The 134,042-nt window shown below is 42.9% G+C and overlaps 13 protein-coding genes and 1 non-coding gene across 20 annotated transcripts; 10 read left to right on the top strand and 4 right to left on the bottom strand.

The window, feature by feature from the left end:
- Positions 1–2,444: 2,444 nt before the first annotated feature.
- Positions 2,445–8,590, top strand: LOC115247234 (carnitine O-palmitoyltransferase 2, mitochondrial-like). Its single transcript, XM_029828359.1, has 3 exons — positions 2,445–2,460; positions 7,100–7,198; positions 7,266–8,590. The coding sequence occupies exons 1-3, from the start codon at positions 2,445–2,447 to the stop codon at positions 8,435–8,437; spliced, it is 1,287 nt and encodes a 428-aa protein (XP_029684219.1). The 3' UTR covers positions 8,438–8,590.
- An 18,946-nt stretch (positions 8,591–27,536) lies between these two features.
- On the top strand, positions 27,537–46,080 carry ryk (receptor like tyrosine kinase). The gene is made up of 16 exons (XM_003978399.3): positions 27,537–28,326; positions 31,803–31,924; positions 32,009–32,108; positions 32,343–32,474; positions 32,713–32,775; positions 33,153–33,294; positions 34,433–34,533; positions 36,382–36,465; positions 36,549–36,674; positions 39,135–39,221; positions 39,445–39,514; positions 40,329–40,461; positions 42,807–42,916; positions 43,027–43,186; positions 44,581–44,717; positions 45,093–46,080. Exons 1-16 carry the CDS (start codon positions 28,131–28,133, stop codon positions 45,202–45,204), a joined length of 1,875 nt encoding a protein of 624 aa, XP_003978448.3. The 5' UTR covers positions 27,537–28,130; the 3' UTR covers positions 45,205–46,080.
- A 166-nt stretch (positions 46,081–46,246) lies between these two features.
- Positions 46,247–60,469, top strand: LOC101075782 (solute carrier organic anion transporter family member 2A1). 4 transcript variants are annotated; one of them, XM_029827626.1, is made up of 14 exons: positions 46,247–46,694; positions 53,614–53,751; positions 54,891–55,053; positions 55,557–55,766; positions 55,863–55,961; positions 56,032–56,171; positions 56,624–56,690; positions 56,783–56,947; positions 57,018–57,222; positions 58,691–58,832; positions 58,996–59,159; positions 59,290–59,354; positions 59,476–59,596; positions 59,676–60,469. In XM_029827626.1, exons 1-14 carry the CDS (start codon positions 46,668–46,670, stop codon positions 59,794–59,796), a joined length of 1,827 nt encoding a protein of 608 aa, XP_029683486.1. In that variant the 5' UTR covers positions 46,247–46,667; the 3' UTR covers positions 59,797–60,469. The 4 variants fall into 4 exon arrangements, with proteins under 4 accessions (XP_029683486.1, XP_029683488.1, XP_029683489.1 ...); XM_029827628.1 differs by lacking the exon at positions 46,247–46,694 and adding an exon at positions 53,846–54,365 and having other exon boundaries at positions 53,612–53,751; XM_029827629.1 differs by lacking the exon at positions 46,247–46,694 and adding an exon at positions 54,118–54,365 and having other exon boundaries at positions 53,616–53,751.
- trnap-cgg (transfer RNA proline (anticodon CGG)) lies at positions 60,285–60,356 on the bottom strand. Its single transcript has one exon. It is a non-coding gene; the product is annotated as a tRNA-Pro (tRNA).
- A 433-nt stretch (positions 60,470–60,902) lies between the features above and the next one.
- On the top strand, positions 60,903–63,209 carry LOC105418839 (centrosomal protein of 63 kDa-like). 2 transcript variants are annotated; one of them, XM_029827630.1, is made up of 7 exons: positions 60,903–61,056; positions 61,179–61,356; positions 61,467–61,550; positions 61,747–61,860; positions 62,064–62,143; positions 62,221–62,533; positions 62,617–63,209. In XM_029827630.1, the coding sequence occupies exons 1-7, from the start codon at positions 61,016–61,018 to the stop codon at positions 62,809–62,811; spliced, it is 1,005 nt and encodes a 334-aa protein (XP_029683490.1). In that variant the 5' UTR covers positions 60,903–61,015; the 3' UTR covers positions 62,812–63,209. The 2 variants fall into 2 exon arrangements, with proteins under 2 accessions (XP_029683490.1, XP_011618014.1); XM_011619712.2 differs by having other exon boundaries at positions 62,614–63,209.
- Positions 63,210–65,367: 2,158 nt separating this feature from the next.
- On the top strand, positions 65,368–68,624 carry LOC101073785 (retinol dehydrogenase 8). Of its 2 annotated transcripts, none has more exons than XM_003978391.3 (6): positions 65,368–65,539; positions 66,684–66,845; positions 66,960–67,139; positions 67,220–67,313; positions 67,816–67,999; positions 68,136–68,624. In XM_003978391.3, the coding sequence occupies exons 1-6, from the start codon at positions 65,443–65,445 to the stop codon at positions 68,370–68,372; spliced, it is 954 nt and encodes a 317-aa protein (XP_003978440.2). In that variant the 5' UTR covers positions 65,368–65,442; the 3' UTR covers positions 68,373–68,624. The 2 variants fall into 2 exon arrangements, with proteins under 2 accessions (XP_003978440.2, XP_029683491.1); XM_029827631.1 differs by having other exon boundaries at positions 65,433–65,563.
- Positions 68,625–69,043: 419 nt separating this feature from the next.
- Positions 69,044–70,580, top strand: dr1 (down-regulator of transcription 1). 2 transcript variants are annotated; one of them, XM_011619713.2, is made up of 4 exons: positions 69,044–69,437; positions 69,604–69,839; positions 69,920–70,083; positions 70,223–70,580. In XM_011619713.2, the coding sequence occupies exons 2-4, from the start codon at positions 69,611–69,613 to the stop codon at positions 70,367–70,369; spliced, it is 540 nt and encodes a 179-aa protein (XP_011618015.1). In that variant the 5' UTR covers positions 69,044–69,437; positions 69,604–69,610; the 3' UTR covers positions 70,370–70,580. The 2 variants fall into 2 exon arrangements, with proteins under 2 accessions (XP_011618015.1, XP_003978441.1); XM_003978392.3 differs by having other exon boundaries at positions 69,044–69,839.
- A 3,335-nt stretch (positions 70,581–73,915) lies between these two features.
- Positions 73,916–78,368, bottom strand: med8 (mediator complex subunit 8). The gene is made up of 7 exons (XM_003978401.3): positions 78,062–78,368; positions 77,780–77,901; positions 76,685–76,829; positions 75,656–75,796; positions 75,097–75,184; positions 74,795–75,025; positions 73,916–74,059 (listed from the first exon to the last, which is right to left on the bottom strand). The coding sequence occupies exons 1-7, from the start codon at positions 78,065–78,067 to the stop codon at positions 73,989–73,991; spliced, it is 804 nt and encodes a 267-aa protein (XP_003978450.1). The 5' UTR covers positions 78,068–78,368; the 3' UTR covers positions 73,916–73,988.
- Positions 78,369–79,349: 981 nt separating this feature from the next.
- Positions 79,350–81,664, bottom strand: tmco1 (transmembrane and coiled-coil domains 1). Its single transcript, XM_003978393.3, has 7 exons — positions 81,469–81,664; positions 81,020–81,097; positions 80,871–80,930; positions 80,737–80,783; positions 80,581–80,648; positions 80,361–80,505; positions 79,350–79,550 (listed from the first exon to the last, which is right to left on the bottom strand). Exons 1-7 carry the CDS (start codon positions 81,536–81,538, stop codon positions 79,452–79,454), a joined length of 567 nt encoding a protein of 188 aa, XP_003978442.1. The 5' UTR covers positions 81,539–81,664; the 3' UTR covers positions 79,350–79,451.
- Positions 81,665–85,233: 3,569 nt separating this feature from the next.
- magoh (mago homolog, exon junction complex subunit) lies at positions 85,234–88,770 on the top strand. The gene is made up of 5 exons (XM_003978394.3): positions 85,234–85,441; positions 86,431–86,489; positions 87,612–87,722; positions 88,413–88,495; positions 88,567–88,770. Exons 1-5 carry the CDS (start codon positions 85,351–85,353, stop codon positions 88,664–88,666), a joined length of 444 nt encoding a protein of 147 aa, XP_003978443.1. The 5' UTR covers positions 85,234–85,350; the 3' UTR covers positions 88,667–88,770.
- LOC101076236 (carnitine O-palmitoyltransferase 2, mitochondrial) lies at positions 88,732–91,996 on the bottom strand. The gene is made up of 5 exons (XM_011619715.2): positions 91,666–91,996; positions 91,346–91,426; positions 91,142–91,248; positions 89,597–90,904; positions 88,732–89,351 (listed from the first exon to the last, which is right to left on the bottom strand). Exons 1-5 carry the CDS (start codon positions 91,833–91,835, stop codon positions 89,038–89,040), a joined length of 1,980 nt encoding a protein of 659 aa, XP_011618017.1. The 5' UTR covers positions 91,836–91,996; the 3' UTR covers positions 88,732–89,037.
- Positions 91,997–93,475: 1,479 nt separating this feature from the next.
- LOC101076461 (carnitine O-palmitoyltransferase 2, mitochondrial-like) lies at positions 93,476–100,091 on the top strand. Its single transcript, XM_003978403.3, has 5 exons — positions 93,476–93,835; positions 97,298–97,378; positions 97,458–97,564; positions 97,666–98,967; positions 99,498–100,091. The coding sequence occupies exons 1-5, from the start codon at positions 93,648–93,650 to the stop codon at positions 99,824–99,826; spliced, it is 2,007 nt and encodes a 668-aa protein (XP_003978452.2). The 5' UTR covers positions 93,476–93,647; the 3' UTR covers positions 99,827–100,091.
- A 3,506-nt stretch (positions 100,092–103,597) lies between these two features.
- ndufa11 (NADH:ubiquinone oxidoreductase subunit A11) lies at positions 103,598–105,609 on the top strand. Its single transcript, XM_003978395.3, has 4 exons — positions 103,598–103,754; positions 103,967–104,059; positions 104,342–104,464; positions 105,396–105,609. The coding sequence occupies exons 1-4, from the start codon at positions 103,676–103,678 to the stop codon at positions 105,506–105,508; spliced, it is 408 nt and encodes a 135-aa protein (XP_003978444.1). The 5' UTR covers positions 103,598–103,675; the 3' UTR covers positions 105,509–105,609.
- A 1,028-nt stretch (positions 105,610–106,637) lies between these two features.
- Positions 106,638–132,173, top strand: LOC101076693 (kinesin-like protein KIF1A). Its single transcript, XM_029827994.1, has 50 exons — positions 106,638–106,886; positions 108,481–108,598; positions 109,048–109,121; positions 109,215–109,397; positions 109,478–109,543; positions 109,662–109,840; positions 110,516–110,627; positions 110,690–110,767; positions 110,840–110,905; positions 110,982–110,999; positions 111,092–111,170; positions 111,240–111,318; positions 111,394–111,548; positions 114,297–114,400; positions 114,528–114,607; positions 115,089–115,164; positions 115,236–115,304; positions 115,533–115,612; positions 115,700–115,806; positions 115,905–115,988; positions 116,113–116,293; positions 116,361–116,433; positions 119,197–119,278; positions 119,351–119,499; positions 119,578–119,756; positions 119,868–120,005; positions 120,707–120,825; positions 121,647–121,726; positions 121,802–121,874; positions 122,095–122,239; positions 122,322–122,409; positions 122,487–122,605; positions 122,682–122,740; positions 122,832–123,047; positions 123,588–123,696; positions 123,830–123,896; positions 124,853–124,937; positions 125,025–125,130; positions 126,588–126,614; positions 127,461–127,575; positions 127,660–127,793; positions 127,882–127,943; positions 128,005–128,150; positions 129,952–130,137; positions 130,225–130,296; positions 130,416–130,477; positions 130,662–130,763; positions 130,841–131,033; positions 131,324–131,429; positions 131,503–132,173. Exons 2-49 carry the CDS (start codon positions 108,493–108,495, stop codon positions 131,426–131,428), a joined length of 5,067 nt encoding a protein of 1,688 aa, XP_029683854.1. The 5' UTR covers positions 106,638–106,886; positions 108,481–108,492; the 3' UTR covers position 131,429; positions 131,503–132,173.
- Positions 132,174–134,042: the final 1,869 nt, after the last annotated feature.

Here is a 134,042-nt window from a genome sequence, read left to right as displayed (position 1 = left end):
AGCCGGTCATCCGCATGAGGGGACTGGGCTTGGTCCTGCTCAAGGTTTCAAGCCAGTATTGCTTGTTGTGGGTATTAACAGAATTGAGGGGGAGGAGGAAGAGGCAGAAAGGCCTTCCCACTCAGAAGGCACTTGTCTGCATGTTTGAGTCCAACAAGTGCGACACAAGATTGTTCTTTTCAAAACATCTCCCAGCATTTATTGAAGGATCAAGGAATCAGGATTACAACAGCTAATGAGTCCAAAAATAAATGAAGATGCACAGAGCAAAAGCTTAGAGGGTAATCAAGACCCAAATGTTAGTCGACTGGAACAGAAGTTGGCACCGCACCGCCTCTGGTCTGCACTGCCTCCAGGTGCCACAACAGTCATCAGGCCAACTGGACCTCCCTGGACTTGGGATGAAGCCTTATGCTGCTACCCAATGCTAACAGCTAGTTTTTATACTCACTAAGGAATACCAGGTCCATGTGTGAATATCATTTAATTTCAGAGCAAAGACTGCCAGTTCCAGACATTTGTTCAAGGAGATGAGACACTGCGCCAAACAGTCAACTTATCTTTATGCAATGCAATGCTGTATGTTGCTCAAAACTCGGTGTAACCCAGGTTACTAAGCCTTAAATAATAGCTCAGTTTGTCAGTTATTAGAATAAATAAAATTCATATATTATTGCGAAAAATAAATAAATAGGAGCTCGAACCATGGCCTTGGATTTGTACAGTAGGTGCTGATTTTCATCCCAGCCGCTTCACATGCGGCCGCGAACCGATTCAGTGATAGTTGGAGGTCACGGGCCGATGACACCAACAGGACCACGTCATCTGCAAAAGCAGAGACCCATTCCTGAGGTCATCAAACTGGACCCCCTCAACACCATGACTGCACCTAGAAATTCTGTCCATAAAAATTCTGAACAGAATCGGTGACAAAGGGCAACCCTGGCGGGGACCAACCCTCACCAGAAACGAATTCGACTTACTGCCAGCAATGCGGACCAAACTCTGACACCGATCGTACAGGGAGCGGACGGCCCGTATCGGCGGGCCCGACACCCCATACTCTCGGAGGACCCCCCACATGACCCCCTGAGGGACACGGTCGAATGCCTTCTCCAAGTCCACAAAACACATGTGGACTGGTTGGGCAAACTCCCATGCACCCTTGAGGACCCTGCTGAGGGTGTAGAGCTGGTCCACTGTTCCACGCCCAGGACCAAAACCACATTGCTCCTCCTGAATCCGAGGTTCGACTATCTGGCGGACCCTCCTGTCCAGTACCCCTGAATAGACCTTACCAGGGAGGCTGAGGAGTGTGAGCCCCCTATAGTTGGAACACAGCCTCCGGTCCCCCCTCTTAAAAAGAGGGACTACCACCCCGGTTTGCCAATCCAGCGGCACTGCCCCCGATGTCCACGCGATGCTGCAGAGTCGAGTCAACCACGACAGCCCTACAACATCCAGAGCCTTAAGGAACTCTGGGCGGATCTCATCCACCCCCGGGGCCCTGCCACCGAGGAGTTTTCTGACTACCTTGGCAACTTCAGCCCCGGAGATATGAGAGCCTATCCCCAGGTCCCCAGGCCCTACTTCCTCACTGGAAGGCGTGTTGGTGGGATTGAGGAGGTCCTCGAAGTATTCCTTCCACCGATCCTCACCGAACACTTCCCATGCCCGGGTCTTTGCCTCGGCAACAGCCGTAGCTGCACTCCACTTGGCCTGCCAGTACCTATCTGCTGCCTCAGGAGTCCCACAGGCCAGTAAGGCCCGATACGACTCCTTCTTCAGCTTGACGGGTTCTGGCATTGCCGCCACGACAGGCACCAACCACCTTGTGGCCACAGCAGCGGTCAGCTGCCTCAACAATTGAGGCAAGGAACATGGTCCACTCGGACTCAATGTCCCCCGCCTCCCCCGGGACATAGTCAAAGCTCTCCTGGAGGTGTGAGTTGAAGCTCCTTCTGACAGGAGACTCTGCCAGGCGTTCCCAGCAGACCCTCACGACACGTTTGGGCCTGCCGGGTCTGTCCGGCATCCTTCCCCACCATCGGAGCCAACTCACCACCAGGTGGTGATCAGTTGACAGCTCCACCCCTCTCTTCACCCGAGTGTCCAGAACATGCGCAACCGCAAATCCGATGACACAACCACAAAGTCAATCATCGATCTGCGGCCTAACGTGTCCTGGTGCCAAGTGCACATGTGGACGTCTTTATGCCTGAACAAGGTGTTCGTTATGGACAATCTGAGATGAGCACAGAAGTCCAATAGCAAAACACCACCCGGGTTCAGATCAGGGGGGCCGTTCTTCCCAATCACACCTCTCCAGGTCACACTGTCATTGCCAACGTGAGCATTGAAGTCGCCCAGGAGGACGAGGGAGCCCCCAGAAGGAGCACTCTCCAGCACTCCCTCTAAGGACTCCAAAAAGGGTGGATACGCCAATGGCCACTCCTGCAGGTAGTGAGCCCACGGGAAGGGGGTCCCATGTTGCCTCTTCGGGCTGTGCCCGGCTGGACTCCATGGGCAGAGGACCGGCCACCAGACGCTCGCCAACGCGCCCCACCCCCAGGCCTGGCTCCAGGAGGGGGCCCCGGTGACCCACATCCGGGCAAGGGAAACTTGACACCAATGTTGTTTTGGGCTACGCTTTGTCTGATCCCTCACCTAGGACCTGTTTGCCATGGGTGGCCCTACCAGGGGCATATCGCCTCAGACAACGGAGCTCCTAGGATCATTGGGAAACGCAAACCCCTCCACCACGATAAGGTGGTAGCCCAGGAGAAGAATAAATACAATTTGATTTTATCACATAGGTTCAAACTGTTTCAGCTGTTTGGAGATCAGAAGTATTAAACTCCTTGTACCTTCAGCAGCCAGTTTAACACGAGAAGACTCCTCAGCTGTATACAAAATTTAATTTGTCTTTTGTGCAGACAAAATAAGGTAGTGAAAAGTCTGAGCTTTAGATACTTTTTCCTCTGGTACATCTTCTCAATACACACTGAAAACATGTATTAAAATTAAAAAGTTTCCCAAAAAAAGGCATACCTTTAAATCTGGCCAGTGGGATTTCGTCTGTTTGAAGAGGTCACCAATAGATGATGCCAATTATGTTGTCTGTTTGACAACAGATGTTGAACAGATGAACAATACACTGCCAGAACATGCAACAGAAAGACAATCTCCAACCCTCATATTCAATGTCATTTTTGTTCATGTGTGAGCCTTTTGATGATCGATCATTTTCTATTAATGTCTCAATAGTCAATCAATCAAATCATCTTTATTTATATAGTGTCTGTTAAAATCAAAATTGTTTCTAGGCACTTTACAGAATCCTAGGGCCTGAACCCAACAAGCAACAGTGGCAAGGAAAAACTCCCCTTTGACAGGAAGAAACCCTGAGCAGGACCAGGCTCATGTACGGGGACCCTCCTGCTGATGGCCATCTGGGTAGAGAGGGAGGACAAGGGGGAGGATGGGCAGAGGAGAGAATAGGCAGAGATCAGGGAAATACATTAATTATAAGAGGTAAATGGGTTAACGGGGTCAGAGGTCAACAGGTCGGTGCATAGCTATGAAGTAGACAATACCTGTAGATGGATACAGAGCAACAAGGAGCTTACCCAGGACCAGGTCGCAGGAATTAGAAGCGTTCAAAGAACACATCAAGAATGCAGATGGAAAAATTTAATTCACCCATGAAGATGTCAGAGGATCAAGTCTGGTCTTCTTGGACAGTGCTCTGCACATCGAAGGAGATGGGAGCCTGAACATCATGATCTACAGAAAATCCACCCACACAGACCAATACCTTCTTTTTGGCTCCACCAACCACTGGAGCACAAACTAGGTGTCATCAGAACCTCACACCACCAGGCCCAGAATGTTCCCACCAAAATGGAGGGAAAGTAGGAAGAACAGAAGCACATCAAGACAGACCTCAAATCCTGTGGCTACTCTGGCTGGTCCTTCATCAAATCTGCAAGAAAACCCAGAAGAGATAGAAGAGAATTAGCCAAAAACGGGAAAAAAAAATGTCATTCTATATGTTGCAGGGCTTTCTGAGAAGATCAGGCGGATATTTAACAAATACAACATTCCGTTGCACTTCAAGACCTCCAACACCATGAAGCAGAAGCTTGTCCAACCAAAGGACAAAACACTGAGACACAAACAGAGCAGCGTAATTTCTGCAGTCCAGTGTAACGAAGAACACCGAGACCTGTAAGAACCACTCCTTAAGTGCCTGGCACATATGGAAGAGCCAACTCCTCAGGCCAGGAATTAGTAGTTAACCTGCCACTGTAGAACAAAGGAAATTCGCTTGAGGACAGTGATGTACAGGTTTTGGCCAGGGAAGATAAATGGTTGGAGAGAGGAGTAAAAGATGTTGTCTATGTCAAACTGGAAAGACAATAATTAAACAGAGGTGGGGCTCTGAGACATAATCTCTCAACTGTTTACAATACATTTTTCATAAACCTCCAGAGGAAGAGAAGAGGCCACTCACCAAGCAAAAATCCAATTTATAATGATATTTACATAAATACATGAGTCCAATTTCATCACTAATTTTTGTCTATAATCACAACTTGGCCCCTCTGCTGCTGCTGCCTGCGAGACCGTACACACCTGGTGTCAAAGCTTCAGACATCGCACCCCCAGTCCCTCCTTCTCATCTCGAATGACTTTAATCATGCTTCTCTGTCCTCCACTCTCCCAACCTTCACCCAGTATGTGAAATACCACACAAGAGACAATAGATGTTTGGATTTAATGTACGTGAACACCAGGGATGCATACACCTCCTCACCCTTCCCCCCGCTGGGCCATTCTGATCATAACCTGGTTTGTCTGTCCCCTGCATAGATACCTATGGTGAATAAACAACCACCCACCAAGAGGTATGTAAGGAGCTGGTCTGAGGAGATGCTAGCCTGCAGTACGGACTACATTAATTTCTGTGTGGAAAATACTGTGCTTACCAGGAAGGTTCAGTGTTTCCCCAACAACAAACCCTGAGTGAACCCTGAACTAAAAGCCCTGCTGAATGAGATGAAGAGGGTTTTTAAATATGGGGACAAGGAGGAGCTGAGGAGAGTCCAGAAGGAGCTGAGAAGGGGGATAAGGAGAGGCAAGGACAGCTACAGGAGGAAGCTGGAGGAACGCCTCAATGCCAGAGAAGTCTGGAGAAGCCTAAAAACCATCTCAGGCCACACAAAAGAAAGTTGGAGGGCCCCTGATTCTGGGGGCCAGGACTGGGCAAATGAGTTGAATTTCTTCAACAGATTTGACTGTGCCGTCCCTCCCTCTCCCACTCACCAAAGCCCAGACCTGACTGTGCTGTCACATCACCATCCCCCCTCTCCCCCCGTAACACCTCCGACACCAGCAGCTCTCTTCTCACACCATGCCACCTCCCTCCACCCCCTGCCGGATCGACCCTCACACTCCAACCCCCGTCCTCACTCACCAGGAGTCACACCTCACCTCTCCATAACAGTTGATCAGGTGAGGAAGGAGCTGAGGAGGACCAAGACGAGGAAATCTACTGGCCCTGATGGCATCAACTCCCGACTACTTGAGGACTTTGCAGATCAGCTCTGTGGAGTACTCCTGCACATCCTTAACCTGAGCCTCAGTCTGGAGAGAGCTAGAGCTGTGGAAGCTCAGAGAGGGACAGGAAGAGACTCAACAAACTGGTGAGAAGGGCTGTCTCACTCCTGGACTGCTCTCTGGACTCCATTGAGGAGGTGGGTGAGAGAAGGATGTTAGCCAAGCTGACATCAATTATGGACACCCCCTCTCACCCCCTACACAAGACTGTGGGGGCCTTAAGCAGCTCCTTCAGCAGCAGACTGTTACACCCACAGTGTAAAAAGGAACGGTACCGCAGGTCATTCATCCCAACTGCTGTCAGATTGCACAACATTCACAACTCTTAATGTAGCACCAATAACCCATGGTTGGCATATTTTTTTCTGCACTACTTAATCATACTACCTCCGGAATCTGCGGATAAGCTATTATCCAATCTAATATATATTTTTTCTTATACTGTTTTTCTTTTCTATGCATAGTTACAACATATTTTCAACATGCTGTGCAATCTGTAAATGCCACAATTCTACTCTTATTTGCACTTTCATTTTTCTTCATATAGTATAATATTCCCTTCTGTATATAATGGATAATGTACATAGTATTGTACATAACATAATATTTTTTCTTTTAGTGTTGTATATCACTGGCTACTTCTGTAACGTGAATTTCCCCGATGTGGGATCAATAAAGTTTATCTTATCTTTACCTGTCTTGTTTCATGACCAAGTTTGTTTCTGAAACAAGTTATTCTTGAGTGAAGGAAAGTCGGTTCTTTTGAAACACATATATTCCCAAATAAAGGTAGAAGATTTGGTCTTTATCTGTCTTCAGCATTAAGCCAGACAAGATCAGCATGCATTTTGTCCATGTTTTTCGTCATTGAACACCGAAGGACAAGACGTGCTGCTCTATTTTGAACTAACTGCAGCCTTTACAGCTTTGTATAAGCTGTGCTTGGCCAGACAGCCAAACAGAGTGTGAAAAAAGCTTGGATAACCTGCAAGGTGGTGTTGGGTCTAAGGAAGGAGAAGCATTATCTAATCATTCCTTCCCATTTTTCCTACAATTTTTCCTACATGTTTTTACCATGATAACTTACTGTCATTGTGAACCCCAAGGAGTTTAACCTCATTAACCTGGCCAACACAGCTGCCAGTTAAGGAGATGCATAAATTTAAATCTTGCCTGAGTGCAAAATTCATATTTGGTTTTCACTACATTTAAACCTAAATTGTTTTTGACTATCCAATCTGCAATAAGTGTAATTTCATTTTGAAGGAGAACATCTAACATCTTCTTTAACATTCTAGCAATGTGTTATCACTATTTCTTTGATGGAGTGAACGTGTATACAGCATTCATATGCATTTGTTTCAACAGCGTAAATGGAAATTTCAAAGTTTTAATGAAGTAAATCAAAATACTGTCACCATAACTGTATTATATTATTGGTAACAATGTTTATCATTTTGTGATCTGGGAACCACAGAGAAAATTGCCCAAGACTTCCTGAATGGTGTCGGCAGAGAACTACACAAGGAACTGGTAGCTAAGGATAAAATCAACAACCACACAAGCTACATTTCAGGTGATTTTAACATTCTTATATTACAAAAATAAAAAACAATTCATATGTGCTGATGGAGCTTCTCAAGGAACTGTGCATTTGGTGTGGGCCACCAATCTGCTCTGCTCAACTTTGCGCTACATGAAAACACTGCGAGCTGGACTACTGGAGCCAAATGTTTTACACTTCCAGCCTTATGGACCTCAGATGGTTGACGCCTACCCACTGGACATGTCTCATTACCATCGTGTCTTTAACACAACTCGAATTCCAGGACAGGGCCGAGATGAGCTCTTTACTAATGAGAAAGGCCACCATGTTCTTGTTATGAGAAATGGCAACATGTATGTTTTTGATGTTGTAGACAGGGATGGCAACTTGTTGAAGCCTACAGAGATCCAGGCCCACTTGAACTACATTTTGACTGACCTGACACCAGCACCTGCCTTTCCTATTGGAATCTTGACCAGTGAGAACCGAGACGTGTGGGCCGAACTGAGGGACAAACTGGTAAATTGTGGAAATACAGACAATTTAAGGCTTGTGGACAGCGCTGTTTGCTGTCTCTGTCTGGATGATGCAAGTATGAAGAAGGGTGATGACATGTTACATAGTTTGCTGCTGGCTAATGGCTGCAATCGGTGGCTTGATAAGTCTTTCAGTCTCCATGTTTCAAAATCTGGTGAAGCTGGCATTTGCATGGAGCACTCCTGGGGTGATGGCATGACCATGACTGATATTTTGGAAAAAATCTACAAAGACTCAACAGAGCAGCCGCAGGTGCACCCAGGCTCTGTTGCTGCTGCCGTGGATTCAGCTTCTGCTGTGCATCAGTTACAGTTTAACCTGGACAGTGTGCTGAAGAACGGCATCAAGAAAGCCAATGACAACTTTGATTTACATGTGTCACAACTCAGTATTGATTTTATGATCTTTGGGAAAGGTGGGAAGGAAACAATGAAGAAAAATAACTTGAGCCCAGACAGTATGGCCCAGCTTGCTTTTCAAATGGGCTTCCTGAGGATGCGTGGACAAACTGTTCCTACGTCTGAGTCATGCAGTATGGCGAGATTCAAGCATGGTCGTTTAGAGATTATTCCATCAGCCACCACCTACACAAAACAATGTTCTAATGCCTTCGTTTATCAGCGAGACCAACACAGCGTACAACAACTAAAGGCCATGCTCTGCCAGTGCTCCAGGTATCACAGGCAGCTTGTCAAAGAAGCACATATGGGTGAGTTTAAGATATTTTTGTAGCTATAATTTGTGACACCATAATCGTAAAGAAAGAGGAGAGTTTAATATCTTACATATATTCTTAATTCCATGGGAACACTTCTTTTCCAGAATTTGTTTAGCTCATTTTACACAATTAGATCAACTCAGAGGTCAGCAAGTCTAGCAGGGAATGGAATGTGGTGGTGATGAACCAATAATTCTCTTGGTCAGTGCAAACAATCAGAGGGATAAATGCTGACAGCTTAATAAGTGCAATTATCCAGTATAAGTTGTGCAGCATAAGTTTGCATCATAAATTTTGGCTTCTTTGCACATATAACCCAGTCACATGTCTTTATATGTTTTACAGATAAGTTGAACACAGTTGTATACTTTGTCCCTGCCTTGGCCAATTTGCTATTTGCACTGTTGCTTTGGGTTTCAGATAAGTCAGCTGGAGATTTTCTGATCAATCAATCAATAAATCTTTATTTATCAGCATCTGTTACAATCAAAATTGTTTACAGAATCCCAGGGCCTGACCCCCCAATGAGCAGTATCATGTGTTTCACGGAGACATGGCTCCATGGACTGATACTGGACTCTAATGTGACGATCGCTGGTTTCACCACTGTGCGAGCGGACCGAGACACCACCGCGGCCGGTAAGAAGAAAGGAGGGGGACTGGCCGTGTTCGTTAGCAACAGGTGGTGCAGCCCGGAGCATATTTAAGACAACGAGCGCGTGTGCAGTCCAGACGTGGAACTTATTGTTATCGGACTCCGTCCATACTTTTTGCCACGGGAGTTTACTAATGTCATCGCCATCACTGTTTATATTCCTCCGACCGGTAAAGCGGACACGGCCTGTGATGTTATTCACTCTGTCACAGCTGACCTGCAGACTAAACATCCCGGAGCCTTTATCCTCATCACAGGTGACTTCAATCATGCCTCCCTTAAGTCCACTCTCCGTACATTCCACCAGTATGTCCAGTGCAGCACGAGAGACAGGAAGGCTTTGGATTTACTGTGTGCTAATGTCACCAATGCATACACCTCCACTGCACTCCCTCCGCTAGGCAAGTCTGACCACAATCTCGTGCTGCTCTCCCCATCATACACACCTGTGGTTCAGCAGCAATCGGTCACTGTGAGGACTGTTATGAAATGGTCTGATGGTGCCATGGACTGTCTGCAGGATGCCCTGGAGACCACCAACTGGTCTGCTCTCTGTGAACCACATGGTGAGGACCTGGATGGACTGACAGACTGTGTTTCTGACTACATCAAGTAGTCACTGAGAACTCCGTCCCCACCAAGAAGGTACGCTGTTACCCAAACAACAACCCATGGGTGACAAGTGACCTGAAGGCCCTTTTGAATAAGAAGAAGAGGGCCTTCACTGCTGGGGACCCGGCTGAGCTCAGGAGTGTACAGAAGCAACTGAAAAGCAGTCTGAAGGAGAGCAAGGGTGCCTATAGGAAGAAGCTGGAGGAGACTGGAGAGGAACCAGACCAGGGATGTTTGGAGTAGGATGAGAACAATCACTGGCTTCCAGAAGAAAGGAATATGCTCAGCTGATGGGAATGTGGACCAAGCTAATGAGTTGAACCAGTTTTTCAACAGGTTTGATTCTAGCTCCCCCTCCCCCAGCTGTCCCAATATTCCTCTGAATAACAATGGGTCCCCTTCACACCTCCCAGAGCCCCTAACACCTCTGCCAACTTCTTCCCCCTCCCCCCTGCTGACACCCTATATGGATTCCAACATCCCACTCCCCCCGACAGGACTATCCTTCACGTCTGGCCAGGTGAGGAGAGAGCTGGAGAGGCTCAACCAGAGGAAGGCTGCCAGACCGGACGGCATCAGCCCACGAGTGCTGAAGAGCTGCTCCAGGCAGCTGTGTGGGACACTGCAGCACCTGTTCAACCAGAGCCTTCATCTTCAGAAGATCCCAGTGCTTTGGAAAACATCCTGCCTGGTCCCGGTGCCGAAGATGACCCATCCTGTGGCACCGAGTGACTACAGGCCAATAGCACTGACCTCCCACATTATGAAGGTCATGGAGCGGCTGGTGCTGTCACACCTCAGACCTCTGGTGAGCCCCTTTCAGGACCCTCTGCAGTTTGCCTATCAGCCCAAGGTGGGGGTTGATGACGCGGTAATATACTTACTACAGAGGGCTTACGCCTCCTTGGACAGACTAAACACCACAGTGCGGGTCATGTTCTTTGACTTCTCTTCTGCCTTCAACACCATCCAGCCAAGACTGCTGAGGGCTAAGTTGGAGAAGATGCAGATGGATGCTCCCCTTGTTTCTTGGATCGAGGACTACCTGACAGGTCGACCACAGTTTGTGAGACTGCGGAGCTGTGTGTCCGACCCCCTGATGAGCAACACAGGAGCTTCTGAAGGAACTGTGCTCTCCCCCTTTCTGTTCACCATCTACACAGCTGACTTCCAGTGCTACTCTGAGACATGTCACCTCCAGAAGTACTCGGATGACACAGTCATAGTCGGGTGTGTGGAGAATGGACAGGAGGATGAATACAGGGACCTTGTGGAGAGTTTTGTCAGGTGGAGCAGGGAGAACCTTCTGCAGCTCAACGTGACCAAGATGAAGGAGATGGTGGTGGATTTCAGTAAAAGCAAGTTCCCTCCCTCCCCAGTCTGCATTAGTGGGAAGGATGTGGAAATCGTCTCATTTTACAGGTTCCTGGGTGTTCAGCTGGACAATAAACTGGAGTGGTCCACAAACACCGATGCTGTTTACAAGAAGGCCACGAGCAGACTCTATTTCCTCAGGAGACTCAGGTCCTTCAGTGTTTGCAGCAGGATGCTCCACATGTTCTATCAGTCTGTCATGGCTAGCACCATCTTCTTTGCTGCAGTGTGCTGGGATGCAGGTATTAAAGCTAAGGATGCTAACAGACTCAACAAACTCATTAAAAAGGAGGGGTCTGTTGTTGGATTTAAACTTGCAAACTTGGACGAGGTGGTGAAGGACAGGATGGTGTTGAAATTGCGGACAATCATGGAAAATCCCTCCCACCCCCTCCATAACACAGTGGACAAACTGAGAAGCAGCTTCAGCAACAGACTCCTGCAGCCTCGCTGCTCTAAGGAACAGTACAGGAAGTCCTTCCTGCCGTCCGCCATCAGACTATATAACTCATCCAAACCCAGCCAATAACAATAATTGTGTAATGTTTATGTTGTAATTTTATTTCTATTTTTTTCTATATTTATGTATATATGCTTATAATGATTCTAATATGTATATATTATATTATGTATATATTATATATATATATGCTTATAATATATGCTGTATATATGCTTATAACGTTCTAATCTTATCTGTATGTATTTATTCTGTTTCTATACTTTGTATAGGGTGCTATTACAATTCAATTTCCCCACGGGGATGAATAAAGTTCATCTTAATCTTAATCTTAATCCTTAATACCTGTAGATGGAAACGGGGAAGCAGAGAAACTACACAGGAAATAACATCATCAATGATCTACTCGGAGAGGAGACTATCTCTCTCTCTCTCTCTCTGTCTCTCTGTCCGTCCGTCCGTCCGTCCGTCTATCTAAGATTAAGATTAAGATGTACTTTATTCATCCCCACAGGGAAATTGAATTGTAGTAGCAACCTATACAAAGTATAGAAACAGAATAAATAAATACAAATAAGATTAGAATGTTATAAGCATATATACAGCATATATTATAAGCATATATATATAAAATATATACATAATATAATATATACATATTATAAGCATTATAAGTATATATACATAAATATAGAATAATATAGAAATAAAATTACAACATACACATTACACAATTATTGTTGATTTGGTTTGGGTGAATTATAATTGAGTTTAATGGCGGACGGCAGGAATGACTTCCTGTACCGTTCCTTAGAGCAGCGAGGCTGCAGGAGTCTGTTGCTGAAGCTGCTTCTCGGTTTGTCCACTGTGTTATGGAGGGGGTGGGAGGGATTTTCCATGATTGTCCGCAATTTCAATACCATCCTGTCCCTCACCACCTCGTCCAAGTTTGCAAGTTTAAATCCAACAACAGACCCTGCCTTTTTAATGAGTTTGTTGAGTCTGTTGCCATCCTTTGCTTTAATGCCTGCACCCCAGCACACCACAGCAAAGAAGATGGTACTAGCCATGACAGACTGGGAGAACATGTGGAGCATCCTACTACAAACACTGAAGGACCTGAGTCTCCTGAGGAAATAGAGTCTGCTCATGGCCTTCTTGTAAACAACATCGGTGTTTGTGGACCACTACAGTTTATTGTCCAGCTGAACACCCAGGAACCTGTAAGATGGGACTATTTCCAGTTCATTTGAAAGCCTGACTCTTGGCATCACCCATCTGAACTAGAAGGCAGAAAAGCCACTTTGGTTTGTAGTTGTATATCGGCCCCCTGCTGGGCCACATTCAGAGTTCCTATCTGAGTTCTCTGATTTCTTATCTGACTTGGTCCTTAGAATAGACAAAGTCATTATCATTGGAGACTTTAATATCCATGTAGATGTTGTAAATGACAGCTTTAAAAATGGCTTCATTTCATCATCCTCCAGCAGATAAACCAACCAACTCATAGCTTCAACCACACCCTAGATCTAGTTCTGACTTATGGTGTTGAGGTATAACAGGTGTCAGTGTTCCCTCAGAACCCACTCCTGTCAGATCATTCTTTGATCACTTTTACATTTATGATTAAGGATTCTTCTATGCTCAGAGCACAGTCTTACTATAGCAGATGTCTTTCAGATAATGCTGTAGCTAAGTTTAAGGAAGTGATCCCTGTGCTAATCCGAGGACCACTGTGTGTTTCCCCAGGGATCAGTCATGATAATCTTAGCCCTGCTGAGGTTGACTCTATTGCTGAAGGTGCAGCAACCTCACTGAGAATCACACTTGATTCTGTTGCCCCCCTGAAAAAGAAAATAGTAAATCAGAGGAGGTGTGCCCCTGGTATAACTCACATATCAGGACCCTCAAGCAGAAAGCGTGCAGACTAGAAAAGAAGTGGCATTCTTGCAAAATAAATAGCTATCATGCAGCCTGGAAAGACAGTCTGTTAGTTTACAAAAAGGCCCTCCGTAAGGCTAGAACAGCTTATTTTTCTTCTTTAATTGAGAAAAATAAGAACAACCCCAGGTTTCTTTTCAGCACTGTGGAGAGTCACAGTGTTTTAGATCCATGTATCCCTTCTTAATGAGACTTCATGAGCTTCTTCACTGATAAAGTTCTAGCTATCAGAGAAAAAGCTAACCAGGCCATCCCTACAACTGGACCATCACCAGATGTGCTGACTGTGGGAACATACAGGGTCCCTAACGAGCGCTCAAACTCCTTCACTCCTATATAATTTTTCTGAGGCATCTTTGCTCATTCAGAAATCCAAGTCCACCACGTGTCTTTTACATCCCATCCCAACACACCTGTTGAAGGATGTTTTACCAATCATAGGCAGTTCTATCCAGGACCAGATCAATTGTTGTTTAGTGACAGGTTATGTACACCGGTCCTACAAGGTGGCAGTGATTAAACCGTTGCTTAAAAAACTATCAATGGATGCTGATATAGTAGCAAATTATAGTTTTATAAAATTCTTGAGAAGGTTGTGGTGTCTCAGTTACTGGAGCACCTGCAGATAAACAGCCTGTTTGAGATGTTTCAGTCAGGCTTTAGAGCCCATCACAGCACAGAAACAGCACTTATTAAAGTTACTAATGATCTTATAGCTTCAGATGATGGACTGGTTTCTATTCTGGTTCTGCTGGACCTCAGTGCTGCTTTTGATACAGTTGATCACAGCATTCTGTTACAGAGACTGGAACATGTGATTGGGATTAGAGGGACAGCCCTAGACTGGTTTAGATCGTATTTATCAGATAAATACCAGTTTGCTCATGTCCATGGCGTTCAATCTTCATACAGTAGGGTTAGCCATGGAGTTCTTCAAGGTTCTGTACTTGGACCAATCCTTTTCACCTTGTACATGTTCCCCTTAGGAAACATTATTCGGCACCATAGAATAAATTTTCATTGTTATGCTGATGACACTCAGCTATATTTATCCACGAAACCAGAGGAGACAGAGCAGTTCGTGAAGCTTCAGACCTGTCTTAAAGACATAACGTCTTGGATGTCTTCAAACTTCCTTCTCCTTAACTCAGGAAAACCTGAGGTCATGGTGTTTGGTCCTGAACCTCTCAGGGATAGATTAGATTACATGATCACTCTAGATCACATATGTCAAAGTCAGTCCTTGAGGGTCACGATCCTGCCGGGTTTTCTTTCCTACCAGGCTGAAACTGCATTCAGTGGGATAGAAAACCCAGCTCGTTTGTGGCCATCGAGGACTGACTTTGACATGCCTGCAAGGAGATAGCATAGTCTCTCTGTGAGGAATCTTGGAGTAACTTTTGATCAAAATCTGTCCTTCAACTCACACATTAAATTAGTCTCTAAAAGTGCCTTTTTTTACCTGAGGAACATCACAAAGATCAGGAAACTACTGATGCGGCATTGACAGGTATTGACTAAAGAAATCACATAACTCCTGTACTGGCATCTCTTCATTGGCTGCCCATTAAATTTAGAATCATTTTTTAAATTCTTCTTCTGGCGTATAAGGTCCTCAGAGGCCTAGCTCCATCCTACCTGGAGGAGCTAGTGACACCTTACCAGCCCAATAGACCGCTCCGCTCTCAGAATGCTGGTCTACTTGTGGTCCCCAGAGTCTCTAGGGGTAGAATGGGGGGCCGAACATTTAGTTACCTGCTCCCCCTGCTGTGGAACCAGCTCCATGTCCAGGTACGGGAGGCTGACTCCATCGCTACTTTTAAGATGAGTCTTAAAACCTACCTCTTTGAAAATGCTTATTATCACTGATTAGTTATGCTGCTATAGGCCGAGGCTGCCGGGGTCCAGAAACATGATCACCTGACAGGCCTCTGTCACCTCACTGGGTCATGCTCTCCTCTCCTCTCCTCTCCTCTCCTCTCCTCTCCTCTCCTCTCCTCTCCTCCTTACCAAGTAGACTGGTGATGTTATTTCTTGTGTAGTTTTTCTGCTCTCCCCCCTTCTGTATTCATCTACAGCAGGGGTGCTCACATTTTTTCAGCATACAATCTACTTACAAAATGACCAAGTCAAAATGATCTACCCACTACAAAAATGCAAACAATCTAAATATTTTCAAATGTATTGAGGATTCTTTGTATGTACAATGTATGTTGATGTAGATTGCATAACCGAATGAGCCAATATTGCAAAACACACATAATAATTAACTATTAACGTTTTTTTTGTAATTGCCTGTGTTTACTTTGATGACTTGCACTGAATTGAATCAGCCAGGGATGCAGTCCGGACAGTAGCTGCTGACAGCCAGCCTCAAGCACACTTCCAAATGTACATCAGTCATGGTGGAACGGTATTTGGACTTAATAACCTTCATGTACTTAATAATCTTCAACGCACTTCAAAAATGACATCGTGAAAAAAAAGTCCACTTCCCATTCCTTATGAAAGTGATATGTTTTTGTCTTCTTACTTGGTCCCACACCATCATTCATTTTTCTGACTATAAGCTTTAGCGATGGCTTAAAATCAGAGGTAATTCGCTGAATAGCTTAGCGCCGTTGTTTGCGCATGAGCGGTGACCTAAAGGTCAAAATTGAGTTGTCATCTGACTGGTTGCCGTGTATGTCAATCAAGTAACGGGATTGATGATAGACTGACATCGTAAGTTCTGCGGCACTTAGCGCCGTTGTTTGCGCTTGATTGGTCACCTGAATGTCAAATTCAGTTGTCATCTAACTGGCTACCCTGTATATCAATCAAGTGACGGGATGAATGATAGGCTGATATTTTTTGTTGTCACGCCGCGATCGACCAGTACTACCTCCGCGATCGACCGGTAGATCGCGATCGATGTAATGAGCACCCCTGATCTACAGGTATCGCCGCCTTCATAAGCTGTATACTGACCTACTGACCTCCGACCCCGCTGACCAACTCAACTCGATTCTACCGGCAGCTTATTTTAATTAATATAATGCATTTCTATGTTCTACCTATTCTCTCCTCTACCTGTCCTCCCCCTTCTCCTCTCTCTCTCTACCCAGCCGGCCATCAGCAGGAGGGTCCCCCTATACAGTATGTGCCTGGTTCTGCTCAAGGTTTCTTCCTGTTAACGGGGAGTTTTTCCTTGCCACTGTTGTTTGTTGGGGGTCAGGCCCTGGGATTCTGTAAAGTGTCTAGAAACAATTTTGATTGTAACAGACGCTATATAAATAAAGAATGACTGATTGAAGGAATGTGTGGGTGCTACTCAGGAATACGGTGGTGAACGAAGTGCCAAGCCAAAACCATGTGAGCTGCTCAACATGGAGGGAAGATGCGATGACCTAAAGGCAAGAGAAGAAAACAGTTAGAAAATGCAAAAAGTGCAAGGAATTGAAGTCTGGAACACTTGGCTTACCACTGGTACTGACTACTGGTACTGAAAAGGTCTGCTAATCAACACGATCACCTGCAGAAACAGAGCAAAACAAACACACAGACCAGACACAGGATCATTACACACCTGAAGAAACACTTTCTTCAAATTGTGAGCTGCTTAGATTTGATCTCATCTGTTGATGTTAATGACTTTTAAAAAAACTGGAGATCCACAGACAACATGCCTCTCACAGACTGGCCCTTGTGAGTTCTGCCCTAGCAGATCAGGGTGTCATCTGTAGTGACCACCTTCCTGGAGAAGATGGATCCCAGAGATGCCCACTGTTTCAGAAAGCATGGAACTCGCCAGTGACTAACGCCCCAGAAGCTCGGGTCTGACCACCCCTCGCCGTGCACTGTGATGCAAAGGGTCCGGTCGACATGAGGCCACCCAAAGCTGGAATTCCTTCATGTGGAGGCAACTAGATAGACTAGGAGAAAGGCAGACTCCATTAGTCTGTGTAATCAAAGACCACAATCTGAATCGAACAGATCTGCCTTAATGTCTTCCAGTTATGATGCATTTGTAGCAGAACTCAGGAAGGTGTTCAATCACCTGGTTCAGGGCAATGAAGCACAGGCCAGACTTTTTAGTTTCTGACAGTGTTGAGCATCAGCCAAAGACTTCAACACATCTCCACATTTATGCAGCAGAGAGCAGATGATATGACACTGCACTTCAGGCAATAGTTTTTTGGGGAAAACCTGGTCTAATTAGGAGAGACAGTGTCCACCCCACCATGGATGGTGTCTCTCTCATTTCTAGGAATTTGGCCAATTTTATTAGACCCAAAGTGACCTGACAAACCAGGGTCTGGACCCTCTTTATCTGCGTTGATAATCGTCAGGGAGAGATGGAGGGACAAGGCCAGAGCGTGTCAATCATACTGTTGCTCCCCTTCTGTCTTCCTTCAGGTTCCACCTGTGGAGGGCCCAGCTTCGAGTTCCACACACACATGCCAGTGGAATGGGAGGAACTCATCCAGCTGGGTGGAGAGTGACTAGCACAGAGACAGAAGAGACTCTAAGGTCTGCCTGTATTGTGGCAAAGCCGGCCACTTCATTACCTCCTGTCCAACACAGCCAAAAAGACAAGCGTTGAGTCTTCCTGCTCCACATCTTCATGGATGACACTCCCTCCTGTGGCTACATCATTTTCTTCACCTGAACTTCCTGGTGAAATGTGGAGCCTATGATAGTTGGATTAACCGAGATGTGGTTGAAGAGGCCAAGGGTCCTCGCCTACCAAATAGGTTGCTGTGATGTGAAACCAGATGCCTTGTCTTGCCATTTCTCTCCTGACCACTACTGACCAAAACCCAGCCTCATCCTGTCTCCCTCCTGCACTGTGGGTGCTGCCTCTGGGCTGGTCAAAGAGAAGGTCTGAAAGGTGCAGTTAACTCATCCATGTCCTAGGTGTACACCTCACAACTGACTGTCGGTCTGCTCTGATGTACTGCAGTTGGGCCATTCCACCCAACTTATCTGACATAGGTCTTACCTGAACTCTCCGTTTTCTTCAGCAACAATTCTGGTTACCAGATTATCAAGTTCTTTGTTTCTGCTTGTCCCAAAGATGTCCAACAGATCTCCGGCAGGTCTCCTCAATGCCCTTCCCATTCCTTCAGGTCCCTAGTCGTAACCAGACTCCCCCCTTCTGATGGTAATGTGAGAAGAATTATTGTTGTTATTACTATTATCGTTTTAATGCTATAGTGAGTAGATTTAGAGTGTTTAAGAAAAGGAATGTGTGAATGTTTAAATCAAGTGTTGGAGCTGTTATATAATCAGCACTTGGAGGTACCATGTTCAAGAAGACGAAGAAGTCGTAAAGATAGGAAACAAGGAATCGTGAGGTCCTGATGGACATAAATCTTGTATGCACCAAATAAAAGAGGTGAGCGAGCAGCAGAAGAGCGGAGTTGAGAGAGGAAGCTTGAACTGCTGCTCGACTCTCCCTTGCAAGGAACTCCTGTTGTTTGCGTGGTTGATCTGAGTCTAGTGAACGAACAGCGCGGGTGATCAAAACTTCATCCTCACAAAATTTGGTCCTTCGAGCCGGATCCCAAGACCTGGAGAGGAGCGCCGTGGGACGACCGAACGCCGAAGTCTGTGCACAGCCGGAGTCAAAAAGACGTCCGAAGTGAAAGACCTTTCATCACGAGTTGACGGAAGGCCGGTCTTCGTCCCTCCCAGGGCGACCATCTCCAGTGACGGGAAGAAGGCACCAAAACAACTCAGAGAGAAACCATAGAAGCAACGGAGTGAGTATAAGACACGAAAAAGCGCTACATAGGAAAATACCGCGGTATTACCTGCCTGGTCATCAGGAGAGAAGCAGAGGCAAGATACACCCGCCTCCTCGGAGGTAGAAGCTTGGTGTATACTCTCCTGATTAAAAAAGAGGGGCTATAAGGCCACGGCAGAGGGACTGAACTAGATATCTACTAGATAGGGATTGAGGGTTGTTCAGTCGGGAGATCAGGAATTTCCACCCAAATACATAAAAACTGATCAAATAAAGTGCAAACATGGGCAACCAACATTCCACAAAAGGTGCTGAATTCGAAATTCCAGCATCATGTAAACACATGGAAAGAAACATCCAAAAGTAAATGTGGGGTTGACACAATGCCACCTCAGGCTCACTGAATCAAAACATAGAAGAAAAGAAAAGAGAAACGAAAAAGAGAAAAAGAAGAGAAAAATAAGAACCTGGACTCCAGAAGACTGTAAAAAGCTTGTGATGGCATAACCTCGCCCCAAATGGACGTAGAGTCGTGCATCCAAGACATAAGACAGTTACTAGGAAGTTACCATACTATCGGTACTGAAACACAGCAAGTCCTCATGTGCGTAAATGGCAAAAAATGGGGCACTGTTAGAGGAGATTGGGTCCCAGTGGATCCAGCCACTCAACGACCATGGCAGCCTGGCAGCCAAGAACTAAATGACGGACTCGACAGACTGTATGAGCGCATACAAACTACTTTTAACAGACGAGCTGACTACAGCGCCATTACGGCCACGAGACAAAAGACTGACGAAAGTTTTGAAGACTGTAGTATGAGAATGAAAGATGTGTTCTGGAAAAATAGTGGAATTCCGTATGCGGAAGAACCAGAAGGTCCCTACCAGCAGCAGTTAAAGCAAGCTATACATGGCGGATCAAAATCAGAGATAAAAACCTGGGTAGAGAGACAACTAGTTGATTTCGGAACCTGTTCCCTAAACCGCTAAGAACAACATGCTATGCATGCTGAAAGACAATGCCAAAAGAGTAAGAATCAATTCCCAGGCATGTTTTTCAATGCCAACCCTGTCCCAAGCCGAGGCCGTGGACGTGGGCGAGGCCGTGGCGGAAGGGGAGGAGGAGGCAATTCCCGTGAAAATGATCAGTGTCATTATTGTAAAAATTATGGACACTGGGAACGTGATTGCAAAAATAACGTGACCAGAGATACAATAGAAAACAGCAGCAAGGTTCTAATCTACCCCAGCAATGACTAGAACCGGAAAAAGATGTCACAAAAATGAAAACAAATCAGGGCACAAAATTTGACCAATTTGAAAAAGAAGACTTAGAAGATGTTTTAGACTTAGAAACCATCTTCATGTTTGCTGAAGGCAAACCAGAAATACAACTGACCGTGTTGGGTAATTCTTTAACATTCTTAGTAGACACGGGTGCAGGTAAATCAGTAATTAGAGATCCAATAGCCCTGACACCAACTTCTACACAGATTTTTGTGAGATCAGCAAATGGTCTCTTAACCAAAGAAAGAATGTCAGTTCCTGTAGATGTTTGTGACCCTGTAAGTGGAATCACACTTAAAGCTCCTTTTGTGATCTCCACTACATGTCCCATAAATCTGTTAAGAAGAGATCTTATCTCTCAGCTTCAGTTGATGATTCGTACCACAGCCGAAGGGATGTGGTCTGGAGATAGAATGGTTAATCTGTGGGTAAGGGAAGGAGAGAAGTGCAGTAAATTCTGGTCACTCGACATTCCCGAAAAGCAGCCCCCTCCATTCTCTGACCCAATCACTATGATATATGGTAAAGCTCTGTCACACTTACAACCCGAAGCCCACCTCCACAATCAAGCTGACTTGCATGTAACCATGCATGTGGAGGGCATAGGTGAAATCTGTAAATCAGACTCACAAGACACACCAAGCTATGCAGAGAAGTTTGCTAAACTCAAAGATCCACAAATGATGTAATTATGCATCTATATGTGTGTGGTCAGACAGCTGTCTGCACGGCAGGAAGCCTTTACACCAAAGCAGCAGCGCTATTCAAAGTGTCAGGTTCTGTACCGCATGTTTCTATTGCTAAACCGCTTAAGAAAAGATGGCAAGACTTGGGATGCGACGCAAAATAGCTGTATGTAAATGCACTGCACATACTAACAACACAGACGCAGTCTCACAAGGCAATGCCTTTGCTGACAAAGCCGCAAAGGCTGCAGCAAATAACAACACACTTCTTGATAATGATGAGGAATCATTTACCTTAGAACCTGCAGATAATGATATTCTAAAAGAAATGCAACAAAGTGCTCCAGAAAAAGAAAAGGCCATGTGGAAGAAGCGAGGAGCCAAACTGGATGACAAAGGACTGTTAACCATAGGCAATAAACCAATCCTTCCCCGGAATATGCATAAATGGGCAGCATTAGTGAGCCATGGGCCATGCCATGTCTCAACAGGAGGGATGGTACAGATGGTTAATGAACATTATTACACTATAGGATTTCATACATACTCAAAAAAAACATTTGTTCACAATGTGCTATTTGTGTAAAACACAGCCCACAGGTAGCCCTTAAGGCCCCTGCAGGCACTACACCATTACCAAATCATCCATTTCACACAGTTTTTCTAGATTTTATTCAGCTAACACCATGTGAAGGTAAACAATATTGTCTAGTAGTGTTAGATGGATTTACTAGATGGGTAGAAATTTTCTCCATGGCAAAAGCAGATGCACTAACAGTGGCAAAAGTCCTATGTAGAGAGATCGCATTTAATGATGAACAGATTCAGATTCAGATCCTTTATTGTCCCACACGGGGAAATTTACAGTGCAACAACAGCAACAAGAGCACTCAGAGAAAAATAAGATAAAGTCAAATAGAAATCAAATGGAATATACAAAGAGGATGTATATTTACAATAATCCAGATAAATGGATACTCGGCCTCTGTGTACCTGTACATAGTACAGAGGGTGAATACAATATACATATCAGAATATATAATATTCAGATTGTGTTAGCGGGTGTTCTGTTTATTGTGCAGTCTGACAGCAGCCGGCAGGAAAGATCTACGATACCTCTCCTTCACACAGCGAGGGTGGAGCAGCCGCTCACTGAAGGAGCTGCCCAGTGCTGTCAGGGTGCCCTGTAGGGGGTGGGACGTGTTGTTCAACATGGATGACAGCTTAGCCATCATCCTCCCATTTCCCACCACCTCCACTGAGTCCAGGGGACATCCCAGGACAGAGCTGGCCCTCCTTACCAGTCTGTCCATCCTCTTCCTGTCCCTGTCCGTGATGCTACTGGACCAGCAGACTATCCCGTAGAAGATGGCTGATCCCACCACAGAGTCATAGAAAGTCCTCAGGAGGGGTCCCTGCACTCCAAAAGACCTCAGCCTCCTGAGCAGGAACAGTCTGCTGTTGCCCTTCTTGACCAGGGCGTCTGTGTTGTGTGTCCAGTCCAGGTTATTGTTTAGGTGAACACCCAGGTACTTGTAGGACTCCACCACGTCAACATCCGTTCCCAGGATGTTCACTGGTGCAGGCGGGGGGTTGTTACGCCTGCGGAAATCCACCACCAGCTGTATGAGAAGTCCGCGGTGTAGAGGGTGAACAGGAAAGGAGCCAGAACTGTTCCCTGCAGGACACCGGTGCTGCAGAGAAGCCGATCTGACTGGGAGCCCTTCACCCTCACAAACTGTGGTCTTTGTGTGAGGTAGTCCAGAATCCATGTTGTGAGGTGGTGATCCACCCCAGCTACCTGCAGCTTGTCCCCCAGCAGCCTGGGCTGGATGGTGTTGAATGCACTGGAGAAATCAAAAAACATGATCCTCACAGTGCTTCCAGCCTTCTCCAGGTGAGTGAGGGAGGTGTGGAGGAGGTAGATGACGGCATCGTCCACCCCGATGCTCGGCTGGTAGGCGAACTGCAACGGGTCCATGAAGGAGCTCACCAGTGGGCGCAGGTGATCGAGGATGAGTCTCTCCAGCGTCTTCATCAGATGAGACGTCAGAGCCACCGGCCTGTAGCTGTTGAGCTCCTTGGGGTGCGGTGTTTTCGGCACTGGGACAATGCAGGACGTCTTCCACAGCTGTGGCACTCTCCCCAGCCTCAGGCTCAGGTTGAACATGTGACTGAAGATCCCACACAGCTGGTCTGCGCAGGACTTCAGGAGCCTGGAGCTGATGCCGTCCGGACCCGTCGCTTTCCTGGCCCTGTTCTTCTTCAGGGCCTTCCTCACCTGGTGTGGTGTGAGGGACAGGCTGGAGCAGGGAGGTGTTGGTGGGGGGGATGGGCATGGGCCAGGGTGTGAAGTGTCGGGAATGTGTGAGCTGAAGTTCATGAGAGAGGGGGAGGAGGGGGGACAGGAGGAACAATGGGTTGCAGGCACAGACAGTGGCGGGGGTAGCAGCAGAGGAGACTGGGCTGGGGGAGGGGTGGGTACCTGATCAAATCTATTGAAAAACAAGTTCAGGTCGTTAGCCCACCCTCGGTCGCCCACAGGTTGGGACTTCTGCTCCTTGAAGCCCGAGATGGTCTTCAGGCCCTTCCATACCCCACAGATGTTGTTCTGCTGCAGCTGGTTTTCCATTTTCCTCCTGTAGTTGTCCTTCTCCTGTCTGATCTTCCTCCTCAGTTCCCTCTGCACAGTCTTCAGCTCTTCCTTGTCTCCAGACACAAAAGCCCTCTTCTTCTCCTTCAGGAGGGCCTTTATGTCTGGGGTGATCCAGGGCTTGCTGTTGGAGAAGCTCCGTACAGTCCTGGTGGGTACGGTGTTCTCCACGCAAAAATTAATGTAGTCAGTGATGCAGCTGGTGAGGTTGTCAATGTCCTCCCCATGGGCGTCGCTGAATACATCCCACAGGGTCGTGTTGAAACAGTCTTTCAGGGCCTCTTCGGCTTCTTCGGACCATTTCTTCACTGTGCGGGTGACAGCAGGCTGCCTCTGCACAAGAGGTTTGTACACAGGCTGGAGGTGTACAAGGTTGTGGTCGGCACGGCCCAGGGGAGGGAGTGGGAGAGAGTGGTATGCCTCCTTGGTGTTGGCATAGAAGAGGTCCAGTGTTTTATTGTCCCTGGTGTGGCATGTGACATACTGGGTGAATTTGGGCAGAGAAGATGATGGAGAGGCATGATTGAAGTCTCCAGAGATGAGGAGGAGGGCGTCAGGGTGCTGTGTCTGCAGCCTGCTCACTGCTGAGAGCAGGACATCACAGGCTGCATCAGCGTTAGCAGAGGGGGGGATGTACACAACCACCGCGAGGGCATGTGTGAACTCCCTCGGCAGGTAGTGAGGCCTCATGCTAACGGCTAACAGTTCGATGTCCTTACAGCAGTGCTGCTCCTTGATAGTGATGTGCCCAGGGTTACACCATCTATCGTTCACAAACACTGCCAGTCCTCCTCCATTCCTCTTACCACTCTCCCTGCTTCTGTCCGCCCGTAAGAGAGTAAATCCTTCAAGTTGTGCGGCCGTGTCCGGAGTTAGCGCGGTTAGCCAGGTCTCCGTAAACAGCAGCAGGCTGCCCTCCCGGTACTCCCGCTGATGCCGGGTCAGCGCCGCCAGCTCGTCCATCTTGTTGGGGAGAGATCTGACGTTCCCCATGATGATAGAGGGCAGGACGGGTCGATAGCGTCTCCTCCTGGCACGGCGCTCGACCCCGGCGCGGCATCCCCGTTTCCTCCTCCTCAGCTCGGGGGGCACATCGGGTCGCTCCTTGGGCAGCGGCGCAGAGCTCCGCAGGGCGAACAGCTGATCCCTGCTGTAAACAAGCGAGCCGCGGCTCCTCGAAGGGTCTCCGGACGCGGTATCAAAAAGTGAAGAAATGAGAAGAACCACCAGTGCAAACTCCATGAGTCTTACGTACATGGTGAGGGTAAATGAAACAAACCGAACGAACCAAAAACAAAGGTAGGGAACAGGAGGGAAAATGTGAGAAGAATTATTGTTGCTATTACTATTATCGTTTTAATGCTATAGTGAGTAGATTTAGAGTGTTTAAGGAGTGTTTAAGAAAAGGAATGTGTGAATGTTTAAATCAAGTGTTGGAGCTGTTATATAATCAGCACTTGGAGGTACCATGTTTGAGAAGACGAGGAAGTCGTAAAGATAGGAAACAAGGAATCGTGAGGTCCTGATGGACACAAATCTTGTGTGCACCAAATAAAAGAGGTGAGTGGGCAGCAGAAGAGCGGAGTTGAGAGAGGAAGCTTGAACTGCTGCTCAGCTCTCCCTTGCAAGGAACTCCTGTTGTTTGCGTGGTTGATCTGAGTCTAGTGAACGAACAGCGCGGGTGATCAAAACTTCACCCTCACAGTAACACCACCATTCTCACGGTGGTTGACTGATTCCTCAAAACCTATGCAGTTAATCCCTCTCTCCCTCCACTCTGCAGCAGACTGGTGACATTTTTGGTCAGACATGTTTTCCGCCTTCAAGAACAATGAATCAAACTACTTCCCCAGTTCATTTCGCAGGTGTGGGGGGCCTCCTGCAGCACACATCGGGCATTAGTGAGCCTCTCTTTAAGGTACTACCATCAGTCCACACTTATGGAGTTCCTTTTGGCTTCGGGTGAAATATATCCACAACTCTCTAGTGTCTGCCACCACTGGGATGTCACCCTTAATGGCCTCCCTTAGGGTATCAGCCCCCTCTGTTTGATTTCCAGGTGCACAACGTGGTATTGCCCTCTGTGTGAGCCAATGGCGCTATAGGAGTGTGTAGTGGCAGGTTCCATCCTCTTGTGCTCATCTCAACAGTCCCAGAAGTAGGCCAATCAGCACAGAACTCCCGCCCCATCCTATTAGCCAGGCCAAAGGGTGTGATTGTCCTAAAAGGACCTTCCCCTCCAAGTGAACTGTCATTAGGTTATTTGATTGGATTATCAACCCCTTTGTTGTATGCCTTACGTTGCCCTCCTCTCCCAAGTGCATCCCACCATTCTTGTGTCCCTACTGAAACCAATTTACAAGTCTGATCTGGTCCCTCCTTCCGAGCCCCCGCAGGTCATCGATGGCTGCCCTGCAAATACTGTCGGACGTATCTTGGATGTCCGTCAATGTTGATTTGGGTACATTTAAATGAAATCAAGTAATCTTTATTTATAAAGCATTGTCAAAATTGTCTCAAGATGCTTTGCAGAATCCTGGGCATAGGAGGAGGAGAAGGGGTGGCAACAGGTAGAAGAGAGAATAGGCATAGTTCATGCAAACACATTTATAACAAGCTGTCAGTATAATAGCTGAATGGGTCAGGGGGGGACAGAGGTTGGCAGATCATTGCACAGCTATGAAGTTGGAAAGGCCTGTGGATAGCTGCAGAGAGAGGGGAGACAGCACAGAGGTGTGTAAGACCACAACTGCGTTGACATTGTGTCCTAGATTGTCAGGTCACTTTGGGTCTAATAAAATTGGTCAAATTTCTAGGAATGAGAGAGGCACCATCCCAGGTGGGATGGACACCATCTCTCCTAATCAGACCAGGTATTGCCCAAAAACTGTTCCAATTGTCTACAAAGGACACCTGGTTTTTGGGACGCCACCATGACAGCCAGCAACAAACTACGACATATAAATTAACATCTCATCACTGGCCAGATTGAATAGGAGACAAGAGAATGCTATAGAGTAGGACATAATTTTGTAAAGTAACAAACCAACTCAATATTCATTTTGGTGACTGTCAACTGATGAAGCTGGGTGTCATTTGCTTCAACGTGAATAACAACTTTACCAAATTTACTTTTTTTTTTACAAGCAGCTTTAAATTTGCTTCTATGTCAAGTGCTCTGGCCCCCAGAATGCACAGAACAATGTTCACCGGTATCGGCTTCATGCAGTGCAACAGAGTCAAAACCCTCCAACACTGGGCCAAAGAAATACATCCTAAGGCAGGAAGAAGGAACAGGAACACAATAAGTCAGCTCTCAAAACACGTGGCTATACTCTCATGTGGTTCTTTCATCAGAATGAGTTTTCCATAAAATCTTTTAAAACTACTGACACTGACTGTATAATGCTGTGGTATTGATGGGCTAAAAGATTAATTACTTCTATGTTTGTGAAACCTATTTTAAAGTATAATTGAAGATGTGCCAGCAACAGGCTGCTCCATAAAACATCACCAAAATCAAAAATTTATTTTGACCATTGCACTATTTTGCTTAATTCGTTTTTTCAAAAAAAAAAAAAAAAAAAAAAAAAAGCTATTTGTTTTAGTTTCAATTAATAGACAATGCTGACTTGTTTATTACCACATGCATAATCGTCATTAATCGGAGCCTCTGACTTGGCTGTTTCCGTGCTGCTTTCATGAACCATTGATCTTTAAGGCAGTATTTCTTGTCAAGAGATTGTGCTGCTCACCAGAATGTCGAATGTTTATTATTACTCAGAAACATTTCTGGTGTGATATATTTTCACCTAATTTTGGTTATATAATGAGAAACCTTCGTAGTGTTAAAGGTTTAGCATGTATTTATTTATTTTGGTTAAAACATTTCCGATGGTCGTGAAGTGATCATGGAGTAGGCCCGAACGCTCCCCCTACCAGTACAAGATGAGAGGAAAGTATGGAGGGTAGCGCTCTGTATCTTAGCTAGAACCTTTTGCATCGTTTATTTTAAGCTTCTGAATCGTTACCTCGGTGTCTAGGTTAGGCTTTCGGTGTTCAAAATGAAAACTCCGTAAGCGTTGCATTTTTCGAAACACCATTTGACAGCTACGGAGTTTTAAAAGTTAGCCTTTGGGGCTAACTTAGCTTGTATCTGCTAAAATACAACAACCAGGCCAGGAAATCTGCTTTTCGCGAGGCCCAAACTAAGGAGTAATGGTGCTTCTTAGATGCGGATAAAAAAAATAGTGGCCACAGGTGAACAACGCAGAAACACCTGTAAGTCGTGTAGCCATTGACAGCGATGTCGGTTCCCAACTTTGCTCAAACAGCTGAGCCCCGACGTTGGCCACACTCGATGTTGTGGAAACTGGCGAGTTTTATCTTCCTCATCCTGCTGAAAGGGATCGATTGTTTGGCTAATCCCAGTTACCTGCCAGACAACTACAACCCCAGTGTGAACATCTACATGAGTTTGGAGGAGGTCAAGAAGCTACTGGGTAAGACTGGCTATTGCGGTGGAGTTCATCACTGTGTCTTAACTGTGTTGAGTTGCTGGGGTTTACACTGGTCTTGTTTGGTGTTTGAGAATAAATCGAAGAACAAACCAATGAACCTAAATCTGCACAGTAAATAAAATATGTGCTCTTAAAGGTTTGTGATGTGATTAAACACATTTTTGCAGGAACTCGGAAATTAACATTGCAAAACTTTCCACTGAATAAGTTATATTATCTCTTTGTTTTGGTCCTTTCTGAAGGTTTGATCTGCAACTTAATGCTGTCCTTTTTGCTTTGTCCTCTTGTTGCTGCAATTGAAATTGGTACCAATGAAATATGTTTTGTGCATGCTCCCAACTGACTCACATAGACTAATTTTGAGTCAAGGAAATTAAAAATGAAATGTTTAGGTTTTCTCATGAACCATTAAATCTAAAAGAATATCACAGCATACCAGGACTGTGAGCTTTTGCTATTGGTGGTTTGGTGATGGAGGTTTAACAGCTCTTTGGACATTGTTAAAAAGTATATTGACACATTGATGTTTAGAGGGTCCCCTTAAAATCAGTGTTTAAAGCCACATTATATATAAATATATAGATATAATTTTTTTCGTAAACTATTTTCCTTCTTGGATCATTTTTATGACTGCCGAGTGAGGGAGACCAAGGACTCCTCTGTCCCCGTGTCATTAACACTTTGTAGGCCTTCAGTGAATTCTGGCTTTGAAACTACAAATTGTATTCTTGCTGCCTTTCCAATGAAAGTGACAACAGCACTTCCAAGAACTTTCTTTGTTCAAGTAGAGAGTGCTCCCATGGATCCTGAAAAAAATCTGGAAAATGGCTTAAAGGTTATGTGCGTGCATGTGCGTCCATGCTGTCTGAAAATAAGGCACAGCTCTTCTTTGCCTCTAGGTGGTTCAGCACCATATTTTTTAGTACCAGCCAATCAAATTTGCATGTCCTCTCAAAACAATCTCGCTTCCTAATGTTTTATTTTTATTTTTTTCCTCCCTACATTTAGCTTGTTACTTTTCAGACGGCAACAAACGGGCAGCAAAGTTCTTTTAGTGGGCGTGTTAAATATTGAGATTGACATGAAAAGATGCTTTCAGTGGAAATTGGGAGTCAATGAAAAGTTTTTAAAATATCCATTGTTACATGTGCACTGACAAAAGGAGGGTAGAACTCTAATTAGCACTGGCAGGAATTTTGCTTATGTTATTGTTGTTAGCATGATTGAATGGGATTCAACATTGTTAAATTAGCATTACAGCTATGCAGCTCGCGGAGTTTAGCGAAAGCAAACATGCTTGTAGCTGCTCTGCCATTGGCTATTGCCTAGCATTTTCCTGTCATCCCATTTGCTAGGAGGGACGTCAATCTGTACATGTTTGTGTGTATCCCAGCGTCACCTTCGTTTAACTTTTATTTACTATGGACCCCAGGAAAGTGATGGAGAAAAATGAAAAAGAAGAAGAGAGCTTTTTTGTCCATACAAACGAAGCAACAAATAGAAAAGCATGAAAAAGGGATGCGTTTGGTTGATCTCATCAAAGAATATGGCCGTAACCAGGATTTATTGTTGGTGTTTGAATGTTTGTCCATTAGATGGTGGTGTTACCACAAGTGTTAACGTTCGTTGCTAGTTCACAAGCAATTCAGAGGGCTACAGAGGCTAATTAAACAGTAAATGGTAGAAAAATATAAGGTCATCACTGGTTTGGTAGCTTGAGATTGTTTAAATCCAAACCGCTTAAGTTACCGCAGAGTGAAAAATACATGCCCAACTATGTCACTACCATCTTGGCAACCGTTTATTAAGTACCTATTTACAGTCATTTAGCAACTATTGCAGTCTTTTTGGTTCTAATACCACAAGCTGCCATACTTAGACGAATGTGTCAGTACAATGTTAGAGATGCAACTACACTTTACCAATGGTTAGTATGTATCTTGGTTTTTAGGTCGCTTCTGTTTTGGTACGATTTTTTTGGTCTGTATAGTGTGGAAAAAAATACTACTTTTTTTATTTATCGCTAAATGCCACACACAAAATCACACCCAATAAACTGTATTTCTGCTTTGTGTGTTATAACCTAAAATAAATTCATAAAGATATACCATATTTTCACGACCATAAGGCGTACCGTCTTAAAAGGAGCAGTCTCAGTTATGGATGCTATTTCTGTATTTAACACATACATAAGGCTCACCAGGTTATAGGGTACGGGCATGGTAAAACATACCGGTACGTTATCTTAAAATATGCATGCTAGTGTATATTTAGCAATGTACTCCTGTTATTTTTTGATCAATCCTCATCACAATGCAAAATGGTGTTAGCTCCTTGTAACTCACATTATCAGAACAAACTATGACCATGTGGAAATTTGTGCACCACCTTCAAGCAATAATACTGATTTTGAACATATTTGTTGTTTTTCTAAACATACCTGAGAGACTGCAGCGCAGACATGAACATTTTAACACAAACATTTTAATATACCTGTTGTCACAGCGACAATACGAGCGATTTTCTATGGTGGCATCTAATGTTAGTCTGTCACACAAAGTTCCACTAAAACAAAGGATTTTTTTAATGGTAAACTTTGCAGTTATTTGTGATTTAACGACTATTTGAATACTCGAAAATCATTGCCCGTCCCCAGTCTGTGGCCCAACGGGGGTGATGCGGTTGGATGGTGTCGCCAAGATGCGGCCTCCTGTTTCCATTTGTGTAGAACCCTCTGTGGAATTTGGTGAAGCGTCAGTGAGCTGGGATTCCTTGGCAAGGCTGGATTTAGGCGGATTCATCTTTGCGAAAGACTCAGGAATTAGGCCACGTACAAGGTTATCCTGGAAGAAAACTGCTGCCTTCTGCTCTGACAATGAGGACTTAGTTTCTCCAGCAGGACAATGCACCATGCCGCACAGCTAGATCGATGGTGGTGTGGATGAAGGACCACCAGATGGAGACCATGACCAGCCCAATCTCCAGACCTCATTGAAAATCTCTGACAGATTGTGGCCATCCTTTTCATCACATTCCAAAGAAAGCTGATATCTTACTCCAGTATTGACCTAAAGTCTTCCAATAGCAGTGTGAAAGACTGGTGGAGATGCATGAAAGCTGGGTTATTCCGCATGTATTGACTTTGAACACTCCATAAGATAAAACATTGGTAAATTGTTGAAAGAAGTGCCCTTTATCAGCACTCAGTGGCTGATACTGGGTCCTGAGCCCTGTACCCCTGTCTGGGACCAAAACACCACCTCTGCTGAAGTGTTCTTTATTTGAAGTGATATCGGTTCTTCTGAAACTTACTTACTATTGTGGAGTGTTTTTTTATTATTATTTTTAAAGAGGTAGGACAGTGCTATACTAGGAGCTTTGTCTTTTAACTGTGGTTGATGTGCAGCATTCAGAGTGGCTTTTTAAACTGACAAGGTTTAATGTGATGTCATCTTCAGGTCTGGATGCAGAGCTGTACTATGTACGCAACAACGTAGTCAATCATTATGCTCTGTCCTTCACGTTGCCTGTGCCCAGTGAGACCAACAGCCTTCACTTCACTTGGCATTCCAAGACAAAGGTTTATCTCAGCACACAGAACCATGAGCGCTTTTGCTTGTATTAAAGTGTGGACAACTTTTGGCTGTCATTCTCGGTTTTCTAGGTTGGCTACAAGCTTGGCTTTCACACAGAGAATCCAGATGCCATGAGCCAACCTCGGAGTAACATCTCCACTCAAGGGGAGGTGCCCCACATTCCTTCTGGTTTGTCAGATATTCTTCATTTGTGGTTGCTCTTTTATTTGGCTCCTGCACTTTCTTCACATGAAAACCAATAGTAATTGTTCTTTCACTCCAGAATAGATGTAATGATGCTGGATGCTGCTGTAGGATCCAGAGAAAGATTTTAACCCCCACAAAAGCCCATACCTTTTTAAAATGAGCCATACTCTTTTTGTTGAGGCCATTCTACTCATTGAATTCATTTGTATGTTGCAGTGTTTAGGGTGGATTTGGTCTGTTCGGGAAAGGTAGATGGAGAGGCTGTTTTAACAGTGCAGCTTAATTTGACCACCCATACCAGCAATTACATGGTGCTCAACTTTAAGAGGAGGAAAATGTGCTATAAAAGTAAGTATTGTAATTATCAGAAATAATGAGGTTACTTACTTTCCTTTTTTAAAGTTATTTTTACTGCATCACCATTAAACTCACATATTTAGAAAAGTTGCTCTTGTCCTTGAAGTAGATGCCATAGATGTAAACTTGCATTTAAATATTGATAATAAGTTTAACCCATAAAATATGTTTTTGGTTTTTAGTGCTTTTTAATGTACTTAAAAACCCCATTTGTGTCTGTTTTTGTCAGAAAGTGATTCAGACATGAACATTCCCAGTCCATTCAACAATAACACTCTTCCCAGAACTGACTGTAAGTCTTCCTCCACAATCTTGTTCATTGTCTTTTTTTATGTCGAGTGAGGCTGATTATTATTATTATTATTATTAGTTCTGTTAAAATGAGAACAGAAAGGAATTGAGACTTTTATGTGAAATATTTTTACTGTTTGTTTAACTGTGTACATTTTTAAATATGCTCAAGCACTTTTAAACAAAATCATTATTATTGCGTTATTATTGTTAAGATTCTTATTATTGTGGCTGTTGTTATTGTCATTTTAAAAAAAAATCATCCTAATTGGTGATAATAATCACATTTTGATTCTTTCCTAAAATTCATTGGCAGGGAGGATCTCTGAGTTCTTTATGAAAATGTAATTATGGTATTTTATGTCATTTTATGTTTAGTTGAAGGTGTGATTGCACCTACCACCTCCACCCAGGTCTTCTATATAAGCGTCAGCGTGTGCTGCATCGTCATATTCCTCGTAGCAATCTTCTTGGCCATCATGCATTTACACAGCATGAAGCGAATGGAAATGGAGGACAGGTTTGTATCAGTAGTCCTTCCAAAAAGTTGTTCCACTCATTTCAATGTTGAGGCTTGAGCTACCAATTGACATCTTTCAATTTTCAAAGTTGTATTTTACACAGACAGAAAAAAGCAGTGCAAACTGGTTTCCACACCTCCAGTTTCTTTAAACTGTCAAGTTGGTGCAAATGGTTTCACAGGTTTTGGGATCATACCATCACTTTGATGTGATCTTTGATTTAGGAAATTAGGTGTCACAACAGTTGGATGAGGTAATTTAGGTTTGTCCCATTTTCTATACTGTCACTTTTCACTACTGTCTGCTTGTTGTGACCAGAGTTAACATGTTAAAAGTTTTTTTTTCCACTAGCGGAATGAGGGCCAAGTCATTGCATTAATGATGGCCTGTTAATACTTTGATTGGCCGGGCAATTGATGCCAGTAGCGAGTGCAACATGTTGGAGAAAACCTGGAGTCTGTGACTTTAAGTTTTCTTTGTACATTTCTTACTCCATTGATGGGACCTCACTTGAAACAAATTAGTATAATTAGTAATGTTGATGATTCCTGTATGCAGACACTGTCCTCCGTATGTAGCAATGGCTTCTCTCATTAGCAGAGCATTAATTCAGCATGTCAGCAGTAGTTGATCAACTGAACTAGTGTTGCTATTGGATAGGAAGTTGCTTTTCTTGTTGCAGTCAGTGTGTATATTTTTGGTAAAAGATTTACATGATTTGCATTTTGTACATTTTTGAATAGTCTGTATTTTGATGCAGACTTTGATAAATAATTTATTGTATTCTGATTTCTCTATTTTTATTATAAGGCTCTGGTGAGATCAATAAAATCCAAAGATTTATAAGAGAAGTTTCATTGCTAATGGCATTGTGAGAGTTTAGGACCGCCTTGTTAGGGAAAAGCCCACCCACATTAAAGAGGAGCCGTGGTGTAATGGGAAACCATGCCGACCATACCGTAGCCCCTTGAGTTTATCCATGTAGAGCCGATACTGTGTAATGGAAATGTGCCCTATTATGTGTGTGACTAAATGACTTCAAATGAAAATGAGTAAAGAGAGAAGTTGAATTGAAATACTTGGTATAAAAGTGGGAAGAGAAGTGTGACAAGTGTGTTATTTCCCATTTGTTCTCAGCATGAGTGACAGTGGCAGCTCGCAGGGTCTCTCTCAACCATCTACACATACCACACAGTACCTGAGGGCTGACACTCCCAACAATGTGGCCCCTGTCACTAGTAAGTTTATTTTATCTGAAGCTTTTGTCTCCTAATATCTGAAACATTCTTGCATACTAACTTACATGTCTGTCGTGCTCACTTAGTTTTGTTTCTCTGATCAGCCTGTTGGTGCATTCGAGCAAGCTGTTCAGTCATAAACTTGACATTTGAGAACTCTAGTCCAGCTCACTGCCCTGTAGACGGTTCTGAAGGGTTCACAGGAGGGTGGCCAACAAGGCTCTGTGCGTTGTATTTTAACATCAAGTCTGCTCCCTTAGCATACACCTACCTATGGACAAAATCATTACTTGGAGCCCTGGATGGATAGTCAGATCCACAGGTTCCCAAAGCTGCCTTCAGGTTTGGTACTGGTGTGGCTGGAACTGCTCTAAAAAGGGACTCAAAACAGACTGGAGACAGACTAAGAGAAGACCAGAGGTCCCCCTTTAATGCCAGAAACATCAGAACATCACAAATCACTGGGCTGTGTTCTGATGGCGGGAAACAGGAGGGTGTCACTGCCAGACGATATGAAATGCTTCTTCACTCATTTAATCTGCTTCAGCCACATTAAAGCACTCCTCTACTCCCTGTAGAAGAGAGCATTGGGTGTGTGCTCCTAGAAGAGAACCAGTGAGGACATTACATCTACAGTATCTTTACAAGGATGTACGTCCCCACTACACTCTGTACACCTACAACTTCAAACCCACACGCGTGGACAACATGCCAGTTTTCTTATACACACCACAGGGGTTCGTCTCAGTCTGCCTCCAGAGAGGTTTACAGCATGATGAGCAGCGAGCACCTTCAGCTTGCTTGGTATCATATTCCCAGCTGAGCTATTGTGGACACATAACATGAGAGCTGTGATCAAGAGTCCCAACAGAGGCTAAACTTCCTGAGGCTCCAGACTGCTGCTGACTCATTACCATTCACCTATTAAAAGGTGTATTACAGTATGGTATGGAAGATGCCCTGAGGCAGGCAGGAAAAGGCTTTGGAGTGGACTTAAAGTAGTATAGAACCTTATTAGTTGCTCTCTGATGGACATTCACTGTCTTTGTAGTGAAAAGTCCTTTTTGACAGTTCTCATCCTGGTTTCCATCTGATGCCCTCTGGCAGGCACCTCAGAGCAAAAACTACTTGACTAAAAACAGCTTTTACTACAGCCAATTGAAAAAGTCAGTCAGAAATCCAATGTAGTTTTCTCTGTCAACTGGACTTTGTTTCTTCTCTTTAAAGACGTTTCACCTTCTATCCAGAAGGCTTCTTCAGTTCTGAACTCACTGTGGACAGAGCTTGAAAATATAGCCCCTGTGGACCATTAGCATGCTAATGATCTGGGTGGTCACCTGAGAGTCGTTGGCAGGGTCTTTGGTAGGGTCATTCACCTAGTTTTGGTTGAGGTGTCTCACCTTTGTCTGCTGGCTCACTTGGTGGTGAGTCACCAGATCTCCTGAAATGGTGTGAACATTTGGTTTGTTGTCAGGAGGACTGGAGGACTTCATTGTATGTGGGTGATAGGAAGTGCCTCAGCCCACCACCTCTGTTTAAGGATGGTTTTTCCAATTTGACATGGATGGCTTCCTTGACACCCCTCTCAGTCAGAAATATATTTAGAATTGACACACTGTCCTCTTGTCTGTCTTTGGGTGTATATATCTTTGTTTCGCTGTTTTTTTAGTACCTCTTCGTATCTCACACATTGTGTCATGACAGTTCATTCTTCTGATGCACCAGATCATCCCTCCTCTCCATTTCGTCTGATACTACTTGACTTTTATGCTTGGATATTTACCGATCTGCAACCGCACCTCATTTGATGATTCATTTTTCACCTTCCATATTTTAATAACTCCTCAGGCAACCATCAGGCTTCTGCACCCATTCTTCAGCTTGCTGCCACTACCTTCCATAACATTGGTGCTTCCCCTCATGAAACCAAAAGTAAGTCCCACAGGTCGGTCGGTCGGTCATATTAGCTGTTTACTCTTAAATGATGAGCTTCATGAAAGCTGTGGTTCTTTCAGACCATCCATCTCTCCATATCGAGAAGAATGACCTTAAGAGTGTTACTCTACTGGAAGCCAAAGTTAAAGTGAAAGACATCGCAGTATCTCGGGAGAGAGTCACACTACGAGATGTTTTGCACGAAGGTACTTTTCTTTCTCTTATAAACATGAAATTTATGTTACGTTAATTTGCTGAAAATTGGGGTACAGTCAGGTTCAAGATGTTCTGATTCTGTGTGCCTCCCACGCGCACAGGTTACAATCTGAGGAGCTCGGCTACAAAAACTTGATAAACTCGGGAACTGCAGGTCACACCGTAATCAAAGAAGCACCAAAATGTGCTCGGAGGATTTTGGTCTGGGGAATCAAACCTGTAACGATTATGCATCAGAGTAATCCCTGAAAAACTCAAAAAGCCTCCATTCTCACACCCGAACCGGAAGTGGCTTTTTTTTATTCGTAAGGCCTGATGTGTATCTCCTCCTCTTTTGTGGTACAGGCACCACATTTTTACCAGAACCTGTCTAAACTCTTGGAATCGCTGGCTATGACTTTTCTTTCTAGTGGGGTGGGGGCGATATAGGGGTGTTTTCATGGACAAAAAATCCAATGTTAACTAATAGGACAGGCTTTGAAAAGGTCATGTAATTTAACCCGTTTGAGGGCCAGCAGCTCTGTCAGACATTCACCTAGAAACACCATAAAAACTTTAAAATGTTGCCAAAAGAGGCTAAATTGGCAATGTAAAATCTTAAAATGTTGGAAGATGCCCCCGCAGGGGGCCTTTGTTTGAGGCCTAGAATTTCCTCCCCACCTCTGCTTTACTGTGTGTATTGCAAACACTTGAAAATTTCGCTGAACAAATCACTCTAACTCTGTCGCAGAAGGTCCTAGAAGCATTAAAGAAATAAATAAAGCATCCTTTGGTAGCTACAAGTCTCTGCCACCTAAATAAATTAATCAGCACTTAATACAATGAGCTGCCCCGCCGACAGGTCTGCTCTGACACCATTTAACCTGATTTAATTTCTTTCCGGTTCTAATGAGCCCAACATCAATAGAATCTGTGATATGGGTGGGTTCTGGCTTCTCCTTAATGATCAGTAATGTGCGTGTCTTAGCAGTATGCTTGCTAGATATATGGTATTTTTTTAAAAATCTAATCAAGCTGTTTCAGGTCCATATACTGTATATTGAAGTGTAGAGATGTCTTTTTTTGCAGCAAAAAAGTCAAAATTGTGCTGTTGTCTTAAAAACATTTATCTAACAGTTATTCGGATGGCCTGACTTTCGCTCTAAGGTCCAGTCTACAGGATACGGCAAAGGGTTTGTCCCGTCTTCATTTCATAGACCTTAAACAGAAGCTGTCAAATAAAGCCTGCAGAGTGGATTTTGTGTTCAACACAACAGCCACCATCGCTATGGCAATGGAGCTTCAGTTGAAATGCTGATTTCTCATGCAGCGCTGTCCATGTGCATTACATGTTGATTCTCATTCAGTTCCATCACTAGGTGGCCAACATTACTATTTTAAAATGTTGCCTTACTTTCTCCTTCATTGTTTTTTTTTCTCCTTGAGTTCATGTTATGTTGCTTATGGTCTGTGTTTTTACTGCATTATCAAAGTCTGGGATGGGGACATCTGTAGTTTCTAGGTGAGGTTTCTTCTAGGTCAGGACCCTTTCCCCTCTAAAGCACTTATGACCTGCTGGGGGAAGCATACCGCATGTGGACCTCCGCCCAAGTATAGAAACATTTAAGACACAATCAAGAGAAATTGAAGGCAATATTTTGTTTTTTAAATATATTTCCAAGAATCTAAGTCAGAAATCCTGCTCTTGCTCTGTATAATCTAATTTTAGAAAGAAAATCAATTTTGTACTTATACAAGCAACAGGTATTCCACGTAGTAATATGAAAAATTAGATCGAAAACATTCAGTACTGGTATGTTTTTATTACCGTAAGAAATGAGTCACTGACGAGTGACAAACAGACAGGTAAGAAACAACAGCCACTCTTTTCACTTGTGTGTTTATACAGAGAACTTAAATCCAATTTTTATCACGTCAGGATTTTTTTAACTTTTAATTTAATCCACTTAGCAACATAAACAAATACAGTATATTGTACCGGTAAATGCTTTTTTCCTAACGGTGTCTGTAATGCAGCTACCTTGAAATATACATTTGTATCAGCTACACACAAATTATGTTGTTTGTTCATTGTTTGAGTAAAAAAGCATAATCTAAAACACCCCGATGGCCCACCTCTAAAATCTTCTAGAAAGGAAACGGTGTGGACTAATGGGTCACTGTGTTCAGCTTGCTTTGAGGAAGAAACCGGGGATTAGATCAGTTGGAATCCCAATGATGCTTCTTTGTCTGGTTTTCAGTACTGTGAAAACTAAAACATGTTTTCTCTTTAAAAAGTTCACAATTCTTTTGTACAGCTACAACAATGCAGAAGCACATTTTCACGTGTTTGGGTATTTAAAACTGCCAGGGTCAGCGGCGCTCGCCAGCTCATAGCTCAGAGGCTGGTGTCCAGAATTTTGTCGTCCAAATCTCCCTTTCATATAAGTGTTGTTTTTTTTTCTTGACAGGAACATTTGGCCAAATCTTTCAAGGTGCACTACTGGATGAAAAAGACCCCAGTAAAGAAAAGCAGGTCTTTGTGAAGACAGTAAAAGGTATGGACTCCATTTTATCCATTATTGTGATCCTCATCTGTTTTCTTACTCACTTACGTGTGTGTCATCCTCAATGTAAGTAGCCCTTAAATACAACAAATATGTGGCTATTTTACAAATGCACAGAAAACGAGTATAAAGTCAGTGTGAAATGATTATGTTGGTGACAATAGTTGATCGGCTGTTGAAGGATTTTGCTCGTTTGCGTGATTCCTTGGTGCAGATCATGCCTCTGAGGTTCAGATCACCATGATGTTGACTGAAAGTTGCAAGCTTCGAGGACTTCATCACAGGCGAGTGCAGAGATTCCTTTATTTACAAATCACACTGTATATGTATCTGTGTAGAAATCCTGCTTAAGTATGTGGATTCTTATCATCTGAATAATGCAGAACACTCAAGTATATTTTCTAATTGTTTTCAATAATGTTGATCACAATGTCGTGGAATTTAATCAGCATTTGGGGGGATCATCGGTTTACCAGACTGTGGATTCAAAAGCAGTAAACCAAAATGTTTTTTGTTCTTCGTTTTCACTCTTGCCTTTAAAAAAAAAAAAAAAAAAAAAGTCTATAGCAAGTTGAAACCTTTCAAATCAAAGGGAATGAAATTAGTTCACATCGTGAGTATGGTGAAGTTGGAAGCGCTTGAGCCTCTTGGGTCAATAACACAGAACCAAAGCAGTATGAGAGCAGAAACGATTTTGGCCCGCCACATTCTCATGCAACCTACCAACCTTTCAAAGGTTCAATGCATTTCTAATTCAAAAAAGTGTCTTAGTTGGCAGAAAAAAAGGTTGTGTGGAAGGTGTATGTCCTCTCTGGCGCTGCATGGGGTCTCTCCAGGTTCCCCCCACAGATTAAAGACATGCCTTTGAGGGGCAGGTGTCCTGGTGTCTCCAACCTGGCCTTAGGTGTGAGTGAGTGGTTGGGGTTCTACATCTTAGCCCTATGATCAGCTGGCGGCTAGTCCAGGGTGCACAGCGGTGGAAAATCAAGGGATTGCTGGATGTGCACATTGTTTTGTGTGTCATGGTTAAGATTAAATGTTCTGTATTATTGAGGGAAGACCGTTGCAAACATGCACTTAAAATACCTTTCACTGCAGAAATCTGTTGCCGATAAATCATGTCTGCACAGAGGACGGAGAGAAGCCCATGGTGCTGTTGCCTTTCATGGCTTGGGGGAATCTCAAGCTTTTCCTTCGGCAGTGCAAGTTAGCGGAGGCTAACAACCCACAGGTGAGGCACAGTTCGTGGGATGAAACACAATTTTAACCCTTTTGCATACTCTTCAAATATAGAGATTAGATCAGATTATATTCAAATCATTATCACAGACAATGGAGGAAAAGGTAAAAAAATCTCTATATTTCAGTGAAGCACATATATTGAAATTTTAGTTTCAAACAAATGTTTTGACATTAAAATCACAGTCAGAAAAAACAGAAACATCTTACCCAAAAGGCCAGTGTGTAATAATCCAAACTCGAAAAGGCCTGTCAAATTTTTGAGGAAGCAAAAACATTTATGTCATATCATTTATATCATATCACGCTTGAAAATCCCAAAATCTTCTCATTCTCAGCCAATCTTGGACCACCTTCTTCATAGTTGTCGCTTCAGCGTTGTCTTCTATTGTCATGGTTGAAATGGTTTTATTATTATTTTTATCATCTTTCATGTGAAGTATACCCTGTAGTGCTGGAAGGACTTCGATTTGACCTCTAGCGTGATTTTTCTATAATCTTATATGTTCGCAGGGTTTGACCCCCCCCCCCCCTCGAAATTAGCAGGGAAAACAATGTTCTCCCCAAGCTTTCTCTGGAGGGAACATAGGACCTTGGGGGGGTGTTTGATCTGGAATAGTCTGCAGAATTCCTGAATAGTGTGGCTGTCTGCTGCAGAAACCTGTCTGGTGGACCACACTTGCAGTCTTCCCTAGTTCTGTACACCCACCAGATATCAGCCAGTGTGGGGCTGTAGACTTATTCATTTAGTTGTACCTCGAGATGGAGCAAGACTAAGTATAATAATCTACAAGAGGATGAAGTGATTAAGTCCAGGCTGTTCTTAGTGTTTTTGCGAAGGAACAAATCCTGCAGGACTTGAAGTGGGTACCTGGAAGCGTTGCCCGTAGATATAGATGAGCCTCAGTAGTCACGTTTGGGCTTTCCTCTGTGTCAGGCTACCGAATATCATCGGATTCGTGGTGCAGATTCCTAGGAACGTTTATACAGATAAATAATCGGGTAATAAAAGATCCACGATGATGCCTGACAAGCGCCCGTCTCAGCTACGCTCCAAAAGTTGCACTTTTGCCTCCTGAGTTTTCTTTTTTTTTGGCAAACATGAGATCAGCTCGCAACACTCCCACTGATGCCCTTTTCACCCACTCACTTTCTGATGGTTGAATCATGAACCCAGTCCTTGGACAGGTCCATCTACTGTTGACCTGGGAATGTCTTTAGTTACTGGAAGCTCCGCAATACTTTGCCTATTGTGTGAAATAAAGGTGAATTTAGATAAGTGGGTATATATTCTCTCTCTTGCTCTTGCATTAATTACTTTTGATGCTTTTAGGGTTTTGAAGTATTTGATTATCCCATGAGGGTTAAGGCAAATAAATAATCCTTAAATTTGTTTCCTTTTTAACAGCGTCAAGCATAGAAAACCATTCTTAGCGAACAGGCCTTGCACTTGTATTAAGTCAGTTATTCTATGTACCTTATTTTCATGACCATAAGGCGCATTGTAATAAAAGGCGCAGTCTCAGTTATGGGTGCTATATCTGTATTTAAAACATACATAAGGTGCACCGTATTATTAGAGCACTTGGTGTGTTGTATTCACTTTACTTAAAATTTGAACACTTGGGACATTCTAGTCACCTGATAACAACAGTGAGAAACAACCCATATTAAACAAATACAGGGCTTCGCCGACTATTAGCATTAGCATGGCCTCACCGTCTGTTTCACCCGGTATCTTTGTCTGTTCAGCGTGTGAAATGTTTAGTTACTCCTCTGCCTCCTTTAGTGAAGGGAATAGGTGCAAAAAGTGTAGTTTATTTACGGCTATGGAGGCCACCTTGCTTTGTTCCCGCGGAAACTCAGCTTCGTCTTCTTCACTTTCGTTCACTTTCTTGTTTTCTCCACTTTCTGACCATGGACTCATTAACATGTCTTGCAGCTGCTCAATTGCCATTTTCAGCCACATATTCGATGGCCTGCAGTTTAAAGTAAGCCTCATATGCGTGTCGCTTGACCGGCGCCATTTTAGGGGATCCTTACGCGTAGGTGTGCCGCTAATTGATAGACGGAGTGTTTACTGTAGTGCACCCACCAAAGGCACACAGCAGATTTTGGAACTCAGTCCACACACAAGGCGCACCATATTATAAGGCGCACCATCGATTTTTGAGAAAATCTCAGCGTTTTAGGTGCGCCTTATAGTCATGAAAATACGGTATTTAAATTCCCATCTTTAAACCACGTTAAAATCAAAGTACTCACAGCCTTTTAACCTTTTTTTTAAACTGTGATTGTTATCCATACATTGTTCATCTGTCCTCTATGTCCTTTCAGTCCATCTCTCAGCAAGACTTGGTTTATATGGCCATTCAGATTGCATGTGGAATGAGCTATTTATCTCGCCGGGAGGTCATTCACAAAGATCTTGCTGCCAGGAATTGTGTGTAAGTGATCTTGACTGGGTCGGTGGTCCTCACTGTTATTACTGTCAGCGTACAATAACCTCTTTTGGAAGTTTTAGTGTAAATCATGACTTAATTTCCTCTTTTGACAGCATTGATGACAACATGCAAGTCAAGATTACAGACAACGCCCTGGCACGAGACCTTTTCCCCATGGATTACCACTGCCTGGGCGATAATGAGAATCGTCCTGTTCGCTGGATGGCCCTGGAGAGCTTGCTTAATAATGACTTCTCCAGTTTAAGCGACGTGGTAACATCTTCAGTGCCGTATACAGTGTGAAACAATAAATGAATCTGCCATTTTTGGTCTAGATAAGGTAGCTTTAAATGCATTTGACACATTCTCTGACAATTGGCTGAGGTGTTGGAGGGAAGGGAGCAGCACTTCTCTCTTTCCTGTCAGGATAAGCAGGCATGTATGAGACGGGAAGCTCAACAGATCCGGAGAGAAACATACAGTATACACACTCTTTCTTCATTTACATGGCAATGGCGTAGACATGCACATTCATAACTCTGGAATTCGGCTGTATAACAGTCATTTATACACTACATTTATAACACTAGTCAATTGTGATTTATGTATTTAAGTCTTTTCAGTTGTTTATTTAGAAACGTTCACATTTTGGTAACTAATGTAATTTTACCTATCACTGGCCAAAAAAAGTGATTTATGGCTGCCGTTACTCTCAGAGGCTGAAATCACCAGTGAGATTCTTCTGGCAGCATCTAACCAGTCTCAGGACTCAGCAGTTCTTAGTTTTCAGTTTGATATTTGGTGGATTTAGCAGGATGTTTTTGGGTCTAATTCTACCTCGGCTTCCAGTTATTTCTGGATCCTCTCACATGTTCCTTAAACACTCTCAAACAGGGTAGGAGTCCATGATGGTGAGCTGCTCAGGTCAGGTCCTGCTGCAGAAAAGCCTCCACAAAACATGAAACTCCCACCCCCAAGTTTTCAAATTGGTTTGAGGTTCTTTTCCCGGAATATTGTATTCAGTTTTTGCCAAATATGTTCTGTCGTTTCACACATCATTTCAGAAGTCCTGCTATACCTTCTCTCTGACCTCAATTTTTCTTTAGGAGAGCAAATTTATTCAGTCATTTCATGCTTCTAAAAACCTGAGCCCCCCTGTACCCCTGCTGATGAAGTGGGGATAACTGTGCTGGTGTCCTAATTTACTCTTCACCAAAAATGGTATTCTTTTAAATTTGAAGGAACTCAGAAAGTTTCTATTGCATTTTAATTTAAGTTTTTTACTTTTACTTAAATCTACCCAATTTGAAAATCAAGACCCATGAAGTCGATCCACAATGGCCTATGTTAACAATAGACTGGTTGTTGTTAAAAAAGCAGCTGCAAACAACTGCGATACTTGCCCTTTTTGTAACCTGCTGCGAACAACTACTGATAACAATTAACTTGATTTTTATTTCCTCTCATTTCGAACTTGAAGGAAGGAAATTTCTATCTTTAACAACATGTAATAACTTTATACTGTAGATATTTCTGGAATAACAATGGTAATCCAACCACCCTGACATACCAACAATTATCACTTAAGGCTTTTGCTGCCATCGTGTGGCTACAAACAGAAAAGGTTGGCAGAGAAGGAGGCTGAATCCCATGTCTTGTTTCCACAGTGGGCCTTCGGGGTGACGCTGTGGGAGCTGATGACTCTCGGTCAGACACCCTATGTCGACATTGACCCATTTGAGATGTCGGCCTACCTGAAGGACGGCTACAGAATAGCACAACCGATCAACTGTCCAGATGAATTGTGTGTTGATTAATAGCACATTGACATACACCCACGCATGCACAGGCTTTTTCCATCAACAGATGGACATTTATGCCACCTTGTTAATTCCACTGATGTGCAACAATGAAACCGGTGGTCAGACTGAGTTAGAAAGACTACAGGGCTTTGCTTTTATCTCTGTGCTTTATAACACAGTAATACTGTTTGACTTCTGAATCAAAGTTGGATAAGAGGCCATTGCTATAGGAATCCAGTATTTACATTTTGAGGGCTCGTGTTTTTGTAAACAGTCATTTTGGTCATGTGGTGTATTAAATAGGCAATGATGATCCTCTCTCTCACCCATCGGTCTGTCTGTCTTGCTGATCTGGTGTTTGTGCTGTTTTGTTTCAGGTTTGCAGTGATGGCTTGTTGCTGGGCGCTGGACCCAGAGGAACGGCCCAAGTTTCAGCAGCTTGTTCAGTGTCTCACTGAGTTTCATTCAGCGTTGGGTGCTTATGTATAAAACGGCTCTCTCGCTCCTCCAGAACAGCTAATGTAGACTGGGAGACATTATTCATGAAGACCATGCATGAAAACGTGTTTTATTAATGGCAAAACCTTTGGCATTAAATGTAGTTAAATTGTCCTTACCCCGTAGGAAAATGACCAGATTTCCAAGTTTCTTTTAGCGGTACTGTAATGACAGAAGCAGCCCAAAGATGCCCTCATCTGTCCAGGGACTCAGTATTTACCAAGGTTTCTCAACCCTCCCCCATTCCCAGGTGTAAACCTTTGATTACCTTTGGGACGCCTTCTTTAATTCACAGAGATGAACGTATTTAAAACTGTGTGGCAGAAAACCTCTAACAGTTCAGTACAGGTACAGTTTTTATACTGGACATGCTGCTTTGCGGGGCTTTTTGGGGATGCCCAGGAATGGACACGTTTGAAAGCATATTTGTGTTGAGGCAGAAACAGGTTTTCTTGTTGGAACTAATGCAGTCTGAGGCGGTTCTCCAGAGTCGCCGTACATGCAGAAACCATGTGCTGTTTGGATTAAATCCACCTCTATCCCAAAGTTTTGCTCATTTTATTTCCATTATGACAACCTTTGAATTTAAAAACTGAGTGTTCTGATTAACATTTGGATGGTGACTTTTATATGGAAGTGCTTCCTCCCTGTGCTTTTTACCATCACAGAAATGGACATATAAAACCATATTTGTGTTTGTTGAGGCCTTTTTTTTTTTTTTTTTTTATACAAATACTGTACTGGTTTATTGATGACACTATTAAAAATGTGCAATCTCTCTGTGGCTTAAAACATGCAAAACTCATCGTTTGTATAACAAGTAATCCTCCAATTTTTGGACATGATTAAAGTGTTTTTTAAACAAAGCTTCACCTTTAATTTTTTTTGGGCGGGGGGGGGGTGTTCTTGTTTGTTTTATCACCATATAAATGTTAATTTCCATTAAAGTTTTAACTGATGTGATCCGGTTGTTAATATCCCTACTTAATTATCAGTTCTATATTAAAAGGTTTCAGTATTCTGCATCTTTTGATTTGGGCAATAACCGCTGGGGTTTTGAACCTGTTCCCATAGGATTTGGACAAATTAGCAGCACTGTGACACTCAAACTCCTCCGTTTCCACTTCCTGATAAGGTTCAGTCATATCAAAGATTTGGCAGAGATAATAACGAAGGGGGAACAGCTGCTGTTCACGTAAGCTTCCCTGTCAAATGACGTCAAAGCTTTATTGTGAGTCACGATTGGAATGACGTCACACTTCTACAGGTGAGAAACGCAATGCTAAACTATTTCCTGTTCGGAAGCTCTTCTACCAAAGTTTTTTCAGGGCAGTCGTAGGCCGAGTGAGCCTCCGCTCAGCTTCAATCGGGATCTTCATTACGCAGCTGGAGCTGGGAAAGCTCAAGGAACCGGGCAGGTCTGCAGACGAGCAGCTCCACAAAACACGAAGAAAATGACGAGGATGACCTGCACGATTAAGGTGGGATCCCAAACTCTTCCTTTTCAGTTAGAGTTTCAGATATGTTAGTGACATCTATTATTCTCTCCTTTTCCTGCGTTTGATGTGCGAGCGCCTCCACACATCAGCCTTGAATAAAGCAGCATTATATGTGAATCACTTAAAAGATGAAGTTAAAGGACACCCCTTTCATTTTCAATTCAAATGCTGTTTTGAAAAATACACTTACAGGAATTTTCCATTATTTGATCTGATTTGCACAAGGAATCACTATTATTTCTAGTTCCCTTCTTTTTCACCGGGACCTTTAAATAAATCAGACAGGTTTGTAGTTTGTAGTGATGAAACATGTCTGCAACGGTTGATGTTCATAAAGCATAACATAATAATAATATATTGTAGTAATCCCAGCAGCCTCACTGTGGACTACATGTGGTGGTGTTGGAACTGATGCGTATCACAGTTCATAGGAAATCAGCTGCTGAAGTGCTAAAAGAATCAGCTGCTGAAGTGCTAATGACCGCTCATCAAGGATCTCCTACTCTAGTTTCAATCAGCAAACCTACAATAGGCAGGAAGGATCAGATTCTTGGAATGTCAAGGCAGCAGACTTTCAGGATGTTTTGAGTTCATAATGATACCGAAAGAGGTGGCACAATTAGTTTACCAACTGTTTATAATGTGTTCTCAACACCTCGATCTACCTTAGGTGTTATTTCTTATGGGAGGAACTAAGTATTGTTCTCTTAGTCTGACTAAGTTTTGAGGATTTTTTCTTGTTTAATAGAACACAGCACTTGGGACAATAGGAGCACTTCCTTCCTGTAGGAACTCTTGGCTTGATATAAACCATGTGAAACAACTAGGACACCCAATGAAAGCCTGTGTTGGTTTAATATTTGGAGACATTGATAGTTAATGTACAGAGAGTAATATAAAGTAATATAAGTAAACTATTAAAACTGAAGAAAAGACTATAAAAAGCAAGTTACATTTCGCTCTTGCTACTGCTACTTGCTACTCTTCAAGTTTAACTATCAAGGGAGAAACCTTTGTTCTGTTGGTCAAACAGGAAGACCAGCGTTCAGACAGAGAGAAGACCTCTGAAATAATGTTCTGATGAGCCACAAATTTAATTAACAGGAGATCAGGGCATTACAGTATTCCAGGAACAGAATGTCAACCCAACTGTGAAGCAAGCAGGGATGTGGGGGCGTCCCGGTTTGGAGATGCAGCAGCAGGACCTGACCAGCTCACATCACAGGATCCACCACGACTCCTGGCCTCTTTCAGAGGGTGTTTGAGCAACAAAACGCATCAATAAATCCACTGGCTGAACACATTAAAATGGGGAGCCACGGAAGCCCAGATCTAACGGAGATGCTGGTGGGGGGGGGGGGGGGGGGGCAGACAAATGTTAGAAACAGAGTGATGCTCCAAGGAACATTAGTGGGTATTTCAGTCAAAGGGGTAGCACCACCATTAGAGTAGGACCCTCCACAGAATATATTTCACAAGGTCTGTGGGATCGTCGAGATGTTGCTAAATGTGAGTCAAGACTTGCCTTGTCCTGTTCTTTTTTCCCTCTTCTGTTTGCCAGTTGTCAGAGCTCAGAGTAACTAACGGGTCTGAACTTGGCATAGAGACGTTGTGCATTTCTGAATCCTTAAGAACCATTTTTCCTTCCTTTGTCCTACATAATTTGTAATAATGCAATGCCTTAGTGGCAGAGGTAACACATTGTCCTACTTCCTGTTTCTCCTTGCCGGCTTGGAGACCAGGCATGTCCAAACCAGCCTTATAAGGGCCCCAATCTATCAGCTTTTCTGTGCTACCAGATAGATGGCCACTTTCACCAAGGAGACTAGAATCCCAGGTAAAAGCATTCTTCTCCCTAGGAAGACAGAAACCCCTGATTAGTTGTAGGACTGAGTTGGACTCCACCTGTATTTGTAAAGTGTTGGTGGATTGTGTGTATTGAGCTCACTAAAGTACATTTAATGGTTAGTATTTGACTGCTGTCCACTTAAGTTACACAATCGCAATATCTGTACTTATCACTCTGGCAATTTATCTCTGCACTTATCTAATAGCATTAGCATTAGTGTCACCTTCAGCTTCACCCTCTGCTTGTTCTGTGTGTGAAATGTTTAGTTATTCCTCAGATTCCTTTGCTGATAACCTTAGTTTGTAGGAATTGCAGTTAAGTAATGATTTCAGAGATGTTTAGAAGTGTGAGTCTTCTGGAGATCATCAATTAGCCAAGCCAGGTAACTCAACCAGCAACCATGCAGCCAGGATGACTGGATGGAGGTTTACAGGAAATGTAGCCCAAATTCAATAATAAAAAGGTTTACATTTTGTAAAATTTTAATGCCGTGCAGATTTCTGTGCAAGCACGAGGAAGCCCCTCTGGGCTTGGCAGGGACTGGGAGCAGCTTCTGCTCATACACAAACAGCTTTTCCTGAGCTGGACAGATATTTGGATGAAAAGCACAGAAATGGAAACACCCTGAGTTGCTATCTGGCAGACCCGCTCAATGCTATCTTGCCCTAACATTCCATCCAGAGCACACAGCCTGAATCAGTAGTAGACAAACAATTTCAACATCCCACATGAGGTTACACCAGCCAGGGTCTGGGCCAGGATGTCGACTCATAGTCTTAAACACTTAAACACCACTGTTTCTGTAGAGGCGCCACTCACCAACATAAATGTGAGGTCTCCCTGAGTGAGACCTGGTGGCAGGGTGAGGAGAAGGTTGGCTTCGAATCAATTACTTCTTTATCGGGTTCCTCACGCCTCGGGTCACGGAAGGGAAGTGGCTGAACTATAGCATTTCACTTTTCTAATCCACCCCAAATCTGGCAACGGGTCCACATCCCAAATTTCCAAGCTCTCTAACCTTTTGTCTGACTTGTCCCCAAAACAGATACTACAAAGGCCCCGGTTGTAAGAAAGTTGTCAAAAAGATGCATGCCTGATTCTTACCATTCGCATTTGCAAACTTTGATGTGCAACATGTTTCTGCTCATGCACACAAACTAGAATTTGTGTTACCAGTGAAATCTTCCAAGTCATGGAAATTTGAATCGTATTCACGAGAAAACAGTAACCATACATAACAGCTGGATTTTGGGTAGATTTTTTCTTGATGTTTAATGTTTAATATTATGTTGAACAGCTTTCTTGCTCCATAAATGATCTTTTTTTCCCACTTGTTCAATTGAACTGAACATTTTTCCTCCTGTTAGATCATTCAACAACCATCATTATTCAAAATTCTAAGTAGGAATTCTTATTCAGGCAACAACATTTTTTTTTTTTTTTTTTTTTTTACAAATGTCTCAGATATCTATCCATGAAACCAGAGGAGACAGAGTTGTTAGTGAAGCTTCAGACCTGTCTTAAGGACATAAAGTCTTGTATGTCTTCAAATTTCCTTCTCCTTAACTCAGGAAAAACTGAGGTCATGGTGTTTGTTCCTGAACCTCTCAGGGATAGATTAGATCACATGATCACTCTATTCTAGATGGTATCTCCTTAGCATCTAGTCTCTCTGTGAGGAATGTTGGAGTAACTTTTGATCAAAATTTGAGGAACATCACGGATCAGGAAGCTACTGACGCATCATGATGCTGAAAAGTTAGTCCATGCATTTGTTACTTCCAGGCTGGACTATTGTAATTCGTTATTATCAGGGTGTCCAAACAACTCTTTAAGAAGCCTCCAGGTGATTCAAAATGCTGCAGCCAGAGTTCTGACAGGTATTGACAAAAGAGATCACATAACTCCTGTACTGGCATCTCTTCATTGGCTGCCCATTAAATTTAGAATAGTTTTTAAAATTCTTTTTCTGACCTACAAGTTCCACAGAGGCCTAGCTCCATCCTACCTGGAGGAGCTAGTGACACCTTACCAGCCCAATAGACCGCTCCGCTCTCAGAATGCTGGTTTCCTTGTGGTCCCCAGAGTCTCTAGGGGTAGAATGGGGGGGGCGAGCAGTTAGCCACCCGCCCCCCCTGCTGTGGAACCAGCTCCCTGTCCAGGTATGGGAGGCTGACTCCATCTCTACTTTTAAGATTAGACTTAAAACCTTCCTCTTTTGTTTCGTTTCGTTTTCTGCCCTCCACCTAGTCCTGGGCCGGCCACGAGGCCGCCTCCCGGTGGGACATGTCCGGAACACCTCTAAAGGGAGGCGTCCGGAAGGCATCCTAGCCAGATGCCCGAGCCACCCCAACTGACTCCTCTCAATGTGGAGGAGCAGCGGTTCTACTCCGAGTCCCTCCCGGATGTCCGAGCTTCTCACCCTATCTCTAAGGCTGAGCCCGGCCACCCTGCAGAGGAAACTCATTTCAGCCGCTTGTATCCGCGATCTCATTCTTTCAGTCATCACCCAGCGTTGATGGCCATAGGTGAGGACTAGGACGTAGATCGACCGGTAAATCGAGAGCTTTGCCTTCCGGCTCAGCTCCTTCTTCACCACGACGGATCGGTTAAGCGCCCGCATCACTGCTGACGCTGCTCCGATCCGCCTATCGATTTCCCGTTCCATCCTACCCTCACTCGTGAACAAGATCCCGAGATACTTGAACTCTTCCACCTGGGGCAGGACCTCCTCCCCAACCCGGAGAAGGCACTCTACCTTTTTCCGAGCGAGGACCATGGACTCTGACTTGGAGGTGCTGATCTGCATCCCTGCCGCTTTACACTCGGTCGCGAACTGTCCCAGCATTTGTTGGAGGTCCCTGTTCGATGGCGCCAGAAGAACTACGTCATCCGCAAAAAGCAGCGACGAGATCTTCCGCCCACCGAATTTGACACCCTCCACTCCCCGGCTGCACCTAGAAATTCTGTCCATAAAAGTTATGAACAGAACCAGTGACAAAGGGCAGCCCTGGCGGAGTCCAACCCTCACTGGGAATGAGTCCGACTTACAACCGGCTATCCGGACCAAATTCCTGCTCCTTTGGTACAGGGACTGGGCGGCCCTTATCAAGGGACCTTCCACCCCATACTCCCGGAGCACCCCACAGGATGCTCCTGGGGACCCGGTCATAAGCCTTTTCCAAGTCCACAAAACACATGTGGACTGGTTGGGCAAACTCCTCTCAAGCACCCCAGCAAGGGTAAAGAGGTGATCCGTGGTTCCACGACCGGGACGAAACCCTCATTCAAAACCCTCGATCAGAGGTTCGACTATCAGTCTAATGGGGCCACCAGGCGCTCGCCATCGAGCCCCAGCCCCAGGCCTGGCTCCAGGGTGGGGCCCCGGTAACCCTCCAGGCCGGGTACGCGGCTTCCCTTTTAGACGTTCTATGATGGGTCTTGAACCATTCTTTGTCCTTCCTCTTTGAAAAAGCTTATTATCACTAATTCTGTAGTTCCAGTTACTATTATAGACAGACAAATTATCATACTTAGGGGGTAAGATGTTGAACCTAATGATTAGATGCATTAAGTTAACATCTTAGCTATGCTACTATAGGCCGAGGCTGCCGGGATCCAGAAACATGATTATCTGACAGGCCTCTGTCACCCCACTGGGTCATGCTTTGGTCTTTGGTCTTTTGGGTCTTCTTTGGTTCTAGAAAAGGCAAAAAAGCAGTCTGTCTTCCTGAGGCCAAAGCTACACAATCCTCTCCCAAAATGGGTCTTAGTCAATACCCAGAGAATGTTTATGTTTCAAGGAGCTACAGCATTGTTTCCAAGTTTGCAGCATCTGCCAGCAGAATAAAATGAAACTATTGTATGCTCATTTAAAATGGTTGTGAAAAAAATGATGACCATTGCAATTAATAACTGGCTGAGCCCCCCTGCCACCAGCAATAATAACCTCGACCGGGCATTTCCTGTAGCTGTGGATCACACCCACTCATTGTTCAAGAGGAACAAGCAGAACAGCTCCAACTCTGTCATTTAGTTAGGACATTTTGTGCGTCTTTAAATCAGTCCAAAACATCCCTGTTGAGGTCTGAGCTCTGACACGGCTCCTCCAGAAGCTTTTCTGTTGCCGTTTGGTTTTAGAGTAGCTTTGATATTTGGTGTCACTGTTCTGCCTCACCAAAGTCATGAAAGATCAAATGTGTGTGTGTGTGTGTGCGTGCGTGCGCGCGTGCGTGCGTGCGTGCGTGCGTGTGCGTGCGTGCGTGCGTGTGCGGCAGGCCATCAGAGAAAGTCTGGTGCCTTCATTCATGTGTTGTTGAGTGTAGCATTAATGCAGATGGTAGCAACATCCATGGAAATCATATTTCCTGGTTACTGCTGCCCATTCAAGCTAATGCCCCCTGTCACAAGGCAAAATTGGTGAAAGGACCACAACAGGGAGTTTGAGGTGAACTCTCAGACCATCTCAGCCCCCACAGCCTGATCAGCCTGAGTGCAGCCTCCAGAGACCTGGCTGAACGAGCTCACCACGGTCGCACCGGTGCGACTGAATCGGTTTCATCCTGTCGGACAGGAATATGAGAAAATAGTGATAAGAAAAGGGGGGAATGATAGTTTATGAACTATGAATACAGCCGCCACATCCATGGGAAGGAGCAATGGTGAATCAGTGAGCCACCTACGCACAAGGGAGGTTTGGAAAGGACTTTCCAAAACAGTTCCCTTTAACAACAAACTGGACTGGACTGATAAGACTAGGGAGGGCTTTGTCCAAATTGTCTGTCATCATGGACACTAAGACTGCTGAGGTGTGAGGAGGAGCCCTGCTGTTGTTCCTGAGCTCACCATCATACAGTACTAACACCATACACCTCGGCACGAACCTCAACACTGCACATCTAAACGGCTACGTCTGCGTGCCAAGATTGCTTCTTATTACTCTTTGCTTTTTATATTGTCTCTATTATTTTCACCTCTTTTTGAGCTGCTGCAACAGTGTATTTTCCACACTGTGGAATCAATAAAAGTTTATCTTATTTTGATTTTTGCTAGCTGTTCGTCCTGTGCCATGGTCTTCTGCAGTTGTCTCAGCTGCTGTGCAGTGCTTACTTCAAGAGCATCATCACCACAATCGAGAGACGCTATGGCCTCAGCAGCTACTCTGCAGGATCTCTTTCCTCCCTCAATGAGGTAGTGGCGAAACACCCCTCTCTTATCACACAATTAGCATGAAAATTATTACATGACATAAAACATTGCTTCGTGATTTTTTTTTGAATTACAGAAAATCAGCTTCAAACCTTTGTTTAGGTATAGAGTTAATAATTGGGCCTCAGACCATGTTTTTGAATTACTATAGCCTGGGAGGCCAGTCTGTGGCCTGCTGAGGTGTTCGGGACGCCCAGGTTGCTTTGTTAGCAGCCTCCAGCTCATCTGCATTGCTTTGTCTGGCTCACCCAGACTAAACCAAACCCCTGAGACTCTCTTTGGACTTCATTTTGGGGGTCTTTGCTGGCCAAGTACAGGGATATCATGCTCAATAAACAGGTTTTGCAGGATCCAAGTCCTGCTGGAAGATGACCTCGGCGTCTTCATAAAGAGGTTCAGCAGAAGGAAGCCAGAATGCTGCTGGCAGCTGCTGCACTGACCTTTGACCTGATAAAACACAGCACCAACACGAGCAGATGACCTGACCCCCAAAACCATCAGTGACTCTGGAAACTCCAGCTCCACTTTGGTCTCTCAGCATCTCCACTCTTCCTCCAGACTTTGGGACCTTCGTTTCCTCTTTGTCCTCAGCCCAGGTGAGACGCCTCTGACACTGTCTCTGGTTGACACCAGGACTGAGACGGTTGTGTCCCTGTCCTGGATCCGTCTGTGTCGGGATCCGTCTCCCATTCATTGCTTCCATGGATGTGCTTGGATGCAGCAGCCTGAGAACAGCAACTGCTTCAGCAGGAACCTTTGCTCTGTGACCCTCCTCTTAAGTCAGTCTTCCTCATGATGCTGTCGCCTCGTGAACATGTTGAGACGGTTAAAGGCTCAGGAAAACTTTGCAGCTGTCATAAGGTGTACAATACAGGTTTATTAAACCAAATGAAGGCTTGAAATCTTTCATTGTGTGTAACAGATCCATATAATGAGTTTCACTTTGAATTAAATTAGTGGGAAAAAATCTACTTTTTCACAGGATGCAGGTGTATCAGCTTTGTGTTCAGCTTGTGTTGAAGTTATTTGACTTATTCTTTTTAAACTGTGAGAGATCACTCTAATCATTGTGGCAAAGCTCTCTAAATGTCTCTCTGTCTGTCTGTCTGTCTGTTTTGTAGGTCAGTAACAGTGTGCTCATAGTGTTTGTGAGCTACTTTGGAAACCAAGTCCACCGTCCTCGCCTGATTGGAATCGGTGGCCTCCTGATGGCTGTCAGTGCAACAATGCTGACCTTACCTCATTTCCTGTCTCAGCCGTATAAATACAACTCGGTTTTACACAGTAAGAGAAATGCAAGCATAACAAGAGCTCTGCAGTAAATGCTAATTAGTCCTGCAGCAACATCTTCATCCAAATACCATCATTGCTGCTTGATGCCACTTTGGACTTTTAACAAAACAGTAACATGCGCCTCCACTTCACCTCCATCTCATCCCAGAGGTAATAAAGTCTGCTGTAGTTTCACCCCCCAGGCAGCCCCAGAACTGTCCTAGCATTTGTCCTTCCACCAAAGGTCGCCAAAAATGGCTTACCTAAATTTCACGATGCGACAAGTTACAGTGTCAGAAAGCGGTCAATCATCATGAAAGATGTATAGTTACAGTGACTCCCAGAGTAGCTTGGAGGTATGGAAAACAAAGTTAAAGGCAAAAAGCAGTTCATTGTGCAGCATAATATTTAACCAGTTATTCTTGTTTGTTTGTACCATGTTGATAGATTTAGGAATTGTACATTAATAAGAATCAATGGTTGTATTTGACTTTTATCCCCTCACTATTAAACAGACCACCGGGACCTTTGCAACCTTCATATAAATGTGAGTGACCCAAGCTGTGACCAAGAGGAGACCAGACATTTGACTGAAAATCATTACCTGTGGCCACTCATGGCCAGTGCTCAGCTGTTGTTTGGGGTTGGTTCGGTGCCCATTCAACCTTTTGGGCTGTCCTACATCGATGATTTTGCTGGACCTGGAAACTCTGCTCTTTACATTGGTGAATTTAATTTGTAAATCCTGTTGGAAAGTTTTTTGTGTTTTTAGGTTTCACTTCATTTTGTACAAAGTGTAACAGCCACTTCCTTTATTCCAGCCATCCTTTTTTCAGTATCTGTATTTGGGCCAGCTGTTGGCTACCTGCTGGGCTCTGTGGTCTTGCAGTTCTATGTGGATGTGGACAGAATTGGTCTGGGTAATGATGTCGCTTAGACGAGTGTTAAGTATGGGTGACACTGTATATACACTGATTGCCATTTTTACAGGAGCTGAACAAGAGTTGCACCAAGGTGATCCTCGTTGGGTCGGTGCATGGTGGATGGGCCTTCTCATCACCACTGGATTCCTGCTTGTCACCTCTGTTCCCTATTTTTTCTTCCCTCGTACTATGCCTGCCAAGCATAACGTGAGTCGTACACATCGGTCTGCACTTCTCTCATTTTTTATGATGGTATTTGTTTAAAACCAGTGATCAATGATGCATTGACATCCGCCAGTTTTACAGCCATAATGGAAGCCAAGAAACTGCAGAACAGCGGCATGAAGTTGGTTCTAAGAATGCTTTGATAAGCAATAAATATGATCAAAGCAGGAAGCCCATTTTAATTCATCTTTAACTACAATAACTCTTTTAAGGGTTAAATTCACCCAAAATCCCCCCCCCCCCCCACCTCTAACTTTAAATATTTTAAGCTCTTAGTATGAGGGTTGGTCCAAAAATCCAGAAAATGAGATACTAATGTGTGATACTGATAAATTAGTGGTGTAAATTCTGTTCCCCGAATAACTTTTTTTTAATGATTACTGACTGAAATTTCCCATTCCACCACAAATGTGTCACTGTGTGGAATTTTACAGGTGATGAGGAATAAAAGTGACATGGATGACAAGAAGCTGGATCGATCACTACTAGATCGCCTGAAACGTAAATGGATTATTTCCCTAGGGAAACGTGTTAAATATCTGGATCATCTGGATCAGAATAATAATCTGTGTGTTTGTGTGGGTGTGTGTCAGTGTTTCCCAGAATGTTGTCACACCTCCTTTTAAACCCTCTCTTCCTAATGCTGGTCCTGGCCCAGTGCTGCTTCTCCTCAGTCATCGCGGGTCTTTCTACCTTTCTGAACAAATTTCTTGAGCAGCAGTTCAGCGCTTCGACTGCCTACAGCAGCCTGTTAGTAGGTGGGTGCACTACAACTGAAGAGTATATTTTAGAGATTAAAAGTTCACAATAGCTGTTTGTGATTCTCAGGAGCTCTGAATCTGCCAGCTGTTGCTTTGGGAATGCTGATGGGTGGAGTCATCATGAAACGGGTGGGTCTGACCCTGAAGACCATCCCACGCTTCTCTGTGCTTGTGCTGACCGCCTCCACATTGCTCTGTGTCCCACTGTTCTTCATGGGTTGTCAGACACATAATGTCACAGGGGTCAATCATTTCCAATTTGGACAGCAAGGGTAAGTGTGAGATGAGTGATTTAAAGTGGTTTGAGTTATTTCAGGGCATCCACCTCAAAGACTGCATTTGTCACATCCTAGCTGGAGGGCTCTTCACAACCCTGCTGCTTATTGAAGTTTAGCAAATTAGCTTTGGCTTATTGGTTAAACACGTATGCCTCATTTCAATCAAGAAGGACTTGCTCAGCCAGCAGGGCCGCAGTTCAGACATCCTGGAGAACTTTGGTTTTTCGTATTTATCAGATAGATACCAGTTTGCTCATGTCCATGGTGTTCCCTCTTTATACAGTAGGGTTAGCCATGATGTTCCACAAGGTTCGACTCTTCAACTCACACATTAAATTAGTCTCTAGAAGTGCCTTTTTTCACCTGAGGAACATTGCAAAGATCAGGAAGCTACTGACGCAGCATGATGCTGAAAAGTTAGTCCATGCATTTGTTACTTCCAGGCTTCTTTAAGAATCCTCCAGTTGATCCAAAATGCTGCAGCCAGAGTTCTGACAGGTATTGACAAAAGAGATCACATAACTCCTGTACTGGCGTCTTTTCATTGGCTGCCCATTAAATTTAGAATAGTTTTTAAAATTCTTCTTCTGACCTATAAGGTCCTCAGAGGCCTAGCTCCATCCTACCTGGAGGAGCTAGTGACACCTTACCAGCCCAATAGACCGCTCCGCTCTCAGAATGCTGGTCTACTCATGGTCCGCAGAGTCTCTAGACTGGGGGGCCGAGCATTTAGCTACCAGGCCCCCCTGCTGTGGAACCAGCTCCCTGTCCAGGTACGGGAGGCTGACGCCATCTCTACTTTTAAGATTAGGGTTAAAACCTACCTCTTTGAAAAAGCTTATTGTCACTAATTCTTACCATAGTATTACCATACTTAGGGGGTCGTCTAATCATTAGGTTAACAACTTAGTTATGCTGCTATAGGCCGAGTCTGCCGGGGTCCAGAAACATGATCACCTGACGGGCCTCTGTCACCCCACTTGGAAATGGTCTCCTCTCCTCTCCTCTCCTCTCCTCTCCTCTCCTCTCCTCTCCTCTCCTCTCCTCTCCTCCTCACCAAGTAGACTAGTGATGTTATTTCTTGTGTAGTCCTCCCTCCCTTCTACAGGTATCGCCGCCTTCAGAGCTGCATACTGACCTCCGACCCTTAATTTACTTAATATAATGTATGTAATGTATGTATTTTCTATGATCTATGCCTATTCTCTCCTCTACCTCTCCTCTCCTACCTATTCTCTCCTCTACCTGTCCTCCCCCCTTCTCCTCTCTCTCTACCCAGCCGGCTATCAGCAGGAGGGTCCCCCTGTTTGGGGTCAGGCCCTGGGATTCTGTAAAGCGCCTTGAAACAATTTTGATTGTAAAAGACGCTATACAAATATTGATTGATTGATTGATTGATTGATTGATTGATTGATTGATTGATTAAACTAAAAGGGGAATCTCTTGTTGGTGTCCCCTGCAGGTCCCTGTGCTACACAAACTGCTCCTGTGTTAGAAGTGCTTTCAACCCTGTGTGTGGCTCTGATGCTGTCGAGTATATTTCGCCTTGTCATGCAGGCTGCACCAATTTCACCAAAGACCTCAACAACACTTACAGGGTTCAGGTGAGTTTCTTCACATACCTGCAATCTCCCAGGACAACCCTGGAGGTTTCAGGTCTTGGTTTTTTGAGTCCAAATAAAGTTTATACAACTGCAATATTAAGCAGTTCTAATGAAACCCTGGTTGTTAAAGTGAGCTCAACATGTAATTTCTTGATTGGTGCAGCTATACACTCAGTGCATGTGTATACCCGGGAACCAGAGTCATGCTCAACCAGGTCCATGTCCAAACAGCTGCCCACATTTCCTTGTTCCTGCCATCCTTGTCATCTCTCTGGCAGCACTGATCGCCTCCATCACTCACAATCCCCTGTACATGATGGTTCTAAGGTAAGAATGATCATGCACATGTATATACATTATTTTAAAAGTGTTGCTCTAATATCGATAAAATGTCGCTACCACTCTTATTATAGTACTATACCTCATATAGTAACAACATGTTTTTCTTTTCCTTCAGGTCAGTTGCCTCAGAGGAGAAATCCTTTGCCATTGGAATTCAGTTTTTACTCATGAGACTGTTGGGTAAGATGGAATAAATATGTTGTTTTGCATTTTTTGAAATTTCTTGAAAATGTAAAGAATATTAAGTACATATTCAAATGTCGTAATCAAACATACTCTGCATTTTTATCCGGTGGTTCAGCGTGGTTACCTGCCCCTGCTCTCTTTGGGATGGCAATCGATAAATCATGCATTTGGTGGAAACAAATTTGTGGAAAGAACTTTAGCTGTGGTTACTATGACAACATCCTCCTGAGGAACAGGTTGAAAATGAATCAACACACATACACATACTATTGGCACATACTACAATTTTTAGTCTTTGTTTTTATGACCCTGCAGGTACATCGGCTTGCAAGTGAGTTATAAAGTCATGGGCATTATCCTTCTGATGATTCTCAGCTGGAAGGCACAGAGGACACAAGAGTACTGTCTGGAGAAGGACCACTGTGATCCAATCTAAAGAATAATTGAAACGTGGAGAAGATTGCCACCAGTCTTTATATATCAGAAGTATTCTTTCACCCCTTCAGGTTACTTGTGTCTGTCACAGAAGTGTTAATGTGTACATTACAGAATTTCAGAATTAATTTTTTGTACCACTAGTGTTGAAAAATATGTTCTATATTCTTAGTAAAAAAAAAATATATCAATCTATCTATCTATCTATCTATCTATCTATCTATCTATCTATCTATCTATCTATCTATCTATCTATCTATCTATCTATCTATCTATCTATCTATCTATCTATCACTAGTAATGTTGACCTGCAGATCTGTGCATTTATATACATACACGTACGTGTGTGTACAATTGATGTTTGTTTGTGTACTAAACGATATAGAACTGAACCAAAGAGAATCTATGAGCATAAACACGGGCAGGTAGAACTAAGAGTAAAAGAAGTTGACCAAATCAAGGAATGAGTCAATAAGGTCGAAATAGAGAGGGCTCGTCCGGGATTTGAACCCGGGACCTCTCGCACCCGAAGCGAGAATCATACCCCTAGACCAACGAGCCTTACGAGCACAGGAGAATTCCTTTAGTGTGAAAAAGAAGACTACACTCCGTCACACGGGGAAAAACATGTATTTTTTAAAAAAAATAATAAAGTGATATGTGAGTTATTTCCATCGGTCATTGTTTCTGTATTAATGACTTAATACTAGATGCAGTTGTACTCACCGAAGAACATCAAAAAATAAAATATTTCGTACATAAAACACAACGCAAATAAAATGCGTTTGGTTCGAATGTATATACCCATTTCAAATAAGAAACACTGGGTGGCACAAGCATTCGAAATGACACTGGAACGAGTACTAGATATCACAAACCTCGATACCTTTTAAAATAAAGCCGATAAATCTTGGCAACAAAAAATTGTTTTAAGATTCGATAAAATATATTGTATGCACTTGTGCACTCTGTGACAAAACGTGAATAGTGATATATATTTTGAATTTAAATTTGCATCCACTGCATTTAAAAGATTACATGCGCTAACTTCATTGTAATTCCTTGTATAGACACGCAGTAGGATTTCGACTCGCAGCAAACGTTTACTGTATTACCTCGTATAGACGGGCAGTATTACTGTTAAGAAAGGTTGGTGTTCCAGCTGTTCGGAGCTAGCACGTCTTCATCTATGTTGTCCTGCCACTATTGATTTCAACGAGATGGAGGTCCTTCAACTTTCTCAGCTAAATATCGACCCAAGGTATAGTAATTTGAATTTGGGAAAGGTGTAATTTTGCGCTAACTTTTGAATATTCTTGCATCGCGGTGCTAAGTTAGCTAAAACTGCTTGACTTGTGTCGGTGGTTTGTACTGGGTTTCCAGCTCTGTCCTTTCTTCTTGTGAGCCGGAGCTTCAGGATCTTATGAGACAAATTGACCTGATAATCCAGCAACAAAAGCGAGATTGGGAAATGGAGCTGCAGCTCGTTCAGAACCGGCTCAAACGGAGGGAAGAAGAGTTGATGATTTCCCGAAATCTAATGGAGCAAAGGGACCTGGAGGTGCAGCTGATGCTTCAACCGAGAAGAGCTTTGAATTGTCCAACATTCAGTGCTGCGTGATGATAGAAGTTGTGTGTAAAAACCATTTTGGTCATTCTTACTGTGTTTAGGTCAGATCGCTGTGCAAGCGGCTGGAGCAACAGCAAGGGTTGCTTTTCGAGTATGAGCGACGCCTCCTCGACATCAGTGAAGAGGTGCTGAAGACATGCTGCACTAGAGTGTTTAGATCCGTCGGATATCTTATATGACAGCCACATTCATGGGAAGCTGCAAAATCTCATTTATAAATCGCTCTTTGCACTCTAGTTCACGTCATGAATCAGGCTGGACGTTATAATTCCATGTGCATGTTAGTTTCATTCATAATCTGAAGATATCAATTTCTTGCAGTTTGATAAATTAAAGAGAGGTTATCACAAACTTCAGCACAAACAGCTTAAGGAGACCAGGCATGGACTCGCAGCAGAGTGTTCCAACAAGACTGGACACTTTAAAAAGGCTGAGGTAAAGTAATTCCATGTTTCTGTCCTTGATTGTTCTGAAAATAGTCTTACTTAATCTCTGGATTGTGACCTGAAGCAAATCGAGCACACGAAAGGAGGATGTCAGACTAATGGCAGGAACAAAACCAAAATGGCTTGCTTTCTGTTTTGGTTTCTGTTTCATTCTGATTTGATCTCTTCTCTCTTTCCCTATTCCAATGGAAGGACTTAAGCTTGAAATGCACAAATCAGCAAGCTCAGCACAGTTGCACCATGACCAGCCACTCCCAGCTGGCTCAGGACAGGTAGCAGGCACTATGCATGCAAGACACGTGTGCACTATGTTCTTAACACAATGTGTCTCCTTCTGCTTTGTCTCCAGCTGTGTAGGTACCAGACATAACAAAGAATGGGATGGCTCGCAATTAACAACTGCCTCTGAAGAAGCAATTCAGAGGCTTCTTAAACAGTGTCGCGTCATGGCCTCTGGCTCAGAGGAGAACCTTTTCAGTCTGGCCCAAGGCAATGGCTGCTTGTCATCTCTGCTGTCCTTGTCCCCCTCCTTTTCTAGTGGCTCTCCATTCCCTGTCAGGAACTCTGCAGCTGAGTCTGCTGCAAGCAGAGGAAACTGCACCTCAAAAGAATCTACGGTTTTAGCATTTCAAGTAAAAGAGGCACCATCTCCTTCCCCAGTGGTAAATAATCTTCTCTTTAGAATTCTAGAGGTGTACTTAGGGTGATATTTTCTTTTGTTTTGTGGTCATCTTTCCCTCAGCAGAGTTGCTTGGTCTCGCTTGCCGACCGTATGGTTTGTTGTTTTCTGGAGGAGGAGAACCAGCGGTCCACAAAACTACTCCAGAGGTTAGACAGCCATATTCACCAGATGAAAGAAAACCAGGCAAAGACACAGTCCAAGTACCCACCCAGTGTCCCGAGTCCTGCACGCACTTCTGTACACTTCCTGGCGCAGTAGTGGCCCTTCTGGGAAATCAGAGACATGAGGACTTTGTCACTGGATGTGTATCGGATCAGTTTGATGGACTTCCAAAGGCAAACCCAGGACGGGACTTGGACTGTACACCACTGTGCTGTCGGAGGCCCGCAGATGACACATTAAATCAGTTTAGACGGACGGAAAAGGCCTCGGTAAAAGGAGTAATCAGAAGAGTCTTTGGAGAGTTTTATTTGTGTTTTATTGATGACAATTGACATGGAAAAATTAGGAAACAAGACAGTCAATTTAGTAATAAACTGGTTACTTTTCTTAGTTTGAATTTGGTTTTAACCCGATTGAGAACGTATGTAGTTGGAGAAATCCCTTTCATTGGAACTTTATGTTAAACCTTTAAAATTAAATTAACATTTTTCTTTTTTCATGTGTAAGTGTGGGTCATGTCGTTCAACAGGAAAATCAAATAATGGTCACAATGGTCAAGGAGGAGATCCTGCCCCAAGTGGAGGAGTTTAAGTACCTCGGGGTCTTGTTCACGAGTGAGGGAAGAATGGAGCAGGAGATCGACAGGCGGATCGGTGCGGCGTCCGCAGTAATGCGGACTCTGCACTGGTCCGTAGTGGTGAAGAGAGAGCTGAGCCGAAAGGCGAAGCTCTCGATGTACCTGTCGATCTTCATTCCTACCCTCACCTATGGTCATGAGCTTTGGGTAATGGCCGAAAGAACAAGATCACGGGTACAAGCGGCTGAAATGAGCTTCCTCCGTAGGGTGGCTGGGCTCTCCCTTAGTGATGGGGTGAGAAGCTCTGCCATCCGGGAGGAGCTCGGAGTAGAGTCGCTGCTCCTCCACGTTGAGAGGAGCCAGATGAGGTGGCTTGGGCATCTAGTTAGGATACCCCCTGGAGGCCTCCCTGGTGAGGTGTTCAGGGCATGTCCCTCCGGTAGGTCAAGATCACAAATCCATTATCTTTTGAATGTGTTCACCATGACATGGTTTTATTGTTTGAGTTTTCCATGCCTGACATGTTCAAAGAAGCGGACGAATCGGACTCATTCTACAGGCTGGAGTACTTTACTGTAAATGTGTCTTCCTGGAAAAAAAATGCATTGATATTATGCCCTGAAGACACTCAGACGGTGGAGACGAACATACCGACTGGTACCAATACCACTCAAACATGAAAATCAGCTCTTATGATGAACGTTGAGGAAACTTTCTTTACTTGCATGTTTGTCGCGCTGTTCGGTAGAAATAGACCAAAATCAATTCTGAATTAAAAAAAACTGTGTGATTTTTATTTGTAACAGAATACTGGAATTACTTCCAGAAGCTTCTAGGGTCTTGCCATGGTCCCTAAACACTGTGTCTCAGTTCATGATGGAAGAGCCCTGATCATCATACACCCATCAGATTTGGACCATGACCTGGAGGTCGGCTTCTTCCATGGATACTTTTCATGATGAACTGGAAATATATATTTAGATATTAAATTACACCATTTTTTACAGTGATACCTTATCAGCCCAATAGACCGCTCCGCTCTCAGAATGCTGGTCTACTTGTGGTTCCCAGAGTTTCTAGGAGTAGAATGGGGGGCCGAGCATTTAGCTACCAGGCCCCCCTGCTATGGAACCAGCTCCCTGTCCAGGTACGGGAGGCTGACTCCATTGCTACTTTTAAGATCAGACTCAAAACCTACCTCTTTGAAAAAGCTTATTGTTACTATTTCAGTAGTTCCAGTTACTATCATAGACAGACAAATTATCATACTTAGGGGGTCGTCTAATCGTTAGGTCACATCTTAGCTATGCTGTTATAGGCCAAGGCTGCCGGGGTCCGGAAACATGATCACCTGACAGGCCTCTGTCACTCCACTGGGTCATGGTTTCCTCTCCTCTCCTCTCCTTTCCTCTCCTCATCAAGCAGACTAGTTCTTGTGTAGTTTTTCTGCTCCCCCCCCCCCCCCCCCCCCCCTCTATTTATTTACAGGTATCGCCGCCCTCGGAGCTGCATAATGACCTCCGGCCCCGCTGAAGTGATTGTACATCATATTTTTTGTGTGTGTTTCTGTGCTCTGTGCCTCTCCTCTCCTCTCCTCTCCTCTCCTCTCCTCTCCTCTCCTCTCCCCCTCCTTCTCCTCTCCTCTACCCCTCCCCTCTCCTCTCCTCTCCTCTCCTACCTATCCTATCTTCTACCTGTCCTCCCCCTTCTCCTCTCTCTTTACCTAGCCGGCCATCAGCAGGAGGGTCCCCCTACATGAGCCTGGTCCTGCTCAAGGTTTCTTCCTGTTAAAGGGGAGTTTTTCCTTGCCACTGTTGCTTGTCTGGGGTCAGGCCCTGGGATTCTGGAAAGCGCCTTGAAACAATTTTGATTGTATAAGACACTATATAAATAAAGATTGATTTGATTTGATTTGACAATCATCTCTTAATTAAGTGCCTTGTCAGCCTAATTTGCATGTCCATGTAGCATTAACAGGACACGTGCTGTTGTTAATCTTCAGCCAGCGACCTTCTGCTGAGTTGCAGGTTTGAGGATTAAGGATTGTGCCTTCCCAGCACCTTGGAACTCTTGGGTATCTCTTCAACCATAGCTGTGGGGTTCTTCTGCTTCCTTCCATTAAACATCAAAGATAATTACTCTTGGACAGCATGACCCAGAAAGTGGTTCTCATAACAGGCTGTTCCTCTGGAATTGGCCTCTCCTTGGCTGCACGCATTGCAAAGGATGAGAAGAAAAGATTCATGGGTAAATCTACTGTGTGTTTATGAGGTTTGTCTTAAATTCTGCCGTTCGTTTTAATTGGAAGTGTATAACTCGTATTTGAATTAACATCTGCTTTGATCAGGGTGAACCTTTCACCAGTCAGAGATGAACTTAAACAAGAGGTGTGATTATGACAAAACATAACGGCTGGAAATCCAAGCAAGCCTCAACTACCATCAATTAATTTCAAATATGTTGACGTGCAACTTCATTTAGTTGGTGTTTAATTATTTAGGTGCCATTAGGTTCACTTAGATGTTAATTTTAGAGAGTGGTGTTGGAGTGGAGTCCAAAGTATTTGAAAAAGTTCACTAACTGAAGGAGAATGAGGTGAGTTGGAGTTTTGCACCCCTATCTTGTGTGTTTGGGACTCATCCTCCAAAACCCAGCAAGGTGAATTTATACCAAATGGTTCAATTTTGGTCTCATCTGACCACTGGAACATCCCATCCCTCCTCTGTATCCTTTGGATGGTCATTGCTGGCTTGAGTAGAGGGACATTGTGAGGGTCTGGAGGATTTTAATCCACAAGGGTATATGGTGTTACTAATGGTGACCTCTGAGATGAGATCTTGCATGGAGCCCCGGTCCAAGAGAGTAGGAGGGGGTAATTCCTTCTGTTTTCCATTTAATAAATACACCAACAGTTGTAGCTGTCTCACCAGCTGCTGTCCCGTCCTGTAGCCCATTGCAGCCTGGTGCATATTGTCCCCAGTGTCCTTGGACAGCTCTTTGGGAGACAGGTTGGAGTCTGATTGACTGTCAAGACAGATGTTGTTCAGAGGAGTAAAACGTTTGAACCGGTGCAATAAGTGAGGGGCAGAATTCTTGCTGCTTGATAGGTGAACAAATACTTATTTCAAGCGACAAAATCAAAATTGTTATTTCAAATAAATTCAGACAGCGTCATTGTCTGGGGGTTTGATTCTGTTTCTCACCATTGAAGTTTACATACAATTGAAATGAAAGACTTTGTACATGGGGACACCTGAAAAGTCCCCTACTGTATAGGCCAGTTAAAAATCTACTTATTCCTGATGATTGCAACTGTATTTATTTAAGGTTTGAAAGCAGCCCAAACATTTAAAGTTAGTTTCCTGCTACATTTTCCGACATTTTCTTTTAGTCTATGCCACCATGAGAAACCTGAGTAAAGGTGAGGCTCTGGTTAAGGCCGCGGGTCGCACTTTGGGCCGGACTTTGGAGATCAAACAGCTGGATGTGTGTGATGAGGACTCCATCAGAGCTTGTGTGGACAGCCTGCCTGACCGCAGGGTAGATATTCTCAGTAAGTTAACATCATTGGCATCTCTTCACAGAAATTTGTTTTTACTGTCCTCATCAAAGCCACAGTGCAGTTGTCTTCATAGGTCTGCTGTCTGTGCTTGATATGCTCTCGTAGTCAGCAATGCTGGGATGGGTCTTATCGGACCCATTGAGTGTCAGTCAATTGGCGAGATGAAAACTGTGATGGACACCAACTTCTTTGGACTTGTGAGGTTGGTGAAGGAAATCCTGCCAGATATGAAGAGGAGAAAGAGGGGACACATCGTTGTTATCAGCAGTGTGATGGGAATTCAAGGTGGGGGTGTTCATCCACTATAAGAACACCGGTTTGTGGAAAAATGTGTTTTTAATGATGTTCACGCTCGTCTCCTGCAGGAATTCTCTTCAATGACATCTACGCAGCATCCAAGTTTGCTGTGGAAGGCTTCTGTGAGAGCCTGGCTGTACAAGCGCTGAGGTTTCAGCTCAAGTGAGATGCTGATGTGTTCAGACAGAACACATGTCTTCATGTTAGTTAGTTAACCTGTACAGATCTCTCATTAAAATGCAAAGTGCAACTTTGTGAAATTCAAATATAAATAAAACAGTTTAAAACCAGCTACACAAGCACGAGTAGGCTGGTTTTACTCCAGCCCTCACCTGCATCTTCATCAGCCTCCCATTAGGACCACAGGCCTCCCAGTACCTGACCAGCAAACTACATTCTGTATCTTCTAGCATCTCTTCAGCCAGTGTGGTAGGCTCCTTCCATAGAGGATAACAGGCATCCAAACGGAAGGATACAACAGTGGGATTGTACAAATTGTTAAATACAATTTACACATTTTTACATGCACAATCCAAAGAATGTATTGTTGTTTTAGTGGCACAAAAAGTTGTGGCTTTAATCGAGAGATGTCCTTTTTATATGTCAGTCTTAACTTATGGTGCCATTCTTGAGCACCTTAACATGTTGAACTCTTTGTTCTCAGTATCAGCCTTATTGAGCCTGGGCCGGTCATAACAGAGTTTGAGCGGAAGGTCTACGAAGAAGGCTTGAAGACTGACCTGAGCAAAGCCGATGAAGTGACCGCTGACATGTTCACTAATATCTACTTGAAAAACTACAAACAGATCTTTGAAACCTTGGGGCAGACCGCAGACGACATTGCTGAGGTGTCACGTCTCACTCGAATACAAACGTTCTACAGACAGACATTTTCTATTGCAGTTATCCACTATTAATGTGTTTACTACGTATTTTGTCCATTCAAATGTTTGAAGTTGAACTGTACTCTTTTTTTCTTTCTAGCATACTCTCAAGATAATCACCATGGACAACCCCCCTTTTCGCCATCAGACCAACACACTTTATACCCCCATGACCACGCTGAAATATGCTGACCCCAACGGTGACCTCCCCATTGATACCTTTTACAAGATGGTGTTCGAGCATGACAAGATCTTTAATGCCAGTCTGAACTTCCTCAAACTTTTGCGGTGGAGAAGCCGAAAGAGTTTCACCTTGGAAAAAGACAATAACAACTAAGTTCTCACTACTGAGTCTATACCTTACCTGTTAGCTGTAAGATTAGTAGTCAATAAAATGTTGTGTTTAAAGCCAACAAATGGAATCATCCTCCACCATGAGAAGAGTCATTCACACTCATCATCCCATTTACTCTCCATACTTTCTTAACCTGGCAAGAAATACACAGCCTTAAGTTCATCTAGAGTAAAAACAGAATGAGCAAGTGGGAAATAATTATTGGGGGGATTATTGAATGAAAAGTAAACACCTATTTTCAAGGTATTCAAATAGAAATTGGGCATCTTAAAATAATACATTTTAAGGAAAAATAGAAATATATACACTATACATAATTTTATATTGAATAAAATGATTGTGACACATGGTATGATAGTATAATTGAATATATTATGCTAGATTTACTGTATTTACTGATAGATAGATAGATAGATAGATAGATAGATAGATAGATAGATAGATAGATAGATAGATAGATAGATAGACAGACAGACAGACAGACAGACAGACAGACAGACAGACAGACAGACAGACATGCAAGTGTTCTTAATGATCAGGTCAAAGTCCCTCTGTTGCCAACTTTTGGGTTTATTTAGGTTTATTTGGGCCAGGCGTAAGCTGACGCCCTCCTGGTGGAGCTCATGATACCGGGCGGGCAACTTTAAACTCTGCCCCCCTCGGGCTGACGTACATCCGCCTTTTTTGACGTCGTTTCCGGGTGGATTTTAAGCTAATGTTTTCCCCAAATAATATCGGTACAGTTGCATCGTAAGCGTATTAAGACAGTTTGCGGTGTTTGAAGTAGAATAATCGACAGTGTTGTGGCAAGTCTGTTATGTTCGTCTCTTGTGCTAAGCTAACTTTAACACAAACCAGGAAGAGCCCTTTTAGTTTTGCTGTTTTGTCTTTGCTTCTCGGCGTCATTACTTCTGGGACCACAAATGTTTGGCTAGCAAAGCGCATTTGATCTCAATTTTGGCTTGTTTTAATGGTTAGCGTGACTGGAACGTGGGTTGGTACGTTTTATTCCATTTAACCATTGAAGAAGCGACTTTGTTTGAGCAGGTAAAACTACTTCTCGTTTCGGCGAACAAGCTAGCCTGTTAGCTCACTTAAATGAGAAGTCTGCCGCTGTTGACAGTGGAACAGACCATCTCCAATTCGACAATTTACTTGCTGTATTAAGTTTATGAGCTCAAAGGGGCCTCTGTTGGTTTATTTTCTGAATTAGTCGTCATATGCTTGCCGCGATGGCTTCTTCTGGAAACGACGACGACCTCACAATCCCCAGAGCAGCCATTAACAAGATGATTAAAGAAACTCTTCCAAATGTACGTGTGGCCAACGATGCCAGGGAGCTTGTGGTTAACTGCTGCACGGAGTTCATTCACCTGATCTCCTCAGAAGCCAATGAAATATGCAACAAGTCGGACAAAAAGACTATATCTCCAGAGCATGTAATCAACGGTAAGTGCTGCTTTGTTGAGTAGCCGCCCTGTTCATGGCTTGCAAACTACAAATCTCCCTGCAAATGCTTCCACACGCAGCCCTGGAGAGCCTTGGCTTCGGCTCGTACATAACCGAGGTAAAGGACGTGCTCCAAGAGTGCAAAACTGTTGCTCTGAAAAGGAGAAAAGCGAGTTCCCGACTGGAAAACCTGGGAATCCCAGAAGAGGAGCTCCTCAGACAACAACAGGAATTATTTGCCAAGGTAGGAATTGTTGAGGAGAAACTACAAAACATTGCGTGTTTCGATAGTAACAATTCTGTCACGGCGTATTTCTGCATTAAAATGCACCCAAACGTGCACATCCATGTTTTGGTTTGACCTGTGCCTCTTGACCCGGCAGGCCCGGCAGCAGCAGGCAGAGATCGCTCAGCAGGAGTGGCTGCAGATGCAACAGGCAGCACAACAGGCGCAGATCGCAGCATCGTCTGCCAACCCGGCTCAGCAGACCAATTCCTCTCAGGATGAGGATGAAGAGGAGGACATGTAATCACAACATCTTCAACATTTGGGTCCCTTCCTGGGACTCGACTGGTGCTTTCATCGGCAGGAACTTAAGACATGCGCAGCTGCTGGAACACATCTGTGTAAGCTGACGTCAAATGGACGGGACAGTCAAAATACCAGCACCAGATTAGCAGATTGGAAATGTACAACTGTCAATAAAGTGTTTTTGATTAATCTTTATTTCTTGAATATAACTTTTTTGTTATGACTACTTCTGTTATTTCGGGGGTTTGGGTTTGGAGGTTTCTGGGTTTTGGACAAGAAGTAATATGTAAAATTGATTTTGTGGAAAAGCACGCGTTTCCTCTTGGCTACTCAATCTTGTAGACCAAAATAAATATGAATAACAACTCATTTAAATCAGTGCTCATTTACGGCCTGGAAGGGTTGTAGAGCTGGATCAAAGAAAATGCAGCTCATGAATTTAATCTGAAGATGGCAGCCACAGGTGTGGAAGCACAAAACTAGAATGAACAGGAAATGGGTGAAAGCAGCAGAACAAGTGACGAGGTGTCACAGTTGTATTGGAACCACAGACAAGGAAACTTCTGGTATATTACAGATATAGTCTGAAAGTCATGTCACTTTTATTTTACTCCCCATTTTGTTACTTTACAACCAAAAACATGAATGAACAAATATGAAGCTCAAGAAATCCTATGATCTCTTAACTCTCATTACCCACAATCCCAGCTGCTCTCGGAATGAGTAATTAAACACACCACAAGACCTGCAAGAAAGGTTTTGAAATTCTTGACCTATTTAAAAAAGGATGAAATTGGACATGATTTGATGAATAGTAATCACAGCCGTCATTATGACATTTGGATCCAAGTGGAGACCTGATCCATGCGTGGCATTTGACCCACCGTAAAAGATGGCATAAACGGTTCTGGGGGTGGGGTGAGCTGGATGAAAGATGGTTCTGAGGGAACAAGAGGTGCAGGAAACAACATTGCGAATGAAGTAGACCAGTGGGAAAACCAACTGCTGCTTCCCAAAACCTTGAGTGAGGAGAGCTGATGGAGACCAGGGAGGGAGGGAAACTGAAACTGTTGTGGCCACATCATTGGGTTACTATTCATCACAAGATAAAGAATGTATGGACAAGGTTGCGCAGTGGAAGGTTTGACTCCCTTTACCTTCAGAACTACCTTCGTTCCTCATGATATACTTTCAACCATATACTTTCAACATTCCTGAGATTTTGGTTTCTATTGCTGGTTGGTTCGCAAAGGTGATCGATTAGACTGAGATCAGGTGACTGGAGGTCCCAGGAGCAGACTGGACTCATTGTCATGCTCCAGATGATCTCTGTTATGTGCATATCCTGCTCGAAGTAGCCATCGAAGATGGTTCACTGTGATCGTAAATGGATGAACATGAGCAACAGTCACTTTCATGTTCCTAGCCGACAGCAGGGGTTAGTCTTCTGCTGTAGCCCATCTTCTTCAGGGTTCCAGAGACAGTCTTTTACAATCCTCAGTTGCAACCAGTGGTTATTTGACATATTGTTGCCTTTCCATCAGGACCAGTCTGCCCTTCTCCAACACCAACATCATTTTCATCCACACAACTACCTCACATGACATGTCCTCTGTTTGGGACTCTTCTCTGTAGACCCTGGAGATGGTTGTGGGTGAAAATCCCAGTTGATCAGCAGGTTCTAAAATCAGCCCTCCTGGCACCAACAACCAGCCACGCTCAAAGTCACTTAGATCCCCTTTCTTCGCCATTCTGATTCTGGTTTGGTGTCCAGACTCAAGTCCAGCTGGAGCTGCTCAGAGTCTTGGCAGAACATTCTCAAATCCAGATGTGCAAAACTTTTAGTGTCTCATTAAAAGGACTGAAGGCTGTAGAGGTATTCCAACCCAGTAATAGGTCAAGGTTTTGGAAGCATCACAGCGACATGTGACCAATGACAACCACCATTGGAGATCAACTGCTGCCTGACATGCAAAAATAACGAAACCTCTTTTGACACTTCTGACTTTGATCACATAACTCCTGTAATGGTGCCACTTCATTGGCTGCCTGTTAAATTTAGAATAATTTTTAAAACCCTTCTTTTGACCTACAAGGTCCTCAGAGGCCTAGCTCCATCCTACCTGGAGGAGTTAGTGATACCTTACCAGCCCAATAGACCGCTCCGCTCTCAGAATGCTGGTCTACTTGTGGTCCCCAGAGTTTCTAGGGGTAGAATGGGGGGCCGAGCATTTAGCTACCAGGCCCCCCTGCTATGGAACCAGCTCCCTGTCCAGGTACGGGAGGCTGACTCCATCGCTACTTTTAAGATCAGACTTAAAACCTACCTCTTTGAAAAAGCTTATTGTTGTTAATTCTGCAGTTCCAGTTACTACCATAGACAAATTATCATACTTAGGGGGTCGTCTAATCGTTAGGTCACATCTTAGCTATGCTGTTATAGGCCAAGGCTGCCGGGGTCCAGAAACATGATCACCTGACAGGCCTCTGTCACCCCACTGGGTCATGGTTTCCTCTCCTCTCCTCCTCATCATCAAGCAGACTAGTTATGATGATTCCTGTGTAGTTCTTCTGATTCCCCCCCATTTATTTACAGGTATCGCCGCCTTCGGAGCTGCATGATGACCTCTGGCCCGGGTGACCCGTCGTATAGTGTATTTTTGTGTGTGTTTCTGTGCTGTGCCTCTCCTCTCCTCTTCCCCCTCCCTCTCCTCTCCCTCTCCTCTCTCTCTACCCAGCCGGCCATCAGCAGGAGGGTCCCCCTACATGAGCCTGGTCCTGCTCCAGGTTTCTTCCTGTTAAAGGGGAGTTTTTCCTTGCCACTGTTGCTTGTCTGGGGTCAGGCCCTGGGATTCCGGAAAGCGCCTTGAAACAATTTTGATTGTGTAAGACGCTATATAAATAAAGATTGATTTGATTTCTTCCACTTTCCGAACCTTCTGCGTCTCAGCCCAGTTCCCCACAGATTGAACTACCACCGCTCCATTATCTGACAGTTTTTTTTCTCATTTCATTCTCACCAGTGGAAACACACAACACATCTGAAAAACTGATGTTTCAGGAGCACAACTGGTAGCATGACAGCACTGCAAATCTGGAAACAAAATTAAATATAAAGGTACATTTATTAACCCAACATTCAGATCCCTTAGACGTTTGGAAATTATTCCACTGACAAAAAAAAAAAGAAGTAACTTTTCAGATGTGCAAATGTCTTTTCAAACTACAGAAACTACACAAGTTTACAACTATACACAAGTTTAAGCAAGATTTCGTAAAAAGACGAGTAGAAATATTAAAATACTGGCTCAAATCTTCTCTTGAATGAAATGATAGATGTATATATCTATATATAGATGTATGTGTGTGTGTGTGTGTGTGTATATATATATATATATATATATATATATATATATATATATATATAAAGACTCAGTAAATATTTGTGATATTATATATATATATATATATATATATGTTATCACAAATATTTACTGAGTCTTTTCTGATTTTACAGAGACACATTTAGGCCTCAAGTTAGTTATTTTCATGGAAATTATTGTTGTTTATTGTGGTCCCATATGTGTCAGTTCAGGACAATGGCAGGGCAGCTGGGCTCAGCGGTTGTAAGGATGCATGGAGGAAGCTGCAGCTTTGATGTTGGTCTTGATGCTGCTTGACATCTTTCCTGAAAAAATGAAGCGGGATATGAAAACAAAAAAACCCCACATTTTCAACACAAATACCAAACCAAATAAATTAATCTGTAAATGAGTATCAAGAGTATTTGTATCAACATGACGCAACTGAAGACAGATATAAGGATGTTCTTATGTGACCAGGTCGTATTAAAGTGTCAATATGACATGAATCATCATAATGAGATAAACAATGAATTAACATAAACACAAACTACAACAGGACGCCAATAGTTCAGCCCGTGGGAGGGGGTAGTTCAGACCGTGGGAGGGGGTAGTTTGGCTGAGAAGCTGTTCCAGTAGGTGGCTACGTTTAAACTTTGAAATTTTCTAGCTGAAGGTGTGGCAGAGCTGTGGGCCCTCAGACAGTAGTGGAAAAACACGACTTTTCTGATGCCTCTCCTATAAGTTAACGGGATTTTTGGGCTGCGAAAACCCCCTTACCCCCCCCTTCAGTTCTGCATAAATATTTGGAAGAGTGCATTTAAAGGATTTATTGTTGAAATAAATGCTGGGATTATTGGGAGGTATTTTCAGGTCTGGATGGCTTCAACAAATATGCAGACTGTCTTGTTCATCAATTATTCATATACAGGTGATCGCATTAATATAGGACACACACGGATCAGGGGCCACTTTAAAAGTGCTGTTTATATAGGGCTTCAGCAGCGTCTCTCTGACCCAGGGAAATAAACCAAGTATAAAAAGCTCTCCCTGGCTCTTACCTTGCTGCCCCGGCTGCTGTGGACCAACAGAACCTGCCTGCTGGACTGGCCCAGCCCCGATGGTTGCCTGCTGTAAAGCTGAAGTGCCACCCATCATGGTCCCTGGACCTGGATGTCCCTGAGCCACGGGACCCGGAGGCCTACATTTGGAAAGGCCTTTCCCAAATGCAACAGCTCCAACCAACGTGTTCGTGTCAGCAGGGTTGAAATACTGTTTATTTTGTCGCAACGCTGGGAAAGATAATGAGATAAACCAAGAATGAAACACAAACCCTCCATCATTGTTTTCTACTGAAACTTACAGATGCTCTCTGCCTCTCTCTCATCACGAGGGTTGTTCAGCTTCTCCAGCAGGCTGGAACACAGCTTATTCAACGCCTGGATCTGCTTCTGTCATACAGTATTCATAGATTGTTCTCATGACTAAAGGGGAAAGAATTACCGGGGAGCATAAAAATGTAACAAGTAATTCAAATTTAAGAGGTAGACTGTTTTTTCACATTTCACACCAAGTGTGCAACATCACTTTAAAATCAAATCAATCTTTATTTATATAGCTTCTGTTACAATCAAAATTGTTTCTAGGTGCTTTCCAGAATCCCAGGGCCTAACCCCCAACAAGCAACAGTGGCAAGGAAAAACTCCCCTTCAACAGGAAGAAACCTTCTTAAAGATAGGGTCTGACTATTTTTAGACACACACACACACACACACACACACACACACACACACACACACACACACACACACACACACACACACACACACACACACACACACACACACACACACGTAAAAGAAGAGTACAAGTCAAGTGATAACACCAGCCGATGGTTACACCTGGACTCAAAGTAGACCAACCTGTGCCACCTCTACACCAATACGTGCTGCCTCTGCAGTCAGCTGCTTCTCTTGTTCCTCCACATCTGGGTCAGGCTTTGTCCGCAAGTAGTCCGGAACAATCTCATGGCTGAACACTGGGAGGCGCTGCTCTGTGAGTTTCTGAGCACAAATTGAAGAGTTTGATGTGCACCACTTCAAAACATCAAAAGGAGATTTATCACAATGGCACTGGCCAAACCTACAGAGTTTAGGTTTGGTGAATACACAAGTATCTGACTCCGACGACAAGATGGAATCAAAAAGAGCAGACATTTTACAACAAGATGATCTCCGCTGATGCGAGTGCTGATTCACCACCAAAATTATAGGCAAGAAAACATGACAACGCATGAGTCAGTCTGTTTCAGGGTGGATGTAAACCCTAATTTACCTGTGGTTTTCCCACAGTAAAGAGATCCGAGTGCATCGGCTCCTTTGGTTGTGACCTCTTTTGGTCAATGCTGCTGTGTTGCACCTTGGTTCCACAAATTTTGCTCTATTCTTATTACTCACCGAAAGTAGTAACGCCCCCACTGCAGCTATAGTTCACCCAGTTCCACGAGGCTCCCACTGGCCACAAATGTCTTTCCCAGTCATTTGATCAAATTTTCTCAGCACGGTCATGCTAGTGTACGAGGTAAATATTTATGGCCATTCTCAGTCAATTAAAAAAAATAAATAAATTAAAAATTAAAAAATTAAAAAAGTTTCTACATATGGTGTTCCAGAGTCACTATAGGTCCACTTCAGTGATTTTCAAGTGTGGAAAAATACCCAGACTTTTTGAGTTCTATGCAGCAATTTAAACGTTATTTTAATATTTTGTTTCCATATTGTCCCCAGGGCCTGTGGTGCCAGATCCAGGTAAAATGAAAAAAGCTGTTCAATTTGAGTGACCCTGTAGAAATCTGTATATACTATAACTGGACGCATTTTAGTCTGTAGAAACTAAAGTTTAAATCTATTTTCCTGAAGTGTATGAAAAAAGTCACGGAGCAGGACACTTACAGCTAAATCCTCATCGCGATCTGGTGACAGAAGAAGTGGTATTATAACTTGGTTCCGGAAGGATGGTGTTTTCTCATTCCTGAGCAGCTTGTTGATGGTGTTTAACTGACCCGACAGAAGAGCAAAATTGTCCAGTACAGTGGGCCTGAAAGCAATCAATCAGAAATTAAAGTAACAGCTTTGGGGAGGTGCTTCTCCAAACAGAAAACAAGAAAACACAATTGGGAAAACGTTTAAGCTGGATTTATATTAAAGATGTAATTAAAAAAAAAAACACACATCAGATGCACAAAGTTAGTTACTGACCAGAATAACAACCCACACCAGTGTCTGTGTAGTCCTTGTGATGGGCTATATGCCCATCACAGGGCAACATCAACAGCTGTCCTCAGTGGCTCCTCTAGATTGTTCTTTAATAACATTTGAAGTTACAGTTGTGAATTCTTTAGGATGCAGATGATGCTAACGGGATAACACTTAAAGCAGGCTAAAGCCTGAAATGTCATTTACAACAGAAAACACAATGAATCCTACTCCCAAATACAGTATGGTCACAATATGAGACAGCAGTCAGAGACATGCACATGTCCCTAGAAATACATGATATACAGTGCAAAGAAAAATAGTGTTTTGCATGGTTTCCATAAGAGATCTGTTCTTCTTCAAGACCAGGAACAGTTTGGTCCTGGATAAAACTGTAATTAATAATGACAGTAGAGAAGGTTTGCCTTGAGGCCTCTCCAGCAAACATTAAGCTCCCCAAAAAGGCCACCAACCAGCTCAACAAGGCATGTGAACCATGATCTTCATTTTGGGACTGTTCATGCTCATTTCTTTTTTTTCTGATGTTTGTTTTAAACATTTCCCAGTAAAAAGAAATCTTTATTGTATTGCTGGATCAAACGTGGGGGCCGGGAGCTTTTGCATGCATTTGGATGATAAAGCGTATGTGATTTGGTTAATTTAAGCTGTGTTCTTTAGTGTAAATGTGAATGGCTCCAAGGCACCAGCTCAAAGCTTGTGGAAGGTTTGGCAGTCCTTCTGATGATCGAGTTGAGCGATACGGTTTCTGTCAAGAATATCGAGTGTACTTACCACATTAACCGCTCATATTCATTCTCCAATTTGTAAATGAAACTATGGAGAGCAGTTTTGACGTGGGCCACCCGAGAGATGAGAGATTCTACCGACGCTTCCAGCTGCTTTTCCTCTCGTTGCTGGTGAAAGCAAGAGCACAAACGGATTCCCAAATTCACATCAATAATTCCAGAGTACTTGTATTAGCCAAACCCGATGTACGACTATTCCCTCAGTGACTACATTAGATAAACGTCCGCACAAGTTATCATGATAAATAAATCAAGAACCAAAACATACCTGCATTTTGAACCTCCAGTTACTGTTGGACGCAAATTTATGACGTCTTCTTCTTCTTCTTCTTCGTTTTCTTCTTCTTCGTTTACGGGAGTCGAACTGTATCGGCACAAAACAGCGCCCTTTATAGGTCAGTCTCGATCACTATATCCCGATTGTTCTAAAACTACCGGTAATATACTCTCAATTTTTAGTTGCAAATATCCCTCTAAAGTTTCCAGAAAATATTTACGTGGGCACATGAAAATGTTAAATGTAATTATCTGTTATATGTTTTTTCCTGCTGTTTTTCATTTGGCGTTGGTAAAGAGTGCAGATAGAAGACCATCTAATACTACTTACCCATTTCTCTAAAGTAAAATTGAATTAAAAATGAATGAATATGAATTGATAGGTTCTATGATGGTTCTGATTGCTGCTCTTGATACAGTGGATAATCGCCACCTGTTACAGAGACTGGAGGTCACTGGGATTAGAGGCACTAGACTGGTTTAGCTCATAGTCAGATCAGATAGATTCCAGTTTGCTCATATTTATTTTTCCTCTTCATATAAGGTTAGTAATGAGTTCCATTACTAATCTGTACTTGGACCTCTGCTTTTCTCTTGGCCTACGCTCAGTCTGTAAGGTGAAGTCAGTTTCATCCTGTTGTCTCGGAAAACATTATCCAGCTGCAGGAATGCATTCAGCTGTATTTATCTACACGTTTGTGTTTAATCCTCCTCAGGAAAAGATAAACTAATCTCTTCGTTACTCTGGATGATCTACCCTTTAATTTCCCTGTTACGTTTCTTGGTATAAGCTTAGACTCACATACACAAGAGCACCTTTTTTCAACTCCTCTTTTTTTTACTCTCCTCTCATTTCTTGTGTAGATTTGTGCTGTTGCCCTCTCGCCTCGCGCATGTAATCATAAGCTTAGGCTAATCATAAGCTTCAGTCTCTTCAGATGTTAAGACTTACTTCCAAGCTGCTGATTCCATCAGTATGAAAAAAAAGCAACTGATGTCTTTATTCCATAAGAATTAAAACACAGGACACAATGGGGAGGAAGTAAAACTCTTAATTTAAAAAAGACCTAAATCTTAGTTAATATGCAAAAATTGTGCATCCAATCTAACTGGCAGAGTGACTGGTTTTGTCCTAATGAAGCATTATAAACAAACAAAAGGTTTGCTGCTGTCTGATGATCACAGAGGAGATCCAGTGGATCTCTGCACTGCATGCAAACGTCTAAGGACAGCTTCTACCTCTAAATTTTTGTCAAAGTTAAATAAAGCATAGTCAATAAATCCAACAGAAGGTGATTTAATGAAGCTGCAAAATGAATGCTCCAGCTCTGCAGACGCTGCTCCGCACCATCATACTGCAGTAAGAACGTCCCGTCTGATGCTTAAGAAAACTTTGCTGCTTGAGGAGGAGGTCCCAAGAAGCCTCCAGCTTGTTTTGTAGCAGCTCTTGAGGGGGCCAGACCCAGCATCTTCTGGATGTTCTGGAGCAGAAACAGCACAATACATGTTGGCTAAACAACCAAAATGTCAAAATGGCCATTGTACATTTGATCCTTTCTTAATTGATTTTCTCCAGGAGATGGGCCATTAGAGTAAATTAAGTTAACCCTATTATCCTACAATGACAAAAACATGGAGAACATATGTAATGTACATCTGCTCCTCTCCTACACCCCCCCACCCCCCCCCCCCCCCCCCCCCCCCCCCCCCCCCCCCCCAATATGTATATATTTGTCCCAATATGTATATATTTCCATATGTTACTATGGTTTACTGTAACTAATTTCTAATAGTGCGCTTTCTTGCCTGGCTCTCCCTCGAAAAAATATTTAATCTCAGTGAAGTTCCAATTGAAATAAAGGATATAACAGCAACAATAACAAGCAGTTCTGGCTGGGCCACTCATGGTCATTTACAGTTGATCCAACTGCACTAATTGATATTTAGCTTCGGACCATTACCCTGTTGAAAGATGAGCCCTCTGCCCAGCCAGAGGTCCTGAATGATCTCAATTAGGTCTGAGTTCATTGGACTTTCTGTGCTGGGTTCCATTCAACTGCCCCTCAACCCTCAGCAGCTGACCTGTGTGTCTCTGACACCAGATCCCCTTTACAGCGCATAGACATTCAGCAAATAAAAAGGATTCCTTTAAGCTTACTGTACATACGGTGACTTTGCAACCTTTAGCCCTCTTCAACTCAAAACACATTTCATTATGTGGATTTGATGACAGGACCACACAAAAAGATGTTATATGCCAGAGGAAAAATGTGACATTTAATCAAAAATACCTGTCTGATGGACATTGTGCAGAGGATGTAGAGGAAAATAAAAGAACAGTCAGTGTAGTCATCTCCCAGCAAGTTACGATGTGACAGTCCCTGAATGTATGAGAGCGGGACAAATGGGAGCTTGGCGACCACTCTGCCGTCAAAGCTGAAGGAAAGCACAGTCATTAGCAGCTGCTTGTTTGGAGGGATCTGTATGTTCTGAACAGATGAAACTACTCACATGGAGTTAAACATGCCCATCAAAGCAGTGAAGCAGAAGCCAATGGCAAACATGGACTTCATGCGCACCTGCATACAGAAAATTTGCAAGAATTTATGGAATGCAAAACATGAAATGAAAACAAACTAGATTTAGACATAAAATTAAGCATCATACCATAGACAAGTCTCTGTTGTTGTTTTTCAGCTTCTCTTCTTGTCTTTCTGTAATACATTTAGAAATGTAGAGATTCATTAGTAAGTAAAACATGCTTGCTGATACTTCATTATTAGAATTTACTGGGTTTCTACCAATTTTCTTCTTCTGCTGACGCCCTGCAGATTCTGTAATGGTTTCTTTTTTCTTCTCCACTAATATTGAACAAACAAAAGCCAATAGAGATTAACTCACTTCAGTCAAAGCTGACCCAACATGAAGCCCTGCTGGATGAGATACTTACGCTTTTTGCTTTGTTTTTCCACTTCAGCCTTCAGCTTTTTGTACTTTTCAGTTCGATACACTAAAACCCAAGTAATCCCTGAAGAAAGACGCAGTTTAAACACAGTAAAGGGCAATAATGCACACTTTGATGCAACCACAACAGGCGCTGGTCTAAAGTCATCGGACTCTGTCGCAATTTTAACCTTTTATTGGTGACTGTTTGCAGATTTTGCCGATCATAGATGTAATAAACAGATTAACAAATGGGATTCAGGAAGCATTAGCTTGGTCGGCTACTCTAGCTGCTTCAGTCGAGCCACTTGGCTTTTGAGGACCAGACTGGGAAAAACCAAATGATCATTAACATTACGATTGATGAAACAAAGCGACACGAATGTGTTGTCTTTTATTTCCGTTGTTGTTGACAACGGTGATTAAAACGTCTAACTTTAGAAAAGCGTCACCCACCTTCGGCCAACAACGCTGTACAAACTGAAATGAACACAATAAGAATTGTGTCTGCAAACATGGTACTCATGACGATGATATTCACAGGTTTACCGAAGAGGAGAGAAAGGTTAAAACACTGACAGAACGGGTGCGCGTGCGTCCGATCTAGAACCGGAACCCGAGCCGCTCGTATCGCTTCTGCGCATGCGCTAAACTTGGCGCTTGCGCAGATATTTTTACGGTCTTTTTTCGCCGTCTTTATGACCACCAAATGACTAAACAAAAGCGATTCTAACCATCAGACATGACTGATATAGACACATTTAAAATCGAAACAACTGTCTATTTAAAAGAAAATAAATAAATAAGGTGATATTTAATAATCAATATTTAATAAAGATCATCTAAATGCATAAATTGAGGTAGCATTCCCTTTCAATTAGACATTTAGGGTCCTACAGATCAGCTTTTTTCATTGTTTCAAATTATATGAAAATAATTATTGTCATTAGTGGAATCACAAAGGTCTAAAATGAGATCTTAAGTCTGAAAAATAGTGCTGATAACAAATGAGGTGATCTTTCCAAATATTTTCCACATGGTTCATACTACAAATAACAGTCAAATCAAAATTATTTTTACACTTTCTCCATAGCTGTATAAAAGACATTTATTGAAGAGATGACATCTTTACTTTCAAAAATTAAACCAAAACAGAAATATATACATACAGACTTTCCAAAACAACAACAACAGCCTAAAGGACCAAAGACGTATGCCTCACAGGAAATCGTGTGTGTCAAAGAGCAAATATGACCAAAGAATCTAAAGGATCTTTGACCCTTGATCCAGGACTATATTGTGGAATCTCGCATTACATCTACCTGGCAACTGATGGAAACTGATGTTTAAATACATTACTGCCATCTGCTGTAGAGGAGTCTAGATGAGTTGTGACCCCCCTTAGAACAAAGGCTCACCCAACCCCTCATGTGATGTTATGTGTGATTGTATAACAGAGTGATTATACTACAGTAAAATATACTTAATATTGATGCAGCATCAGTAGATTCTTCACAGACATATTGCCATGTACAATGGGATGAACACCCTTCGACTGGTGCAGGAGTATGAAAGAACTTCAAGAAAACATGCAGACTACAGGAACCATTTATGCTTTAACCTTAGATGCAGACAACACCACGAATCTACCTCTAGTCTAGACCCTCTAGGAAACCCAGAGGAGACAGAGTTGAATCGGCCGAAAAGGGAACAACATTGTCATTCCATATGTTGCAGGGCTTTCTGAGAAGATCAGGAGGATCTTCAACAAACGCAACATCGTGATGCACTTCAATCCCTCCAATACCCTGAGGCAGAAGCTTGTCCACCGAAAGGACAAAACACCGAGACACAAACAGAACAACGTAGTGTCTGCAGTCCAGTGTAACGACGAACGCCAAGACCTGCACATTGGGGAGACAAAACAACCGCTCCTCAAGTACATGGCACACATTGAAGAGCCAACTCCTCAGGCCAGGACTTAGTCATTCACCTGCATCTGTAGTACAAAGGACACTTGTTTGAGGACAGTGATGTACAGGTTTTGGCCAGGCAGGATAGATAGTTTGAGAGAGGAGTGAAAGAAGCCATCTATGTCAAACTGGAAAGACCATCATTAAAGAGAGGTGGGGCTCTGGGACATGACCTCTCACCTGTTTACAATACAGTTTTGACAAACATCCCCATGTGGAGAAGAGGCCATTCACACGTGGCCACTACCCAACCCCATTGTGTCAGTAGATCAAAAAAACAAAAATAAGTCAACTACTAAAAGAAAGTTAGCGCAGGCGACAGCGGCTCAGTCTGTTAGGAACTGGGCTGAGAAGTGGAAGGTTGTTGGTTTGAGACCCAGTGCAGACAAAGCTCATCCAGGGATGGACCTGCCTTCCCCCATATGTGATGAGAGAAGACTATATGTGGGGTAGGAATAGATATTATAATCAAAAGTGTAGTTAAGTGAACTGTAGTAAACAAGTTATCTTAATGTATTATCAATCACTCTGAAAAATATGACATAAAGTGCTAAAAAACTTCAACAAATTCATTGTTATTGTTTGACCTGATCTTGTAGAGCAAACCCCTGATCCAGGTAAGCTGAGGAGCAGTCTGACTGATGAACAGACAAACTACAGATGGGTCATGAAAAGCATTTCAATAACTCTCTGGACAAGTTCATGGAAACACTCAATGCTCAAACTACTCACTGAACAACAATAATGGCATTAAACCATTAGGTTGAGCAAAAAGAGCCCATGGTGGAGCTATTCACAGACCTAAAAATGCTTTTGACACAATAAACCACAATACTCAAAAATAAATCAGAATGGCATCAGGGGGAAAACATTGGAAAGGATAATGAGTTATTTATCTGACAGAAAGCATGTTTAGATATGACCTGTGGCATCCCCCAGGTGTTGGATACTAACGGCATTAAACTGTCTATTGATGACATTTACATGGATTCATAAGTATTGAGGAGGGTTTTATTTGTTATGGCAGTGTCTTAACTGTAGTCTGGGGTTGTCTATTAGTCCAGGATTATCTTTTTGCTTTTTACATGTTTGAAATAAACTAAATGAAACTACACTAAACTGAAATAATAGATTACACAGAGAAACCACATGTTTTCTTTATTAAGAATTATTGAACATTGCATTTCAATATTAGGTATTCAGTTTGCCTTGTTTGTGCAGTCGCTTCATCCACACTCCAGTCCTGTTGCTGGCGGTAATACACCATCATCTGGTGTGACAACTACCTAATAACAAAAGAAGAAGAAGATGCGGTGGCAGCAGGAGCAACCAAAGAGAGGAGGAAAGTAAAGAGTTTTGGATGGACAGTGACAGAAAAGGCACCTTCAACTACATCGACTACACATCGGTCCAACAACACCCTTGGTTTCCAACCCTGGTTACCTCCTGATGCTGTAGGAGACCTCTCATTAATAGCATATAGGAAAGACAGGAACCGTGTTCTCAGTTCACAACTGGCTCAAGCACACATTGATGGTTATTATAGTTGTGTGCAGATATATACAGAGGCATCAAAGAACCCACACGATATGATGCATGGAGAGACAGGAGGGAGGAGGTGGTGATCACCCAACTCCGATGTGGACACACAGGATTAAATAACACGTTGAATAAAATAGGGAAACACAAGGGGTGTGGGTGTGACTGGAGGAAAGTCAGTGGAGCATGCCTCAGTGCACTCTAGAAAATTCAAAGTACAGAGAAGATGATCCAGGAGCTTAATAAACAAAGAGTACAGTTGGATGAGGGATGTACTGAGGAGCGGGCGTAGAGTGAGGCGTTAGAATTGTGCTGAAGTTTATGACAGGAAATAAATTAACAGAGAGAATATATACTGGTTTGGGTTATATTTGTTTGGTTTTGTTCTGATTTTTTTATTTTTACCAGTACCTTGTGCAGAGTTCTATCCTGGGTGCCCATCCTCACCGGTGGCGGTAGTGCACCCGAACATTGCCCACCGCCATTAAACAGGAAGGAAGAAGAAGAAACAGAAGCGCTAAAAGAAACACTTAAAAAGAAATAAAGTACAGCGTAATCTCGTGGAATTGTTGAGGAGGAAATCGGATGATGTCGCTTTTAGTATAATTTTTTTTATTTTTTTTAGAGTTAACAGGGCTAAGGAGTAGGGTTTAGACATTAGAGAAAGCTGCTTCGCACTCCAGTCCAGAAGTTGGCGGTATTGCATCTACAAGCTGGATGCCATCCGCCGTTAAGAAGAAGAAGAAGAAGAAGAAGAAGCGGCGGTAACAACGGCAGTAGTAGCCATAGCGGCAATATTAAATCAGCGTGTTCTTTGAACTTAACAATGTCAACAAGTGACTTTTATTTGAGATATTATGTTGGTCATAAGGGGAAATTTGGACACGAGTTCCTGGAATTTGAATTTAGACCTGACGGTAAGTTGTATCCGGCCTATCGCCTGAACCTTTAGCATTAGCTTGATTCCATTTATTGACTATTTGTTACCGGAGCTCAGCACTTACACATGTATGTATGTTCATATTCATACACACAAACGTATACACGTGTGTGTGTGTATATATATATGTGCGTATAAACACGTGTGTGTATACATATATATACATAATGCGTTAACGGGATCAACCACTACCGCGTGTTTCTATGATGGTCGACAAGTGGTATTTATTGTCGTAAAAACAATTCGACGTAGAATCAAATGTGTGATTTCCCTTAAGGGTCAGCGGTTCAGGGAATTCCTGCAGTGTTTTGCGCTCAAATGTTGGGTCTGTGTAGACCTGCCAGCCTCATTCCTTGAAAGTAAATCCACTTTTTCCTGTACACGAGAAGGGAACAATGGAACCAAGTCAGGCTGATGTAGAAAACTCATTTCTGTCGAGGCCGTAAAGCTGACTTTTAAGTGTAACTTGTGCAGTAAACACAATCAGTTATTAATAATTTATTCACCATTTCCAAATGCTGGCCTTAAGACACTGGAACATTTTACTGGACAGCAACACACGTGCATTGTGTATGTTATGTATTATATATGTGCTCCTATTTCTCCACAGTCACAATTTACAAGTCCCTTGTCATTTTTCAGACAAACATTGACGAATGTGAATCACTGTTAAAATCATTTCATGCTAGAGGAGCAGACTTTTCCCTCTTTGCTCCGGATTGAATCTGTCCATTTGCAACTTGCTAAGAACTTAAATATGATGAAGTTATCCTAATATTCTTACCCAGATGCAAATGGGCACACAGAAAATGATTTTGCCTGCTTTTTGAACATGGTTATAAAAATAATTATTGTCATAATATTATGAATTTGGTTAATTAGCGTAACAGAAGCGGGATGCATGAAAAGCTGCCGTAGCTTTATGTGTGGAGATGGCTGAAGTTGATGCTACTCTTCTCCATGCAGGGAAACTGAGGTATGCCAACAACAGCAACTACAAGAATGACGTGATGATCCGAAAGGAGGTAATTCTTCATTTATGTTTTTCTGTAAAGGTGGGGGAAATGGTGTGCATTAAATTATTACATTGAATTCCCGTGGTTAACTTGCATTGCTGTCAGCTGATGCAGAGCGAGGGCTAATCTGTGGCTTTTTCCGAAACCACACACTCGTTCCCTATTCACTACTCACTACATGGGGGACATGGATTGAGTGAGCTACATAGTGCACTCAATTTAATGTTAGTATTCGGACAACAGCGTCATTTACGGCGCATGTAAAGTGACGTCATGGTGTCGCATAAAAATTACGAACCGGTCGCCGGGAAAAGTGGCCAGGTCCATTTAATTATTTTATCCCATCAGCGGCCATTTTATGAAAATGCAATATTTTACCCTATAATTGACTTTATATAATAAAATGAAATATTAATGTCAATAATAATACCATAATAATTACTTATTACCTAAAATAATTAGTGTCCCTTGACATTTTCAAGCCAAGACGTGATGGTACATTCTCAAGTCATATTCTGCTGTCGTGAAAACATTTAAGAAAGCAATTTTTCATCAAAAAATGGATCCAGAGCTACTTTTCATCTTTGTAAATATTCTTTTACTGAGATTCTGTCGCCTGGTGAGGAACAGACGATTCCGAAGAACAATTTTAAGTGAGGGGTGGGGGGATCAGTAAAGATTGATTGATTTTTTTATTTTTACACATTTATGTTGTCATATTTTAAGATGATCATATTTATTTCCAAAAATTTCATATACCAAACTGCACAGTAGAAATTACCTTAAAAAATGTATCCCATCAGCCTTTACAGTATCACGCACACCGTAAAGGCTGATGGGATACATTTTCCGAGTTAGGGTGCTCGCTTGTACACTACTTTTCGCAGTGCATTGTGGGATAAATTGAGTGCACTACATAGGGTACAGCGATGCTCACTAACAATTCGGACACTATTTCAAAATGGCGTCCACACTCTTGAGTGCACTATGTAGGGTATAGGGGGTGGTTTTGGAAACAGCCTGTGACTTGTTTAACTAAATTGTGATCTGGGTGCTAACCCTCTTGGTCATGTGACTTGGTCCTCTCAATAGTTAATAAAGGTCTGAATGACTATCTTTGACACTGCTCAGGCATATGTCCACAAAAGTGTGATGGAAGAGCTGAAGAGGATCATCGACGACAGTGAGATCACCAAGGAAGATGATGCGCTGTGGCCCCCTCCCGACAGGGTCGGCAGACAGGTTGGTGTCCGTCTCCAGCAGGACGAAGGGGTGCTTTTATCAGTGTGCCTTTAGAAGGCTCCCCTCAGAACAGCAGGGTATCTATAGCAGCACAGAAAAGCCTTATCAGTTTAGGTGTTTCTTTTTATTTCCTTTTTATTGTCTTCCTGACTCAGCAGGTTGAAGCAGGTATTCAATTTCCCTACGGGGATGAATAAAGTAAATCTTGAAGTTTAGTTTACAACCCAGTTGGTCAAGTGAAGTGACGTAGATTGATTGGTTTAAGGCAGTGCTTCTCAATTATTTTCTGTTACGCCCCCCCTAGGAAGAAGAAAAACATTTTGCGCCCCACCCCCCGCCGTGACTATAATTAGTGAAATTGAACTATGAAATTGTTATAAATACACCTCTGCATAACATTGTATCCTTATTAACATTAAAGAAAACAAAAAAAGAAAGAAATATAGATAGATGATTGTTGCCAATATTCGGCACGTTTTCGCTGAAAAAACTCAAGCGGCTTATCAGCGTGACTGGGGTGTAATGTCCCCCAGTCACGCAGCCCCTCTCTAGATAGACGTCCAGGAATCCTTCTGGTTAGACAGAAGAGACAACCATGTGGAAGAATGTCTTGGAATACGGTGCTTGATACAATCCAGAGGCAGGTCTGCGTATTGAGAAAAGGTTAACCCTCTTTCCCCACCTCTGCAGGAGCTGGAGATCGTCATTGGAGATGAACACATCTCGTTCACAACTTCGAAAATCGGTTCCCTCATTGATGTCAACCAGTCCAAGTAAGTGTTGATTTCAGTTGTAAAAGAGACCCAAGGTTAGACTCCTGAGACCATCCTCTTGTGCTCTTCAGGGACCCTGAAGGCCTGCGTGTCTTCTACTACCTGGTGCAGGATCTGAAATGTCTCGTCTTCAGTCTCATTAGTCTGCACTTCAAGATCAAGCCAATCTAAGGGGTCCTCTTCTCTACTGTAGCTGATGTCTTTGGAGTTTTGCATTTTTATGGACATTTGCTTTTGTTGAATTTATTTTATTTGGAATAAAAACTGAAAAAAGGTCTACTTTGATTATTTACAGTTTTAGGTAAAGTCTACTTAAACCATAATCATTTCCTTACTACAGCACCTGAAAGAGCAGCACCATAGTGACAATTTAATGCTCAGATTAAAGTACACATTCCCATGTCATAGAATGACCAGCGTCAGACCGCAGCTCGCACTTTTATACGTGTGGCCATTATCAAAAACATCACAGCTAATTGTTAACAAGACCATGTTTTAGAAGTTTTATCAGTGTTTTAAGTTGTTTCTTGATTTGAAGTCTTTCATTCCAAGACAGAATAAATATCATCCAAAGACTTGTAGACACACTCCAGGAATTCATGGGCGTTACGACTTGGGTAGCTGGATACGTTGCAGCCAATCCAGTCGTCATGGATACCATATCCAATACCAAAGCCATCAGGCACTACGGGGGCAAAACCACCAAGGTTCACAGCTGGACTGGTGAGGGTACTTGTAGAGAGGATGTTGTGGTTAATGGCTGCATAGGCTGGGTCTGTGTAGAGGTGGGGCAGGGCCCGGCCCTCAGAGCCAGCCAGGTACCTCAGGGCAAACAGGTGACGATCAAATCCCTGACCTGTTGACAGAAGGACATGGTCATGACCTCGTGGCGACTGGACACATCTGTAGTTTGAGATAAACAGGGCTCTGGACTGCTGAAAGAAAGGAGATCTGAAAGGCCTTTCAGAGGCTCTCAGGTGAGAGGTGAAATATGGCCCCTTGTCTTTCAACCGTCCAGCTGACTCCACTAGGGTTCTGTGCACAACATGATACATTTACATAGTTAGAATTTGACAACTCCTAAAAGTAAAATTGTCTCACCCATAGCTGCCTCCTTCGTCAACTGTCCATGATAACTGGAGCACTGATGTAGCAACGCCTTCAGCTGCTCCACACTGTGTTGTCTTGGCTGACAAACAAAGGCGTGTGAACATTTTTTAGTGTGCACTGTGGCTGGTCGGACAGTCTCCGTGCGGCCATGTTTAAAAGCCGCTGTGCTGCAGGACTCGTATGTGGCCACCGTTTGCCCGTACTGCCTCAAAAAACCCATCTGAAAGGCCAGCTGGACCATAGCATCTGGACTTAACTTGTTCTTCTTCAGCCTTTCTTTACCACCTTTCTTGAATTCCATGGCATGTATAGTGAGTCTTGATACGGCACTTTCAAATTTCTCCTTGGCTGTTTGGATTCCGTTCTCTAGCTCAGCATCCAGGTTAAACTGCAGCCTGGAGACAGCAGAGGCTGAATCCACATCAGTGGCGGCGGTGGGGCCTGGGTGCACTACTGGATGTTTGGTTGTGTCTTTGAAGACCTCGTTCTGGAAGCGAAGCACAGCTACGCCATCACCCCACGAATGTTCAAAGTTGATGGCCGCCTGTCCATCTTTGCTCAGGATGATGCTGAAGGACTTATCAAACCAGCGGTTGTACCCGTTGCCATGCAACATGTTATGGGAGGTATGAATATGATCCTTTAGGTTCTCTTCATCGAGACAGAGACAAAAAAGAGCACAATCAATCATTTTCAAGTTCTCTGCATTTCCAGCAGCTCGTAACTTCTCCCTTAGGTCGGCCCACACGTCTCTGTTCTCTGTGGTCAGGAAACCAAGAGGGAACCTGGGCACTGGTGTTGGGTCGGCTAAAATGTACTTTAAGTGTGCCTGGATCTCTGCAGGCCTCACCATACTCCCATCTCTGTCTACAACATCAAATACGTACATGTTTCCATTTCTAATAACAAGTACATGTCGGCCTCTCTCATCAGTGAAGAGCTCATCTTTCCCGCTCCTGGGAATGCGAGTTGAATTGAAAAGGCGGAAGTACTGCGACATATCCAAGGGGTAGGCATTCATCATGTAAGCGCCGTACCAAGATAAGGACGATGGGACCCAGCGAATGAATTTTTTGAAGTGGTCCGTGTCACTCTTTGCAGGGTTGAGATGGAAAACCTCTGGTTCCAGGAGTCCAGCACGTAATGTTTTCGTAAAGCGTACAGCGGAACACACCATATTGGTCGCCCGCACTAACTGGTCATTGTACTCCGCATTGGGATCAGGCGTAAAAGTCATGAAAGGATTAAAATTCAGCACTACTGGGTCACGTGCTGAAAGATACATATCAAACCATGGCCCTGAAAGAAAAAGAGCTTATTCAGTACAGTAAAATAAACATACACACATATATATATATATATATATGTACGTACGCACACACACACAGAGTATATATAGGATCAGAGCTCATGACTAAGACTAAATGATGGTTACCAGGAGATGAACAGATGGAGTGTATGCCAGTATTATGGGAAAGAACCCCTTGCTGGAGGCTTTAGCAACAGCCACAAACTATCATGTAGTTCAAACTTCACCTGAGATGTAACTGGTGTGCTTATTCTTAAGGTCTTGAGCCACCAGCTCCTTATTCAGCTGGCTTCCCACGCCATTCAGAAATTCTTGTGAAACTTTTTCGGTTGATCTGACAATGGACATAAAGAAAGGACAGCGTAGATTTGAACAACTGGCAGAAAGATGTCAAAAAGGCCGTTACTTTAGAGTTGACTGAGAAAACTCACCTGAACTGGTCTCCTTCTAAAAGCGGACTCTGGGCAGCTAAATACCTCCTTATAGTATCCTCCAATTTGGGTACCGGTAATCTGAATAAAAAGATGGACTGATGAGAAAATGTTCCACCTGTCTTAGAGAGGTCGACTAAGTTTCAGCTCTGGAACAGGAAAATGACCAGTTGTCCTACAAACCCTGAATCTTAAGGGTTCTTTTTTGCTTCATTTACGACCTCTGACATGTCAATCAGAACCAAGTCTGTAATTAAAACTTCCACTTAAACCCAATCACACATTATAGTGTAAGGTCATCAGACACAGCCACATCTAACCTGGGTAAACTCTTCTGGTAATGCATCGTTGGAACCGCACTTTGGTGCAAATATTCGATTGAAGACGCGTTTTTCCTGGAACGTTGACAAACGTCCGCAGCAGCAGCTCTTTGTAAAATTCCGCGTTTCCACGGCGCAACAACGCAACGCCATGATAGCAAATTAAACATGATTTTAGATAGCGACAAGGTAGTTTAATCGGATTTTAATGCCGATATTTACAACTGTTTAACTGCTGAAAGTATTTTCAATGTTTCCGACGGACTCTAATCGACCTTTGCTAAGTGTCGAAACAGAAATAATTCTTCGTCTCCGACTTCCTCTTGCAGTCAACACAGCACAGCACTGCCCCCAGGCGGAAGGATTGCGAATTTGGGAGCGTAATTCAAAATTCTAAGAAAGTTTTATAAAAAGAAACGATTTCGATCAACTCTTGAGGTGCTGAAAAATAATCTTTCGAAAATGTGTTTGTAATATCCTTATTAACTTTTTGTCATTTGTTTATTATGTGCCATTCATACATAAAAGGTGAAAAGGTGTTTCAAAAACATGAAACAAGTAAGGGGGGGGGGGGGGGGGGGGCAGGTTCCTGAGCCATCACATTGGGCAGAAAAATTAGAAATCAATCAATCAACAATTATATAGCATCTGTTACAATCAAAATTGTTTCTAGGCACACAGAATCCCAGGGCCTGACCTCCAACAAGCAACAGTGGCAAGGAAAAACTCCCCTTTAACAGAAACAGACGTGTGACTGCTTTCAACTGATATAAGAAAATAAAATTTAAAAAATAAAAAAGACAGGAGCACAGCGTAAGATGCAACAGAGAGAGGAAGTAAATGGACAAAACCGACCTGCTGTGAGGATGCAGCCAACATCCAGAAAGCCCTCTGCAGGGCACTTGGCTCCACAACAAAGGCCACCTGCAACCACACACAGTGCCAAACGGCATTTTGGCAAGGGTGCAAGAGGACACCAAATGGGCAACGCAACATCACCACGCCAACACCAACTCCACCATGTCGCCGTCTCTGTTGCTAAGGTGATACTGCTGGCTGAGACAGCCTGTTGCAGAGTAATTCTGCTGGTTATATTTACCTACGAAGAGAAAAGCTTTTCCTTTCATTCCTATGAAAACAAAGCTTGTCTGATAATATAGTAGACACATTAAAACTGGTTTTCATCTTGTTGGAGGGAATTGGAGTGGGAAAAAAATGTAATTTCCTGTCTGTGGTACAAAGTCTCAATCTTGTGTTCTGTTAGAATTTAAGCTCTAACCGTTTTAAATTGCATAGCCTGGAGGATCTCTTGGTTTGCACTAAAAATTAGTTAAACTAAAATCTTTCCATTTCATTGCCTTAGGATACACTTAAGGTGGCATTTGTGTACACACAAAACTGGCAGTGTCTGGAAATATTTATTTCAACTAAGCATCAGGGTTTACAGGGTTACAAAGAAAATTGATGTGTGTTCACATTTTCCATGTGGGTCCTTTTGCTTGAATACAAATAACCTCAATATGACTGAAAGATCAATATGACTCCATGATCTGTCTTGCTCCATTATCAGTAATGATATAGTTAAGTGTTATTCCAGTGTAGGTTTGCAATAAATGTTGACAACATACATACAATTATTATATTTGTAATTATCTGCAGTAGTATGTGTCAGTTACCCCTGTCTTTTAACTGCCTTATCATAGTAGCCTGTTGGTTGTTTTGTGAAATGACGGTTTTTCTGGTTAAGGTTATTTGTTTATTTGTTTTGGTGTTGTCACAAGTTCGGAGCAGCTTTTTCTTCCCTAAGCACATGTCACCAGCACTGATACTGACCAAATTCCCTCAGTGGGAAGAGGATGCTAGCAGTAGATGCTAGATGCTATTACAGTACAGCTACTAGATATTAGATATTAGATAAATAACAAACATAAATCGATTTTTTGTTTTTTCAGCCATCATCTATTGAAGATTTTCTAAACTTCATGACTATTCTGTCAATGGCGTTCTGGCAGTGCGCTGCATCAAAGAGGATATTGGGTAATCCTTGTTTTTTAAGGATTGCTGCGCTGGCCTTTAAGACACGGACATACAGCAGTAGAAATGCTTCTTTGGGGGAGTATTTACATCAAAGTGTCGTACCAACGACGCATTACCAGAAGAGTCTACCCAGGTATGAAGTGATGCATGAATGTTTTATTTGATCGTTAAGTGTAAATTGAAATAATTGAGAATCATTGCTCAATTGTTTGTCAATTAGCTTTGGTTTGTCTGACTTATTTTTAGAATTCATGGTTTCAATTTTAAAATATTTATTCTGGTATTGAGATTTTTCATTTTTCATTTTATAGTAATAATCGGGTCTATATCTAACTGTTGGGATGATAAATGCATTCAGTATTTAATAATTAACATGTACTGTAAGGATTTCATATTATATACAGACTATTTTTAACATCTTTCTGATTGTTTCTGATTTTATGCTGACTTAATGGTGCCTAGTTGGGTCGGGGGTGGTCAAGACCCCATCCCAGCTGTCTTTGGCTGAGAGGTGGGGGCCACCCTGGAGGAGTGGCAAAGGTCATAGCCCATAGCTAACCTCCACTTTTCTGGAAATAAGTGTTTTAAAAAGATTTCATAAAGTACATATTTTTGGTTATTCCTAAATAGCTTCTGCTGTCCAGGTGTAATTGCCGTAACGGTAACCTAACAATTAGTTAAACCATGTTAAACTACGTAATAAATACAATCCTTGCCTCCTGTAACGTCCTGCCTGTTAATCTTGCACTTAGCACTGAACTGTTAATATGGCATTTCTTTCAAGCAACTGGTTTTGCTTCATATCTTATTTTCATCATTCTAAACAAACACAGGAAAAGTTTGTGACCTTGTTTTCCCATGAGAGAATGTTACATTTACAGAAGTGGAGCACCTTCTCTGCACCCTCACTCCACAACATACTCATTCAGAGCTCAGGAAATAACAAGAAAATTGATAGAAGTCAAAAGTTATTTCAAAGTATTGGACTGTTTCTTCCTTTGATCCCTTTTTTTTTTTAGTTAAAAAGATTTTTACAGTTATAATCGGCAGACACAAACTGAACCCCAAAGGCAGACACACAGGACTGAATTAGGTGAAAAAGGAATTAGTCCTTATTGACAGTTTGGCATTTGACGTCCGCTATACACAAGATACAAGAACTCCACAAAGTGGACAAAACAGGCTGGGCGAAATGAGCAGGATCAGGCAACAGAGTTGATCTGCAAACAAGCAACAGGAAACAGGAATAACCGACAATGCAAATCCTAAAGGAGTTTCTGGAGGGTTGAACAATGAATTAACGATGATGGGAGTGAAAACCAGTCTTTTATCGTTGAAAGGGATAAGATGTTTAACCACAGATGAGTCGCAGGTGTGGGATTTGAACAATGGGAGTGAACTGGGAAGCAGCACTGCCCGGAGCTGGAAATAAACAAACAGGGAAGAGACAGGCAAACAAACAGAAGGGAGGGGGAGAGGGAAAACACCAGGGAGAAGTCATAACATTATGGTCTTGCCTTTACTAGTGAATGAAGTACTCGTGCACATCCTTCTTCTGTGATAGAAGAAGAGCAGCACAAATAATCTGTGGGCTGAGAGTGATACCTTTCACTCAACGGAACAAGGAGGGATTTGACAACTAGTGTTGACAATACTGACAATGCTGTATGGTGTTCCCAAAAGAGCCATGGTACCTCCACCCTTCCAAATTCAGAGTGACAACTACTGCTGTACGCACACCCAACCAACTGGCAGAAAAATGATCACAAAGGAGCCATCTGAATCTAACACCAAGGTCAAGATCTCTGAGAGCGAGCTGTAGGATGTCAACACAGGGGAAGCACTGTGGCGGAAGGCTTGTGAAGTTGTTGTCACCTCTTGGAGTAGCCAGGCTATCATTACAACACATCGGCTGACCTCTAAACAGCTCATCCATTCTGATAGTCACCTGAGGGATTGGCCTTCACCATGGTCAACTGACGTTAGAATGTGAACAGGACAAGGTCCAGGTTAAAAGAGGGAATTGAAGGGTTAAAAAAATTCAATGCTAAAGTTCAAACTCTGAAATTGCTAACAGTTAAGACCCTGTATGTTAGCATTTGGCAGACAGCATTCGGTATCATCCAAAGACCGGAGAGGTACAGTGGCGTTCAGGTACCTCGGAGACCAGAGGTGGTGCAGCAGTGACTTATGTTCCAGTTGGCTGACTTTTTGGTTTTGATTTCCAACTAGGTTTTTTGCTCTGTGATATCTTTGTTTATTTTTTGACTCATTGGCTGCTGTAATCCTGACTCCTTTTCGATCTTCAATAAATGCTGATCGACCTTCTAAGTGGAAAGGCCTTTCTGCCTGCTCCTTCTCCCCCCTGACATCGAGGCTCCAAAGAGGAGGCTGGAAAAATCCTGTTAACACCGTTAAGTGTTACCACCACCTCTGTTTACCATCCTTAAACAGAGGTGGTGGCCTGAGGCACTTCCTGTCACCCACATACAATGCAGTCCTCCACTCCTTCCAACAACAAAACAAACATTCACACCATTCCAAGAGACCCAGTGACTCATCACCATGTGATCCAGCAGACAAAGGGGAGACACCTCAACAGAAACTAGGTGAACGACCCTACCAACGACCCTGCTAACGACTCTCAGGTGACCACCCAGATCATTAGCATGCTAATGGTCCACAGGGGCTATATATTTTCAAGCTCTCTCCCCAGCGATTTCAGAACTGAAGAAGCCTTCTGGATAGAAGGCGAAACGTCTTCAAGAGAAGAAACCCAGTCCAGTTGACAGAGAAAACTACCTTGGACGCACAAAATAGCAAACGACAGAAAATGAATCAATTCACGGTGTGTTATTGGCTGTCTGGTCTCTGTACCTCCAGAGCGGGTGCTTGGTTAGCATTGCCGGCAGAAAGTCAAACCTGTTTCCAGTCCATGTTGGACTCTGGCAGGGCTGTCCTTTGTCACCGGTTCTGTTAATAACCTTTATGACCTCAGGGGGCTGGAGGAAGTCCGGTTTGGGAACCATAGGATTTCATCCTTGCTTTTTCAGATGATGTTGCTCTGTTGCAGATGTTGTCCAGGACCTCCAGCATGTACTTTGTTGCTGAGTGCAAAGCAGCTGGGAAGAGAATTAGTTCCTACAAATCTGAGGCCATGGTTCTTGACCGGAAAAGGGTGGTTTGCCCTCTCCCGGTTGGTGCAGAAGTCCTGTCTCAGGTGGAGGAGTTCAGGTATCTTAGTATCTTGTTCAGGAGTGAGGTAAGGGTGGAACGTGAGATTGACAGGTGGATCAATAGAGCTTCTGCAGTTATGTAGTCGGTGTACCAGACTGTCATGGTGAAGTCAGAGGTTCGCTGCAAGACAGAGCTCTTGAATTACTGGTCAGTCTACACTCCTACTCTCACCTATGGTCACGAGCTTTGGGTATTGACCAAAAGGACAAAATCACGGTCACAAGGACCTAAAATGAGTTTCCTCCGCAGGGTGGCTGGGCGTTCCCTTACTGACAATGCCTTTTAAAGATAAGATTTCTTTCCTGGAGAGGTAAAACATAATATACACTATCAGTTTCTCTTCTTTTTCACTGTTAAGGCTCCCGATACCCAGATTGGAAGATACCATTAGGAGATATTTAGCTGCTCAGAGACCTCTGTTGGATGATGTCAAATTCAGGTAAGATTACATGAAATAAAGGAGTTCACTTTTTTACGTACTCTTAATGACCTTCTTTAGTTTAATTGTATATTCACAGACAAACAGAAAAAATTTCACACAGTTTCCTGAATGGTGTTGGGAGAGATCTGCATGAGGAACTTGTGGCAAAAGACAAATATGAAAAGCACACAAGCTACATCGCAGGTGATTTGACAGGCTCAGGTCATTCTGATGTTTCCTAATTGGAAGTAAGAATATCAAATATATTTATTACTGATCAATGTGGTGATTTATTTTCCTTGTAGGACCTTTTTTGGAAAAGTATCTTTGTTCAAGGGATTCCTTAGTGACTGCCAATGCCTTCATAATCTTCACTTCTGACCGAAAGAAAGAATACAACAACCAGCTTGTCCGGGCGACCAATATAGTTTGCTCTGCTGCACGCTTTCTGAAAACATTGCGAACAGGGCTCCTTGAGCCAGAAGTTTTCCACCTTAGCCCCAGAAAGAGTGATTCAAACTGCTTTAAAAAATTTATCCGCTGGGTCCCATCCTCCTTGTCTTGGTATGGCGCTTCTATGATGAATGCCTACCCCCTGGATATGTCTCAGTATGCTCGCCTCTTCAATACCACCCGGATTCCCAGGCTTAGGCAAGATGAGCTCTTCACTGATGAGAATGGGAGGCACGTCCTGGTTATGAGGAAAGGAAACATGTATGTGTTTGATATTGTGGACAGGGATGGGAATTTGGTGAAACCTGCAGAGATCCATGCGAATTTGAAATACATATTAGATGATTCAACCACAGAACCCACATTCCCTCTTGGGTTTCTGACCACGGAAAACAGAGACGTGTGGGCAAACCTCAGGAATAAGCTAATCGCTGCTGGAAATGCAGAGGAATTACACATTGTTGACAGTGCGCTTTTTTGCCTGTGTTTGGATGATGAAACTCTGACAGACATCACTCACATCACACAGAATGTATTAAGTGGTGGTGGCTGCAACAGGTGGTACGATAAATCCTTCAGCATAATTCTGACCAAAAATGGCGAAAGTGGTGTCAATTTTGAACACTCCTGGGGTGACGGTGTCAGTGTTCTTCGGTTTGTAAATGAGATCCATAAAGACACGACAGAACAGCCGTTGGTACACCCAGGTTCGGCTACTGCTGCTGTGGATCCAGACTCTGTTGTGCGGAGGTTGCAGTTCAAGCTGGACACTGAAATGGAGGACGCTATCACAAAGGCCAGAAAGAACTCTGGTGTACTTGCATCAAACCTCAGTGTTCATGTCACTGACTTTAAGAGAGGAGGAAGAAAATTCTTCAAAGAAAAGAAAGTGAGTCCAGATGCTATCATGCAACTGGCCTTTCAGATGGGCTTCTTGAGGCAATATGGTCAGACAGTGGCAACAACTGAGTCCTGTAGCACAGCCGCATTCAGGCATGGCCGTTTGGAGGACATATGGCCAGTTACACTTCCTACAAAAACATGCTCACATGCCTTCGTTTGCCAGCCAGGCCAGCACAGCGTGGAGCACTTAAATGCCATGCTCAGTGAATGCTCGAAATATCATAAGCAGCTAATAAACGAAGCAGCAACTGGTAAGTCATATTCTGCACATTGAATCTCTCTCTCTCTCTCGCTCTCTCTCTCTCTCTCTCGCATAGGTATATATACACATATTTATGTATATATGTGTGTGTGTGTGTGTATACACATGTGTGTACATACATACATACATACATACATACATACATACATACATACATACATACATACATACATACATACATACATACATACATGCACACAGCAAGTTGGCCAGCTCAATGTACAAAAAACCTCTAAGACATAGCAGTCATCTGGCATAAAATATTATATATATACACACACACATATATGGGAAGCATTCGTAAGTTGGGGATTCGGTTAGCACTCTGTCTGTCTGTCTGTCTGTCTGTCTGTCTGTCTGTCTGTCTGTCTGTCTGTCCATGCATAGATATGTATATAGATATACTGTATAAAGACAGAGAGAGAGAGAGAGCTATTTTTGTACAGTATAGCTGGTGGTACTACTGAGTGCAGTGGTGTTTGTAAATGTTTGATTAACCACTTATATTTCTAATACCAGGTCAAGGATTTGGCTGTCACCTATATGTTCTGCGACACCTGGCGATGTCAAAAGGCCAGACCCTTCCATGCCTGTATACAGACCCATCTTATGCTAAAGTAAACCACATCATTCTGTCCTCCACCACACTCAGCAGTGGTGTATTAAGAACTGGCGGTGCTGCCCCCGTAGTCTCTGATGGGTTTGGCCTTGGATACGGTTTTAGAGACTCTGAAAGTCGTACCATTGTGACCAGCTATCCAACTCTAAATAGCCATGAATTTCAGCAGTGTGTCCACAAGTCTTTAACAGATATTTTCAATGTCCTGGAAGGAAAGCCGATCAGCTAAGAAAACTGTCAAGTCCTGGTTGTGCAGTGATACCAGGACATTGCCAGAGTACTGTTGAAATGCCCTACAGCCAAGTACCAAGAAACCAAATGTTAGGAGCACCATTTCTGGACTGCTGCCTCGGTCTGAGACATCTTCTTAACAATGGAATCATTCCTATATATCTTATGCGTTTATATCATATGTATCTTATGTGAAGTAATCCGAGCATAAAAAATGTATTTAATATGACTAATAAAGTACTTTGTCCTCATTCTTCTCCTAACCAAGTTTGGTAATTGGTGTGAGCTATATGTAATTGTAATTCATATTTACTTTGCGTAAATTACTAAACAAGAAAGTTCTGTTTATATAAGATTCATCTTTGTGAGTAAACACAATTTGCATTGCAACATAAGGTCCTTTTGTATTCTGTAACTGTTGAGTATATATGTTCAATAGAGCATTTAGAATTTTATAATTCGACACTGACAGAAAAATATCTTTAAGCACAACCTGAATGAGTAATTCTATTCTATATTCTATTCTATGTAGCTTTAGCTGCATTTGGTGAAAGTTTGCAAAATCATAGGAACTCCATAGTTTTCTTTTCCAGTCGGACATTTTAAAAGGAATTCTATATCAAATGGCTGAGACAACCTGCAAGGTACATGGATGCAAAGCACCCATGTCCAGTGTATTGTTCAGGTTGACACAGGAAGTTGAACAATTTATGAACCTGTGGTGCCAACAGAAATCCACAAAACCCAGCCCCAGCTCTCTGTAGTCCTGATTCTGTTCTGTCTAAAACAAACAGGTATAATGAATTGAATAAAGAGTTTATTTTGAATATGAAAGAAAAAAATGAGACAAAACAATTTACAATAAGACATACAAAAACATATTTAAGAGAGAAGAAGAATAACTTGTAAACTCTCACCTCTTCCTTTTAAATAAGGAACCTTACTGGTTAAAAACATTTCTAAACACTAATACCTGATGCTTGACATTAAATCAAAATATGATCATCTTAAAACATTACCACATAAATGTGTAAAAAAAAAAAATCACTCACTCTTTACTGATCCCCCCTGCCCCTCACTTAAAATTGTTCTTCGGAATCGTCTGTTCCTCACCAGGCGACAGAATCTCAGTAAAAGAATATTTACAAAGATGAAAAGTAGCTCTGGATCCATTTTTTGATGAAAATTTGCTTTATTAAATGTTTTCACTACAGCAGAATATGACTTGAGAATGTGCCATCACGTCTTGGCTTGAAAATGTCAAGGGACACTAATTATTTTAGGTAATAAGTAATTATTATTGTATTATTATTGACATTAATGTTTCATTTTATTATATAAAGTCAATTATAGGGTAAAATATTGCATTTTCATAAAATGGCCGCTGATGGGATAAAATAAATAAATGGACCTGGCCACTTTTCCCGGCAACTGGTACGTAATTATTATGCGAAACCATGACGTCACTTTACGTGCGCCGTAAATGACGCCGTTGTCCGAATACTAACTTTAAATTGAGTGCACTATGTAGTTCACTCAATCCATGTCCCCCATGTAGTGAGTAGTGAATAGGGAACGAGCGTGTGGTTTCGGAAACAGCCATAAAGTCTTGGATGTCTTCAAATTTCCTTCTCCATAATTCAGGAAAAACTGAGGTCATGGTGTTTGGTCCTGAACCTCTCAGGGATAGATTAGATCACATGATCACTCTAGATCAGGGGTCGGCAACCCGCGGCTCTGGAGCCGCATGCGGCTCTTTGGCGCCGCCCTAGTGGCTCCCTGGAGCTTTTTCAAAAATATGAAAATGGAAATTGTTTTAATATAATTTTTGTAGGAGAAAAACGTGACAAACATTCTTAAAGTTTTCAACATCCCACGATAATGGAAGTTAAACTTAAAGCACCATCGTACAGCAGAGTGGTCACATGGGGCGTCATTCTCTCCAGGATGCGCGGCAGGAAAATAAACATTTCATCATTGTAACTGTCTGAGAGACATGTTAATTGAAAAATTCAGTCAATATTTATTTTACATTTTTAAAATGGTCATAATTTCATTTAATGTCTCAATTCGTTATTGTTGAAATGGCTTAAAAATGTATTGTTCTTTATGTATGTTTCCTTTGATAGGTCACTTGTAGGGTTCTTTTCAAAAGACATCTGTATGATGCGTGGCCATTATTTCATTGGACCGGTGTAGCTACAATCATGAATGGTCATTATGTATTTGTGGCCTATTTACCATTTGGAAAGTAGGCTAATACAGCTAATATAGACACTTACAGCCTGTGTTGCCTTCATTATAAGGCTTTTAATTTTTTGCGGCTCCAGACAGATTTGTTTCTTGTTTTTTTTGGTCCAATATGGCTCTTTCAACATTTTGGGTTGCCGACCCCTGCTCTAGATGGTATCTCATTAACATCTAGTCTCTCTGTGAGGAATCTAGGAGTAACTTTTTTATCAAAATCTCTCCTTCAACTCACACATCAAAATAGTCTCTAGAAGTGCCTTTTTTCACCTGAGGAACATCACAAAGATCAGGAAACTACTGACACGGCAAGATGTCGAAAAGTTGGTCCATGCATTTGTTACTTCCAGGCTGGACTATTGTAATTCTTTATTATCAGGGTGTCCAAACAACTCTTTAAGAAGCCTCCAGCTGATCCAAAATGCTGCTGCCAGAGTTCTGACAGGTATTGACAAAAGAGATCACATTACTCCTGTACTGGCATCTCTTCATTGGTTGCCCGTTAAATTTAGAATAATTTTTAAAACCCTTCTTTTGACCTCCAAGGTCCTCAGAGGCCTAGCTCCATCCTACCTGGAGGAGCAAGTGACACCTTACCAGCCCAATAGACCGCTCTACTCTCAGAATGCTGGTCTACTTGTGGTCCCCAGAGTCTCTAGAGGTAGAGTGGGGGGCCGAGCATTTAGCTACCAGGCCCCCCTGCTATGGAACCAGCTCCCTGTCCAGGTACGGGAGGCTGACTCCATCTCTACTTTTAAAATTAGGGTTAAAATCTTCCTCTTTGAAAAAGCTTATTGTCACTAATTCCGTACTCCCAGTTACTACCATAGACAGACAAATTATCATACTTAGGTGGTTGTCTACTTTAACATCTTAGTTACGCTGCTGTTAGGCTGCTGGGGTCCAGAAACATGATCACCTGACAGGCCTCTGTCACCCCACTGGGAAATGGTTACCTCTCCTCTCCTCTCCTCTCCTCTCCTCTCCTCTCCTCTCCTCTCCTCTCCTCTCCTCTCCTCTCCTCTCCTCTCCTCTCCTCTCCTCTCCTCTCCTCTCCTGATTATAAGACTATAATCAAGTCAGAGATTAAGGGAAATGGAGAAGCATTCGGACAGAGAGTAAAGGTACACAGTTTTATAACTTACAAAAGAATGTAGGGGAAATGAGGGAAGGCCATACGACAACAAAGAAACAGACAGCAACAAGGTAGAAGACATCATATCACAAATGAGATTTAGGCAAGTGGGATTAATTGCACATTTTTAATGGTACAGAAACATGAAACAGGAAACTGTGAACATTGTGGGTTGAGGGAAATGGTGGAACCTGTCCTCTTCCAGCGTTCAGTGAACCAGAACCAGGTGATTCAAGCTCAGAGATACAATTAAAAGAAAGAATATAGGTTAACACATTTACAGAGGGTAAATTCAGAGGATGTTGCAGTTGAGGGCATTTTTTTTAGAAAGGTTTAGTTCCACTCTCCAGTCCAGAAGCTGGCGATAATGCGCCTACAAAGTGTTTGTAACCGCCATAAAATGACAGTAGAAGAAGAAAACAGTGGGCGTAGAAGAAGAAGCCTGTCGTCCTTGCTGAGGTTGCTATGGGGTACTGGGACAAACCCGACGGAACGGACTGTGTGGAGAAAACATGGATATCTACCAAGCTCGGCACAGCTTTGGGTAAATATTAACATATGCTATCCGTGCATGTCACATACCGACATTTTGTTAGGTAAGAAGTTGTAATCCATATAAAGCTAATCTAAGATTGCACCCAATGCTAATGATATTGAACAAGTTAGCACATTGAATCAACTCTACTCATACGTTTTCTGTGATTACAGTAACATTTGTGAAGCATCTTTCTGCTGTTGTCTGTGTGTCCTTGTCAGGCTTGGTGGGGTCCGCTTATTACCTAGTGGCGTTTCGGCCTGACTCTGTCATGGCAGCGCTGCAGAAGGCCACAAACTCAACCGTGACCATGGGTAAACCTCCAGCTTTTTACTTAACCACACAGACACACAGTTGCTTAGGTTGCAGTGACAGACTCTTCTCTCCAGTTGCTGGATGTGTTTAAATGATTCTTGTCAAGCTCATGTTACTAAAATGATTATCTGTTTGCAAAATGATTTCCAAACGGTAGAAGTGAATCTAAAAGAAATAAGGTTTGAAGTTGACATGTGGTAATTCTAATGAAGGCGCAGATACACCGACTGCATCTCTGGAGTAAAAAGCATTTTAATACATGTACCAATGTGTTCTTCCAGCTGCCGTTGGAGCCATCTTTGGTTGTGCAACCTGCCTCAGTAGTCAGATGCGTGACACCCCGGACGATCCTCTTAGTTATTTTGTTGGTGGTTGTGCTTCTGGGATCTTTCTGGGAGCCAAAAGTAAGCAGTTCTGATAAAGTGCTCTAATTCTCAACCCATTTATTTTCAGTTCCTCTGAACCCCCTTTGAATATTTATTGAGCAGGAATTAAGATTAAGATGTACTTTATTCATCCCCGTAGGGAAATTGAATTGTAGTAGCAACCTATACAAAGTATAGAAACAGAATAAATAAATACAAATAAGATTTTTTATATATATATATATATATATATATATATATATATATATATATATATATATAAATATAGAATAAAATAGAAATAAAATTACAACATAAACATTAAACAGTTATTGTTATTGAATGGTTAGGACCTGAGCTGATGCATAAGTCCGGTCAAGAGAGCTCAGCTCTGACAGAGAGGGATGAATTATAGAGTTTAATGGCGGACGGCAGGAATGACTTCCTGTACCGTTCCTTAGACCAGCGAGGCTGCAGGAGTCTGTTGCTGAAGCTGCTTCTCAGTTTGTCCACTGTGTTATGGAGTGGGTGGGAGGGATTTTCCATGATTGTCCGCAGTTTCAACACCATCCTGTCCCTCACCACCTCATCTAAGGGAGCTGCTACTACTGGCTGCCGCCTGGGACAGCGCCATTTTAGTTTTAGTTTTAATTAGTTTTTTTTAAAATTAGTTTTAGTTTTAATTCATGTGTTTTGCTCTTTTAATTGTGATTTGGAAGGTATCTGAGTATTTATTGAGCAGAAATAAGAACAACCCCAGTTGATCAAAGAGTTGTAGAAGCTCAAACCAGGATAGGGTCGTAAATTCCTCCACAACGCTCCTAAGACACAGCAGTGGGTCAGGGTGTAAACATGGAAAGACTGGGATGATCTCAAGATGCAGCTTTAGATGCTTCAATGTTTTAAAAACATCGGATTGGAATGAGTGGCACCACCATGTTCTGATTTAAAAACTACTTTGTTTTTGCAGCTCACAGTGCATTAACGGGGACCTCAGCATGTCTCGGGCTGGGAACACTTGCGTTCTTCACTAAAGTTGGCAAGATGGAGGGCTGGAGGCTCGCTGGACCTCCGAAGCTTTAAGGAAGATCACTGTAACATGAAGTTCATTGTAAAAAGAATTAATGTAATACATGTTTTTTGAAAATAGAAAAAAATAAACTAAAAATCTTGTGGTTTACTAACTCGTGGTGCGAACACAGGACAGGTCAAAGTCTAGTTCAGGTGCATGAGACAACAGTTGAAAAATCAGTGAGACATTTATGTACACTGAAGATCTGTGTGAAAAGTTCAGTTAACCTGAGTTTTCAGTCCAGAAGACCTTTATCACCACCTCCAGGGTTCACCTGAGGACAGGCAGGCAGAAAATAACAGAATTTCATGTTGGTTAACTTTGATCAGAATCAGGTTTACATGTAGAAAGATTCCTGTATGTTGGTGTGTGAGGAAGCCCGGAGGAGGATGTGAAGCTTCTGCAGGTGGACTGGCGGACACGCCATCATTTGTCATCCATCCCGCTGTGTCATCGTGTGTAAGTCTAAAGAAATCGGCCACCAATCACAGCACGTTTGGGGCCCTGTTGGTCAAACTGATGGAGAGGTTCCATCACAAACATGCTCCAGTCATAAATCATCTCATTAAAATGAAACATTTGAGGTGGAGCAGCTCCAGAAAGATCAAATCAACCATAATACAGGGAAAAAAACTGTCCACACTGGACAACGTCCCTTTAAAGCCTCCAATCAATCAATCTTTATTTATATAGCGTCTTAAACAATCAAAATTGTTTCAAGGCGCTTTCCAGAATCCCAGGGCCTGACCCCAGACAAGCAACAGTGGCAAGGAAAAACTCCCCTTTAACAGGAAGAAACCTTGAGCAGGACCAGGCTCATGTAGGGGGACCCTCCTGCTGATGGCCGGCTGAGTAAAGAGAGAGGAGAAGGGGGAGGACAGGTAGAAGATAGGATAGGTAGGAGAGGAGAGGAGAGGAGAGGGGTAAAGGAGAGGAGAAGTAGAGTGAAGGGGAGGTAGAGGAAGCAACTATCAGGGAGCCCAGCGGCTGATGGGTGCTGCTGCTGGGCTCCTCTAATCCTGCTACACGTGTTGATGTTTGATAACATAGCAGAAGATCAGAAATGTGTTCTGGGCCCAAATCTCCTAGCGCGTCCTCGCCCAGCAGCAGAGTTCAGCTCAATGGGTTGGTTTCAAAATAAAACCTCAAAACTGCAGCGGTCTGATCCTCAAGATCCGGGTCGCTCCGGGATGAATCTACCACTAGAGCTGAGTCTTGCGGCGAAGAGGGTAAAGGAGAGAGAAGAGGGGCAATAACGAAGCCTCGCCTGTCTGACCGCGGACGTCACCGCCCTCCGCGCAGGAGCGGCACCGGCGGCGCATCAGCGGACACAGTCGGTCCGCGGGTCCCGGAGGAACCAGAGGTCCCAGAGAGGAGGTCTCCGCGCAGGTAGGACTCCACCGGCCAGGCTGACTACCTGGAACAGCTCACAAAGTTCCCGAAGCGTCTCAGGGACGTGTATGTAGCCTATTTCTTGCCTCTATCACTATTATTTCCCCCCCTGATTTCTTCTTTATTTTCTTATTAGTTATTATCTTACTGCCAAAATAATTAGTTTTTTGTGAAAAGGAGCAGATAAATGATGGGCTTAAACAGCCAGAATGGTCTGATAGTCAAAGATCGTTCAGGGTGGTTTTAATAAGAAAACACTGGTTTTCTGCTGTATAAACTATTATTTGCCATTTATTTCATTCTTATTTATTTTTATTAGTTATCCAAAATACTTACTGCTTTCTCGGGGGAGGCCTTCCAGGGAAGTTTTTCAGAGGAGTTTAAGAGGCACAAAAGAAACAAATTCTGACTTAAATAAAACAAGTCAGGCGTCAATTTAAAGCTGACAGAACATCAACCTTTGACAGAATCTGCTTCTTAGACTTTAATATTAACATTCAGTTCAAACAAACTTTATTTCTACAGCAGCCCCCTCACATCAACCAGTGAGGGGGCTGCAGGGGGAGGAGAAAGAGCAGGGAGAAGGATGGAAGAGAGGAGGAATATACACTGACATTATGGATGCAAATACCCCAGACATATGGAGCCACTATGGCTTTAATACCAGAGACAGAGAAGTAAAACTGAGCCGGGGTCAAAGGTCAGCGTGTAACTGGAGCCGGTGATACTTGTAGATAGATGGGGGGTGGGGGTGCAGAGAGAGAGAAAAGGAAAAAGAGGAAAGAGAGAAAAGGACAAAAGTACAGAAGGTCTCAATTACATTTAACAATGGGGGGAGGGGAGGGGAGGCAAGAGCTGAATAGAGGAGAGGAGAGGAGAGGAGAGGAGAGGAGAGGAGAGGAGAGGAGAGGAGAGGAGAGGAGGGGAGGGGAGGGGAGGGGAGGGGAGGGGAGGAGAGGAGAGGAGAGGAGGTCCTATGGTCCTATGCTGAGCAGCACACCTGAAGCCCCATCAGGTTCTCCTGGTTCCCAGAGTTACAAAGAGCAGCAGCTTCTCGTTTCTGAGTGGAGGAGCCAAGCTGAGCTGCTAACACAGTGTTATTTTCCATTAGGCCATAAAACATTATGCTTTGCTGCAGGTCTTCCAGTACATCATATCTTCTCCTCTTCTTTTCATTATTTCAGCAAAGCTTTTATATTGTATATTTTAGGCTAATCATTTTTCCTTGTTATTCTATTTGCTTTGTTCTGCTCTATCCATATTTTCTGATGGGGCTGTGCAGCAGACACACATGTAGATGTGATCTTCTGCCCAGAACGTCTCTCATGTATTCATGCAATGTTTCAGTAGCTTGTACAAATGTCAACCTTTTCCAGGCTCTGCCAGTGTCTGCATAGAGACGCTCAGATGTCCTGCTGCTCCGGTATTTCTTTTGTTCGTTCTAACTCTCTAATGAGCACGAACGTTTCTGGTTGCAGATGCCAAACCTTGACTGCTCAGCCAAGAGATGAACTTTACGCCTGCCACATGGAGATACGTCGTGCAATTTGTGCAATGATTCCTATGTAATCCATTTGTTTCTGAATTGCAGGAGGACTGAGCCATGACAGGAGCCTCTGTGAAGGTGGCCGTGAGGGTCCGGCCCTTCAATGCACGAGAGAAGGGAAAAGAGTGCAAATGTATTGTTCAGATGTCTGGAAACACCACAAGTGGGTAACAACAATGTAATAGAAGATCTATATGCAAGAGCTGTGCTGTCCGGGTTGGGGGTGGGGGAGAGTTCCTGCCCATGAAATTGTGCAGATGGAGCGAACCTGATGTCTAGATTTTAATGCTTGCTTCCTGACCGAGGTTGGCGCCTACAGGGAGGAGGCATCCTCTACTGACTGGAAAGATATTTGATCTGAAAGTTGAAGTCCCAAATGAATAATAGATGCGGCTTCCTAAAATATTTACTATTTGGCCTCATTTAGTGGCCCTGTGTCACGATGGGCCCCTTCATTTGGGGGCATGTTTGTGTTCAGTTCCCTGATGTTCTAAACTCCGAACCAAGATTAAAAGTCATGACTGCTTATTCATATTGTCACACAGTGAGTGGAAGATGTTTTTTGTTGATGCTGGGCAGACTGAGATCTCAAACTGTATTTTTGTGTGTCAGCTATCATCAACCCCAGGCAGGACAAAGACATCAAGAGCTTCAACTTTGATTACTCCTACTGGTCCCACACCTCGGTAGCTTTACTTCCTCTAAAATCTACACACTCTAATGGAAGTGAAGTCTTAAGAAATGTGGTAAAAGGCTGATTGTTGCCATCATGTCCGCAGCCTGAGGACACCAGCTTCGCCTCTCAGATGCTAGTGTACACGGACATTGGAGAGAAAATGTTGCTACATGCCTTTGAGGGCTACAATGTCTGCATCTTTGCCTATGGTCAGACAGGTGCTGGCAAGTCCTACACCATGATGGGCAGACAGGACATTAAGGATCAACAGGGAATCATTCCCCTGGTATGGATTTGATCATATCATATTCAGTATCTCACAAAAGGATTCCAGACAAATTAGTGTGCTTTTTGTTTCCTTTGCAGCTTTGTGAGGATCTTTTCACAAAGATCAATGGCAGCACAGACAGCAGCACGTCTTACTCTGTAGAGGTACGGTAGGGGAGGCGCTCTTTCAGCTGAGCCAAATGCAGATCCTGCCAGCCTCTTTTAGTACAGGTGCTTCTCACTGTTGGTGTCATGACTGTCCAATGTCCAATTACCTGAACAGGTAAGCTACATGGAAATCTACTGTGAACGCGTGCGTGATTTACTGAACCCTAACAACCAAGGCAACCTGCGTGTTCGAGAACATCCGCTAATGGGACCGTATGTGGAGGACCTCTCTAAACTCGCTGTCACCTCTTACGCTGATATCCAAGACCTGATGGACTCTGGCAACAAAGCAAGGTGAAAGAGCTGCCCTGTATCTTCCCCTGCAGAAGGTGTAGAGGGTGGCAGGATGGAGGATCCAGTACAAAGCCTTGTTTTAACACCATCTCACTCCTGTGTTGGTAACTGGTGTTCTAAAACATCCACAGCATCACTTGTTCACACACCCTCAGAATGAAACCTATTGTAGCAACAAGGCAACATGAACACATGGAGTTGGAATAGTAAGGGAGCAGTGAAGTCAAAAAGTTGTGTGGGGATCATCGGACCCTCCACCATGCTCCTGCTGCACGTGCACTATACAGTTGCATCCTGCGTAAAAAAAACACAGAATTACTAATGAATGTGTGTCATGACATGCAACCACATGCACATTTAAACTGCTGCAACAAATAGATAAAAACAGAACAGAACAAAACTATTTTTCTGTTTTCCCAGACATCTTTGATGGTGAAAAGCTTTTAAATGCACCTGAATTGAATTGGTTATCATGAGACTCTGAACGTCTCTGTAGCTTCTGCAAACTCATTTATCACATGATCATCCGTGAAATGCAAACGTGCGGCCAGCACAAGTTTAACCTCGGGACCCCGGGCCCTCCCTCGGGACCCCAGAGGTGGTGCTGTACGGGTTGTTTCTTGTGGGGTTTCGGGGGAACACAATGATGAGTTGTGATTTTCTCATCCTGTGCAGGACTGTTGCTGCCACCAACATGAACGAGACCAGCAGCCGCTCTCACGCTGTCTTTAACATAATATTCACTCAGAAACACCAGGAAGATAAGACTGTCAACACCTGTGAAAAGGTACCATTTGCCAGGTGACCCAGAACTAAGGGAGGCTGAGTGTAATGCTGCTTCTGTTTCAGGTCAGTAAAATCAGCTTAGTGGATCTGGCAGGCAGTGAAAGGGCAGATTCTACTGGAGCCACAGGAACCAGGCTGAAGGTAAGACGGCTTCACTGCAGATGTTAACTCTGAACCGGCGGAAGTGTAAATGTTCTGCCTTCTGCATCTCAGGAAGGTGCAAATATCAACAAATCTCTGACGACTCTGGGAAAAGTCATTTCCGCTCTGGCAGAACTGGTACGTGCTGGTACGTGTGTGGTGTTGTTCAATGAAGACCTTGTTCATTTATTCTATTCTGTCTAACTGGTTTCAGGACTCTCTGTCAAACAAGGTAATTTATGTTAAAATACTAACTACTTTTATTTTTGTACAGTCCTATTTTTAAGCACTCGAGTGACATTATGGTTTAAACGTACTGTTTAGAATAAAAAGAAGAAGAAGTGCGAAAGCTTCATTCCTTACAGAGATTCGGTTTTGACCTGGCTCCTGAGAGAGAATTTAGGTAGGAATGCTACAACGAAGTAGGCTGCAACCAACAGGAACTCTCTTTCAAAGTACTTTGTGTCCACAGGGGGGAATTCTCGCACTGCAATGGTTGCGGCCCTCAGTCCCGCAGACATCAACTATGAGGAGACACTCAGCACACTCAGGTGGAAAATGCACAAGACATTTGTTGGACTTTTGCAGTGACTGAAGGGCTGCGACCCTCCATCTCTCTACCACAGGTACGCAGACCGGGCCAAACAGATCCACTGTAATGCAGTGATCAATGAGGATCCCAACAACCGACTGGTGCGAGAGCTGAAAGAGGAGGTGTCCCGTCTGAAAGACCTCCTCGCTGCCCAGGGCCTGACCCAGGGCCAGGCCCAGGTTGTGGACAGTAAGGGTTCATTCTTCCTATTCACACAGCCCTTCTGTGAGTACATGGCTACAGATACACACCTGGAAGAAGACTGGACGGCTACTGGCACAGGACGGAGGTTGTAGAGCTAGCTCTAAATATTGGGATTTTTATTGGAATTAGGACAGTGCACATTGATCATTGAGCAGGAAAACTTCTGGATCAGCAGCTACAGCACTGTGACTGACTTAAACGCAGTTTGTTATCTTTTAGATGGAGACTTGATGCTGTTGCTCTTGCGTCTCCTCTCCACTAACTATAGGGGTCGTAATTTTCTCTCACCAATTAAGGCTAAATGCTTTTCTATCATCTTATATTATCAGTCTCCAAAGTAGTTTTCTCTGTCAACTGGACTGGGTTTCTTCTCTTTAAAGACGTTTCGCCTTCTATCCAGAGGGCTTCTTCAGTTCTGAACTCACTGGGGAGAGAGCTTGAAAATATATAGACCCTGTGGACCATTGGCATGTTAATGATGTGAGTGATCACCTGAGAGTCGTTTGCAGGGTCGTTGGTTGGGTCGTTCACCTAGTTTCGGTTGAGGTGTCTCCCCTTTGTCTGCTGGATCACATGGTGGTGATGGGTGGGTCTCCTGGAATTGTGTGAATGTTTGTTTTGCTGTTGGACGGAGTGGAGGACTGCATTGTACGTGGGTGATAGGAAGTGTCTCAGCCCACCACCTCTGTTTAAGGATGGTTTTTCCAATTTGACATGGATGGCTTCCTTGACACCCCTCACAAACCAGCGGTCTTCTCTGGCCAGTATCTGTACTTGGCTATCCTCAAAGGAGTGCCCACTCTCCTTTAGGTGTAAGTGGACTGCTGATTCCTGACCCGAAGAGGTGGCGCGTCTGTGTTGTGCCATTCTTCTGTGGAGAGGTTGTTTGGTTTCCCCAGTGTACAGTTCCTTGCATTCCTCCTGGCACTGTACAGCATAAACAACATTACTTTGTTTGTGTCTTGGTGTCTTGTCTTTCGGGTGTATTAACCTCTGTCTGAGAGTGTTGCTGGGTTTGAACTGAACCGGTATGTCGTGTTTCTGGAGGATCCTCCTAAACTTCTCAGAGACTCCGGACAGATAGGGGATCGAAACGCTGCGGCGTTTGTTTCTCTCCTCCTCTCCCTTGCTGGGGTCTCGCTTTCTTGAGGTTTTGGTGAAGGCCCAGTCTGGGTAGCCACATGTTTTGAGAGCTCTCTTAATGTGGTCCTCTTCCTTCTTTCTGCCTTGGGATGTGATGGGTATTTCTTTGGCCCGGTGTTGGAGAGTTTTGATCACTCCCAACTTGTGTTCCAGTGGGTGGCGAGAGTCAAACTGGAGGTACTGGTCGGTATGTGTAGGTTTTCTGTAGACTTCGATGGTGAGATTTCTGTCCTCAGTGATCTTGACTGTGCAGTCCAGAAAGGCCAGGCTGTTTCCTTTTACATCTTCCCGGGTGAATTTTACATGCGCGTCTGTTTTGTTGAGGTGATCGGAGAACGCTTCCAATTCTTGTGTTCAAATTTTGACCCAGGTGTCGTCCACATACCTGAACCAGTGGCTTGGCGCAGTTCCTGTGAAGGATGTCAGGGCCTGGGATTCCACCTTCTCCATGTATAGATTGGCAACTATGGGGGATACTGGTGAACCCATGGCACAGCCATGTTTCTGCCTGTAGAAGCCTTCTCTGTATTGGAAATAGGTGGTGTTCAAACACAGGTCCAGCATGGTGCAGATTTGGGCTGGTGTTAAGGTTGTTCTTTCTGGAAGATTCTTGTCCAATAGAAGGTGCTTGTGTATGGTGTCTATGGCGCTGGTGGTGGGGATGCACGTGAAGAGTGACGTGACATCGTAAGATACCATAGTCTCTTCTGGAAGTAGTGTGAGTCCACTGACCTTTTGAGCAAAGGAGTTTTTGATGTGGTGTGGGGTGTTGCCAACCATGGGAAACAAGATGGAGGCCAAGTTTTTGGAAATGTTGTATGTTACAGAATTGATGCTACTTACTATGGGTCTGAGAGGGGTCCCTGGTTTGTGGATCTTGGGCAATCCATATATGCAAGGGATGGTTTCTCCTGGATATAGACGGTACTATTGTGGTCTGTCGATAGCTTTATCCATTTCCAGTTTCTGTAGTAAGTCTACCACCTTCTTCTTGTATGAGCTGGTGGGGTCTCGCTTGAGTTTCTCATATGTAGCGGTGTCTGTCAGGAGACTGATTATTTTGGTGTCATAGTCAGTGGTATTGAGTAAGACACCTACCTTTGTCAGCTGGTAAGATGGTGATGTTCTTGTGTTCTTGTCCTTAGGTAAGGATGCAATGGCTCTTTTTTCCTCATTATTGATATTGGAGGTTGGAGGTTTTGCACTAGCTAATGCAGCTGTTACCTTAAGTCTAATCTGTTCTGCTTCTGCTTCCGGGAGTTTATTGTTTCTGATGGCTGTCTCAGTGGCTGTGATGAGTTCGACAGTCGCTACCTCTTCAAGGGTGACTGAAAAATTGAAACCTTTGGAAAGCACTTCCTCTTCGGTTTGTGTAAGCTCCCTGTCTGATAAGTTTTTTTACCCATTTCTCCCGTTATCAGTCTGCATTTCTCTGGTTCCATATTCCATATTCCCCATTATAGATCATACAACTTCCTGCACACCAACTGCGTTCATCTCCCACCCGATAAGATCTATGTTAATATAGTAATAATAATAATAACAACAGCAATAATAATGATTGTAATAATAATAATGATGCTGTGACAGGAACCAGGCCCACTACATCTGTGCCAGTCTTGTCCACCAATCCAGAATCCATTGAATGTATCAGGTTCAGTCCTGGTCGTGAGGAGGCCATTGAGAGACTGAAGGTAAGAACCCAGAGCCTGATTGCAGCCATGTAACCCTCTACATATCAATCAATCTTTACTTTATTCGTGATACACCTGCAGACAATATATATATATATTTTTTTTTCTCTCTCTCTGTTTACATCAGGAAACAGAGAAAATTATTGCGGAACTTAATGAGACCTGGGAAGAGAAACTTCGGAGAACAGAGGCCATTCGGATGGAAAGGTGAGCTGCACAGCACAGCATATGATCTAGAAATCCAATATGGAGTTGACCGGGAAGCTTCCCACATTCTGTTAGGGCACATGACAAACCCTGTCTTTATTGCTGCCGGTGGCAGCTGGCCATGAGACCAGTGCTAGGGCGCCCCACTGGGGATTTGTATTTGGAAAAAAAGGAATATTTAAATGAATAATATTTTTTTAAAGTAAATTATTTTTCCAGCAGTGTGTATCTACCACAAGGAGGCGCTATTGCAGTAGTTAGTAACAGCTTTGTAAGAATCTGTATATACTTAAATAAATATTAATATTATTAATATTAGCTGATCTCTCCTGACGGTCTCTGTCAGATCACTGTAGATTCTTCATGTTTCATTTTCTCTTGCTTTATTTTATGAAATGGATTTTAGAAACGAGGAGTCTGTATCTGCATTTAAGAATGTGTGTTTATCCAAAAACGTGTAGACTGTGTCATTACCCCACAGAGAGGCCTTGCTGGCAGAACTGGGTGTTGCAGTGCGAGAAGACGGAGGGAGCGTTGGCGTATTTCCTCCAACGATGGTGAGGACTTTAAAGAGAGTTGATTAATCCACTACAGTCAATAACTCTTTTCTCCTATATTTACCTTAAAGACCCCCAACAACCCTCGAAAGCCCCAACCTGTGTTTATCGACACAGTTGGTCTTTTCTCCCCCAACGAGGTGCGTCACTGTAGCATTTTAAAGCTGAGTGCTTTTACTTTAACAACTTCGATTATTTTTTATGACGTGTTTGATTGTCACTCAAGGAAAAAAATATTGTAAATATTGGGGAAATCTTTTGTAGATAATCCTCCTTCAGGCTTGTTTTTAAGCGCTGGCTCTGCACAATTTTACTTTTCAACGGTATTTGCGGTTGTGAGATTTTTTGACCTGATTAATCTTGTTTAGACGCCTCATCTGGTGAACCTCAACGAGGACCCTTTCATGTCTGAGTGCCTACTGTACTATATTAAAGATGGGGTCACCAGGTTAGCTATTGGCTTTAATATTATCTCATAGATGAGGTGGTGTTGACGATTCAGCATTTTAAACTAGTGCACATTCTTATCTCCTAGGGTAGGTCGCGCAGATGCCAGCAGCCATCAGGACATAGTCCTCAGTGGCCATTTTATTCAGGATGAACACTGCCTCTTCACCAGTTCAGCTGGCACAGCTGGGGAAAGTGTGACATGTTCTTTGCTTCACAAGCTTATAGTTAACTTTAGAGTTTTACACTATTGAACAGAAATGAGATGCCTTACTGTCTTCTTTCTTGCTAAGCATTAGTAATTCTGGAGCCCTGCAAAGGAGCAGAGACTTTTGTCAATGGCAGGAGAGTCACAGAACCCACTGTCCTCACATCAGGTCGGTATGGGTTCAACCTACATTTCACAATTCCCTCTACTTACTGTATTTGCTGCTATCAGCTACTTAAGATTTAATCCCAGTTATAATATTGAAATTTTGATCTAATTTTAACCTGATAAAGGTAACCGCATCATACTGGGCAAAAACCACGTGTTCCGGTTCAACCATCCTCTTCAGGCCAGAGCTGAGAGAGACAAAGGCCAGCATGCCGATGGCTCTCCTGAGCCTGTGGACTGGACCTTTGCCCAGAGAGAGCTACAGGAAAAGCAGGGCATTGACATGAAGCAGGAAATGGAACAAAGGTAGGCAAAAGAAGGAAGTCTGAGCTTGTGTTTGTTGGAAACCTCTGACTGTTGTTTCTGTGTTCAGACTGCAGGAGTTAGAGGAGCAGTATCGAAAAGAGAAGGAGGAAGCCAACAAGCTGCTGGAGCAGCAAAGACAGGTGACTACAGAGACAAGCATACCAGACAAACATACAAGAATGACACAACTGTTGGGGAGAAAGTGATCAGTTTTCTTCCCGCGCTGTTGCCATCAGAGGAATGAGACGGAAGCTTCAGTTTACTTGCTGCAAGGGCAACCACACATCTGCAGTGTGGGCTACAAGTGTGGGCCCTGGTGAGGTTTATTCTTATACTAGCACACGAACATGTAAGATTACAATAAGCGTAAGTGTAAGTGTCATATGATTAGACAAAGCATGATATATACAAAAGGAACATATAAGAAAATGGGGGATGGAGTGTCGCAGAATGTTCAGGTTGTCTCCTGCTATCTTGAGGTGATAGAACATCAGCTAAAGTAGGTCACAAGTTTCTGATCAGGAGTGATAATAAGTAGTTACAGCATTGTTATATGAACAGTTTTATGTCGGGGAGAAAGTGATCAGTTTTCTTCCCGACATAAAACTTGGTCCTTCGAGCCGGATCTCTTTTGAGATCACGAACCCGAGGGTGCGGTCCTAAAGACATCATCCAACACCAGCAACGACGCCGAAGCCTGTCAACAGCCACTCGTGAGGAAGAGAAAGACCTGAGGACGTGAATTCGTTCCAGGCCGGCGGTTAGAACTGTTCCCAGTGCTGGATGGTGGCCGACTGACGTGTCTCCTCGCAACAAATTGTTGCCTCAGAGGGTGAGACCTGGTTAGACTTAGCCGAAATTAAGTTAGACTTGGCCGTAAACATGTGGGTTAGACATAGCCGTAATTAAGTGGGTTAGACTTAGCTGAAATTAAGTGGGTTAGACTTAGCCTTAATTAATTGGGTTAAACTTAGCCGTAATTAAGTGGTTAAACTTAGCCGTAATTAAGTGAGCTTCACTTAGCAGTGAATAAGTGGGTTAGACTTTTGCCTGAAAAGTGGGTTAGACTTAGCCGAAATTAAGTGGGTTATACGGTACTTAGCCGTAAATAAGTGGGTTATACTTAACCATCAATTAAGTTGGTTAGACTTAGCCATCAATTAAGTGGGTTAAACTTAGCCATTAATTAAGTGGGTTACACGTAGCCATAATTAAGTGGGTTAAACTTAGCTATAATTAAGTGGGTTATACTTAGCCATTAATTAAGTAGCTTATAACTTAGCCGTAATTAAGTGAAGAAAATCGGAAATTGTGTTTGTGTGTGAATAGAGGACTAAGCCATTGAAAGAGTTGATGGAAGAACTCTGCTAGTCCTGTGTTTTACTATTTTGCTCGAAGAAAACGAAGTACTGGTGATCAGAGGAAAAAAGGACGGGTTCTGCCCCTGAAAACTGGCACTGCTGTGTGAGTAGCGCACAGTGGAAGGCCGTGTCAGTGTCCTTCCTCCTATTTGTGTACCAGAGAAGTTTTCTGACCAGACCCAGTAGTGAGAAGTTAAAATGCCACTGTTTACGGAGGGTTGTGTGACGGGGTCAGGAACAATAAGTCAAGAAAGGTGGAGAAGAAAGTTCAATTTTTAAAGCAAACTCTGCACTGCAGACATACTGGAGTGTCGGCGGTACACCAAGATGTTTATGGAGGAGCAGAAATGTGCCGACGCGGTGCTTGTGACAGAGGCCGGGCCGCAGTGGCTTCAAGCCGAGGTAGACCGTCTCACCCGAGAGCTTCGTGAAACGACCCATGAAAAGATCCAGGCAGCTGAATATAGACTGGTGGTTCTGGAGGAGAAGCAGCAGCTGAGGGAGAGATTTGATGAGTTGGAAACGGACTACGAGGCGGTTCGACACAAACTCGAACAGCTAAAAAAGGCATTTGGACAGGCTTACTCCACTCATAGGAAGATGGCAGCTGATGCTGACAGCACGGGAAGAAAACTGATCACTTTCTCCCCAACAGCAACACACATGGCTGTCATTGCCGTGACACTCATCAGTCGTTTCTTGATATGTTAAAACCCTTGAGATGTTAAAAGCCTCAGGAGCCTGGTCTTTCTTCATTTCCCAAAAAAACAAACAAAAACCAAAAACAAGAATGTGGTTATGGAAGGTAAGAGCCACCCAAGTTCCAATCCTCCTAATTTCAAGTAAATCACATTGTTTGGTTTTGAGAAGCGGTGAAAAGTCACTTCTTCCAACCTTAATGCCAACAGTGTTTTCTGCATGCGATAAATGCATGTTTCATGCACTAAAACTAAATTTGCAATTTGCATTTCCTATTTATGATATATTTTATATCAATCAATCAATCAATCAATCTTTATTTATATAGCATCTGTTCCAATCAAAATTGTTTCTAGGCGCTTTACAGAATCCCAGGGCCTGACCCCCAACAAGCAACAGTGGCAAGGAAAACCTCCCCTTTAAGAAGGAAGAAACCTTGAGCAGGACCAGGCTCATGTAGGGGGACCCTCCTGCTGATGGTGGGCTGGGTAGAGAGAGAGGAGAGGAGAGGAGAGGAGAGGAGAGGAGAGGAGAGGAGAGGAGAGGAGAGGAGAGGAGAGGGGGGAGGAGAAGGGGGGGGCATATGTTACAGTTACTATTCAAGATTACGCTGGTATTTAAAGAGGCCATTGCAAACTCAAGTAATTAAAACATAATCATAACAACTGTGACTTTGTGATTTGAAAATGCTCACTGGAACGCACTTTGAACTCAACTACACGTCTTTTCTTACAGTTTGTGGTCCCAACTCATTTTTAAAGGAAAGATGTTTGTGGATTCAACACACAACTCATGTACAACTTCGCATGTTCCAATTAGTTTATACTCTATATTACTTGACAGAATTATGAAAGCAGGCTGGAAGCTCTTCAAAAGCAAGTGGAAAGTTATATGCCAGAAGATGGTGAAGAACCAGAAGTAGAAGGTAGAGAGAGTTATGGGATTTTTTCAAAAAATCATGAGAAGTTTTTCACAAATACTGGTTGTGGGTTCATAGTGCAGTGGAGAAAGAGGGAAAAGGAGCTGGCCTCGGGCGCCTTTCGGAAGTGGAGGTGCTACCAATTTACATCTCTTCGTGATCTCATTTGGGAGAATGCCATCTTCCTTAAGGAGGCCAATGCTCTGAGCGGGGAGCTCCAGAAGAAGGTGATTCTATAGATGTGATTTTCACAGCTATTCTTTCACATGACTAACAGACACTCATATATTGTTTTGCTGTTGTAGGTCCAGTTTCAGTTTAGGCTGTTTACAGATATGCTGTACTCACCACTGCCTTCAGACCTGGTACCCTCAGGGGTCAGGAAGGCCAGAACTATGCAACACTTCCCACGCACCCTTGTGGTTGTGGAGGTGCAGGAACAAATAAACCGGGCCACCTATTACTGGACACTAGAAAAGCTAAGGTACTATTATGCATCAGGACTCATCACACTGTTGATTTTGATAAAAAATAAGTATCAGAACATCTTTTAAAAGATGTGAATTTATGGAGCAGTGGTTTGTGACACTTGCAGGCAGAGGCTCATCCTTATGAGAGAAATGTATGATCACGCTGCTGATGTCCCCAAGAATACAAGTGAAGACTGTGTTAAGGTGACCTCGGGAGGTGATCCTTTTTATGAGCCCTCTCCCCGGTTCCACCTGATTGGGAGGTAAATACATTGTTTTATTCAACTTAGGAGGACAAATGTAGGATTTTGGCTATTTCTTGTTGGTTATTAGACCAAGACTATTTCACCTACTGTGAGCTTTCCTTTTGTGGAATGCTCATATTAAGGTGGAACATATTCAGAATAATATGATTTTCAAAATGTGCAGATATGGTTTAGGGTCTAAACATTCAAAATATAGGACATAAAATATGACGTATGTTTAGCTAATGGCTTCAGGCAGGTTATTCTGGAGGTTTTCTAGTTCTATTATAAGACTGAGTCTTGTCATTGGCCTTCCCTGTGTACAGTCAGAACCATTAACTTTTAAAGCCTTTTGGCTTCCTCTGCTCCAATTCACATGTGCATCTGCTATTACATTACTGCTACGCAAAACATTGTCCTGAGTATTATGTTTAAAAGATTTCACCCTTTACGCTTGAAGTCAAAATATATGATCTTGTACCTCACTGATCAATGCTCTGTAAATCCTGGAAGGCAGGAAAAATGCAGAATTTGATCACTACAAATGGGGAGGAAGGAGCCTCTACAAATCAAGAGCAAAGGGCAGCCATGTCCATCGGAAGAGCATATCTGAAGTCTGTGTGGATGCTTTGCAGCTGTCTGTTCTGTCCTTTAGTCAAAGCCAGAGAGAGTAAATGAGAGCTGTCTCATTTTTTGATTGTGCACTGCTTCCTCTTCAGGGCTTTGGTTTACCTAAGTAACCTGCTGTTCCCTGTGCCCCTGGTCCACCAAGTGACAATTGTCAGTGAGAAGGGAGAAGTAAAGGGATTCCTCCAGGTGGCAGTTCAGGCTGCACCAAGTAAGACACAGATCCTCAGCCTCCTCAGTACAGAGACATTACCCACGTTTACACAAATAACCAGCTCAAATGCTCAAAGTTGTAAGACCGCTATACGTACTAGGAAACCAGAAACCAAAGGGACATTAGCAGGACACCATCTTGGTCCATCAGAAGAGCCAAAATACATGTACGAGAGAAAATCTCCAATAAAATACCCCCGAAACCCCTTCATCTGATTGGTCCCTTGGTGGCTTGTGAGTTTCTAAGATTCCAGGACACCTATGAAAAAATGTCATCATGGAGCAATTTAACACTGTTTGTTTGCAGAAGGAATAAGCTCCATCTCACCAAATGTAGTCAGCAAACGTACTTGTCACAGTGAATAATTCGGATTAAGTGCTTGATGCATGTTTTGATTGAATCACTTTATTTTGCATCCATGTTACCAGTGAAGTTAGAATTTATGTATGGAATAAACACAATCAGACTGGAGAAACATCTGCATATAAATGTGGCTATAATGGGGCCAGGAGTCCTACACACTCAGTTCATCTAGTTTTAAATAATTTCAATCCAACCCCTCCTCAGTCACTACAGGTGGGCCTCAGGGCTCCGTCCTGGGGCTCCTGCTCTTCACCACAAACCTTCTCAGAAATATGATTATTAAATTTCCAAAAAATTGACTTCCGTTGCTTCATGGATGACACCAAGCTCTTCCTCTTTAGAAAATCAAACTGCACACCTCCTCACTCACCTCCTGTTTAACTGAAATCAAAACCTCGTCTCAGCACACACATAAATGTATTGTTACGACCTGTATTGTTTCTGTTTCGTTGCAGCAGGTAAAGAAAATCCTGAGTGTGTGTCAGAACTACAACGCTCAGCCAAACTCTCATTTGATGATCAAGATTATGAAAAGGTAGAACAAATTTGCTATATGCTGTACAAACTTCCTGCACACGTCTACACCAAGAAACCATGTGTATTTTTACAGTTCCAGTCAGATTCCTGTTCAATTGGATTGTCCCACACAACAGGTCAACAACAACAACAACAACAACTGATGTGTAGGTAATTGACTACATGAATCAATGACTATAGTGTAGCTGTTTACAGTCATGACACACTTTAACATTCTGCCATTGTGTTCTCCTGAAGGAGGGGGTCTGTGCTGATATGATAAAACCTTTATAACACTGTATATAGACAATACACTACAAATCAACACAAAAAGAGGATGTTCCTAATCAAAAAAGAAAGAGCATTTCTATTTTGTACTGATGGCAGCAGGTACGCTTGAGGCTCATCTGGACAGCCTACATGAGACTCCAAAGGAGCACCTAAGAATCGGGAACCAATTTCCCTTTCGGGTGACTGTCCTGCAAACATCCAGCATCTCTCCAGAATATGCTGACATCTTCTGCCAGTTCAGGTTCAATCACCTTTTTCTTTTGCACGTGGATGTCCACGTTTTTTATGTCCTGGAAACGTTTCACCACACCGGTTTATTTCAGTTTCATCCACCGCCGCGATGAGACCTTCGCTACTGAACCTTTTAAAAACACCAGTCATGATCACATTCGTCTCCACCATGTGCAGAATGTAAGAAGTCAGATAATGTGCATCAGATGTGTCCCACTTTAATGTGTGCAATTCTGTAAGATTTTCTGTTTTTATAGATTACCGTTGAAGTTACGAAATCCTTTGTCGACTACATCAGGACTCAGCCTCTTGTGTTTGAAGTGTTTGGACATGACCGGAAACAGCCTTTTGCCCCTCTTTCTACAGATATGATCAGGTATATGACTTTGATCTTTTTGCATATGGACAAAAAGATGTTCCAAAAATTGCCATATTGTTACATTCACATACAGGCAAATACTTCATCCCAGCAGAAGACAGTTTCAACGAGCACTGCCACTGTCCAACCCAGGTTGAGCATATAATCCTAATCTAGAACTTGTGTTCTGTTGTCACTCAATGATCTCTTGTCCTCTGAATTTACTGTTATTGGGTATGAGCAGTTGGCCCGGAGGCCTCGCTGGACCGGGAGATGTCCCTGGAGTTGATTCGATACCTTGTCCCAGATGTGTTCAAAGGCGCGCTGCTGGACTCACTATCAGGGCACGCTCTGTCTGCTGCTGGCGTGGCTGCTTCCTTCACAATGGAAGGAAATGGACACGATCGGCTTGCAGGTCGACCCACCTCTATCTGCTCAGTCATTAAAGCTCAGCAGCCGGGTTGGTCTTTGTTTTTGCTGAATTATTTGCTGAAAAAGTCTCTATAGCTAATGTTCTTCCCCCAACTGTTTCTCAGGGGTGTCCAAACCTATTAAGCTAAATGTTGCTTTCAGAGAAACGCACAAAACGCCGAGACACTAATTTATTCAGGAATTAATGTATTCAACAATTAGTTTGAATAATTGGATGCAGTATAATGTTGAAATAGCAGTAAAGGGACCGGTATGACACTTGGTGGGAACAGTGATTTATTAGAGAAGGATTGCTTCAGTCATTGTTACAGAGCCAAAATAGTGCCATTAATAATGGGGAAGAAACAGAGAGTTTGATATTGGAACCATACCATAGCATTAGATGGTGGACCAAAGGGTCCGAAGGGTTTGTTTGCCTCGTTGTTTTAGCGAGTATTTAGCACATAGTGTTATTTTGCAGAAAGGCTCAAATCATGAAAAGTTGGCCTTGTGAATTCATGTTCTACCCATCTCATTCAGAGGTCTGACCTTTGCTGGAACCTGTCTCACATGCACATCTCCATCCTAGTACCTTCTACCAGGCTGACATCAATAAGCTGCCAGCGAGCTGGCCCCCGCCAGATTCAATCAGATCTCATGGTTTTCTTTGAGATTTATGAACCGGAGGCCAACGGGGAGTAAGTGTCTTAGTGAGCCTAACATTAGGATACAAAGAACAATCATCCTGAGCTCAAGTTTTCTTCTGTTATTCTACAATGCAGTAGTATTAACATGCTAATAAAACAGTTGTGTTTCCACTTATTGTCTTAGCTACGTCCCTGCAGTGGTGGATCACAGAGGAGGATTACCAGGTCAGGGCACTTTCTTCTTGCACCAGGTATGCAAACAGGACTATAAAATCATGTTTTAGTGAGATATTCTTAACTCGATGGCTAGAGCCCAGTCACTCAGAAGGGCACAAGCATAATTATGTTGCTGCTGATCCATAGAACCATCTACCAGACACTATAACCTTGACAACATATGCTTGCTCAGCACAAAGGGCTGCTCAGAGATACAGTTGTTGTTGACTTAACTCCACATTCCAGTGGTCAGTGATGCTAGAAAAGCACGATAGTACATAAATAGTCCTTTTACCATTTTACCTGACTGAATTTGTGATTTATTTTCTTCCTGGTATTGCTGGAAATGCTTCACATTGAATCTAGTTAGAACCAAATTTGCAACATTAGAACAGCTACTCTAGTTCAAGGAGAGCAGAAATAAAGAAGCCTTTTGGTGAGAGGCCAAACATCTTCCAGTTGCTTTCAAAAGTTCAGTTGACTTGTCGGCAAACAGTTATGGATTAATAAGACATGGATGAATGAGACCCTGCGTGGAAAAAGTATTTCTATATTTTACATCTCTGTATTTGATGTCTCTATAACAAATATAATTAAATAAGAGAAGAATGTAATCATGTCTAAGTTATTATTCCAATTGTTTAGCAGGTCTAATTCACATTTTTATATTGTATTTTTCGATTTGTTTTTTTCATTTTGAATATTTTAAACCAGCACTGTTAAAAGTACTCTGTATTGATTTATGCCCTGATCTCTTCTGCTGCTGTAGACTTCAATGGAAACAACAGTTTCCTCTGAGTCCGATTTTTTTGTTGCCAATTGTGGATTAATGAACATGCAAGTTTTTCACAAAATGTTGGCAGTTGTGAACATTATGCCAGCGAGAAAAATGCAGTAGAAAATCATCAGTCATCAAGTGATACATGATGTTGAGGGCCTGTGGTGCCCCCTAACTCGAGGCCTACATCTTTTATTTTACTCCCAACTGCAGGGCCTGCAGAGGAGAATAATTGTTACCATTATACACGAGTCAGGAGGGGATGTAGAGTGGAAAGATGTCAGTGAACTTGTTGTGGGTAAGATTTGAGTGTGCTAATTTTACTTTGATAAAATCAATAATTCTCATCCTGACCTAACTCAATGTGCAAATGGTCTCTCCTTAGGATGCCTGCGTACCACCCCTGAAACTGAGGAGACCACCACTGACCCCAACATTATCTCCTTGAACATCCTGGTTGCTGGCTACATCAGGCCTATGCAGGATGATTGGTAACTTACTATTCAAGCACAACAGCATGACCTTGATTGGTATATTCCTTTCAAGAAAAAGTTGTAAAAGTGCATTTTATCAGTTAATAGTAACAAGTGAGAAGAGATTATGATTTTTTTGCTATTTGCCACAAATTAAAACATTAATTAACGGTTATTAAAACACCTGAACAGCGGAGTGGTATCGTCTCTGTCATCCCATTGCTCATTTAATGATCAATCCATCTGTTTAAAGGGCTTGTTCCAGATTAGAGCCACTTGAACTCATTGTTTTGGAAAATTAGTTATGACCTGCCCTTTAAGTCTTATTGATTCTGAAGCTAAAAGATCTGACCTTCAAATGATCAAAATCTTCTTCTGAACCTGTCCAGATTATTTTTGTTGTAACATCAAGATTCCCTTGGCCCAGTTTACACAGCATCAATATGATCACCTTTCCCAGTGATTGTTAAGACTGAAAGCAGATGATTTTCTTAATTGCATTGTGAACTGAACAAGCAGGACCTGAAAAAAATGTCAAATGTAAATATTACTTGTTGAATCTTAATGTTAAATCTAAATGTTAAATCTAAATCTCTCTGGTGAAACTAGCCATAATTACCTCATATACACATTTCCTCTGTTGGTAACAGGAAATACTGAAATAAAATCCCAGGTAGGGGGAAAATTAACATTTTGTACAATTTTTTACAATATTCATGTTTATTTTACTTTTCTTTTCGTCACTTTAGCAAACTTTTTTTTTGCTATCACACATGAAAGTAGCATTGCAGGCATATCTTAGCAACACTGACAGCACACTCTGTTGGTCAAGAGATGCACATTCTCATAGCAACAGTGAAAGATGGGTAGAGGAGAGACAGTCAGAACCCGTTTTTATTACAAAAAATAATCACCCAATAAAGATTTTCCCTTTAAAAGGGAGGCATCTTTTAGTGCCAAGTCTGTTTTTTCAGACTTCGATGACAACCCAGTCTGAGACCTGTGATTTATTTGAAGGTGGAACATTAGATTCAGATATAACATTTGAATTTAGATTTAATATTTATAATTAGTTATATCAATCTAGATTTAGCATGTCCATTTAGATTTAGCATTTAGAAGTCGAAATAACATTTAATATTTACATTTAACTATTTGCAAAAAACTATTAAAAAAACTGACTATTCTTGTGTGGATTTTTTCTGTGTTTTAATCAATATTTTAGAGGCATAAATATTTAATTAGAATTAATTAATTATCCAATTCATATTCATGAGAAAGCAAATATGCAACTCTTACCGCAAACAATTATTACACGGGCCAAAAATGTACTGTTGTGAAAATTATGAGGTACTGCACATGTGTGTGTGTGTGTGTGTGTGTGTGTGTGTGTGTGTGTGTGTGTGTGTGTGTGTGTGTGTGTGTGTGTGTGTGTGAGAACAATCACGTAACAAGTCATTGTTTTGCTTTTGCAGCCAGTTTCTGGATGCTGACATGCCAAGGTATATTGTTTTGCCTATATTTTCCTCTTGTGGTTTCGCAACTTTGCTCTATGTGATTGATTCCACCAGCATGTTTTGTAACTCTTTTAATCTCACTGCCGCTACTGTTAATGGGAATCATGTGAATGTGAATTACTGTTAGTAATTCATCTGATCCTAACTCCAATCAATTTTCCCTCTCTCCCATTCATAGACAAGTTTCTTTGTGTCTGAGCTGTGTGTTTGTCACAGTACCTGTGCAAGACAGATAAGGAGCTGAAAGGACAGAACAATATAGTAGAAAAGTACCAGAAGCTGTTGAACTGATAAATCATTATCAGAATTTTAATCCACACTTCTTCAATGAACGAGAGATTCACTCGTGAGGAAGGGGAATAGGGCAGGCCAGACAGAAGCCTAGGATATTTACCAGGTCTGGGACGGAACAGGCAGAGTTGGAAACGAGGAATCTGGGAATAAACACTAGAAAATAAGGCATGAGTCACAATCTGCCAGTGAGTGTGTATAAATCTGAGGTTTAACTGGAAAAACAGGAGTGAAATTGGGCTGATGGCTGGGGAGAGCGTAACAGTTGTACTGGATTGTCTCAACTGTTGTGGAGCAGACTGGGACAGATGAGTATGAATAAACACTAACACGTTCAGCCAGAGCAAAAAATTTAGTCTTCCGCCATGTGAGCCGAGCTTTTCCAGAGCCACTAATTGTGGCCTCTGGCCTCATTTTCTATGTTAGGGTGTATAATGGATTTGGCTTAGATTGACTCTTTAGGAACTTGCTTCGATTAACTTCTAATTCAAGTGAAAGGAGGTAAAATTTGAATGCAATGCCATTCTTGTACTGCCTCAGGTCCTTTTACCGCTTTGAAGCCACTTGGGATAGCTCCATTCACAATTCGTTGCTGTTAAATCGTGTCACTCCATGTGGGGAGAAGATCTACATGACACTATCTGCCTATTTGCAGGTGCAGTAGTATGCAGTATGGGAGTAAAGATAGTGGTGTGTATGGTGACATGTGCATTTCGTTTCTCTATTTAATCAACTGCAGCTGAAGAATTGTACCCAACATGCAGTCATTACTAAGGATATATGCATGGTCTTTTACCCCCGAGAAACCATGTTATCAGGTTTTCTCTCAATTCGCAACCTTTTTGGCACTGGAAGTCTGAGAACAACAGAAGGGTGAGTTTCACCTTAAAAATGGGAATATCTTGTGACACTGGCATCCTCTCTGCACTATGCTTGACTCTTTTTGCTTGTTCGGTTTCAGAAACTGCGTTACAGGAGTTTATGAAATCAATTTGTATAAGATGCCAGATGCTGGAAGTCCAGGTAAGATTTACTTTTACATCCTTCTGTCAGTCTTCCCTGTTCCTACACTTTTCCATTGCAGATATGCAAAGGAGATGCCGGCAAGTGCTGGACAGCTCAGTGATCTCTGTCCATGGGGAGGAAATCCTGGCTGACTGGAGGCCTCATACTAACAACCTCATTTGGAGCCACTGGTGGGAGCTGGAGAAACTCAGCTATCTTCAAGATGTAAATACCAACAAGTACTCTACTTTTATAGTGTAAGATACTGTAATTAGCAGTATTTAAATGTTGCCACTAATAAAATAATATTATAATCCATCAATTTTAAGATTCCTTGGTAAGTCAGAATATTCAGGCCTACAGGTCTAAAAGTTTCATTTTAAAGCGATTGTAATGGCCCTACTTACAAATTCTAATTTTTTTTTTTTATGTGTTGATATCATTTGATGGAATAAAATAGACTCAGGTGGTAGAGTGGTCGTTTCAATGATGTGAACCATTTGCATATGTCCCTAAACAAATCGTTAGAAGCCAAAATTGCTCTGAAAGTTGCATCTTCAGTGTATAAATATAAATTAATGCTAAATCCATAATTATTCCTAAATCCAGGCTGGTTACTCTACTATTTGTTTTTACCATCATGTGAATTTGACTACACACTTATAATGTACGTAAAGCACTTTGTATGGTCGAAGATGAGAGAAAAAGGGTTTTCGGCATCATCTGTGTGAAATGTAAATTTGTCTTCAAAGCACATGACACCACCCCTGAGGCAGAAATACACCAAGGAAGTGATGAAAGTCTTTGCACCACGTTGCTTTATTGGCCATGTTTGGTGACATATAAGGAATTTGAATCTAGTCCATCATCACTCTAACAAACTTTACAAAAACAATAAAGAAGTAAAGACCAGTAGGAATGTGTCCTTTTATAACTATAATGATTGTCAGTATTTAAAAATATTAATTTTTCTCTTCAGAACCAGTTGTCCGTTGCAGTCTGCTGTTGTACCTTTTGGTGGTAAATTTGCAGTACTTCGATTGCATCAATGCTGTAGCTCAACTAGAGTAATCCAAATGTAGCTGAACAATCGTCCCCTGAAAGCTCAGATGTGAATCAACTTAATGGTCGGTGCAATCTTTGTATGTGCTACATTTTCCTTATATTTCGCAAACCTGGAAGCAGAAGCTTTACAAAGAGCAACCAACAGTGTCCTAGTATGGCCAAGTATAATTGGAACTACGTGGAGACTCCGAGATACTGATGTATTTGAATTAACTCGGCATTTTAAAGTTTACAGATGATGCAAAACGGGTGTGGCCCAACAACAACAAAGTAAAACTGCAAACCACCACCAAATTATTGAAGAATAGAAGTGATTTAGCAGTTCCTGAGGCAGGTTGAACTTCCTAAACAGCCTGAAGAACCACATCCTCTGCTGCTTCTTTTTCCAGATTGTGTCTCTGATAGGACTACTTCAGGTCCTGACCACAGTAGATATGGTGCTTTTGAAAATAGTGAGATGTGGGAGTTGGGGGTGGTCTTCTCTTTAATTCCACTGTCACAGTCTTGAGCGGGTGGTGATGCTGAGTGTGCAGTGCTGGATGTGGTGCTCCCCAGCATCACCCGTTGCCTCCTGTCACCGAGGAAGTCTCTGTGATGTTGAAGGCTGAGCTGAAGTCCGCAAGCAGAACGTGGCCATATGTCCCTGCAGAATGGAGGCTCTGGAGATTGTAGTGCAGCCCCATATTCACAGCCTCCTCAGCTGACCTGTTTGCTTGATGAGCTAATTGCAGGGGCCCAGCAGCAGCTCCATGACGTCCAACAGCATCTCTGAAAAACTCCACAGACAAACTCCTCTGCAAAACACTCGAGTTCTGAGAAACCCGGAAGTGTTTAGTGTAATGTTACAATGCGCTAAAACAAAATACAACATACCTATTTCACATTTTAATGATTTTCTTGCAGGTTGTTTAAACAAGCAAAATGTTTAGATTTCAGAAGGGTGTCTCCTCTTTGGTCTCAGGTGGAGAAAACTAAGCATTGCCTGTTATTAAGGCAGAAACTTGAGTCTACATTGGGTGCAGGTCAAGATCCCCTGCTGTCTTGTGTCACAGAGGAGCTGAGTGAGTCTCAACAACTTAAGATCAATAAAGAGGATAATTGCAGTTCTGAAATAACAACTGAGAGGCAGAAGACATGCGTTGCTAAGGTTAGCACTTGTTCATCATACTGAATTTACTCTTAACAGCATTATTTAAATCAAAGTTTGAAGAAATAATTCAGTTTTTGAACTCAGTGTTTGCAGGTGCTCACACTTGCTTTCAACCCTGAATTCAACTACCCCTGTGTTGGGCCTAGTGAAAGCCAGGTAGATCGAAAATACTGATATTTATATAAATAACATACAAAAAATGGGATTTCAATGTGTAATTTTGTGTGTAATAGCTCACAACCCTAAAATATTCCTCTTTAATTCCTACTTTTAAGAGCATTGCATCCTCTTCAATGTGCCCTTCTGTGGTCGATGGTCTTCACAGCTATGAAACCAGGTCAGCCCTTGTAATTATTCATGTATGTGTTGTATATATTGTCATCCCCCTGGTAGCTGAGGAATATTAGGAGTTCAATGATCTTTCAGCCTTAAAGAAGTTTTTAGAATGAATCTGATTGTAAAAAGTCACAAATAATCTAGAAGATTTAGGCAGCAAAACCTGGTATGTGTGTTGGCAACAGGCCCAGTTTAGACACGCTACAAGAGGCTGAGGCTAAGTCCATGACTGAAATCAGCCCTTGCACGACTAGATTTGTCCCAGACATCCAGGAGATCAGAGTCAGGTGAGTAAACATTAACACTCTGGAGAAAACACACCACACTTGTTTACACAGTTTCTTTTCTTTTTTAAACTCCGCAGCCCCATGATTTCCAAGAAAGGTTACATACATGTTTTGGAGCCCCATACCAATAGATGGGTAAAACGCTACATTGTAGTACGTCGACCACATGCCTACTTCTACAACACAGAGCAGGACAGTGTGGAGCGGGCTCTCATCAACCTCTCCTCTGCTCAGGTGGAGTATAGTGAGGACCAGCAAGCAATGCTGAAGGTCAGTGACCTAAAAAATGTCCATTATATATCATTGTCTGCTGTTTCAAAAGTTCTAGGACAAAACAAGTGTTCTGGCAGATGTTATTGCGTGCCAAGAGGAGCTGCTGTTGCGTTTTTGTCTTGTAATAGCGGGCAAAAGAAAATCTTGGGTGCATTGGTAGGAAAATGTCAATAATGAAGTCAAAACACCTTTCACGTGTCTAGAAACCTGTCTGCTTAGTTGTGTTTAGGAGGAACAGTGAGCAGAACAGTAAGCCTTGTTTTCTTTCTTTTTGAAAAAAAAAATAGACCCCTCACACATTTGCTGTGTGTACGGAACACCGTGGAATTTTGTTGCAAGCAGCGAATGACAGAGAGATGCGTGATTGGCTATGTGCTTTTAATCCTCTCTGAGGTAAGCAATGCTTTGGCAGTCAAAGTCAAAAAGTTTAAAACAACAGTCATACATTCATCTTTGTGTCTTTCAGGTCAAAGTTATCATTAAAATAAATTGGATGGATGAGGATGAGCCCTTGAAGCCCTGGCAGAATCTCCAGCATTTGTTGAATATCATCCCTTGTGTGTTAAGCTATGTCCATGTGGTTGCTTCATAAAAACACTGAGGTGACATCTGTGAAGTTGCTGTGCCTTTCCTGGAGGAGACCAGACCAGTCATATATCACTGACTTGTTTTTTTTAACAACATATAGAGGTAAATAGCGCAATAAAATACCAGTGAACATTGTAAAATTAAAATAAAGCAATGGCAAGCCAGTTGATAGTTGTGTATGTTTTCAAATTCTTGGCACTTTGAAAGATACAGTACTAAAGATCATCATTCATAGCTAATTTTATTTTCAGTTTCATGACTGCTATTCAATTTTCATCAAGATATACAACAGCAGTAAATATACACTCAACACATTAAGGGCCCACCAATGTGGATTTTGAAGGAAACCAGGATGTCAGTGTTAAATAAACTAGATTAAACTAGAACAATTATATTGCATATTGTGTACTTTTTTGAGAATAGACTCAAGCATTACAGAAAAAGGCTGGCCATCTAACTGCTTACTGTGATCAAAGTAAATAATGAGAAACAGCTCTACAAAACAGATTTTATTCTTCAATCTTTGATGAGGACTAATTCCATTTAAATCAGATCTGAACAGAGCATTTGTCAATTAAAATCTATTTTCTGTCAGGTAGGTCTTGAGTGCTCATCCTTACCAGCTGCAGACATTTTTTAGAGACTAAAGCTTCATCAGGAGAGGAGAGTACGGTACATAAACCAGTGCGGAGCACATTGTAACAATGCTTGATGAAAATGTTTCATATACAGTAGTACAAAAAAATCTAGCTAAAGTACTGTGACAATCTGGGTTCTACAAACGAATAACTCAACCAGAGACTGAATTTAGTACATTTAATACGTCACTTGACTACAGGAGGATGCTAATCTTGATGCCGAGCCTCCAGCAGACCTCACCGAACACCTGAGCCTCAAAGTTGTGGCCCTGGTCACTGTGCAGTTCCTCGGGCACACCTGAGTGGCAGAACGTCTCACTAACTAGGTGCTGAGCTGAGGTAGGTGCACTCTGATCAGGAAACCCTGTAAGCCACTTGGTGAAATAGTCCATGGCTGCCAAGACCTAGTAATTCCCTTGGTCAGAGGTGGGAAAGGAACCAAAGATGTCTATACCCACACGCTCCATTGGAGCCCAAATCTGGTACTGCTGTAGGTGAGCATGAGGGCACCATGTTTGTCCTTTTGGGGTCAGGCCCTGGGATTCTGGAAAGCGCCTTGAAACAATTTTGATTGTATAAGATGCTATATAAATAAATATTGATTGATTGATTGATTGATTGATTGATTGGTTGATTGATTGATTGATTGATTAATTGATTAATTGATTGACTGATTTTGAGCAGTGCAGAAGTCACACTGACGAACGTGGAGCTCTAAATCATGGTGACACCCTGGCCAGTAGACCCATAATGGGACTTGGTGTGTGCCACTCCAAAAACACTATCCCTACTAGACATGGACCAGAAGAAGGACCCTGGAGCCTGGGATGGAGGAGGCCATCCCAGATGGTGAGGTTGGTCTGCTGGGCGTAGAGGGCCTTGATCTTATAGTACAGTGCCGATACCTTCTTCCAACCTGTTCTTGGCTGGACTCAAATTTTGGACGGCGGCTTGGTTCTGGTCAACTCAGAGTTTCTGGGAATTGATGGTTTCCAAGCTGTTGTTACCAGCTGCTGTTGGTGATGAGACCTGGGGCAATCCAGGGGGATGGTCCAGAGGGCTGATACCATTGGGCTCGCAGTGTCCCAGTCCTCGATGCACTGACAGTACCCAGAGTGTTCCAGTTCACAAGAGCCTCAGGACATCTGCATTCCCATGGAAATGGCCAGCCTGGAGATGATTCTGGAAGTTGTAGTCCTGAAATGTCTCCTGCCATTGCATCAGACGCCTCTTCTCTAGCACCCATCGCTTGAACTTCAGCCATTGCAGACTCCACAGCAAACTATGGCTTTCTCCGATGTGTCATTTGGCCCCCTGTAAAATATGTCATTAATGCTAAACACAACCTTTTTCATTTTCATAGGTGCCAAATTTACAATCCTTACTTTTCTATCATAGTTCAAAGAAGATTATTGTGATGAATTCTTCCACTGGTTGGGTCAAAAACTGATGTCTTTCAAAAAAAGTGTTTTTTGTAAACAAACCTCTATATTATGGCGCCGGCTACTGGCCTGAGATGCATCCTACAATGTTTTCATTTCAGCATAAACAGGCCCTTTAAACGCAGTTCTAGTTTAGGGTTAAACTGGGCCTGAGTAAAATTAAATAAATAAATAGTGCTGAATAGTGTAATATCAAGTTCCATTTATATGCAAAGTATTGAATAAATGTAAATTCTGAGATTGCTTTTATCCCATGAAACAAACAAATTGTGGGATACCGGTAATAAAACTCTCACTTTTCTGTGGCAGCATTACCCAGAGTTGCCATAAAGCCTTCT

This window comes from Takifugu rubripes, chromosome 20, assembly GCF_901000725.2.
Source record: "Takifugu rubripes chromosome 20, fTakRub1.2, whole genome shotgun sequence".
NCBI lineage: Eukaryota > Metazoa > Chordata > Actinopteri > Tetraodontiformes > Tetraodontidae > Takifugu > Takifugu rubripes.
Note: the sequence above shows the minus strand (reverse complement) of the source record. Positions and strands in the feature narration are given on the sequence as shown.

What these genes read in the sequence shown, in the direction of transcription:
- LOC115247234 (XM_029828359.1), top strand. An exon ending in CCACACAAGCTACATTTCAG is followed by an intron (nt 7,199 to 7,265) that starts GTGATTTTAACA and finishes GAGCTTCTCAAG; the next exon opens with GAACTGTGCATTTGGTGTGG.
- ryk (XM_003978399.3), top strand. Translation starts at nt 28,131, where the DNA reads ATGTCGGTTCCCAACTTTGCTCAAACAGCTGAGCCCCGACGTTGGCCA. An exon ending in CGAATGGAAATGGAGGACAG is followed by an intron (nt 33,295 to 34,432) that starts GTTTGTATCAGT and finishes ATTTGTTCTCAG; the next exon opens with CATGAGTGACAGTGGCAGCT. An exon ending in CTTCGAGGACTTCATCACAG is followed by an intron (nt 39,515 to 40,328) that starts GCGAGTGCAGAG and finishes CTTTCACTGCAG; the next exon opens with AAATCTGTTGCCGATAAATC.
- LOC101075782 (XM_029827626.1), top strand. Translation starts at nt 46,668, where the DNA reads ATGACGAGGATGACCTGCACGATTAAG. An exon ending in CTATGCCTGCCAAGCATAAC is followed by an intron (nt 56,172 to 56,623) that starts GTGAGTCGTACA and finishes GGAATTTTACAG; the next exon opens with GTGATGAGGAATAAAAGTGA. An exon ending in TTCCAATTTGGACAGCAAGG is followed by an intron (nt 57,223 to 58,690) that starts GTAAGTGTGAGA and finishes TGTCCCCTGCAG; the next exon opens with GTCCCTGTGCTACACAAACT.
- LOC105418839 (XM_011619712.2), top strand. Translation starts at nt 61,016, where the DNA reads ATGGAGGTCCTTCAACTTTCTCAGCTAAATATCGACCCAAG. An exon ending in TGGAGCAAAGGGACCTGGAG is followed by an intron (nt 61,357 to 61,466) that starts GTGCAGCTGATG and finishes TACTGTGTTTAG; the next exon opens with GTCAGATCGCTGTGCAAGCG. An exon ending in CACCATCTCCTTCCCCAGTG is followed by an intron (nt 62,534 to 62,613) that starts GTAAATAATCTT and finishes TCTTTCCCTCAG; the next exon opens with CAGAGTTGCTTGGTCTCGCT.
- LOC101073785 (XM_003978391.3), top strand. Translation starts at nt 65,443, where the DNA reads ATGACCCAGAAAGTGGTTCTCATAACAGGCTGTTCCTCTGGAATTGGC. An exon ending in CCGCAGGGTAGATATTCTCA is followed by an intron (nt 66,846 to 66,959) that starts GTAAGTTAACAT and finishes ATGCTCTCGTAG; the next exon opens with TCAGCAATGCTGGGATGGGT. An exon ending in CCGCAGACGACATTGCTGAG is followed by an intron (nt 68,000 to 68,135) that starts GTGTCACGTCTC and finishes TTTTCTTTCTAG; the next exon opens with CATACTCTCAAGATAATCAC.
- dr1 (XM_011619713.2), top strand. Translation starts at nt 69,611, where the DNA reads ATGCTTGCCGCGATGGCTTCTTCTGGAAACGACGACGACCTCACAATC. An exon ending in TCCAGAGCATGTAATCAACG is followed by an intron (nt 69,840 to 69,919) that starts GTAAGTGCTGCT and finishes TTCCACACGCAG; the next exon opens with CCCTGGAGAGCCTTGGCTTC. An exon ending in AACAGGAATTATTTGCCAAG is followed by an intron (nt 70,084 to 70,222) that starts GTAGGAATTGTT and finishes TTGACCCGGCAG; the next exon opens with GCCCGGCAGCAGCAGGCAGA.
- med8 (XM_003978401.3), bottom strand. An exon ending in ATCGCGATGAGGATTTAGCT is followed by an intron (nt 75,797 to 76,684) that starts GTAAGTGTCCTG and finishes ATTTGTGCTCAG; the next exon opens with AAACTCACAGAGCAGCGCCT. An exon ending in ACAGCAGCCGGGGCAGCAAG is followed by an intron (nt 74,060 to 74,794) that starts GTAAGAGCCAGG and finishes TCATTTTTTCAG; the next exon opens with GAAAGATGTCAAGCAGCATC.
- tmco1 (XM_003978393.3), bottom strand. Translation starts at nt 81,538, where the DNA reads ATGAGTACCATGTTTGCAGACACAATTCTTATTGTGTTCATTTCAGTT. An exon ending in GGAAAAACAAAGCAAAAAGC is followed by an intron (nt 80,931 to 81,019) that starts GTAAGTATCTCA and finishes GTTCAATATTAG; the next exon opens with TGGAGAAGAAAAAAGAAACC. An exon ending in GCACAATGTCCATCAGACAG is followed by an intron (nt 79,551 to 80,360) that starts GTATTTTTGATT and finishes TTTCTGCTCCAG; the next exon opens with AACATCCAGAAGATGCTGGG.
- magoh (XM_003978394.3), top strand. Translation starts at nt 85,351, where the DNA reads ATGTCAACAAGTGACTTTTATTTGAGATATTATGTTGGTCATAAGGGG. An exon ending in ACGTGATGATCCGAAAGGAG is followed by an intron (nt 86,490 to 87,611) that starts GTAATTCTTCAT and finishes GACACTGCTCAG; the next exon opens with GCATATGTCCACAAAAGTGT. An exon ending in CCGACAGGGTCGGCAGACAG is followed by an intron (nt 87,723 to 88,412) that starts GTTGGTGTCCGT and finishes CCACCTCTGCAG; the next exon opens with GAGCTGGAGATCGTCATTGG.
- LOC101076236 (XM_011619715.2), bottom strand. Translation starts at nt 91,835, where the DNA reads ATGTTTAATTTGCTATCATGGCGTTGCGTTGTTGCGCCGTGGAAACGC. An exon ending in TACCAGAAGAGTTTACCCAG is followed by an intron (nt 91,427 to 91,665) that starts GTTAGATGTGGC and finishes CTTTTTATTCAG; the next exon opens with ATTACCGGTACCCAAATTGG. An exon ending in TTAGAAGGAGACCAGTTCAG is followed by an intron (nt 91,249 to 91,345) that starts GTGAGTTTTCTC and finishes GTCCATTGTCAG; the next exon opens with ATCAACCGAAAAAGTTTCAC.
- LOC101076461 (XM_003978403.3), top strand. Translation starts at nt 93,648, where the DNA reads ATGACTATTCTGTCAATGGCGTTCTGGCAGTGCGCTGCATCAAAGAGG. An exon ending in GCACACAAGCTACATCGCAG is followed by an intron (nt 97,565 to 97,665) that starts GTGATTTGACAG and finishes TTTTCCTTGTAG; the next exon opens with GACCTTTTTTGGAAAAGTAT. An exon ending in AATAAACGAAGCAGCAACTG is followed by an intron (nt 98,968 to 99,497) that starts GTAAGTCATATT and finishes TTCTAATACCAG; the next exon opens with GTCAAGGATTTGGCTGTCAC.
- ndufa11 (XM_003978395.3), top strand. Translation starts at nt 103,676, where the DNA reads ATGGGGTACTGGGACAAACCCGACGGAACGGACTGTGTGGAGAAAACA. An exon ending in AAACTCAACCGTGACCATGG is followed by an intron (nt 104,060 to 104,341) that starts GTAAACCTCCAG and finishes GTGTTCTTCCAG; the next exon opens with CTGCCGTTGGAGCCATCTTT. An exon ending in GATCTTTCTGGGAGCCAAAA is followed by an intron (nt 104,465 to 105,395) that starts GTAAGCAGTTCT and finishes TTGTTTTTGCAG; the next exon opens with CTCACAGTGCATTAACGGGG.
- LOC101076693 (XM_029827994.1), top strand. Translation starts at nt 108,493, where the DNA reads ATGACAGGAGCCTCTGTGAAGGTGGCCGTGAGGGTCCGGCCCTTCAAT. An exon ending in CCTACTGGTCCCACACCTCG is followed by an intron (nt 109,122 to 109,214) that starts GTAGCTTTACTT and finishes TCATGTCCGCAG; the next exon opens with CCTGAGGACACCAGCTTCGC. An exon ending in TGCTGGAGCAGCAAAGACAG is followed by an intron (nt 116,434 to 119,196) that starts GTGACTACAGAG and finishes ATTACTTGACAG; the next exon opens with AATTATGAAAGCAGGCTGGA.